This window comes from Podarcis melisellensis (assembly GCF_964234715.1).
Source record: "Podarcis melisellensis genome assembly, chromosome: 4".
In the NCBI taxonomy this organism is placed as follows: Eukaryota; Metazoa; Chordata; class Lepidosauria; order Squamata; family Lacertidae; genus Podarcis; species Podarcis melisellensis.
This window is the reverse complement of record NC_138531.1, coordinates 100,749,008-100,861,210: the sequence shown is the minus strand read 5'-3', so window position 1 is coordinate 100,861,210 and position 112,203 is coordinate 100,749,008. Positions and strand designations below refer to the sequence as shown.

Below are 112,203 nucleotides of genomic sequence, written 5' to 3'. Positions count from 1 at the left end.
GCGCTGTCAGGGCTGCCTCATGTGCAAGCAACATCTCTCAGATAGGAATCTGCCACACTTTCGTCTGGGCACGGAGACTTGCAGAGTGAGCAGACCCCTGTCTCTCCTTGTATGGATGTACACACTCTCATAAGAATTTAAGGTCTCAAATATATAAATTAAATGTTCATAAATTTACAAGGCAAACCCATACATAAGTATATAAAACACGTGTCTGAAATAGTACAGAATAATCCTGAAGCCATTTTGGCTCCCAGTGGCCTCAAATATTCCTCTGCAGTAGGGAGGAAAATGGGGAATGCCTTCCCACTGTCTTTTTGCTTGCAAATCCTGTCTGAAGGGCGTATGTGTGTATGAATAGGGTGAGCCTGTGACCTGGTTTCAGGAATTAAAGTATTTGCCATCACAAAAGAATGGCCAGGCTGCCCACGTAAAGCAACCAGTGACTTTTATCAAGTATCCTGGGGAATAGGATTTCTGCTGTAGACCGCCTCCTTGTGTGGTGTATGTTGTTGTTGTTGTTTTTTTGGGGGGTCTTAGGCTACAGGGTGGGCAGTTTCAAAAGTCTATATAAGGGTTTGCGCACCATTGTTCTGGGTTCTTTCCTCCCTCCTGCGTGTGGTGAGTAGGGACCCAGTTGCTACAGTTAATAAAGATCAGGCTTACTAGCCGCTTTGCTTCTCAATATACTCTAGTTGGCCTCCCAAAAGGAAACCTACTTACTTAAGGACTCTAGATGGCATCTTGGATACCCCCTAAGGGAAAAGGAGCAGTTTTTTCTTATAATGACACCATCGTCAGTTGAGCTGAAGGCACAGGAGGAGCAACAGGGAGAACAATGTGCCAGAGAGTGTTGGGGCGAGAACACAGCCCTGTTTCACACCACTTTTCCAAGGAAGGCATCTGAGGATACTGGATGGCATGATAATGGGGGGGGGCAACCTATTTTGTTGAGCAGCGTGAAAAGTCCCTTTCGGCTGATGAGATCCAAGGTCTTTGTTGTGGGATGTGATACATAGTTAGCAGTCAAGTACAACATTCCTTGTTTTCCTAGAGTGGACAGGCTGGGGAATGTTTGGTGCAGCCAGTCAAAAACTTCCTTTTTCCTTATGGCTGGGGCAAACTTCTTTTGCATGTGACTAGAGGTGGGTGTGACCTTACCTGTCCAGGTAATAAAAGGACGAGTCACGCAGCACTCTCTCTCTGTCTCTTTGACTTCCTCCGTCGTTGGAGCAGCTTTATAGCTAGAGATGCTCTGTTGGCTTTCATCCAACAGAGGACACTGGGGTTCTCCCCATATGGGATAGATCCACATGTAACTAAGTCTGCCTTCAGGGATTCAACTGTGAACTGAGGATGTGAGTAAACTTCTTTTATATACTTTAAACAAGATTGTGGCGTGTTTATTCTTTTAAGAGGGGTAGAAGGGAACTTACCAGGAACCTAATAGTGAGAGGCTTACAGAAGTCTGCAACCAGATATCTGCTGTGCGTTTAAAAGGGGAATGTGAAACTCTGATAAGTAAAGGAACTTGCTAGCGCAAGTCAGGAAGGATATTAACAAACGGTATATCTTCTCCTGCCTCCCTGAACATTCCCACATTTGTCAGGTCTATGAAGGCGAGGTATACAAAGGCGAGGGCATCCCTGCTCTTGTTATGCCATACTAAAATGTCAAGTTCCCACAAATGTGGAAGGGATCTTAGGTGGAGCTTGTAACCTGGCCAGTTCTGCTGGTGAGGCATTTATGGGCTGAGGTGATCTTGCAGGTATTATGTATTCCTCGAGATACTGAGGGCCACATGGAGGCTTCTCGAGGCCAAAAATAGGGCCTTGAGTCCCGTTCAGAAGAAACAAACTGCAGAACCAATTGTGTCACTTTAGAACAGGCTGTCATTTAGAACAGCAGCTTATGTTTCCAGAGGGCAGCGCCAAATCCTTTGCAGTCACCTCACCTAGTGCTAAAAGCTGCAAAGGACCACTTCAGTGAGGCTATTGCTGCAGCTAACAGTCAACCTCAGAAAACTCAGACCCTGCATAATTTCAAATTTGGCATGCAAACAGAGCATGCAAACAGGTCCTTTAGAAAAGACAGAGCATGCAAACAGGTCCTTTAGAAAAACCACCTGATTTCCATATAAATTGCTGTGCAAATCACACGGCTGGTTTGAAGGCCAAAGTTCGACCGTGGAATAATTTTGCTCTCTTTGACTCAAATCTGTCATGAGTTCAAGTCACTGAGCATGTCTGACGGTCAAGCACCAGTCTCTGAATCAAAGTGGGTAACTGCCTCTTGTTTCTCTTCCTGTTTTTTAGTTTTATTTTAGGCTTTCCATCTTCAAAAGGGCTGAAGTGGTGGCCTCATTTATACGTCAAACTTTCTTCCTTTAAAATCAAACATTATGTTCCAGGTGTATTTGTCAAGGCACTTGCTAGCAAGGATGGAGAACGTTAATTCCTTCTCTTGCCTTGGTTAGGTTTCAAGCCAGAGCTGCAGGAGGAAATGAAATAGATTTAATTTGTATCAGAAAATCCCTGATTTTTGTGGATGTAGATATTGCCCTGGCTATAACTCGTCAGAACCATAATTCCCTCAGAAGGTAAAGATCAAATCAAAAGAACTCTTGATATTTTTGTGGTTGGTAACTCATTTCATGATTGTCCAAATCAGAAAACTTTATTGGACATCACATTCGTGGGTCGGCATCCAGAACATTGCCTCACAAGAAAATGTCACATGGAACATGGGATTTTTATCTAAAAAAAAAAAGAAACTGGACTCTTTCATGACGTTTTGATGGGACTTTGTTCAATCTACCAATGATGAGCATCTAAATCAGTGCCTCTCACTGGTTTTGGTTTTTTAAAATCATTTTTATTTGTTTTCCATTTAACATTATACATTCACATCATCTTTATCCACTATACTGCCTTGGCTCTTAGAGCCTATAGAATTCCTTCCCTCCTGCCTCATGGCTTTCAAAATTAACCTTTATATCATTGCAATTTATACATTTTCCAATTCCAATTACACTCATTGCAAAAGATCTCAAAAATTTAAATAAAGATAGAAAATTTCTCATTACAAGTCTTCAGATGTCAGTTGCTTACAATAATCTTTCAGATATCGTATGAATTTACTCCCGTCATTTTGGAATACTTGATCATGCTGGTTTCGGATTTTTCCTCCAGGCCAGTTCTGAAAAGTCTGCCATCTTCATCCGCCCTTCTTCTCTTCTGACTGGTTTTGAGAGAAATATGGGCGTGATAAGACTTTCTTCCTGGACTTATTCCTATTCACCGATATATGTATTTTCCAGATTAGTCAATTGCCTTGGAGATAGGCACGCACTCCTCTGCCTGCTATGTTTTTTGTCTTTCCCTTATTTTGTATTTGATACATCTGTCTATCTGTTGTAATACTGAAAACCTTAATTAAAAAATCATCACAGAAAAAATCTTCCTAACGTTTAGTCGGGATCTCCTTTCTTGCCATGGCCATCAGTCCAGGTCCTGCCTTCTGGATCAGGAGAAAACAAGCTTGCTTCTTCTTCCATGCGGCAGCCCTCGAGACATTTGAAAATGGCTCTCATATCCCTTCAGACGCTTCTTCTCCAGGCTAAACGTAACCCAATTCCTTCAACCCTCAGGCCATTTGCGAAGAAATCCCCATGGCCATCCATGAGTGAAATATACTCGGAGTCGAGAGTAGATTTCCTACTCTTTATTCAGCTCATAGTGGTGAGGAGGAATGGAAGTTCCTCCACAATATCTGCTTTATATACATCATTTACACAATGGGCCCCATGTGATTGGCTAATTCCGGGAATCTCCTGTAGGCCAATCAGGTCGTGGATTCACTTCCACCTGGAGCTGGATTGGGTGGCTCCTGTGGACCAATCAGACTGCTGCATTGTTCTAGGACCAATCAGACTGCTGCATTTTGGATCCTATTCAACTCAGTACATAACAATGAGGCTTGGGGGCTTCCCTTCCCACCCCTCTCCATTGGGGAGAAAGAACTCCACAGCTGGCTTCCATCATTAACTGATTCAAAGCAGGTGGGCAATGGGCAGCAGCGTGGCTGAGCTATGAAGTCACTCTCGCCCCAGGCTAGGGAAGGGCCAGTGCCCCGCTCACCGTGACTGTTGGCGGCAGCTGAACTATGTTTCCCAGAAGGAGGCGGAGGAAGGAAGGAAGGAAGGAAGGAAGGATCAGTGGGTGGGTGGGCAGATGGCTGGACAGAGTGCTCCAATGGGCACAATTTGGGCAGAGACATTAAGTGCCCAGCAATGCGGACGTGTTAAGGATACAAAGGCAGGCGGTTGACTGCACATTCCCAGAGGTTAATTATTAAGGCGACAAAAGAAATTAAACCCGTAGTATTGCAGCCTGTGCCAACAGCTGCTTCACACTTCCTAAAGGTTAGGAAGTTGGTGTGATTTAAAAAAAAAAAGTTTTAGAATATTTCCTTTTCCTATTTTTTTATTATTATTTTTGATTTAAACCACAGAGCCTAGGACTTGCTGATCAGAAGGTTGGTGGTTCGAATCCCCGCGACAGGGTGAGCTCCCGTTGCTCAGTCCCTGCTCCTGCCAACCTAGCAGTTTGAAAGGACACCCAAAAGTGCAAGTAGATGAATAGGTACCACTCCAGCGGGCAGGTAAACGGCGTTTCCATGCACTGCTCTGGTTCGCCAGAAGCGGCTTAGTCATGCTGGCCACATGACCTGGAAGCTGTACGCCTGCTCCCTCGGCCAACAAAGCAAGATGAGTGCTGCAACCCCAGAGTCGGTAACAACTGGACCTAATGGTCAGGGCTCCCTTTACCTTACCTTATACCTATGACTACACCTTTTAAACAAGATTTCCCCACCTCTCCTCCCCCTACTTCCCACCACTGTCTTGGGAGACAACGAAGGAGTGCACCTCCAGGGGGTCAAGTCAAATCATTGGGGAGTTATAGCACCTGCTGTGGCTGTAGTAGAAACTGAAAAGCGAGAGACATGTTTGGTTGCAGCTGGGGCAGATGAAGGTGTCCAGTTTCACTAAGGCAGACGCACCAGGGCGTTCCATCTCTCTGTGCTCCTCCCAGTGGCCATTCCTCCTCTGGGTCACTGCTAGATTCACACCATTTGAATGGCAATGCCCATCAACTTTTTTGGGGGGGCGGCCCCCTCAAATATTTTATGGGGGGCGAAAACCCCTTGACTCCTAGGGTTGGCAGGTGGGAATCTGAACAGTTACCCAGAGTCAGTGCAGGGAACTCCAACTCCAGGTCAGTTGTGGACTCTAGGGCTTTATTTCGGACAAAAGCACTTTCTGCAGTCCGGAGCTCAAGAACGAAACCAGAACTCCTGGCGAGGAGGGCAGTGAGTGAGAAAGGGCTTATCTAAAGAAAACAGAAAGCCTTTGCACCAGAAGCTCACGTGGCGCTAAATCTAGCTCAGCACAAAAGTTGAGAAAGAGCCAGCGGTCTTTCCCACCAGACATCACATTCATTCTGAGCTTGTGCAGGGTTTTCCCCCCTGCACCATCTAGGGCTGAGATTTTTCGGATTATTAGTGTAATCTGTGTCTTCAAATGGGTTTCCCATGACTTAGCAATGCCAGCGGAAATGTAAAGCAAAACTGAGAGGCGCAGAAGTGGTGTTGCGCTGCCGCTTCCAGGAAAGGAGGAAGTCCAAGTTGGCTTTTGAAGGATCAGCAATCCACAAAATGTTCCTGGAAGTCCTTGAAAGAACGAACATCAGGTTTGTCTAGTCCTTTTTGGACTCACTGGTGCGTCGTGGGGGTGTTGGGATACTGCCGGGGAGATGTGGGCATCAGGCAGGCCACCAGCCGGCAGCCGGGCGATCACCGGTCTCCCTTGGAATAGCATCAAACAGTGGCACAAGCCTCAGATATGTTTAGAGCAGAGTGAATAAATCTTTGCATAGTGGAAGAGGTGGACAGAGCCCTGTGTAAGCAGTATTTACAAGTGTTTACTCAGCATAGTTCAGGAACAAAGGAAAGAACATGTCTGCTTCCCTTCGTCTCCAGCAAAACAGCAACAACAAAAGCTATATACAAATGGAAGTTCCCAGCAGACTGCATTGGGAATAAATAGGCATGTGACAGACAAAAGTCATGCCTGCACCCTTTTAAGGTGGAATGGAACTACAGTGGTACCTCCGGTTACATACACTTCAGGTTACGGACTCTGTTAACCCAGAAATAGTACCTCAGGTTAAGAACTTTGCTTCAGGATGAGAACAGAAATCGCGCAGTGGTGGCGTAGTGGCAGCGGGAGGCCCCATTAGTTAAAGTGGTGCTTCAGGTTAAGAATAGACCACTGGAACGAATTAAGTACTTAACCCGAGGTACCACTGTATATCCTAACAGGGGGCAGAGAGGCTGGAACGCAGACATGCTGCTCTGACCCCAAAAACAGCCACCTCTGCACCCCACCTGCTTCTCCATGCAAGGAAACCTTCCCCCCCCCCCAACTCTCTTTCAGCCCTCTTTTTGAGCGGAGACATTGAGAAGGGCAAGCCTGGATGTTACCTATTTACAGAAACACAAAACTCACAAAACAGTAGAAAACAAACTGGACTTCGGAAAAGGGCAACCGAAATGATCCAGGCAGGGTTTTCCTCCCCACCCTCTCAGGATGGGCGCCATTGCCAGTCTAAGAGAACAAGGGAGGCATTCAGGGCGAGTTTTGGCACCGCTTTCTCTAGAAAAATAGCCCTGGAATCCCGGGGACTCCCCTGCGAAGAAAGGTTGCAGCATTTGGGACTTTTAAATTTTGAGTAAGGTTACCAGATGTCCCCGTTTCCCGGCGACAGCCCTCGGATTTACAAATCAGTCCCCTGACAAAATCTATCTATTTAATAGGAAGTTGAAAAGTGTCCCCAGATTCATTGAAAAAACAAACTGGTAATCTTCGTTTAGAGAAGAGGCGACATGATAGGAAGTTGGCAAATTATGCATGGAATGCAGAAGAAGGTTGGAGAAAAGCTTTTCCCCCTCTCTTGTGGACCACCAGAATTTGTGGACATCCCAAGAAGCCGAATGTTCGAAGATTCAGGGCAGAGGAAAGAGAGGACTTTTTCACGCAGTGCACAGTTGAACCATGGTCTTAAAGAAATTCACAGAGAAGATAGATATAGATAGATAGATAGATAGATAGATAGATAGATAGATAGATAGATAGATAGATGATAGATAGATAGATAGATAGATAGATATAGATGATAGATAGATAGATAGATAGATAGATAGATAGATAGATGATAGATAGATAGATAGATAGATAGATAGATAGATAGATAGATAGATGATAGATAGATAGATAGATAGATAGATAGATGATAGATAGATAGATAGATGATAGATAGATAGATAGATAGATAGATAGATGATAGATAGATAGATAGATAGATAGATAGATAGATAGATGATAGATAGATAGATAGATAGATAGATGATAGATAGATAGATAGATGATAGATAGATAGATAGATAGATAGATAGATAGATAGATAGATAGATGATAGATAGATAGATAGATAGATAGATAGATAGATGATAGATATAGATGATAGATAAGATAGATATAGATAGATAGATAGATGATAGATAGATAGATGATAGATATAGATGATAGATGATAGATAGATAGATAGATAGATAGATGATAGATATAGATGATAGATGATAGATAGATAGATAGATAGATAGACGATAGATATAGATGATAGATGATAGATAGATAGATAGATAGATGATAGATAGATAGATAGATAGATAGATAGATAGATAGATAAAATAATAATAATAATAATGATAATAATAATAATAATAATAATAATAATAATAATAATAATAATTTATTTATACCCCGCCCATCTGGCTGGGTTTCTCCAGCCCCTCTGGGTGGCTTCCAACCGAATATTAAAAACAATACAGCGTCAGACATTAAAAACTTCCCTCAACAGCTCCTAGCCTGGAGGGCTCTGTTCTGCCTCGCCAGTCAGAGGCAGCGATTCTTCCGCATGCCAGTTCCTAGAAATCTCAGGAGGGCCAGGTGCTCTCGTGCTCATGTTCTGCTGGGAAAGGGACAAACCACATCTTACGAGAAGTTGTCAGGTTTCCTGGAAGTATTAAAGAGCTTTTAGTTAAAAACAGGTGCTGCAGATTTTATGGGTACCTCTAGGCCATGCATAGGTAGGCAAACTAAGGCCCAGGGGCCGGATCCAGCCCAATCGCCTTCTCAATCTGGCCCACGGACAGTCCAGGAATCAGCATGTTTTTACATGAGTAGAATGTGTCCTTTTATTTAAAATGCATCTCTGGGTTATTTCTGGGGCATACGAATTTGTTCATTTCCCCCTCCAAAAAATATAGTCCGGCCCCCCACAAGGTCTGAGGGACAGTGGACCGGCCCCTTGCTGAAAAAGTTTGCTGACCCCTGCTCTAAACCATGCTTAAAAACAATTTAAAATATTTGGTGAAGAATGTGGCATTTTGTTTTGGCTGCTGGGCATGTGGGTGGGAGGCAGGGCTTTCCTTTGTGACTCAGGAACCCGATGTATAAAGCTCTTCCTTCTACCTCCGCTCAGACACCCCCCTTGCGAAGAGGAAGAAGAGGATGTCTTCAGCCACAGGTAGGGAGCCAGCCGCCTCCACCGCCTCTGCCAAGGCTTCTTAGCCACACTCTCTGCAGCCTCAGTGGCGCCATCTGCGCCCACACGGACGTGCCCCTTCAGTGGCACCAAAAAGAGGGAGGAAGCAGCTGCAGGTCCAAGGGGAACTTTCTAAGTCTGTACACCTCAAACCGAGGCTGCGCACCTTCAAAGCCCAACTTCCCTGAAGAATCCTGGGAGCTGTGGTTTGCAAAGGGTGCTGGGAACTGTAGTTCTCTGAGGGAAACCAAGCCTTGTGAGGAACAGTTGAGGGAGCTAGGGATGCTGAGCCTGGAATGGAGGAGACGGAGAGGAGGCAGGAGAGACATCTTCAGATGCCTTCAATGGGGAAGATGGAGCAAGCTAGATTTCTGCTGCTCCGGAGGGAAGGATCCGAACCAAGGGATCCAAATGGCAAGGAAGGAGGTTCCGACTCAGCAGCAGGAAGCAACTTCTGATAGCAAGAGATGTTCAACCAGTGGGAGGTGGGTCTCGGTCAGGGATTCTTGAGCTGTTCATTCCTGCAGACCCTCCAAGCATCCTTATTTTCCAGGGACGTCCCTGATTTAGAGAAGCCATCCTGGTTTCTGATTTGATCCCAGAGTGTCCCACTTTTCCTTAGGACGTCCCTATTTTCATTGGAGGAATGTTGGAGGGTATGGAGTTATCTGACTCCTGAGCCATCTGAAGGCAATCCTGTATAGGGAAGGGTTTTTTAAAAAATGTTTTAATGTGTTTTTATATATGTTGGAGGCTGTCCAGAGTGTCTGGGATAACCCAGTAAGATGTGCAGGGTATGAACAGTAAAATCATCCTTCTCTATTTTCATTTTGTTCTATGGGGGCATTTGTGAATGGTCATTTTCAACGTGGTGCAGTAGCGATAAAGATAATAATTTGTCCATTCGTTTTATGCCTGCATTTACTCGTTTATTTATTCCTTGCACTTCCACCTTGCCTTTCTGCCGAGGTGCTATGCAAAGTTAAAATGCTAAGACACATCCATGAATGGATGGATGGAGGACATACAGCTGGCCCAGTGGTGGCCTTGGGGACAGTGTGACGGGGGATATGCTGGGCTCCTCTTGGCCTGACTGCCCCCCTCTGAGGGAGAGGAAGGAATCCCTTGCTGGGAACTAAGCGCTTGGTCACATTTTGCATTCTATTACGTCTTAGGACCTCTGGCACTCATGCTTTGCTTTTGTTTTGCATTTGCCGTACGTCACCTTGAGACCTTTGTGGTTGTTGTCGCTTAGTCGTGTCCGACTCTTTGTGACCCCCCAGAGCATGCCAGGCCCTCCTGTCTTCCACTGCCTCCCACTGTTTGGTCAGACTCATGCTGGTCACTTCGAGAACACTGTCCCACCATCTCGTCCTCTCTCGTCCCCTTCTCCTTGCGCCCTCCATCTTTCCCAACATCAGGGTCTTTTCCAGGGAATCTTCTCTTCTCATGAGGTGGCCAAAGTCTTGGAGCCTCAGCTTCACAATCTGTCCTTCCAGTGAGCACTCAGGGCTGATTTCCTTCAGAATGGAGAGGTTTGATCTTCTTGCAGTCCATGGGACTCTCCAGAGTCTCCTCCAGCACCATGATTCAAAAGCATCAATTCTTCAGCAATCAGCTTTCTTTGTGGTCCAGCTCTCACTTCCATACATCACTACTGGGCTTTAACTATATGGACCTTTGTTGGCAAGGTGATGTCTCTGCTTTTTAAGATGCTGTCTAAGTTTGTCTTTGCTAGCCTTTGTGGTACAAGGAGGCTAACAGGCAAAGGAATGGAAAGAAGCAGAACTTTGCAGGCAGGCAGGCATTTCAGATGCCTCAAAGCAGCACATTTGCTGCTCAGCCCCAACCTGTGCTTCAGCCACTGCCATTCGACAACCAGGCACATGGCTAGACCATGGCTAGACCACCTCCTTTCTCTCTTAACCCGTCAAAGCCATCTAAGCCAGTGGCCATTGCAGCATCCTGCAGCAGGCAGTTCCCAAGGTTCACGACGTGCAAAGGAACGCTTTGCACCTTGTGAGCTGGGGAGAGGTTCCCTTGGGGTGCAGGGCTCCAGGGCCAAGCAATGAGCTGGTGGAGACACTTGCTGGCTGCACATGCTAACTGTCTCTCTCTCTCTCCCCCCCTGCTCTCTTTCCAGGCCTCCGCCCCCAGGCACGCTGCCTGCTCTTGGCCCTGATCTGCAGCGGCGCCTCCTTCCAAGGTAAGGCAAAGTGGCCAGTGGGAGGAGATAATAAAAAATAATAATAATAAAATAATAATAATAATAATAAATAATAATAATAATAATAATAATAATAATAATAATAATAATAATTTATTATTTATACCCTGCCCATCTGGCTGAGTTTCCCCAGCCACTCTGGGCGGCCCCCAATCAGTGTTAAAAACAGTACAGCATTACATATTAAAAACTTCCCTGAACAGGGCTGCCTTAAGATGTCTTCTGAATGTCAGGTAATTCTTTATCTCTTTGACATCTGATGGGAGGGCGTTCCACAGGGCGGGTGCCACTACCGAGAAGGCCCTCTGTCTGGTTCCCTGTAGCCTCACTTCTCGCAATGAGGGAACCGCCAGAAGGCCCTCAGCGCTGAATCTCAGTGTCCGGGCTGAACGATGGGGGTGGAGACGCTCCTTCAGGTATACAGGACCGAGGCCGTTTAGGGCTTTAAAGGTCAGCACCAACACTTTGAATCGTGCTCGGAAACGTACTGGGAGCCAATGCAGATCTCTCAGAACCGGTGTTATGTGGTCCCGGCGGCCACTTCCAGTCACCAGTCTAGCTGCCGCATTATGGATTAATTTCAGTTTCCGGGTCACCTTCAAAGGTAGCCCCATGTAGAGCGCGTTGCAGTAGTCCAAGCGTGAGATAACTAGAGCATGCACCACTCTGGCGAGACAGTCCGCGGGGAGGTAGGGTCTTAGCCTGTGTACCAGGTGGAGCTGGTAGACAGCTGCCCTGGACACAGAGTTAACCTGCGCCTCCATGGACAGCTGTGAGTCCAAAATGACTCCCAGGCTGCGCACCTGGTCCTTCAGGGGCACAGTTACCCCATTCAGGACCAGGGAATCCTCCACACCAGCCCGCCTCCTGTCCCCCAAAAAACAGTACTTGTCTTGTCAGGATTCAACCTCAATCTGTTAGCCGCCATCCAACCTCCAACCGCCTCCAGGCACTCACACAGGACCTTCACCGCCTTCACTGGTTCTGATTTAAAGGAGAGGTAGAGCTGGGTGTCATCTGCATACTGATGAACACCCAGTCCAAACCCCCTGATGATCTCTCCCAGCGGCTTCATATAGATATTAAAAAGCATGGGAGAGAGGACAGAACCCTGAGGCACTCCACAAGTGAGAGCCCAGGGGTCTGAACACTCACCCCCCACCACCACTTTCTGGACACGGCCCAGGAGGAAGGAGCGGAACCACTGTATGACAGTGCCCCCAGCTCCCAGCCCCTCTAGACGGTCCAGAAGGATGTTATGGTCGATGGTGTCAAAGGCCGCTGAGAGATCCAGCAGAACTAGGAAACAGCTCTCACCTTTGTCCCTAGCCCGCCGGAGATCATCAACCAGCGCGACCAAGGCAGTTTCAGTCCCATGGTGAGGCCTGAATCCCGATTGGAAGGGATCCAAATGGTCCGCTTCTTCCAGGAGTGCCTGGAGTTGTTCAGCAACCACTCGCTCAATCACCTTGCCCAAGAATGGAAGGTTTGAGACTGGGCGATAATTGGCCATCGTGGCCGCATCTAAAGATGGTTTTTTAAGAAGCGGTTTGATAACCGCCTCTTTCAGCGGGTCTGGGAAGGCTCCCTCACGGAGGGAAGCATTCACCACCCCGCAGAGCCCATCACCCAGCCCTTCCCGGCTCGCTTTTATCAGCCAGGATAACCCTCTAACAACACCCCCTCCCTTTAAAAAAACCCATTGGCCTTTTAAAAGTGAGTGATTAGCAGTCAGGGATCAGCTGCCCCAAAATGTTCACAGCCAGACCTTCCCAGAGGGTCTCCCATCACCTTTGGCAACATCTCGGTCTGGAAACCCAGCCTGGTGAGGAACGGTTGAAGGAGTTGGGCATGTTTAGCCTGCAGAAGAATGACAGGCGATGTGATAGCTGTCCCAGACATCTGAAGGCAGCCTTGTTTAGGGAAGCATTTAATGTTTAACAGACTATTGTATTTTAATATTTTGTTGGAAGCCACCCAGAGTGGCTGGGGAAACCAGATGGGCGGGGTAGAAATAATAAATCATTATTATTATTATCAGGAAGAATTTTCTGGTGGTAAAAGCTGTTCAAATGTGGAGCGGACTCCCTTGGAAGGTGGTGGATGCTCCTTCACTGGAGAGTTTAAAGCAGAGGTGGGGGGGGTGTATGGATTTGCCAGGGATTCTTTAGCGGAGATTCCTGCCTTGCAGGGGGGGGGGTTGGACTGGATGACCCTTGGGAAGCCCCTTCCAACTCTACAATTCTACCCAGAACAAAGAGGCTGTTGGCTCTTTGGTGGGGCTGAGGCAGGGGCCTAATCCACAGACTCCAGAGCCAACAGTGGGTGCGACTCCAGAGCATGGAACTCTGACACAGATGTTAAAGATGTTAAATGCAAGAGGAGAGCCAAGCAGAAACTGTCCACCAATCCCTGAGCAGACTGTTCCGCAGGCTCTTGCGGCACAGGGCTTGCCAGCGCTTGGGAACCAGATGGTAAGGGGCAGTGGTGGTCTGCCAACATGCTCAGGATGCCTTCAAGGAGTGCGTGGCCTGAACGCCTTTGCACCTTTCGGAAAGCGCTCTCTTTTTTGCAACACAATAAGCATGCTTCTCCATCTGAAACTGCACACCAGTCAAATCGGAAAGGTTGGGAGGTAATCCGTCTGCACTAGCAGAACAGGCTTACCAAGGGTCCCAGGTTTCCTCTTCAAGAGCTTTCTCTTTTCAGATGCAGCCGCAAATGTGCAGCCACACATTTCTTCTGACCTTGTCGTGCAGAAGCCTTCCTGTGGTAAGTCCTGCCCCCTTTGCACAAGCAAGTCAGACCGGCTTGAGAGGGGTGCTGTGGGTCCGGGGGAACGATTGGTCCATGGAGGGACGATAGCCAATGAAGCCTAGCTTTGGGAACCTTTGCCCGCCCCCGCCCCCAGGAACATGAAGTTTGCCCCTCCAAGACTCACCAGGAGCAGCTGGAGTCGTCCTTAGTATAGAGCGCAAGACTTGTTAGGAAGAATCAGTCAGTCTCTCCTTGGAGAACTCCCGATATTTACATGCAGAAGGATTAAAGCACCTACAGGGAATTATTTCTTTGCACAAGGAATATTGCCTCAAATCCAGCAGGTACCTCAAAGCGGCCCACAAGCAGCAAGCCCGTGGGTACCCAATGAAGCTGGATGTTGGGAGACTCAGGAGAGAGAAAAGAAAGGACTTCTTTATGAAGCACGTAGTTAAACTGTGGAACTCCCTGCCACAGGAGGCAGTGACGGCCAACAATTTGAATGGATTTAAAGCAGGATTAGATGAAGTCATGGAAGAGAGGGCTATCGATGGCTCCTAGCCAGACTGGCTTTGCTCTGGCTCCACTGCAGGGGGGCATCAATGCTTCTGAAGGAGGGGAGGGGGATCTTGTGTTCGAATCCTGCTTGCGTGTTTCCCATCGGGGCACCTGGTTGGCCACTGTGAGAAGAGGATGCTGGACCAGATGGGCCATTGGCCTGATCCAGCACCCTCTTATATATTTGCCCACACCTGGGCAGCCATTTGGAACTTGTATTCCAGAGGATGGGGGGAGCTGGGAGAGCCTGCTAGCCCCCCCCCCAATTTAAAGGAGACTCAAGGTACCTTGGGACGCAGGTGGTGCTGTGGGTTAAAGCCTCAGCGCCTAGGACTTGCCGATCGAAAGGTCGGCGGTTCGAATCCCTGCGGAGGGGTGCGCTCCCGCTGCTCGGTCCCAGCGCCTGCCAACCTAGCAGTTCGAAAGCACCTCCGGGTGCAAGTAGATAAATAGGGACCGCTTACCAGCGGGAAGGTAAACGGCGTTTCCGTGTGCGGCTCTGGCTCGCCAGAGCAGCGATGTCACACTGGCCACGTGACCCGGAAGTGTCTCCGGACAGCGCTGGCCCCTGGCCTCTTAAGTGAGATGGGCGCACAACCCCAGAGTCTGTCAAGACTGGCCCGTACGGGCAGGGGTACCTTTACCTTTACCTTTTACAAGGTACCTTAAAGACTGATAATTTTGAGGTAAGCAGGTGGGGTGCCTGAATGGGGCAGTCTTTTACCATGCCGCCTGAGGTTATAAAGCACATTTAAAGCCTTCAGATTGGAAGGTCTGGAGAACAGTCATGGGGGGGGGCAGAGGAGACTTGGAGCGCTCACTGCCAGTGTTCCCCCCGCAAGGCATTTATTGAAACCAGCAGGACCCCCCACAAAGAGGGCTTCTGTCTGGCAGGCACATGCACACACGCACCCTCTACCCTCTGCACTCTACCCTCTGCACCCCAGTAGTTTCTTTTTTTAAAAAAAAAATTGATACAGGAAGAAAGAAAAAACACAAATACCAAATTACACACAGGAATAACCATAGACACATAATTTTCTTAACCAACAATAAAACATAAATTGGTCTTAGCACTAAAGACCCAACCTCCCATCTATTCCACATTTCGATTTCATATTACTTATTGCCAATACACACTTTTATCATAATTAAACTATTTCTTAATATATCTAATTTCTTAGATCTACCTTGCAACTATTACTGAAGTTCCTCGAATGCTGTAACAGAATTTAAACTGCACCCCAGTAATTTCATGCGCCATGTGCCTGGTCCTCCAGAACCACTCCCTCCAAAGGGGTGGCCATTTGGCCTTCCTTTTGGACCCTGCCGAGTGACTCCGTGTGGTCTCTTCTCCTCCTCCTCTTCAGGAAAACAGATCCGCATCCCATGCGAGGGCTACACAGATTACGAAGACAGTGGCATCATGTACTGGCTGGCCAATGGCCAGTTCGTGTCGGAATTGTACCCAGGTGGAGAAGTGAGCGAGGGGCGCACTGAGTGAGTAAACCCTGCGGCTTCCAGGGGACTCGGGAGTCGGTCCATTTTACTGCAAGTGTTTGGGCTAGATGGACCTTGGGATTCCCCCCCCCAAAATAAACCCCCTGTCGTTCTATGGTTCTGAAATGTCAGAGCACCTGCCTTGCATGCAGAAGGTGCCAGGTTCAGTCCCCAGTGGCAGCCCCTCTAGAGAGAGCTGGAAACCCCTTCCCTTCTGACCCCATGAAGAGCGACTGCTGCTGGTCAGAGGAGCTCAATGGAGCAGCTGGCCGACTCCCCTCGAAGGCAGCCTCTCATGGACGGAAAGTAGGGGAAATGGTCTTCCATGGTTTCCCCATGAGCCCAACTCTCAGGGCCACAAGGAGATGCTTGTGGTTTTCGGAGGACCTGCCTGTGCTGTTACACCTGGCCACGTTCAAGGTGGTCCAATTATCAACACCTACCAGCCAAAATGAAGGGACGCGGGTGGCGCTGTGGGTTAAACCACAGAGCCTAGGACTTGCCGATCAGAAGGTTGTGGTTCGAATCCCCGCGACGGGGTGAGCTCCCATTGCTCGGTCCCTGCCAACCTAGCAGTTCGAAATAAATAGGTACCACTCCAGCGGGAAGGTAAACAGTGTTTCCGTGCGCTGCTTTCGTTCGCCAGAAGCGGCTTAGTCATGCTGGCCACATGACCCGGAAGCTGTATGCCCGGCTCCCTCGGCCAATAAAGCGAGATGAGCGCCGCAACCCCAGAGTTGGCCATGACGGGACCTAATGGTCAGGGGTCCCTTTACCTTTACCAGCCACAATGGCTATTGCTCTGTCTACACAGCTGGAGGTAGCGATACTTCTGGGCACTAGTTGTTGGAAACTACGGGAGGGGAGTGGCTCTTGGGCTCAGATCCTGCTCACTGGCTTACCACGGACATCTGCTCGGCCACTTTGAGATCAAAGGATTGGGCTAGGTGGCCCACTGGCCTCACTCTGCAGACTCCTTATGTTCTTAGGTGTATATGAAGCCCATAATAACTTGGGACCAGTTACTGTACTTACAAGATCACCTTACCCCACATAGAATCAGAGTTGGGACCCCCAAGGGACATCTAGTCCAACCCCCAGCCATGCAGGAATCTCAACTAAAGCATCCAGGTGCCCGTTCGACTGCATCGATCTGTGGAACTGGGAGTGTTACAGGTGTACATTATACCTGTTCTGCATTTGTAAGAAATCAGTCTTCTAGTGTGCTTGCACTTGCACTCTGGAACTCCCTGCCTATTGATGTCAGGCAGAGATGTGCTCTTTTGGGCCTCTGCAGAAAACATTTTTGTTTAGAGACGTCCACCCAGAATGTTTAGAACGCCCATGTGTTTTTAAGACATTGCTGGCTTTAAACTTTTCCCAACAATTTAAAGTTTTTGCTAATAATCTCGCCATGTTGCTCTTTTCGTCAGCCTGAGGCTTTTCCAGAACCAAGCAGTGTATAAATTTCATGAAACCAACACTAAATAAAGGCACATACCTTCCCCATCTCATTCTCTCCCAAGGTCTGCTGTCTCCCTTCCAACTTATTTTCTGCCTTCTTTCTCTTCCCCACCCCAGGGAGAAAGCCAAGGGCGTAGGCCTGTCCCTGAAAAGGGAGCTGATCATCAACACCTTCACAAAGAAGATACAGAACACAAAATTTGAATGCATCATCCTTGATCCAGCAGGCGCAGCGCAAAAGGCTGTCACATGGAAGCCGAAAAAGCGTTTCAGGAATCAGCCTGGCAAAGTCCCAGAGCAGATGGACAGCAGCAGCGCCTAAGGACTTTTGAACAAGAGCTTCGGAGGTAAACTCTCTGCACCTTCCAATTCCTTGTGTGCAAGAATTGTGAGCGCGAGGCCCTGCCTAGAAGAGGAAGGATTGGACCTGTGAAGCACCACATTTCTCTCCAAGCGGAAGAACCGTGTGGCAGCAAGCAGCGTGCATTATGCAAAAGTGTTTGCTGGGCACTCGCAGCAACGCTGTCCCCAGGCTTTCCAGATGTAAAGGTCTTTAAGCAGATCGCCACCTGTCAGGGATACTTTAGCTGAGATTCCTGCATTGCTGGGGCTAGGACTAGATGGCCCCTGGCAGTCCCTTCCCACTCTACAATTCTAAATGCAAAACAGGTTTTGTCATTTCGTTAAGGTGGCAGCGGCTCAGGGTCCCCCTTCGCCCTGTGACTTGAAAACGGCAAGGCCCCACCTTTGTGCCTGTTTCTGAGCGATTCTGAGAGATGCTCTCCAGCAAAGAGGCAGCTGCAATTGTTGGCAGTCCCAGGTGGGGTGGCAGGGCTTTCTCTGACAAGATATGAGCCAGTTACGCCAGCACTGAGTTGATCTTGCACTCCTCTGACGCTCTGCATTGTACTGACACAGGCCTACAGCCTGACATTGTGGCCTCATTATTTCCCCCCAAAATATACACCACTTGTTTAAAAAAAGCCCACAAAGTGATTTGCATGCATTTGTGTGTGTCGTGTGTGTGTGTGTGTGTGTGTGTGTGTGTGAGTGAGAGAGAGAGAGAGAGAGAGAGAGAGAGAGAGAGAGAGAGAGAGAGAATTGTAGTGTTGGAAGGCACCCAATGGATCATTTAAGCCTCTGCAACCTATTTTTCTTCCTTTATGTATACAGTGGTACCTTGGTTCCCAAACAGCTTGGCTCCCGAACGCTGCAAACTCAGAAGTGAGTCTTCCGGTTTGCTAACGTTTTTCAGAAGCTGAACGTCCGACACCGCTTCCGATTGAGTGCAGGAAGCTCCTGCAGCCAATTGAAAGTGGCACCTTGCTCTTCAAACCGTTTCATGAGTCGAACGGACTCCCGGAACGGATTAAGTTTGAGAACCAAGGTATTACTGTACAGTGGTATAATAGCCAGGCTTCCCCAACCTGGTGCCCTCCAGACGTTTTGAACTACAACTCCCATCAGCCCCATGTTGGGGGAAAGCTTGCTTTGTAGGTACAGGAGAAATCGCCTCCTCCCTACATCTGACGAGGTGGGCTCAGGCCTGTGGCATCTTGTGCTACAAACAGTAGCTGCTCTGAAAACCAACCCTCTTTCTATATCTCGCGGTTCCGCAGGGACACAAGAGGCAGGAGGGCAGCGGTGCGGCACAGCAGCCGAGGGATGGGAGAAGAGCAAGCGTCGTGGCTGCTGGGTGACCAGTTTCCGGTTGCTTCTGCTCTCCGTTGGGTCACGCAACCTCTCTCTCTGCTCCAGGCAGCGCCTCCTCTGCCACCTCCAGCCACCCACTCCCGAGGAAGAAAGGAGACCTCACTCCTCAAGGAAGAAGGAAAACAAATGGGACATTGAGGGCATGGGAAAGGTAGCAAAATTCCTGGAGGATTTTAAACCTGACCTATATAGCTCCAAGCAGCACGTAGAACTGTGGTAAATAAAAGCTAGAGGTATTCTCTTTAAGTTCCAGCTTGAACAAGTGGACTGCTGCCACTGGTTTTTCCTGCTGCCTTCGTCGTCTCGCCTCCACTCCCAGGAGGAGCCTGAAATATGACGCTTTTAAGTAGCTTCGCATCCCAAGCTCCTTCCCCTGGTGGAGGATGTGCTCCATCACTGAGCTAAGGTCCTCTTTGGACTGCAGAGATGCACAGGCTTAATTCATATGTGAAATGCTGTTCTCGCTGGCTTCCAGTTTGGGGGCCGGGCCCATCGCACGGGGCTAGTTTGGTCTTAGAAAGATGTAGGAGTCGGGGACAAGGGAGCCTGGAAAGAGGCCCTGCCTTTGGACCACAAAACAGACAGGGTGGTGGTAGGTGTACCTGTCTCAGGTGTTTGTGTCTATTTCAGCCTGACTTCGGGGTGGACAACCTGGATGAGGCAAGGAATGGAGAGAATGCAATCCTCTTGGCTCTCAGCAACTTTAAGAGGCCACAAAATCCTACTGGGCCACTCATGTTGGGAGGGGTGGCAAAGGGCTCTGTCCCACTGTCAGCGGTCAGGCAGGCCCTAGGTGTGAGGGGGCAGACACAGTTCTGCTCTTGTGGGGGGTGACACACTGAACTATAGGGCCTTGCAGAGTCCCGTCCTAGCTCGTGTGCTTTTTGAATACAGTGGTACCTCGGGTTACAGACGCTTCAGGTTACAGACTCCACTAACCTGGGAATAGTACCTTGGGTTAAGAACTTTGCTTCAGGATAAAAACAGAAATCTTACTGCAGCGGCAGCAGGAAGCCCCATTAGCTAAAGTGGTGCTTCAGGTTAAGAACAGTTTCAGGTTAAGAACGGACCTCCAGAACGAATTAATTTCTTAACCCGAAGTGCCACTGTACTCGCATATAGCTACCTAAAGAGGCTGGTTAGATCAACCACCTGATGACCCACAACTCTGCTTTGGCTTTCCTTCTGCCATGAGGTCTGATTGGGCCTTCTACGAAGGACTGCCTCAGAGGAGCAAGGGAGAAGGGTGAATTAACAGAAACTAAACCTTGAGAAGCGACACTGGTCTGAAGAGGCGAGGTGTACTTTCTCTTGAAAGGCCAGGGATCCATCCTCCCATGTTCCTCCGGGGCCAACAAAAGCCGCCTAGGAAAGCAATAGGACCGTCACCCTTTGAGGGCCTTTTGCATGCCACCACCTGACCATCAGGCAGTGATTGAGAACATTACAGGAAGTTGGGCTAGACCCTTCCACCTCTACAATTCTATTTTAAAATGTACCTAAAGCTGACTGGCACACACAGAATTCCACTGCCCTCACTATGCAGCAGCCACCGACTGCAGCCCTTCTCAGCGCACCTTGTCACTCAGTTGAAAATCAAGTCCATGCCATTATTCACCACTCTCCAAGTATCTCTCTCCCCCCCCCATGTGGCTGCTGCCTGTCCCTAGTGAATGGCCAGGGCCGCTCCTCTGGCTGCTGGACAGCACTTTCCTGGGGGAGGCAGCGCTATTTTAATGCCCCAGAAGGAAGGGGCTGTTCTGCCTCAGGTGGGAGTAGGTTTGGAACAGGACCTGCTCAGCAGGGACAGTGGCGGACTCTGTCCTGTGCCAAAGTTTTCAATAAAAGCCACCTTTAAAGGGTTTGGGGGGGGGGGTTGGAGCTTTGTGGAAACTCAAAAGCGCTGAGAGAAAATGCACTTTGTCCAAAAAGCTCAGAGGCAGCTCCTCATACCTCTCGGCCCTAACGCTCTGATCTTAGACTGAAAGCCTCTTTCTGGGCTGTGCCCTCCCTCAGCTCAAAGCAGGAGGAAACATCTCCAAGCCACTGTTTTTTGGGAGAAAAATACCATTTATTTACAAGTAGAAACATTATTTAAAATGACACATTTGATTGCTAATTTCTCTACAAAGGCGAGTATTAGAGGGCTGCGAGTGGTGGCGGTGGGGGCACCCTCAGGCAGTGTCCGCCCCCCAGTCCAGGAAACAGCTCACCAGGGAGATCCAGCGAGGCTCTCCTGAGGGCCAAGCCCCGCTGTGGGACGCTTGCCCACGGAAGGGAACCGAAGCGGGGGCCTTTGCACAGCTCCTGTGCACTCTGATGGAGCATCTGCAGGAAAAGGTCCAGCCGGATTGTGCCACCCAAGATCCAGGCATGGGCACCGGCCCCACTGCTGCCCCGGCACAGCCACGCATCCCTCCACCCCCTTTTCAGGAGGGACACTGCAGTGAGGCCTCCCCCCTGCCCCACTCCATGCCAGTGCCTACAGAGTACAATACAAAGCAACACAGCTAAGTAAAGCCTGCGGAATAAGGGGAGGGTGAGAATGCACAGCCTGTACATAATGGAGCTTTCTCCTCCTCCTCCTCCTCCTCCTCCTCCAGCCCAGCCACCAGCGAGGGGCCCTTCAGGCAGCTGGTGCTCCCACCTCCTCCAGGGAATGATTCCTCCTCTAGCCAGGCTCAGGGGATTTATTTTTTAACACCCCCTTGGACAAAAGCCACCCCAGCTCCCAGAGGATTTCTCACATCACCAGGAAGCAGGCACATGACTCTATGACAACCAGGGCAAAGTTTTCCACAGGTGAGAAATGTGTTTCCCTCCACTGCTTCTGGTAATGAGTAAGCGACTAGTCCTCAATGTCTGACAGAAGCTTCCCACCCCAATTCTCTAGTCTGTTGGCCCTTGCTTTACAATTGGGTTGTTGTTTTTTTTTTTAAAGAACCAAGGAGGCTGGGAAGAGGGTTGCCTTGCGAGTGGAAGGGAGAGCCAGGTGGGGAAAACATCTCCGACTTCGGTGCCTTGGGCAGTTCACTGCGCCAATGAGGCAAGCAGAGAGAGCCCGCCCTTGCTCAGCGTGAAAGGGAGGGAGCATTCGTCGGGGGGGGGTGTCAGGAGAGGGGGACCTAGCTTCTCAATAGGAGGTGCCACTCTGGGTGCTTAAGGAGGGGGTGTTGCATTGGCAAAGGTGGTCAACATTATGACACTGCCTCCCTGGGAGCGTAAAATACTGCCAGCCTAGTCCTCCTTTGCCAAGCACTCCTGATTCCTGCCTGATGGAACAGCGGCTGGTATTAAGGGCCAGACCCTGGAATGGTTTGGAGACTGTCCCATCCCCCTCGACACGCCATCATCACAGAGGGAAAGCCCCCTCCCCAATCTCTCAGCCAAGGAGGCTCACCACCCACCATCATGTGGAAACCAGGGGGCGGGGGAAGAGTCCGTGCACCCGTTGGCATCCTGACCAAAAGGCTGGGGATGGGCTCTCAGGCCACGTCAGAGCTGGGAGGGAAGACCAGGAGGGGGAGGAAGGCGGCTGGCGGCTCAGCTGGTAGCAGAGACTGGGGGGCCTTGGCACCTGGCTCCCTTCCTTCTGGGGAGGTGCGGCAGGCGGGGGAGTTTTCGGCCAGGAAAAACGGTGTTAGAACTTGCTGTTCCTCGTGGACCTGGAGTTCGCCTGCAGGAAGGGAAAAAGAAGACAGGAGTTGGGTGGGCTCAATGGCTCCTGCTGGGACTTTAGAAGCACAAAAGGCAGAAGGATCTAATTGGGACCCCCCACCCCACTGTTTCTACAATCCTCTGGGATTTTCTCCTGTACAAGCCCCACCGAACCAAGGACAGCTTTGGGCAGAACTCTCATGCCAATCCCACTGCTCTCCTGCTGGTTTGAGCCACACCTAGTGCCCCATGGGGACAATCCTCCCAGCGTGCCACCTTCAAGGGCACCAAAGTCTGCTGCCTGAGGAAGCTGCCTTGCTTTGCCATGCCTCTTAATTGGAAACCCAGAGAGGAGGACAAAAAAGATGGAGCGCTGCGGCTTCATTCCCCCGCCCCGCCCCTCAGATTTGATAAACCCAAGCTGAACTCTGCAGTCTTATGAGAACGATGAGCGGCTCTCATCACTCTTCTGCATGGCAGCAGATCAGGAAGAAGACAGCAGGTGAAGTCGGCCCCTCGGGTAAGGGCAGAGTCCCACACCCAGGACAGGTGCTGCAAAACCCAGAAACCACACACCACCAGTGGGAGGGGAGGGGATGGCAGCCCAAGGGGAGGTCCGTGCTGCCCCTGGTGTGACCCAGCCAGAAGAGGTTCCATACAGGCCTGCTCGCACTGCACAAGGAGAGGCCAGCCTGCTCTGGCAGCCCATGAGACCTGAAGGAGCAAAAGGATGGGGAGTCAGGCCTGGCACGCAGGGGCGCCCGGCCCTACGACTGAGCAATGGACCCAGCCCTTGCTCGACTCCCACAGGCATCTGGATGGGCCACTGGCCTGATCCAGCAGCCTCTTCCGGTGTTCTTTTGCGGGCAAACCGCCTTCTGTGCTCCAAGGAGTCCCAGACTCATGGCTTTTCCCAGCCCTCTTCTCTGTCTATTAGCTCCACCAGACTATATATCTAAATACACTAAAATGCAGGCTCACATTCCAGGCGAAATCTCTCTCCCGCCCGTGCTTGCTCCAAGGGGATGCTAGGAGCGAGAGACTCATGGGGAGGCCCCTTCTCCTTCCTACCTTGCCCTTAGGTGATGACGCTGCCCTCGGGGATCTCCGGCTGCTGCTCCGGGGGGAGCTTTTGGGAGTCACTTTGCGGTTGGGCCCCCGGCGCAGGAGGCTGTTGCCCAGCTTCTTCGGAGTGTTCAGAATGCTGAAGGCCATCGACTGGCGCCTGTTGGGCTGCAGGGAAAGGGGAAGGAGTCAGGAGAATCAGGAGACCTCAGCAGCCCTTCTGTGCTCTCTCATCCCCACGGCAAGGGAACTCAAGAGAAGAGTTCGCATTCCTTGGCATACCGCCTCCTCACCCCCCCCCCCCAGTTATTATAATCACTGCAGAGAAGCACCAGGCCTATGTCTGAAGCTAGGGAGAGATTGAATTTGTGTTATGTGGTAGTCTGGTGTTTGTGTATAGATAGGCAGAAAGGAGAGATCCTACTTTGTAGAAACACAGAACTGTAAAGCTCGAAGGACCCCAAGCTCCTGCAACACAGGAATCACAGCTAAAGAATCCCTGACAGGTGGTCACCCAACCTTTGTTAAAAAACTTCCCTGCCTGAGTAGGGGTGGTCTCGCAGCCTGCTCTGCTTCAGCAATGCCGCAGCCTCCGAGGCTCCCTGCGCCCTGCTCTGCCAGCCCAATGGAAGAGCAAGAGGCTCCGAGGCTCCATTACCTGCTTGGCTGCCTGGGCTTTGTCCTTCTTGCTTCCCGCATGGGTGCTGTGCTTGTGCTCCTCGCTCCGCAGTTTGGGAGTCTGGGGCCGTGGGAAGCAGCTGGCAGATTTCTTGGACTGAACGGAGAAAAGGGGTGTGTGGAAGAGAGATTAGTTGGGGCCTGATGCGACTGAGAAAAGACAACGATGCCTTTCATCTCCCCGCCAAGGTGGGCAGCTGAGAAATGAGGAGCAGGAGATGTCGCTGGACTGCAACTCCCAGCAACCACAGCCAGCCACACCCAACGCTCAGGCATGATGGGAGCTGCAATCCCAGAGGGACTCAAGGGTTCCTGGACCCCACCAGCACCTGCCCTAGAAGACACAGGCGAACTTGCCCCATTACACTCCCATAATAACCCTCCCCTATATCCCCACCCCGCCCAGCTTGAAAGGGGTTCAGGCCAGCTGAATGTGCCGCAGAGCCACTGCCACTCACCTCAGGGGTCCCTGCAGCCTGGTGGGATTCATCTGAAATGCGCTTCCTCTGCTGCCGAGTGGCAATGCCCCCTGCTGCCGCCGCGGAGCTCAGGGTGCTGCGGCGGGTGGCTGGGCCCTCGGAAACCTGGGAGGGCAGCATGCTGGCACGGCGGAGGGTCTCTCTGGGGTCCCCTGTCTTCATATCCTCATCTGTGATGGTGGCCAGTGACAGGGATGGCTGGCAGGTGGGGAAGAGGAGCAGTGCGGTCATCAGACGGAGGCTCTTTGTGTGCACACGCACACCAGGTTGAGCCTACTGCAAAAGTGGAACAGCCCCCAAAACGCACAGGGGAGGAAGCTCCCCAGGTGTCTATTGACCAGGACTGAGCAAGATTTACATGCACAAACACACATACAAGGGACTGCCACCCCTGCTTGCTCCGCTCACCAACCCTGTCTACGCACCACTTTCACACTCTTCCCAAACCCCTCCTGCCCTCCCCCATATATTCACATAAATATGCACTAGCCCTCAAAGGGCCATGTTTTTTTGGGCGGTGGGAATCCAACCCCCCAACTTGATCTCCACTGTAGAATCTAATTTTCCATTCACAGAATTCTCCAGGCGTTGACTAAATCAGCAGCAGGAGCAGGCATCGCATCCGCACCCCCTGCCCTCCCTGGCCTTGAAAACCTATGGCTCGCTGCTGTGGGAGTCAGGACTAGCTGGCCCTTTGGCGACACTCACCCGAGACTCCAGGGGGTAGCAGGTCTTCAGGTGAGGTGGGCAGATCCTGTTGCGCTGCTGGAGCTCAGCGATGCGGCTCCAGTCGTCAAGCACTTCCGGCTCCTCCTGGCAGGTGCCCATGTAGAAGCTGCTGCGCCCTGAGAAGGGTGGGGGGAACAACAGGGGAGGGGGTCAGCTGCTTACTTCCTAGGTTGCATCACCAGCCACACAGAAGGGAGGCACCCCAAGTGGCTCTCCACAAGATAATCGACAACAGTGATCCCAATCAAGGAAGGAGGTTGCAAAGAGATTCCTCTGCCCCCACCCCCTCCATGGGCACGAGGAGGAAAGAGGGCAAAACGGAGCCCCCCATGAACAGTGAACTGAGCCAGCCTTTCTCAACTGCAAAAGAACATTCAGAAGAACCCTGCTGGTACAGGCAACTGGCATTCAGAAGCCTTGCTTCCCCTAATTGTGGAGGGAGAGTGTGAATGTGTCCAATCTTATTTTAAGTTGTTCAAGTTGTTCAAGGCTCTCACTGCCTCCTGCAGAAGTGAGTTCCACAGAATAATTATATACTGCGTGTGGAAGCCCTTCCTTTTATCCATCCTGGCTCTCCCGTGTCCCCCCTCTGCTGGCTGTTCTATGCATGGCCATTCCAGGCCTTGCGAGGGCTGTCCATGAGATGCTTTTGAGAAGGGAGGAGCCAAGCAGTGCCACCTTCACATTCATGCCATCACCGGCCACAAACAGACATGGAGCAGGCAGTTTGCCAACAGGCTCCGAGGGAGGAAGTCTCACTCTGGAAGACTCACACCAAGGAGCAAAGCAGCAAGGAAAAGCTAAGAAATGCACAAGGGGACAGGTCATCACCTCTGTCTGTCTGTCTGTCTGTCTGTCTGTCTCTCTCTCTCTCACACACACACACACACACACACACAAACATGGCTGTCCTGACACACATCTGGATATCTTTTAAAATCTTTTACATTTTATTATGTTTTTATATGAGTTGGAAGCTGCCCAGAGTAGATGGGTATAAACAATAAAACTGATATTGTTGTTGTTGTTGTGCCACTGATTGTCAGGCATGGTGGACTAATAGTGGTGGACAGAGACAATAAATGTAGCCAGCAGGAAAACCTTCTGAAGGCAGCCCTGTTTAGGAAAATTTTCTTTTAATGACTGATTTTTTAATGTATTTTTAAACTCCTGTTGGAAGCCTCCCAGAGTGGCTGGGGAGACTTAGCCAGATGGGCGGGGTATAAGTAATAAATTTTTATTATTATTATTATTATTATTATTATTATTATTATTATTATTCTGAGGGCAAGAGTTGTCTGTCCATGGAACAGACCCCCTTGGAAGGTGGTGGGCTCTCCTTGTTGGAGGCTCATAAACAGAGGTGGGACTCTTTAGCTGTGATTCCTGCTGTGCAGGGGGTGGCCTAGAAGACCCTTGGGGTCCCTTCACACATATTCTCTGATTCTGTGTGGATCACTGAGCTCGCTGGACTCCTCTGAGATTCACCAGAGCAATTGCTGTACTCTGCTGACTGGCACGGAGGGCGAAGCTCTAGAACAGCCTTTGCCCAGCTTCTTCTGCTCCTCCAGATGCTTTGGACTATGACTCCCAATGGCCCAGCATCATCCCGCCATGCTCGGCTGGGGGCTGCCAGGAGTTGTAGTCCAGGACGTCGTCTAGAGGGGCCCACCAAGGTGAAGGCTGCCCCAGTCCTGCCGCCGCAACCCCCAGCACTCACCAGAGCTGGCTCCTCCGGCCTGGGAGCGTCTCATGGAGCTGCGGGTGGCAGGCCGATAGCCGGGCAGGCTCATCAACGCCGTGTTGTTGGGGGAAGAGGTGCCCAGCCTGGTGAGGGATTCCTGAGAGGGGAGGCTGGCGAGGGAGCGGGTGGAGGAAGAGGATGCGGAACGCAGGCGCGTCTTGACCGGCTCTTGGCTCGAGCTGCTGCTCTGAGACGCAGCGGACTGCACGCTGAGGAAAGAGGCGTCAGCACTCTGGGGAGTTTCCGGCTCAGCGTGTTTCTGTGTAGAAGCACAAGGAGGAGGAAGAGGAGGGTGAGTATAAAGAGGAGCTGCTGGTGCTGCTTAACTCTGCCCCCACCCGCCAAGCTGCTCCTCCCCACCTCCATCACACCAGACAGAATGTTAGACGCCTCTGCCCTGTCTTCCCCTATCCCTCACTCAGCTTTCCTGTAAGCTAACAAGCACCAAACGCTGCATTCTTTCTTCACTTTGCTCCAAACCCTAGATTATTTTTGCCGCCCTTTTCTGAACCTTTTCCAACTGTACAATATCCTTTCTGAGGATCTGTACACAGCATCCCAAATGAGGTTGCACCACAGGTTTGTATAATGGCATTATGGCACCGGCAGTTTTATTTCCAATTCCTTTCCTCTCTTCCCTAGCAATTCCCAACTGCCACACACCGGGTCCACAGCTTCATCAAGCTATCCACTATGACCCCAAGGTCTCGTTCATGACCACTGTCAACTCAGAGCCCACGAGAGCGTAGGTGAAGCTCGTGTTCTTGGCCTTGACGTACATCATTTTACACTCGATTACACGGAAGTGCATTTGCCGCTTTACTGCCTGTTCACCCCACTTGGAGAGCTTGTCTTGGAGCTCTTTCAAACCCTTAAACCATCTGCCAGCTCAGATTCATCACTCCTTGTTCCTAGTAAACCACCTCAAGAGGGCAGCTCCCATCTCTCCTGAATCCACCGCTAACAGCAGCAGTCGCCTGCTAGCCCCCCACCCAGGGAAGCAGGCTGCTAAAAGTGTATGATGGACCTGGTTATGGAGGATGCACATTTGAGCAGCCCTGGATGCCACCTATCTCCACAGCCACCATCACCACACCTTGGCTCCCATCCCTAGGTGGCCCCCACATTACTTTGATCATGGTGATGTTGATGACCTGTGTGGTGCGCCGGCGGCCAGAGAGTGTTTTCCGCCCCGACTCAAAGGAAACGTCGCCCGTGGAGTTAACGCTGTTCTCCAGCTTGGACCTCGTGCGGGTGGGGATGGGCGTGAAATAGAGGCTCTCCAGAGACTCCACCTTCCGAGGCAGCCGGTGGGAAGCCTTGGACGGCTCTGCTGTCCCAGATTCGGAGGTAGAACGGCGAGACCTCCTGCTGTGAAGAGAGATGGGGGGGTCATGAAACTGGCAGGGAGGCCACAACCACAGAACCCTCTCTTCACATTCCCAAGAACAAGGAAACTGAGAAGTCTTCACAATACAATTCAAAGTGTTGGTGCTGACCTTTAAAGCCCTAAACGGCCTCAGCCCAGTATACCTGAAGGAGCGTCTCCACCCCCAACATTCAGCCTGGACACCGAGGTCCTCCTCTCAGGGCCTTCTGGTGGTTCCCTCACTGAGAGAAGCCAAGTTACAGGGAACCAGGCACAGGGCCTTCTCGATGGTGGCGCCCGCCCTGTGGAATGCCCTCCCTTCATCAGATGTCAGGGAAATAAACAACTATCTGACTTTTAGAAATGTCTGATGTTTTACTACTGTGTTTGATGTCTTAATGTGTTGGAAGCAGCCCAAAGTGGCTGGAGCAACCCAGTCAGTTGGGTGGTGTATAAAACTAACAACAACAACAACAACAACGCCCCATGTCTCCAAAGTTGCTTCAGTGTCAGGCCTGCCAAATGAAGGACCCTGCAAGTGGCCACCCTTGGGGAAATATGCATTTGGTCCTAGAGCTGCAAGGGTGGGAAGCCTCTGCTCTATGGCCAATCAAAGAGCTAAGGAGGAGGAGGAGGAGGAAAGAAATCTGGCACGGAAGCTGAGCTGCTCTGCTGCAGCCGCCTGCTTGCCTTCTAAGCTGAGGGCCAGTACCTGGTGGAGTTGAGCGGCTGTGCTTCATCGCTGGTGCTCATGTCCAGGCTGTCTGTGCTGACGTCGGCTGGGCTTTCCTGGAAGGTGATGCGGCTTTTTAATGAATCTGTGGCCAGCTGGAACTTGCCCTGCTCACGCAGCTGGCGATCTGCAAACTCCACCTGCGTTTGGGTTGGTTAACGGTAAGGGGCAGGTGCCACGAGCAAGCTGCGCACCAAGGAAGTCAAGAGACCCGCTAGAACCAAAATGGCTAATTAAATGTTTCTTTGCATGCATCTACATAAGAACTGGGCCAAGTCCACCTCACTTCAGTTGCAGGTAAATATGTTGCTATATATACTAAGCATGGGAACCCATGGCTCTCCAGAGGTTGCTGGACTCCAGCGCCCATCACCCCATGTCCTTTGGCTTCCTGGCTAGAGCTGGAGGGATTTGAAGCCCAGCAACACCTGGGCTTCATCCCTGGGGTACAGAAAACAGGCTAAGATACACGACGCACAGAATATTCCGTTTCCTTGATGATATATGCAGGGTGCGCTTTGCCTGCTGCTCTGCTCTGTGCATATGGCAGAAGGTTTTTCAACTTCAGTTCTAGGGCAAGTCTAAGATTAAGCAGCACCAAGTTTGAAAGGATGGTTCCAAGTTATTAAAGCTTTGCATCTTAGCCAGGAAGACTACGCTACAAAGGGGGAAGTATTCACACAATATGGCCTTGTTATATTATGGGGGAGAGGTTGTCTGTCAGAAGTGGCTAGCTCACATGGCTGATTCTTTGCCAGTTTGGGGGGAAATGGCTTCCCAGTTCAAGAAGCCGGGGGGTGGGGGGCCGCTTAAGCAACACTTAGCACAGAAAGTATAGAGATTGTTGGTGCAGGTCACCCACCCACGCCACTGTCCTACTCAACTTTGCACCAGCCCTTCTCACCCACTTCAAGACAGCACTAGGCAGGTCCTGAAAACCTACCACGAGCCATTTACCATGTTATTTGCCTAATTACAAAGGCACTTAAAACCATACAAGGAGGCAGCCACAGCCTCAGAGCAGACTCTTGATTCCCCTCGCCCAGTCTTGCCTGCTGTGACTTGCAGGGGTTTTGCTGGAGACAAGAACTTAATTCTCAGCCACAGGCACCAAGGATTCCACCGGTGGCATCTGGCATGCCCAAGCGTTCCCCTCCATGCACAGCTTGGTGTTTGGGGCTGGTGTGCCCTTCCCTGCTTCCTCTCAACACCTGTGGAGCCCCGCCCACTCTCATGTACACAGGAAGCTGCCTTAGCCCAAGTCGGGCCGGGTCCCTCTGGCCCAGCATTGTCTGCTCCTAGGGCCAAGGCTCGCTCTCTGCTGCCCCAGATGAGGTGTCCAAGGACTTCAGTTTCAGGAGGGCAGATTCCAGAGGAAAACCTGGGAGAAAGGCCCTTGTGGGGATTACGCAGAGGGCTGGTGGAGCCTCCCCCTCACTGGAGGTCTTCATGTAGAGGCTAGCGTGTCATGCATGTGCTGGTGGGGTGTGCTCTAACCCTGGGCTCCTTGCGGTGAGCAGGGGGTTGGACTAGCAGGCCTCCAAGGACCCCTCATAGGATTTCATCTGGCTCTTTGGAGTCTCAGGTGGAGGGCCTTTCCCACCGCCTACAAATGCCCCCCGGACTCTGGACTTTCTGCAAGCAAAGCAGATGCACTACCACTGAGCCACAGCCCTCCTGATCTTTGCCAAAAACTGAATTATCTGGGAATCTAACCTGCCCAGGAGTGCCTCCTGCACCTAGGGACCCCACAGGTCCTTCTTGCAAGGGGAAATGCAGGTGGGTGGGCAGGGCCTGGAATGGAAATGACTGGGCCCTGCTGTGGACCTGCACCCTGCCTCCTCAGCCACCGCCCCTCGGCCCTACCTGTGCCTCGAGGCTGCAGAGGTTCTTGGAGGTGAGCTGGGCCTCCTGCATCTGCCTCACCAAATCCTGCTGCTCCTTCATAAGGCGCTCTGATTTGGCCTTCAGCTCCGCGTTCTCCCTCTCCACCTCCTCCAGGACTCCAAGCCTCTCGAGCAGCTCCTGGTTTTGTTGCTTCTTTGCGTCGTAGTGGGTCTTGGCCTTCTCCATCTGAGGGGCGAGGAAAAGTGAGGCAACCGTCAAGCACAACACCTGCCAGTCTTGAGCCAATTTCATGCAAAACCGGGACATCGGAAGCCAAGGCTGGTGCTTCCTTAAGAGACACCCTGTGTCGTTGTGCAACGTCACAAAGTGTACTTACCCTCCACACACCCGCATTTGCAAACCTCATCATGCAGGTCTTATATGCCAGTCTGTTAGCTCAACGGCCGCCATTTTTGTAAGCTATGGAATTTTGAGGCCTATAATGGCAGAACTTCCTTTTCTTAGTACTTGCCTTAACTGTGACTGTTTAATACAGGGTAGAAGCCAGGGTGATGGTTGTCTCCCCTCCCACCCCTCACTTCTGCCCCAGAGGGAGACAGCTCCCCTTTTTCTACCTGTGTCTTGTAATGCTCAGCAGCTTGTTCCTTCTGGGCCACCTGAGACTGGAGATCCAAGATCTTCTCATTCTGGTGCTTAAGCTCTTCTTCATGCGCCTGCTGAGGAGAGACCCAGATATTCCCTTACAGTGCCAGAGAGGGAAATTGTTTTCTTTCATCCCCATGACTCTTGCACCAGCTGAGTGAGGTTGCTCAGTAGACTTACAAGGGTCCTTTCCACCCCTTGTCTTTGAAAAGCTGGCATCGGTGAAAACTAAATAGCTTTAATTGGATTTTGAAAAAAAGGCAATAAATTGTTACTGTTTCACATTTCTTGTTATCGTCTTCCCTGATTCCCCTTGCCCTCGAATGCAGGGGATTAGACTAGTGGGTCATGCAAACCACTATTCTGAATGCTTTTTATAGGGTAGGGTGGGGATCTGGGGATAAATTTATGAAGCCAATGGGACAGTGCCCCCCAAAAGCTTGGGCACCTCTGCACTAGGAGAACTCTCTCCAGGCTCCATCCCTGGAAGCTCACCTGGGCTCTCTGCTGCTGGGCTTGAGTGACCTTCTCCTGCTGAGCGTACTTCTGTTTCAACTCCTCCAGCTGGAAAGGAAAGGGGGGGGAGAGAGAATAGTTATTCCAACCCCTCCCCCTCCTGCACAAAGCGCTGTTCAGCCACTCCCTCCTGGCTCTTTGAGGCTCTGCACCCCATGGCTCTACACAGAGCCACCCATTCAGCAATCTCTGTCCCCTTCCTAAACCTGCTGTACTGGAACAGCCATGCCTAGAAAAGGACTGGCTGGCAGGAGGCCAAGGAAGGCTCCCCCTTTTACCAAAAGCTGTGACTCCTGCATTGCAGCAGATTGGACTAGATGACCCTTTGGGATCTATGATTCTATGAGCAAGGCATCAGAGAGTCACAGTTAGGACATCTCGGGACTGACCACTTTATCCAGTTTGGGGGTTGGAAGGAGGAATCTGGCGCTGTCTATGTTACTCAGCTTGGCCCCTTCAGCATCAAACACTTCTCTTGTAAGTCAAGCCCCATGTGAAAGAAAGAAAGAGGGGGGAGGGCCAAGTTCTGCACCTGGTAAAAGCAACACTAATAGGTCACTGAATGTGTTTTTGGATAACGACTCTGATTGCTAGGAGGAAAACAGCTGTGAGGCCCCAATTCAATGCAAGCACTGCTCAGCCTCCCTGAGACTGAGGGCGTTTCCCCCAGAACTACACACCTTTTTCAAGCTTCTTTTTGCAACCATGATGCCATAGTCTGAATTCTGTCAAATGCCACAGACCCTCAAGAGTTACTACAGGAACACAGAAAGAACTGCATGCAGCAGGCCAGAGTCCTCTATGCCTGGAAGCACATTCCAGGCATACCCACATTCCAGGCACACCCTCCGACAGGTTCCCTTCCACCCAGGAAGCATCAGTATCACTGGAGCCCCTGTCCTAAACATTCTGCCCCTGCAAGAGCTTCCTGGAAGCAGCAGCAGAGAGGGTGCCAGAGCAGCCTCCAACCCTCCACCGACTCATCTATGCTGCGCAAACACCACATTCCAGTTGCAGGTTGGGTCAGTGGGCTTCAGAGCAGAAATGGTGCATGGGGGTTAACAGCTTTCCAGGAAGAGCAGCTCTCTACAAGCAGAAGAGCCGGGGTGTGCTGCAAGCAGATGCTCTGACATGCGATGAAAGTGATGCTGGAAGTTAATTAGCCACACCCACCATCCTGCATTTCCCACCTCCAGGTCTCCCCAGCAACCCCAAAGCAGGGTCTCCATTGCCAACTGTTTGCCTCTCGTGCACTCGGGGGTAAGGGAGCGCCAGGGATCCACGGAAACATTGAAGGTTAGAATCCAAGAGGGTTTCTGAAGTGGAGGGGGCCGTTTCAGGGGATTCTAGTTTAAGCTGGTTTGCTCTTAAAACACAGGGGTGAGGGGGTGGACTTGTCTTCAGGTGCAACCATGCTTGCAGATGGCTAAGAGAGGTGGTGGTGCTTTTAGCTCCTGGAAACCCTGAAGGTTAGAGGGCTGCCCCCCTGCGTTGCAGACCCTGCACTCTGCCTGGAGCTCAAGGTCTCCCCTCCTGAGAGCAGTATCATTCACAGAGATTCTCTCCTATACCGAAGGAAAATATAGGAAGGAGATGGGGAAGACAGAATGCCAAAAGATGCAGCAGCTGGAGCGGGAAAGGACCTCGGAGATCATCAAGTCCTACTCTCTGCTGCTCAAGGCATAGGGCACCTCTGGCTTCATATGGCTACTTCCCTCTTGGCGCAGTAGAGTCTTAAAAAGTAGTGCCCAGAACTGGAGAAAGTGTGCCAGATGCAGGTAAAGGTGGGTAAAGAACCCCTGGATGGTTAAGACCAGTCAAAGGTGACTATGGGGTTGCGGCTCTCATCTCACTTTCAGGCCGAGGGAGCCGGCATTTGTCCACAGACAGCTTTCCGGATCATGTGGCCAGCAGGACTAAAACACTTCTGGCATAATGGGACACGGTGGCAGAAGCTAGAGTGCACAGAAACACCGTTTACCTTCCCAACGCAGTGGTACCTATTTATCTACTTGCACTGGTGTGCTTTCGAACTGCTAAGTTGGCAGGAGCTGGGACACAGCAACAGGAGCTCACCCCGTCGCACAGCACATAGCTAAATAATGAAACTCACTCCCCCAGGAAGCAGTCATGGCCACCAACCTAGATAGCTTTGAACGAGGATCAGATAAATTCATGGAGGAGAAAAGGTTCCCCATGGCTACTAGCCCCTGGTGGCGATGCTCTGCCTCCACAGCTGGAGGCAGCAGCACTTCTGGATCCCAGTTGCTGGAAACTGCAGGAGGGGAAGGTTGCTCTTGTGCTCAAATCCTGTGAGGGGGTTTCCCTTTTGGGCACCTGCTTGGCCACACTGGGAACAGGATGGAGGACTAGATGGGCCATTGGCCTCTTCCAGCAGGTTGTTCCACTAGGAGTTACAAAGAGAAGTGGGAAATTCTACAGGGCAAGTACCGTATTTTTCGCTCTATAGGACGCACCCGACCATAAGACGCACCTTGTTTTAGAAGGGGAGAACAAGAAAAAAAATTCTCCCCCTCTCTGCTCAGCACCCTTTCAGCAAAGAGGCAGGAGAAACAGAGCCCCTTCCATTTCACCTCCTGCTTGGCTGAAGGAACGCTGCACAGCTTTCCCTCTCTGCTGAAGCCAGGAGAGTCTTGCTCTCCTGGCTTCAGCAAAAGCAACCCGAAGCCTCCAGAGCGCGGAGGGAGCCCTCCCGCTGCGCTTCAGAGGCTTCGCTTTGCTATCGCTGAAGCCAAGGAGCCTGCATTCGCTCCATAGGACGCATACACATTTCCCCTTAATTTTTGGAGGGGAAAAGGTGTGTCCTATAGAGCGAAAAATACGGTAATTGGTACGCCCCAAGGTGCTCCCAAGGCTTCCCAGGTGTTGGGTTGAGAGAGCGCAAGAGGATGCATGCGGTGCTGTACTGCGGTGCTATCAGAAAAAGAGGCACCAAGGAGATCTTTAAAGGGGAGGGCAACAAAAATGGTGTGTGGGTGTGTAGCAAGCCCTCATACTACTATGAGACCTGCTGGAAGGGCAACAATCCCAAGTAGACTGACTTTGCTGCCCGGAGGCACAACTTTCTTTGCAAGCCTTGGCTTGCCACATAGCTATGGACAGTCTTGCCTTTGGCGCAAAGGACAGGATTTGTGCGCTCTCTGCTCTTGCCAAATAATTTTTTTTGTCAAAGTAAGAGAACAAAAGTTTTGCTGACCTGTGTGAGGAGGCATCTGGGCATAAGGTGCAGCGTTTTAGAGAGGTATTGTGAAGCCCTGTTTTCCCACACAGCCCCCAAACGAGGGTGGCGGCGGCCTTATTACTTGTCCTCTGTAAGCCCCCATTGCAAACAGTTCACAAGAGGAGATGGCAGCCATGATGGAGGGGAAGCAGCAGCAGCAGCAGCTACGTCATGCACTGTCACCGTTTAAGCAGCTGACACCTGGCATGCATTACCTGGCATGCATTAGCTCGCTCTTTCTGATATACCTCTAGCTGCTCCACCTGTAGGATTGGGGGGTGGGTGGGAGGGGGAAGCAATGAAGGCAGACGTGAAAACACCACAAAAAGCAGCTGGAGCAACTTGTGGCAAGGGTGGGAGCTCAACTGCCAACCCAATCCAGACCGAGAGGGTGTTGCTCATCCCTTCCCCAGAGGCTCAGAGCTGAGAGGGTGGTATATAAATCAGAGGAGAAGACTTGTGGAACCTGGAGGGGCAATGCTAGAACACTGCATACATGCAGGAGCAAAAGGGAGCCCATTCAAGGATAACATATAGCCAGCATCTCAAGCAAACATGGCTCCTGGACAGCAGCACCCCCTTTGTTAACTTGCATGCTTTAACTTTCAGGGAAAGTTATCTACTACTGGCCTACAGCAAACACCAAAGTTCTAGAGCAGGGGTCAGCAAACTTTTTCAGCAAGGGGCCGGTCCACTGTCCCTCAAACCTTGGGGGGGGGCCAGACTATATATATATATATTTGGGGGGGTGAACAAATTCCTATGCCCACAAATAACTCAGAGATGCATTTTAAATAAAAGAACACATTCTACTCATGTAAAAACACACTGTTTCCCGGACCGTCCACGGGCTGGATATAGAAGGCGATTGGGCCGGATCCAGCCCCTGGGCCTTAGTTTGCCTACCCATGTTCTATAGGGCTAGAGATGGAAGGAGGGTCCCCATTGCTCAAGATGTACCTCATGAGCCAAATAAGGTCTGCTGAGCCTTTCAGGCCACATCTTGCTTCTGAACATTCCCTCAATCTGAACTGCACTATACAGAATGCAGCAAGGTGCGCCCCCACCCCCAGGTGTCTTGCAACCTCATCCAATCCTGAGAGAGATGCTTCCGTCGCTCAAGGGTGGCCCTGCAGAGCTGTCCCCTTCATTAAGCGAACTGGAACCAGAATTTCTAAGCAGCATGGAAAACCATTAAGAGCCACCATCATTTTCTGTCCAGCAGGCAAACCTAGGCCGGATCCCAGACGGTTTACTCCATCTGCCTACTCTCCAGAGGCAGGGCTGCCCCCAGGTGAAGCAAGGGAGTAGGGACGAAGTGGTGGGGGGGCGCAAAGAGGATGAGCTTTGCCCCCCACCCCTCCACCCTGTTTCAAGAGGGCAAAGAAACCACAGGGTGGGTTGGGGCGATGCAGCTGCCTAGGGCTAGCCCCTGGGCAACTCCCAAAAGCAACCGAATCCCATGTGGGGCCTTACCTGCACCAGCTGCCTCTGCTTGCTCTCCTCGTACTTCTTCTGGGTGTCCTCGAGCACCCGCTTCATGGCGGCCACCCGCTTCTCCGAGTCGAGCCTGACCAACTCCATCTCCCGAGTGTGCTGCTTCTTGACCTGGGCCAGCTCTGCCGGCAGGTGCTGCAGCCCCCGGTTCTCCTCGGCCAGCTGCGCCTGGCCCTGCTGGAGGGCGACCAGCTGCCCCGCGTAGCTGGCCTTCTCCGCCTGCAGCTGCTGGATGGCCCGCTCCCGCTCCAGGAGCCTCTCCTTCACCGCCTGCAGCTCTGCCTGCTCCAGCTTGGCCCTGGCCAGCTCCGCCTGCAGGAGGCCGGCGGCGCTCTGCATCTGCTCCAGCTTCTCGCGGTGCTTGCTCTCCTGCGAGGCCTGCTCCGCCTGCAGCTGCTGGTAGAGGGACTTGATGGGCATCAGCTCTGCGATTAGGGCCTGGGCCCCTGCAAACTCCTGCTGCTGGGCGGAGAGCTGCTGCTCCTTCTGGAAGGCCTTCTCCTGCCAGGACTTAAGCTCCTTGCAGAGGTCCTCCTGCCGCTTGGAGGCAGCGCTCTGCTCCTTCTTCAGGGCCTCCACCGACACCCGAAGCTTCTCCGCCTGCTCCTGGGAGCTCTGCGCTTCGGCTTTCATGGTTGAGCACCTCTCAGCTGCCCGGGAAGCGGCGGTGGCCATTTCTGACTGCAGGATCCGCAGCCTCTCCTCCAGCTTCTTGCTTTTTTCGGACTCAGCCAGGGCCAGCCGCCTCAGGTCCTTGATCTCCCCCTCCTTCTCCAGCTGCTGCCTTTGCATGATGGAGGTCTCTTTCTCCATGCTGCTGATGATGCTGGCCTGGCGCTCCGATTCCTGGGCACATCGTGACAGCTGCTCCTTCCAGCTCTCCTCAGACTTGCTCTTCTCCTGGGCTGCAGCACGTAGGACGACTAGCTCCTTCTCGGCTCGGGATGCTGCCTCTCTGCTCTGGGCCAGCTCCTTTCCTTTGTCATGAAGCTCCCTCTTCAGCTTCTCTAGACTGGACTTGGATACCTCCAGGAGCTGCTCCTGCTCCGCGGCCCTCTCCTTGTGCTGCGCCACCTCCCGCTTCAAAGCCTCCGCCTCCACCTGCTGCTCCCGCTCAGAGGCGGCTGCCACCTTCTCCAGCCGGGCAACAGTGATCTGCTGCTCCTTGCACTGCTTCTCCAGCCTCTCCACCTGCGCGCGGAGAGCCTCACACTCCTTCAGCTGCCCCTGGTAGAGCTCTCGGCTGGAGGTGGACTCCTGCTCCTGCTGCCGCTTCTGCTCCTCCAGGCTCTTGAGGGAGGCGTCCTTGGAGTGCATCATCGACTTGATACTGTCCATCTCGGCCTTTTGGGTCCGGGCTGCCTCCAGGAACCCTTGCAGCTCGCTCTCCATCTTGGCAGCCCTCTCCTTCAGGGCCTCAGCGGAGGCCAGTTCCCCCTTCAGCTTGCTGACAGTCTTCTGCAGGTCCCTTAGCTCCTCGCTGCGGGAGATGTTCTTGAGGCGCAACTCCTCTAGCTCCCGCTCTTTCTCCCCAACTAGCTCCTGGGCCCTGGCTACCTCCTCCTGGAGCCCAGAGACTTCCACTCGGTGCTCGTTGGTGACATTCTGCAGCTGCACCTCCAGGGCTGCCTTGCTGACTTTCTCAGCGGCCAGTTCCGCCCTGGCCCGTTCCTCCTGGCCCGCCAGCCGTTTGGTTTCCTCCTTGTGCAGGGCCAGATCCTGCTTCTGCTGCTGGGAGGCCTCTTCCAGCTTGGCCTTCAAGGACTTCAGCTGGCCAGACAGCTTCTCTGTCTCGCGCTCCTTCTCCTTCAGGGCTGCCCTGGTGCTAGAGAGGCTGGACTCAGCCGCACTCAGGTCCTTACGGCTCTGATCCCCTGCCAGCCTCACCTGAGCCTCCAGCTCAGCCACCCTGCGCTTCTCCTCAGCCAGCTCCCTGGTGCCAGCTTCCAGCGCCTGGGCTGCTTCGTGCCCCTCCTTCTTCCCTTTGGCCAGGCTCTGGGCAGCCTCCCTCTGAGCCACAGCCACCTTCTCCTGCAGAGAGGCAATCTCTGCCCGGAGCTGGTCCTCTGTGCCCTCCTTCTCCTTGACTTGTGACGTGGCACAAGCCAAGTCTGCCTGGAGCTCAGCCAGCGCTCCTTGGTGTTTGCTGTTCAGGTGCTTCACCCGAGTCTCCAATTCTGCCACCTTCTGCTGCTCGGCCTGCAGCCTCAGGTGGGCCTGCTCCTGCTCCTCGCTCAGCACTCGGACTTTCTCCTTAAGCCTCCCCAGCTCCCCTGGGTCTCCTTTGGCAGCCACGGAGGAGAGCTCTGCCATCTGGTGCTGCAGCTCCTCCACCTTGGTCCTGGACGCTTCCCCCAGCTGCTGCACTTGCCGCTCCAGGGCTTCCCTCTGGGCCTTCTCCTCGCCCATCTCCCGCAGGACCTGGTCCCGGTGCTTGCTCAGTTCCTGAACCTGCTCCTCCAGCTCTGCGATCCGCCGGAGGTTGCCCTCCAGGGACTCGGCCGCCCGCCTCTTCTCATCCTCCAAGATGCCTTCTGTGTTGCAGACGGACTCCTCCAGGATCAGGAGCCGCTCCTGGAGACGGGTGTTCTCCTTGGCCAGCTTCTCCTTGTCAGCCAGCTTCTGCTGTGCCTCACGAAGCTGGCCTTTCAGCACCGACACAGCTCCTGCTTGGGCCTCGCTCTGCTGGCACTGGGCGGTGAGGGCCAAGATCCTGGCCTCCAGCTCCTGGACCTTGTGGCTCAGATCGGCCTTCTCCCTCTGGGCTTCCGTGGCAGTGGCACTCTGAGCGCGCAGCCGCTCGGTCAGGGTAGACAGTTCTGCCTCCTTCTCCTGGAGTTGCCTCAGGGCCAGCTCTTTCTCCTGGGCAGCCTTGTTGTATGCTTCCTGGCCTGCAGCCTCCACCTGCGTCAGCTTCTGGCTGCTCTGCTGCAGGGTGCTGGTCAGCTGGTCTACCTGGAGGCTCAGCTCCTGAAGGGCTGCCCGGGAGGCCTGCTCGCTCTTCTGCAAGTCCTCGGCCAGCTGGCCCTTCTGCTGCTGCAAAACCAGCAGGTCCTGGTCCTTCTGATGGAGAAAGCCCATCAGCTTGGCGATCTCAGCCGTCAGGGCGTTGACCTGAGCGACCAGGCTCTCCTCCTGGGCACGCAAATCCTGCTCCAGCTTCTCCTTGCCTCGAGAGCTCTCAGAGAGGGAGTTCTGCAGCTCCGTGAGCAGGCCTGTGAGCTGGCGCTTCTCTGCCTCAAAGCTGCTTCTCTCGGATTGGAGGTTGGCCTCAAGCACGTGCTTCTCCTCTTCGAGGCGGAGGACCGTTGCCTGCAGCTCAGTCTGCTGGCCACTCAGGTAGGCCACCTGCTGGTTCAGTTCTTCAAGCTGGTGGGACAAGGAACAGCGAACAAGGTTATGCACCCAGAGAACACACAGAACGAGCCTTGCTCCTTCCCCTCCAATACTGCCCAAATACAGACTCACAGCTTATGCACTTAACTTACATAATCTCAGTTTTACGTGCTTGACCAATTTTTTTTTTTTAAAGGAGCGTGTGTGGTGTTGGGAGACATTCTGCACAGAAACATGTTTGTAACCTTTAAGAACAGTTTTTGTGAGCTCTGGGCTAATTGGGTGCAGCTGGCCATGGCTACAAAAGGAGAAAAGCTGCAGTTTGTACTCTGCCTGCAGGAAAAACACCCACTTGCTTTGCTGTTTGTTGTTTTGAAATAAAGTCTTTATTTAGTTTGGTTTTACACCAGTCTCAATGTGTCACGGTCTCTGTCATCTGCCACCAGTGGAAAATCCCCCTCTAACATGTGGAAGAGGTGGGGGAGTCAAAAGGGGGGAAGACAGCCAGCAATCCTACCTGCCATTGCACTCACCCTGGGAGAGCATTCAGATGTGCAGGGCGACCTTGGGAGTGTACACTAAGTGTAGCCCTGTGCTTTTTATGGCCTTTAAAGGGTTGTTTTGACTGTTTGCGATGTTGGGTTTACATGCTATCCCCGGAAGTAACCTCCGCATTAAGTTGAGTTGAACATACCACTCCTCAGTGAGAATGAGGCTGTGCCTAGACAGAAGGCCATGATTTGTACTCATCAGCATTCAACACCACACTCAAGAGACGTCAGCTCTGCCTGTCTGAAGCAGAAGCCAGCCAAGGCAGAGGATCCAAACTGCCTGACTGTGTACGCCACAGGTCACTTCCCCCACTTCGTACCTTTAATGAATGTGGAGGCTGTTTTAAATTTGTTTGTTTGGCTTTTGTTTTGCTGCTGTTGTTTGTTTTTAAAGACAACAGAGCCTAACTAAAGCATTTGAAATGCCAGGGGCAGACTTACTTTATTTTATATACTGCCCTTCATCCAAAGATCTCAGGGTGGACCACAAGATACATGTACTGGCCAGTAAGGCAGGCTGAAGCTGTAGGGAGCGGGAAGAGTAGGCAAGTCCAGAGCTAAGGCAATACAGTGGACTGCAATACAGTGGACCAGGCTAACAACCAGTGGACCAAAACACCACCTAACAATATCTGGGAATACACAGAGACACACAACTCCTACAACTGAAGGGACTTTTCAGGTTAGTTATAGTCCATTAACAACAGAAACTGAATCAAGTATTTTTTACAATGGTCCAAGTTAACAGTGTTGTGGTTAGGACTGCTAGCAGTAACGAAGGCAGACATTCCCTGAAGTCACACTCTTTTTTAGGGAAGTGTCTCTATAAATATACCCAATGTTAACATGTAAAAAGTCAAAGAAGCTATTAACGTTTTTTTGAATTAACAATAAAAAGCCACAAGTGCCTGCATCAACTCTGCAAAGAGTGGCCTGAACTGCCCAGATGTGGTTTTCCGTTACGCAGTTTCATGACTAAAACCACGAGCCTAACATAGATGAGTCACTGGCCTGTGCCTCCGAGCAGAGCTGATGCAGAATCGCTTGGCAAATAGTTCCCGTGGGCAGACTTATCGTAAGAAACTAGCTCTAAAGTCTAATTCAGAGGTGGGGAATCCCTGGTCTGTGAGGCCCTTTCCAGCCAGCCACACCCCTTTGCCACTCACCCAATGTCATATGCCACCAGGCCTGGGACAGGTAAAGCCACAGCTGGCAAGGAACTCAAAGTGCCATCCCAAGTGTCCTGCACAGCTGGCATTTGGCAGTTTGAATCTGGCACCAAATGCCCGTCAGCTGAGTTTGGCCACCTTTTCATCCAGTCCATTGGGCAACATTAGTAACCCCACCTCTTATTCAACAAAAATATCTGTTCTGAGGACATGGGACGAGCACGAATGTATATTTTAATCAAGAACATCCCTTTTTATAATTTCATAAGATTTATACACTGCTTGATTGTGGAAAAAACACACACCTTCAGAGTGACCAAAAAGAAAAAGACAAAACAAAATTATCACCAAGAAAAATTAGCAACAATGATTTTGGGGGCATTCAGAAAGTTAAAAGAACAATAGACTAAAAACAGATTAACATTTGCTTCAACTTTCTAAACATCCGGGTAGGTTTGTCTAAACAAAACTGTTTTTAGCAGGCACTGAAAAGGGTACAGTGAAGGTGCCTGCCTGACGTCAACAGGCAGGGAGATCCAAAGTGCAGGTGCTGCCACTCAAAAAGGTAAGAGAGTTCTTACAAATGCGGAAGGGGTGTTATGTGGCACCTGAAATGTACACTCCTTTTTATACAACAATGCAGTTCAACTAGTTGGTGACATGGCGTTATCAAGGGTTTCACAGAGGGAGCCACCTGACCGCCCCGCCCCCCCGTGTGACAAGTGACATTTCTCTAATGGGATCCGTCTCACCAGGGCCCTGCTCCTACCTTCAGGATGTCACCCATGACCTCTCCTTTCTCTGGCAAGGAAGTGGTCTCCTTCAGCTTCGCCATCTGGTCCTCCAGCAAGGAGTACTTTCCCTGCAGAATCTCCAGCTTCTCTTCCAAGCACCTCTGGAGAACAAGACACAAGTGGGGAATGGAATTGTGGAACCAGAGTTGGAAAGAACCATCCCATCAACCCAGTTGGTCCAACCCCCACCCCAACCAGCAACAGCCACCGCCACAGAAGACCGCATCACCTCTGACTGCTGGAGGTAGATGCACCTGCTCTTCTGGTCCAGGGAGGCAAAGGACCATGGGCAATGAGCACACAGTGCCTGCTCCTTTTCCATCTAGTGAACTTTTCCAGGGATCTACCCATGTGACTGTGTGGTGTCCAACAAGGAAAAAGCCACATTACCTATCTGCAACTCACTCCCCCCACCCTACACAAACCCGTTGCCCAAGACTGAGCCCAGGGATGACCTCCTCTCCATTAAGGGGGACGGCCCCCTGCTTGTTAGAACTCCTGGCCGGGCTTTCATGAGTGAAATGTGTGAAGAATAACAACTGAACAGCCGCCACCATTACGGCACATACCCACAACCCCCTTAAATAGCTCTTCTTGGGGGAGAGCACAACAGAAGTGGCAGCCACAAGCAGCAACTATGTTTTGAGCATACTCAGAGCCCAGGAAGCATGACAGAAGCATCTGTTGAAAGGCAAATATCCCTGACCAGAAGCAGAGGCCATGGGAACTCAATCCGTGTTGTTACAAATCCCTTTTCGGCACACTGTAGGATGTACAAATGGAGCACCTACTTCTTCATGCCATTCCTATTACAGGCTATAAAAGCTACTGCTGAAGGTACCAGAGCCAATCTAACCTGCTCCTTACTTTGCTGGCCTATTTCCATTCTGCCTGGGAAAGCCAAGACTGATCCCAACTACAAAAGCTGCTGCTGAAGTTGCCAGAGGCCAACTTACCTGCCAGTCCAGAGAAACACGCTGCTCAGGATGTCTAGAGGTAATCAGGGCAGGGGGCTGTTTAGGGGCTTTCGTTTTGGTGGTACATTGTTTTTGCTGTTTAATTTTTTTTGTCTTTTTGTTGTTCAGCCTTCTTATGAATTAGAGGGGGGTTGTTTAATCTGATTATTTGTTAATGAGACATTTTCATTAACTTGTTTAAAAAATCCTGTATTTTGTAGCTTAGTAAATTATGTATTTGTTAGCAGGCTGAAGCATCATTTACTGCAGAAAATCAATGACGGTGATGACCATATGGACAAGGAGAACAGACCTCCTGGCCTTACCCCCTGGGGGTGGAAGGGGGGTGTCTCTTCCTGCCCACTGACCTTGTCACTGAGGGCACTGCTCAGCTCCCTCTCCAGGCGGCTCCTCTGCTCCTCCCATTCCCTTAGAGCTGTGTTGTGCTCTTCCGAGAGCTCATTCATGGCTTCCTGAAGCTCCGTGTGAACATGAGCAAATTCCCGCAGCTGTGTTGCAAAAACAGGGAAAGGATTTATTTGACACTTGCTGCCTTTGTCTTTAGCACTGGTACACACTCCCCTGGCCCTGAAATTGTGGCAGACTGTGCAGAACAAACCCTCTACTGCAAGTGTGTAATGAAACATGAGGAAGGCAACAGCAAAACGTGGCTGGCATTTGTTGGAGACAAGCAAATAACATTTCATTCTCAATGAACTTCTAAGACAATTCATGTGTTACTTTAAACCACAGGAGGACACTGTCTAGCAACCTAGCTTGCACTCCACCCCTTAAAAGCTGACCAATTTTGTTGCTGTTTTCTCCCAGCTTGTTGAGACAGGATGCAAAATTTCATCTTTCGCAAATCCACTAATCCTATTAATAGTTCCTGCATCAATAAAGCCTCTGAACTCCAGAAATTAAGTTATTATTCCAATCTAATTTACCCAAGCTGTGCGGTCTGCTAACAGTATTAACGCTACTGGTGGAATACAGGTGGTTATAGCTCAGTCGGCCTTGTTGGGATTCCTCTGAGGTCCCTGTGTTCAATTCAAAGACAAGCATAAGCATTGCTAAGGGGCTTTGAATTGGGGGACCGAGGTTTTACGAAAGGGACCTCATAGCTCAGGGTGGAGTCCATCCTTTACATCCAGCATGTTGCAGGTCTAATCCCTGGCTATAGTTAAGAGGGTCTCAGGTAATGGGGAAGAGACCTCTCTGTCTGCCCGAGGGTCCCAGGGAACCACGGCCAGTCAGAGCAGACAAGATGGACCAGTGGCCTGATTCTGTGTAAGGGAACCACAAGTTCCTCTAAGGCCTTCACATGGGGACTTGTGTAACCCGCTCTGCTGCTGTAGTTTTTACTTGCCTCTCTTTATTATGATGCTGTGTTTTGTAATTATTATATGGTTTGTTTTATGTACTGTTTCTTGCTATTTGTATGAAGGGCAGGATAGAAATATTTTTAATAAATAAACAAAATAACCACTTGAGTTTCAAGATTCCCTGTGGTCTTATGACAAATGAGCTGAGAACAGGGCACATTTCTCCAGGGTGCCACCTCAATGCCTTTCTGCTCCAAGACCAAAACTCAACGAACCCTTTCCAGGTTCTCAAGGCGCAGAAAAGGAATCAAGGGTCACCCGAGTTTCAGGCAGAGGCAATACCTCAACCTCGCTTAGTTCCTTTCCAAAACGGAAGCCTGCAGGTCCAGTATAATTGTGCTTCTCCCCACCCCCAACCCCACATTTGGAGACTACAAGGCTGCTGCAGCAACAGAAAACAGGTACTCACGTACCTTGAAAGCAAGATCCCCATTCTCTTCTGAGAGCTGGTTGATTTTCCGGTCCATCTGGCCTTTTTCAGTTTTCAGGTCTTGGCACTGCTTCAGTGTCTCATGTAGACGCATGAGGAGGCTGAGGGAGAAAGAGAGAGAAGCAGGCATGACAAGAAGCAAGAGCGCTACTTGAGGGCAAGAGTGGCTCCCTCCCTTGGCCTGGGCTCTGGAGCCAAGAGCAGGGCAGCACCTCAGGGAACCTCTCCCAACACAGGGTGCGGATCACCTCCTTCCTTGGAGGTTTTTAGGCAGAGGCTGGATGGTCATCTGTCATGGATGCTTCAGCTGAGATTCCTGCATTGCAGATTCCATGATCGTAGGAAGCCTCCACTACAAGGCCGAGAGCTCTTTGGGTTGAAAGAAAGCCTGGTTGCCTGGCTTGCTCCACAGCTATTAAGGGTTGCTGCTGCTATGACTTCTTGAGGGAGCTCCGTGCTTAGAACAGCTCAGCTCCCTTTAAGTACTATGAAATCCAAAGTCCAATACAGTAGACTTTGAAAGATGCCACGCGCAAGGCTCTTTGGGGCTGACAAACCAGCATCCCCTTAGTCAGGGCCCAAGTCAACTTCTGAAAAGGGGGTTTAGTCAAAGCAACAGCAGAGGGCCAACAAATCCTAAGGTTAGGTCTCCAGCTCCAACAAATCACAGAAACTTAGGTCTCCAGCTTTTGTTGGACTACAACTCCCATCATCCCTAGCTAGCAGAACAAGTCGTCAGGGATGATGGGAATTGTAGTCCAAAAACAGCCAGAGGCCCAAGTTTGGGAAACCCTGCCCTAGACTGAGCACATCAGTTCCTGCTTACCATGGATCTCTAGGATATAATAGGAACCAAGATTCCACATCTTCCCCTTTCCAAGTGAATGATCGGGAGCTTGAGAGAGGGGAGAGTAAATGAGGGGAAAGAAGACATGCCTTCCTCCTCTCCCCCCACTGAATGTCAGCCACAAACAAGTCTGAAGGAGGAAGAGAATAATTCTCAGCTGTTTTAAAGAAGAATCAACTCCAAGCAGCTGAAGGCAAACATAAGCCAGGTGTGCCTAGGGAAGAGATGTGCAAATGACTCTCAGCTGTTTCTTAAATGGCACCCATGCGCCAGATACTATAGCACCACAGCAGTGGCACAGTCCCTAGAGCACTGACAGCATTTCCTCCCTCTCCTTTCTTTCAAGGAGCTGGTCTAGAGCAAATGCACATGGATCCTTTGAATTTTCTTGACAATAATGCTACGAAGCAGGTTAAGTCAGAGACCGGCCCTGGGTCAGTGGGTGAGCTTCATAGCTGGTAGAAAGGACAAGGTGGAGGGTAGACAAGATAAGCAAAGATGCTAGGAGGGTGGAGAGCAAATTGGTTAGAGCCTTTTAAGGCAAAGGCACCAGTCATGGCAAGGAAGGCACTACAGGCCGAAACAGCACACAAAAGATAGTGAAGGGCAGCAAAAACAAGATAGTAAGACAAATAAGGATAATGAAAAGGGCAGGAGCTAAGGAGAGACCCTGGCTGCTTCGATTAAAGGTAGGAACAACTGAGGTGCACGGTGGGAACTGCCTAGTTCCCAAGCTGTCCTCACCACCTTTGACCAGCAGGTGAAGCCAGAGGCCAGCACTATATTCTTACCCGGCAAAGTCTTCTTCAAAACAACCCAGCACCCCAGATCTGAGCCAGGAAAGTCCAACAGAGCAAATCAGTATTATTTAGTAGGTTTCTATCCCACTTTTTGACTTAAGTCTTCAAAGTAGTGAGCAAGACACAAAATGAAGAGAACCAGAGGAGCTGCCCTAGTGGGACATTCCAGCCCGAGGGAGGAAGTACCTCTCGTTTTTTTCTCTGAGTTCCTCCATTTCCTTGGATTCCAGCTGATCCGCTGCTTGCTTCTCATGTAGGAGGGTCAGGCGGTCGATCCGCTGCTTCATCATCAGGATCCGCGTTTCTGAAGCAGGAGGGGAGAAGAGAGGGCACTGATTATTCAGAAACTAAAAGGCACGTGGTGGTTTCCCCCTGTACAGCAACCAGGCTCCTCTCCAAACAGACAAAGCGACTCTGGACGGGCTGTGTGTTGCTCTGCCTCCCAGCAACCCAACAACAGGGTTGCACAATAGACAGAGCAGCACAGGGAACAAAGACAAATAACAATAGCATCTGAACGCAGGATTAGGCAACTTGCTCACTTTGCAGAAATTTAATCTGACTGCAGAATTTGGAGGGAGGAGAGTGAGGGAGTTTGTGCCTGACATGCGCCCTCTTTAACAGAAAGGAGAACTTGTGGGGCCAGTAAAGAGGTTTGCCAGATGGATCTACAGCTGACCACAATGAGGAGCAGGATTTTAAGTTCTAGTCCATGGAAAGTTCCATTAGGATCCTAACAGATCATCAAGTTCTTATCTAGATAATATTCCTTCTAGTTAGATTATTATGTTATGCACTTGTGGGTACCAGACTTCCCTAAAATTCCTGGGTTCAATAGGGGTTGGGAATTAATCAAGCTAAATGTTAAAATAGAAGACAGGCCAGTTTCCTGATGAGGTAGGCCAGGCATAGGTAAACTCCGGCCCTCCAGATGTTTGGGACTACAATTCTCATCATCCCTGACAGCTGGTCCTGGTAGCTAGGGATGATGGGAATTGTAGTCCCAAACATCTGTTTGGTTGGTTAGAAGACAGAGGGAGAGTTTAAAGTGGAGTCTTTAGGGTTGGCTGCAATCTGACCTAGCGATGAAAAATGGTTGCAGGCTGGCAAAGGCAGCAAGCTGGAGAGAGGGTCAGAGCACAGTGGTGAATTGGTTTGAATTCAAGGCTGCAGCTATGCAAACAAGGCCCTTTGTGGTGCTAGTGCTCTGAGTCCCTCCATCGCAGGTTCAGGTTGTATATATGCATAAACAAACCATATATCCTAAAGACACCACAGTCTGAGCCGTGCCTCATTTCCAAAAGGAAACACGAACCCTGGGTAAGCGGACCTGGAACCACTGGAATCTTGCCCACTGAGATTGGGGTGGAGTGCAACAACTATTAATAATGTTTTTTTGTCCCAAGCTCCCTCTAGGAGCCCAGGGCAGCCATACAACATCAGTTAAAACAGCAGGAAAAAACCCACACCTACAGTCTCCAAGGAACCGCTAGCATTGCTTTTGCCGCCACACCTATCACCGATGGTTCGCTGCTACCACCCTCTTTTCCTGCAACTGAGATGTTCAGGAGCACTTTCATTGCTCCTTCCCACAAAAAGTGCTTGAGAAAAGGGCTCTGCTTGTCTCAGCACCCTGGCAGCAACCACTCCACTCCAGTGGCTGACCCCCTCACCTTTCTCATCAACGAGCTTTCGGCTCTCTGCCAGCTCGTGTTCCAGCTCATCCCGATTTTCTCTCTCGTCTTCCAGCAGCTTCTTCAGCTTCCTTATCTGAAACTGGGGTGAATGCATGATGTCACCCATAGGAGAGGCAGAGGAGCCAGGGAGCAACCTGCAAAGAAGGACCAGCCATCTGCATTTGAATTTTTATTTTTTACATGTGAAAGACGCTTGCACAAAACGCTTGCTGAGCAAAATGTGGTTCATGTTATGACATCCAAAAGGAAACAAGTATAAATGGTTAACCAGTCAGATTCTACAAGCACTATTAAAAATTCCACATTTTGCCAAGAAACATGACCCAGCCATCCCATTTATCTAGCTGACACACAAAGAGATGTGTTTTGCAATGTCCCCAAACATGCTGTGCTAACCTCACTCAGGCTACAGGGCAAGTAATATGGTCTTAGAAAGCCATCCCTGCAATTGTAACAGGGAAGAGGGTCTAGAGCAAGACAACGCAGGCATCTGTTCCTAGCTTCTCTCTGCACAAGTTCAGCAAATACTAGCAATGGAGAGCCAGGGATACCACCATGCAAGCTGCAAAGAGGTTGAAGCAGAGTTCAAATCCCGACTTATCCCATGCCACTCAGCCAATGAGAGCATGGCCAACGTCAGCAACACCCGCAGTTGTGTCACTGCAGACAGCAATGAGAGCTCAGCTGAACAAGGCCCTCTGTGAGATCACAAAGAGACTGCCAAGAAGTGGACACGGCTCAGGCTCTACGACACGGCCACCTTCCATTACGGCTGACGGCAGAACTCGCTCCCAATCAGGCTTCCAGAATTCTTCTGGCCCCACTTGGCAGGCAGTGTGAGGCAACTTCCTGTGTTCCTGAGTCAAACCCTGGTCCATCCAGCTCAGTACAGCCTACACTGACTGGCAGTGGCTCTCCAGGATTTCAGGCAGGTGTCTCACCTGGAGGTGCCTGTGAGGACTAATCCTGGCGCTTCCTCAATGCAAAGCAGGCCCTCTACCATGGAGCTACTGCCCCTTCCCCTGAAGCAAAACCTAACAACATTGCTTTTAAAAATTTTACTTGGAACTATTTAAAGGGCTGGAGTGAGAGCTGCTTAAAAGAACTGTCTCAGGGGAATGCACTGTATTTTCCTGAGTTTCCCTTCAAACTGTTCACCAGAAAAACACTGTGCGGAGTGGGGGAACCTAGATCTAATGAAAATGTTATTAAGTGATCTAAGGAACCATAGAGACCCAAGGTCTTGTGAAGTCTTACAGCTACTCAGCTGACTCTATAATCTAGATGATATTTGATATATTGTCATTCGCATACATTTTTATGTTATTCTATTTTTAGAAGTTTCCATTAAGTTGGCTTAAATGTAACCTCCTTCCTTGGGCATATCACTAGAAACATGAATTGAGCAGGCACACATAAGCTTTCCAAACTGACATTTAAGGTCTCTTAGCCCATCTGCATCCACAATGGGATTCACCAATTCTGTTTTTAGCAGACACACAGCTTGGCCACATGGGGGTGCTGTGGTGGAGGAAGAACTCTGTTCCCAGGCCTCACCTGGCTACCCCAGGAGAGGTACAACATATTTTCAACAACCCGGCCTATTCCTGCGACTGAATTTCCTTCAGCTGTTTTCAGTTCTGTGTCTTATTTTGTTATAACCCACCTAGAATCTGCTGGTGAAGGGCAGGCGATAATGCAATAATAATAATGGTATGGGGCTTCACTGCCTATACAACTCCTTATCATCTCTTCACCACCTCTTTATTCTCTCCCTGCCAGTTTCTGTGCAAACCACAAATTGCACGCTTCCAAAGGCAACTCAGAATTCTACAAAAAATCAGATTCCACCTTCACAAGCTGAGGAAAAAGCCTCAAGTAACTTAGTTAGATCAAAAAGCAGAGATCTGGTGTCCCCTTGGAACAGAATTTCGTTTCCCCAGGCAGGGGCCATATCAAATCCTGCAAGTGCCCTGAAAGGAGGGTTTCCATCTGCCTGTGTGGCATCAGACTGCTGGAATCACAACCACGAATCCTGGCAGGCAACTCGTCAATAACTTACTTATTCAAGCCGGATGAAGAGGCGACCTTCTGCAGCTTCAAGAAGTGTACCTCTCGCCTTGGTGGGGTGGTCTCCTCCGAGCTGGTGCTGGAGATACTGGATGATTGTGGCACTGGAGGAAGAGGGAAGGTGTGCAGGATGTCAGAGCCAGCTTGGCAGCAGCAAAGAAAGAAGTAAAAGAAGCAAAACCTGAAGCCCAGGGTCCTTTCACCCCCCCCCATCCACCCTGTTTGGGTCAGCTGAAGAAGTTCAAGGAATGAACAATTCGGTTTATTAAGTAGACAGACCAACCAGCTTATGAAGAAAATGTTTCAGGTGTTGTTTTTTTTAGCGGAGGAAGAAAAAAGCAAGCAAGAGGGGCTATGAGTGGCTTATAGAATCAGGAATACCAAATGGGAGATAGTATGTTCCCAAGGCATAAAGGGCCTTTCACTGACAGTAACAGCCAGCCAATCTAAAGGCAAACACAACACACAATCAAAGTGTCTTGTGAGGACAGGGAGAAACCCACTTTCCAGGATTCTCTGCAGTTTAGGGCCCCCATACAGAGGCTGCATAATGATGTTTACTCTGTATCCAACATGGAAAGTTTACAAGGCATAAAATCTTATTCTGACTCATTTGCATGCAGATATACAACTTGATTGAGGCTGGAGATTTGCAACACTGGCGTGCAGATGTTGCATGCCAATGGGCCAGAAGCAAGGAGAGGCTTTGTCTGCCAGACAGAGTACCTCCACAGGGAAGTGTTTTTCAGAAGCCGCCACATAAGGGCTGTCAGCTCTGGACAGCAGTATTCTACATCAATGCAGTATTTCCGGCCCTTAAAGCTCCTGCTCACTCCGACCAATTTGCAAGAGCTCAGCCAGCATCGTTCCCTTTGACTCTCCCCACCTCTGTAAATTCTGCCATGCTAATGCGTCCACCTGGCTCCTACTTGCTTTGAAAGAGCCTGTGGAAAAGCCAGGCAGTAGCTTTTGAACCAATGCCTTAACCTCACCAAGAACACTTGCACCTCAACAGATAGCTCACCAAATAATGCCACCCCCAACTAGTGACTCAGTCTTTATCCTCTTTAGACTCACTGTATAGGAACCTCTGCCCCCCTCCAGCTGCTCACTGCTGTTCCAACAAACCTGCAGTGTGGCAGCCATGAGATCAGACTGTGTGGCCTGATCTGGGTTGAGCCACTGAAGTCAGCAGGGCAACCTTGTGCCCCTGAAGGTATTTCAGTCCTGCATGCTCACCCGGCACTTACTTTTCTTTTGAAGGAAGGTCTCCAGATTCTCACCGAGGCAATCTTCATTGTACAACATGAAGTTCAGTGACTTAGCCATCTCCGCCTGAGGGAATAGGGAACAGGGAGGAGGAGGAGGAGGAGGAGGAGGAGGAGGAGGAGGAGGAGGAGGAAGAGACAGGGCAGAATGAGCAACTGTGAACCCAAGAGCAGCCTTCATTGCTGGATGAGGCAAATGGCTCCTCTAGTTCAGCACACGGCTCTTCCCACAGTGGCCAACCAGATGTCCCCACTGGAGGAAATGTGCAGCCCTCCCTACTTGTGGTTCCCAGCCAAAGGCACGTCTGGTCACATGTAAAGCCAGAGGAAGCAAGCTTTCCCCTCTGCAGCTTGTGATTGGACTATCCTTTGTGGAATGTGACCCACCCCACAACCATCACCACAGACAGTTCTTCCTGGCTCCAAATGGTCACTTAGCTGATAAGGCATCTATAGCTGGAGGCAGAATGTTTGACTTACCTGGAGATCATACTCAACCGTGGTCCATTCTCTGGGAATCTTATCACTCATGGAGGCATAGTAAAACAGCAGCATGACCACCTGAACGACAGCAGAGACAGAGTGATTTAACATACATACAAAGAGAGTGCAAGACTGTGCATTTTGCCCGTCAGAAGATGCAAAGATATGAACTCTGATATGTATAGCGCTTTCTACAGATGTCCTTAGAACCTTTCTAAAATAAGCTGGATGTCGATACAGGATTGGTTGCTATCTTTCCACCACTGGTGCGTAATTTGGAAATAGCTCCTCCCACTTATCAGGCCACCATTGTATGTGTTTAAAACAATGACTTGTGTTAATGAACTTCACTGTGAGGGCACATCTGCATGCATAGTGAAGGTGATCTAGGAGAGCTGTGGAGTGGAATAAAACTTTGGTCAAGAGACTAGCTCATGATGGAAATCTAGAGGGCTGGTGGGGGAAGGCAGGATATGACCCACCAATGGTTAACTTTAATCTTGCATATTGCTTTTCAAAGTCTAATAGCAAAGTCACATATTCATATTCTATTTTGCTTTCCATATAATCATCATCCGCATAACATTGTTCATTATTTTTCCCTTTCCCAAAATTTATTCATGTACATGTACTGTTGATTGCTCCTTCATACCATTACGCTCACCCGTTTTATAAGCTGCAATGTGTTTCCTTCTGTCGATGACTTTAAAATATTTATTTTCTAATGCATTTCAGCTTATTGAGGCCTGTTTGAGCACCACCCTCTCATCCTCTGGGGCATGTTAAGAATCTCATTAGCATGTCCTCTTGACGCTGCTAACCACCATCTCCCACAATGAGATTTAACTTGCCAGCCTGAGCCCCTAAATAAAGAGAGCAGCAGGTGTGTGCATACCTTGGCTAGTTCCAACTCCTCCGCTGCTAGAAGCTTCTCCTCAGATACCAAGTTCTGTGCTGTAGATTTGTGCTTGCAACGTTCTGGAAGAGGAATGTGAATTTTAAAAAGGGATCTTTGAATTCAATCACAGCACCAACCCCAAGGAAAAGGTCTAGACTAGTTATGGAACCCAAAACAATCCCACACCTGCACCCCATCCACAGGTGGAAGGCTGCCCAACTGAGAGTGCAGGGGTGGTTTATCAAAAAGGTCTAGGGAGGGTTTTGGCTGCAAAAATGAGGAGTGTAGCCACTACATTTTTGTCCATCTCGCCTCTAAAGCTTAGATTGCTTTACATCTATGTACACTTCATCCTTTTAGCTGCTCTGGGGCATTTACTGCTCAGAAGCAGCAGAGGCGTTCCAATGGCTTCCTCTCCTTTAGCTGTGGCAGCTTGCCATGAGCACCTTTGGACTGCACCTGAGATCAGGCTTGAAATAGCCTTTAACCAAGTGGGCCCAAGGCAAGTAAGAATCACCTCTGGGCAGCTAAATGTCTCTGGCTGAGTTTTCTCTCCTGCACAAGGGGGAACCAGCAGGCAGAAGGGGAACTTAAGCCTAGCAAGTCTTGCCATGTTTATTCCCCTCCCCTCCCCCGGCCTTACATGGGTAGAGGGACCTCCTGGCTACTTTCTTCCAGTGCTCAATCTTCACAAAATCATTGTGGGAGCTGCACATAGGCTCACATACTCTTGTAATTTTTAACTGTATGAGTGGGGAAAAGCAATGCAGTATGGAAAAGTGCCACTCTTGCCACCAACTCTAGCCATCTTCTAGGAACAGGGGAGAATGTTAAGAAGTTTCTGCATTAACAACAGCTTTGTGTGCCAGCTTCCTCCACATTGGAGAGTGTGCCAGATAGAGGCTCAAGGTGATGTGTAGACAACAGATTATCTAAATCAGAAAAGAGCCAAGATGCACCAAGTGACAGGAGCTCTTACTCTTGAGAAAGCCGACGACATAGGCAACCCGGTCTGGCAAACTCTGCTGCAAAGGGTCCCGTCCCTCTTCAGAGCCATGACTGGAAGAGAACAAAGCAAGCACTTCAACAGAGAGACAGAGTCATTCCTGATGAACTATTTGACCAGAGGGATGATGAGAATCGGAAACAAATGAGGAAGAGGGACACACATTAATGCAGTTCACATCTACAGTCCAGCCTGTTTACTGTGGCACCTAGAATGGACCTCTTTGAAGCCTGAAGCTATGTAACATGGTAAAACAGTAGCCGTTTCCCTTGCGAAACTGGACAGGGAAGTAGTCTGGGTATAACGAGTTCCAATTCAAAGCAGGCTGGTGTATTTGTGGGCAGGGAGAAGTGTCATTAAGTGAAAAAGAGTATGCATTTTAAAGCTATTACGCCATTAATGAAGCAGGAGATCTAGCTAAAAGACAAAGCAAAGGATTTTTTTTTGCTTGCTTCGTAAAGGGCATTCATACAATAAAGCAATCTGAAATAGACTTCCTATGAACATAGAAGATTAAATGATGTATCAGTCCCTAAAGCTGTCCAATCAAGCCCTCCCCATGATCTCCTGTTGATTTGGACTACAACTCCCATAAGTCCCAATGATCATGGCCATACGGTGCTGGGCCTGACAGCAGTTGTAGTCCAAAACATCCGGAGGGCACCAGGTTGGGGAAAGCTGACCTGATTGTTCTTGAAAAGGCAGCAGTGGGAAACACCACAATTGCCAGCTGCTTATCAATGTCATTGGTATCTCTGTATGACCAGAAACTATGGGAGCATCTGACTGGGTTCATACTGGGAATGGTGGGTGGGGAAAAGACTTGATGATCAGACTGCAAGCTAACACAGACCAGAACACAAAATGAACCCTCAGAAAGACAACAGCTATCCCTGGTGTCCTCCACTTATCCTTTGCATCAAAAGGCAGAACTCCCCAGACTTAATTACTAACGATTAGATTCTGTTTACTTCCTTGTTTACATTGTGAGCAACGCCCACTAGAGACTGCACAATGATGCACCCAAAAGAGCCACGAGGGGGAGCCAATTGTGCTGCTTCTCAAGTTTGCGACACTAAGAGTCAGGCCTGGAACAACCCCTGTACTATGCTGCCTGAAACAAGTATCTGAGAACCATGGAGTTGCAGAGTTGGGAAAGGACCGCAAGGGTCATCTAGTCCAACCCTCTGCAATGCAGGAACCCTCTGCTCAATGTGGGTCTTGAACCCACAACCCTGAGATCAATAGGCTCATGCTCTACCAACTTGTGAGCTATCCCAGTTCCACGCTTCACAATTTTAGGACATTTGATCAGTGGCATTTTTTTCAGCCAAGCACCCACACTCATCTACTCTGAGCTCAGGCTGCTCAGCAGAACCCACACAGCTTCAGAGTCTGACACAGCAAACTGTCAAGAATTAAAATATTAGCTCTAAAAATTCAAGGAAGGGATTTGCTTCACTGCAAGGTGCTTGAACCAGGTAGGTAAAGAATAGCAAATATATTATGATTCAATTCAAATCCCGCCCTTCCTCCCAAAGGAATCCAGGGTGGCGAACACCTTGGGACAGAGTACATTGAGGGTCACCTTCACCCACATGTGACTAACTTTTAAGACCTTACATGGCCTGGTGGGGAGAGTATGATGGCACCTCATTTTTGGAACACCAACAAAATTGTTCAGCACCTTCTTATCAGTACTTGGATATCAGAGTAACACTTTTAAAACATAATTTACCAATACTTTTAATGGTACCCTCCTGTTTTAGAGTTCTGACTTTTGTCTGCTGTTTGTTTTGTGATTGTTTGGTTGCCTGCAACATTCTAGTAGTTAGCATTTATTTTTATATGTTGCTTTGGGTACATTTGTAGAAAAGTAATTTAAGCATCTTAGCATTATGAAAACACCAGACAGATAATAAGATGGTATCTGGGCAGTATAAGCTGCATTTCAGGGTGCTTTGGGCTTTCAAGCATTTCAGGAGAAATTATGAGGCTGCCTGCACACCTCCAATATGCTCCAAGAGAAGATGAAAATTAAGTATCTACAGAACTGCAATGGAGGAACACCACTAATTCCTGAAATCCAGCAGGAGGCTTAGAAGAAAACCTGACACCCCTTTTACACAGTACTTCATAAACTGAGGTGCAGATCATTTGCAGTTTTTGAACCGAGTCTCCTCATCCTCCCCAAACCTTTACAAAAACCCCGAAGTTCTTACAGTGCAGGCAAAGTGCCTAACATGGCAGCTTGTTTCATGGATTTGTTTATCAGAGTTCAAAACCAGATGGAATGGGATTAAGTAGGCTTTGAGTAAATACAGGCTCTGAAGGAAGTCCTCTTCACTACTTCCTCCAACACAACTGGGAATCATTTCTTAAATGCACCTCCAGCTGTCCAGCAGGACAGGTAACAGTAGCCAAGGTTCATCAAGAGAGGCTCTCCCAGCTTAGGATGTAAAGTACAAAAATAACTTTCATCAAATAAAAACCCCACTATATCAGAATATGTTCTGCATTTAATTCAGAATCCAATTAAGAGACAAAGAATGTAATCAACAGCAAACAGGCTACAATTCCTTAAAACCTCCGAGTTCCACTATGGTTATTCCTAAGAGTCTGAAAGTGCTACAGATTTCACCTATGCACTTGAACAACACTGGAAGAGAGGAAGCTCACTGTCAGGGCTATGGGGAAGTGAGAATTTACACAAGTACATAATTCTGTATTAGCATTCGGAGGGAGGTGCATTATTAAAGCAGCTGGTTTCCAAGCACTTGTTACTGCAAAGAGTGGCCTACAGCATAGAGGTAAAAGCACTGGAGGACCCAAGGATGGGAACTAACTAAAAGGTTTTCCAGCACCAGGGGATGCGCCTGCAGGGCTCTTCAAAGCTTGATCATCTTTATGACTAGCAGTTATACTGATCACTTTTTGTACATTATTTGCTACTGCTGTTCACTGGCTGTAGCATTCAGCCTCTGTCCCTACAAGACTTAAAAAACATTGCAATGCACATTGACTTCACAGTATAGCAAGGGAAAAGGAAGGTGTCCTCGGTGCCTCTTACATTTTGTTGATTATTTTGATGAAGATGCTGCAGTCTTGGAGCTGAGACAATGAATTCAGGGTATCATCCAGCTTCAGACTGTTCACCTGAAGAAGAGAAGATGAATCAAATCACAGGCTAGAAATCCACTTGCTGGCAAGTTAAGGAATAAGGTCAGCATCTTACAGCTCAGTCAGTGTATCAATTCTGAAACTTGTGGTGATGTACCAATTGCAGTTTACCAACAAGTAAGCTTAGTGGAAACCCCATTAAGGAAAACATATAAGCACTTAGCAATGCCCTGCATACACCTTGCGCTTGGAGATGGAAGGGTCTCAGATCAGACACAAAGATGAGTGATAGTTAATAGCCTTCAGCAAGTCAACAGGAACATGTCCTACACATCTGCCATAAAGAAAAAAACTTAATGGGTACATCACAACTCATCATGAGGCTTTGGAATAGGGTGCTGAAGAAGTACAAATTATTTACTTTCCTTGCCTCCTGCTTGATACAACTCTACATGGATTTTAGTCTACGAGTCCCAGTGGTCAGATGCTACCTCCAGAGCAGGCCTCAGTTACCAGTGGGAGAAGGGTGGTACTCTCATGTCCTGCTTGTGAGCTTCTCAGAGGGCTCTGGCTGCTCACAGGGATGGACCAGATAGGCATTTATATTATTTCAGCAGGGATTTTCTTACGTGCCCTGCCTTGGTGCCTTAACCCCACGTAGGAACTCATACAAACAGTTCTATATGGGAACCACTGAACAACATTGCTCCGATGAACCCTCATTCTTCATGACTGCCTGGGGGTACTTGAATTTTTTTCCTAGTTACGGGAGATTTAATTTAAACAGCTCTCACATTAACCATGGCCTTTTCCAAACATGTGTAAACTTCATCAATATCTTTAAGGAGTCTCAGGGAGTGGGAGCAACTGACAATTAACATAACGTCCAGGAAGCACTAGGAGCGTTCTAAGCATTCAAAACGAGGTCCAACCCCTCATCTCCATCCCTTTCCTGATAAAAAGCAAAACAATCCAGAAGTTTTGGATTAAATCCAAGGTCTCAACACTTATCCCAAGCATATCTGAAAGCTTCACGGAGCATCTAAGGAAAGAAACCCCCCCCCCCAATGAAATGCTTCCTCAGGATGCCATTGATTTAAACCCATTACATAAATCAGGAAGGGGGGGGGAGAAGCTGACTTAAATCTAGTTCCCCATGCATACCTCTATGCACATTTTCTAAATAATGGAGCGTATGTGGCTAATAAACCATGTTAACTGACAACTTAAAATTTACACTGCTTCAATTCTTACAGTCGGGCCTTGAATCACATTGGCACACAAAACACTCTCCAGGGCTTCACTCTCCAGAGGTCTCTCTCAACCCTACCTGAAGACTCTGGGAACTGAACCCAGAACCTTCTGTGCACACACACAAAGAAAGATGCCCTGCAATTGAGTTATGGACATCTCATTGCCCGTTTTGTCACTGAAACACAGCCGGTTCTCTCGCTACAACTGCCCTGTTTTTACTGCCAGTTTTGCCTTTCCTAAAGTAACATGTTTTACATCCCAGTAACTTGTTTCTCACAGGGAAGATCTGCTGGATCAAAAACGCAGTTTCGCAAAGGGAACTCTCAGCTACACAAAGCACTTTGGACAAGGATAACAGAGCACAGTGAGCGCAGAGGGAAAAGAAGGCACCAGAGCACAAGGTGTGGCCACATCCTAAGCAGCTACAATGAATAAAGAAGAGGCATCTTACCCAAGCAAGGAGAGCTGAGGCTCTCGTGTTGTGAAGCGACATCTTGGTGCTTTGCCAGGTTACCTTCCAACCTAGAAAGGCCAAGAGAAAGGGGGAAAGAATTTAAAGCTTTGAAATTAATTTTCACTCTCCATCAAGAAATCACACTCCAACAGCAAATAACATAAAATTGCATCTGTTCTGTCCCTTGTGGGAACCTCAGCTCCTCTGATAAAAGGGAAAGTGGGCTTGAAGCTTTATGATCAGCCCTTGCTTCTTTAAAGTTCTGGACAGCTGTTACTCAAGTATCTGGCTTTGTTCAATGTTTTTACAGGTAAAGAGAGAGAAACACACTTTCTGCTTTCAGGGCTCCTTGGCCTACCTCAGATCTCTTAACCAGCAGAAAATGCAATGCTAAGGCCTGCACAAAGGTTTAGTGTTATTCCTTGATAGCAAGACTGTAAATGTAGGCTTATACGAAGGGCCGGCCAACAACATTTGTATTAACAATGTTTCATGGTTAGGCCAGTCAAATAGTATGCATTTTTCTGTATTAATGTGACATACCAATGGGGAACTTGATTCAAACAGGTTTTCTTTCAGCAATATAAAACCAATCCATCATGATAGCTCCACTTCTCCAGCTACCAGTCTTTCTACCCCCACATCCTGCAATGATTTTGTAAAAGCTGAGTCAGTTATCTTTTGCCCTGGCCAAGGCCAGTCTGTTTTCTTTAAAACAAAAACAGGCACAGAGGACTGTACCATCTTAGACCTCTAGGAGGATGACTGTATATTTGAAAGCTTCTAGACAACACATAGGCAAAACATGCTAGTGAACATTCAAATATGCAAACCCCTACAAGTATACATATGGCAGTACCGTCCTATTCAAAAGTCTAAAAAATGACCTGGGAATGCCTGGATTGGCTCCAAGTGGAGAGGAACAGTTGTGACAAAATAGTGCATCACGGAGGCTTCCTGTTGTTACGATCTCCGCATACGAAACTAGCACGGAAACTAAACAAGCTCATGGAGTATTGAGAACCTTTAGTAAAAGTAGGGCTTTTGCAAACAGCAACTTTGAAGAAGAAATAGGAAAACAACGGTCCAGAAGCAAAGCAAACACAAGGCCCCTCTTTCAACCCCAACCAAAACAAGATTTGGCCTGCCCTAAGCTAGGGCTGCTATTTGCCCCTGTTATTTGGCCTGGGAAGGGGGGCAGAATGGGATGTCATTCAATCTGTTTTGACTTGCCACTTGTTACTAATGACAGGCCTTCTTTGAACCTTGTTATGAACCAACATCAAAGGGAAGTGGGAAACCTGGAACCAGCCATTGAAAACCATAGGCATGGAAGTTTTGAGCCTAGTGTTTCCTTCCTAGTGTTTTGTCTTACGTGTCAAATATTTTTACTCCTTGCTGTTATTTTGCATCAGCAGTGGCTAACCATTTCTTATGTGAAGGACCACAGTGACCCATGGTCAAACCCTCCAGGGACCACAGGCCAAGATCTTCTGTGGCAATTCTTGAGGGGCTTTGGGCCCCTTGCAAAAACCTTTGGGCATCACAGTACAGTGGTGCCCTGCAAGACGAACGCCTCGCAAGACGGAAAACCCGCTAGACGAAAGGGTTTTCCGTTTTGGAGGCGCTTCGCAAAACGAATTTCCCTATGGGGTTGCTTCGCAAGACGAAAAAATCTTGCGTCCCCCTGCGGGGTTTTTTTCGCTTTTTTCGTCGCCCTTTTCTTAAGCCGCTAAGCCACTTATCAGCTGTTCCGCTGATAAGCCGCTTAACAGCTGATCACTTGTAGCCGCTTGACAGCTGTAGCGCTAATCCGCTAAGCTGTCAATGGGCTTGCTTCGCAAGACGAAAAACCGCTAGACGAAGAGAATCGCGGAACGAATTCTTTTCGTCTAGCGAGGCACCACTGTATCACAACAGAGTACCTATAGAAGCAGTCAGTTTATTTAAAAAAAGCGCAAAACTCTGGGGGACCCTCAGTGCTTTTGGCAACATGGCATCATAGCATTCTGGAGGGTCTTGCAAGTCCTGGAAGACCTGCTCCCTGCTTTGCTGGCCTTTTCTCACTTGGCCTGGGAAAACAAAGCTCTGCAGCTACAAAAGCTGAGGCTGCTGAAGAGACTCTTGGGCTGTGGTTTGTTTAAGGTGCTTTGTTGGTTTTTTGTTATTAATTAAGGATATTAATTAATATTAATTGTTGTATCTTTAGTTTTATTCTTATGATTTATGTGGACATTGTTTCAATTCAGTTGTGTACTTTTTGATGTGTTTCATTTATTCTGACTATTTCTGTTACGTTTGTAATTATGTAAATCTTGTTATGTTGTAAGACGCATTGAGCATGGTTTTAATTATGGAAAGATGGCATACAAATAAAATGATGATGGAAAAACCCTCCTGGAGAAATATATGCAGCTTCCAGGTGGAAGCAAGTTATCTACCTATATTATACAGAAACACAAGTGTTTAACAGTTTGACTAATTGAGTGTCATATATTTATAGACTCACAGAACTGCAGAGTTGGAAGGGATTCCAGGGATCATCCAGTCCAACCTCCTGCAATGTAGGAAATCTCAAATAAAGCATAATGACAGATGGCCATCCAGCCTCTGCCTTAAAACCTCCAAGGAAGGAGAGTCCACCACCTTCTGAGGGAGACCACTGCAAAATGTTAATCACTGCACCTGCTTGGAAGAATAAAAACCAAGGCATTACTCAACCTTCAGAGCAGCATGTCTGATGGTAATAGAAGACTGAAAAGCCAGGACTACGGTCAATGCTAAACATACTATTTCCTCAAGAAAGCACAAGTAATGTCCCTCACAGCTCTTTCCAGGACTTCAGAGAGACCACAACTATAGGAAATAACAGCTCTTTTTAGCTATGCTCTCCAATTTAAAGCAAAGGAAAATACAAGTCAGCAGTACAAATAAAAAAAAGCAGAATGCTCACTTCAAATCGGCAACAAAATGCCCTGGTTTACTTGTGGCACAACTGAGGCAAGCTTGGATTTCACACAAGTTCTCAGCTGCAACATTTCCTCATTCTAGAATTCTAGAAGGCCTTTTCCTTCAATGTGTGAGTCTTCCAGCATAAAAAGCAGTTAGTTGACAGGAAATATGTGGGAAGCTGGCTTGGAATCCTGTGCTAATGTACACAAAACGACGTGGCTGAAATAGAAACATGCAAAACAGGCATTTGTAATATTGGGCATGTGTTCAAAAATGGCTTTAGTAATTCTACACAGTAACCTGTTGCAAGCCATCAGGTTCGCAAAGCAGCACATTAAAATGTCATGTATGAAGCCCCATATCAGTTGTTTTTTCTGTAACTGCCTACATGCCAGTCATAACTCTCAAAGAACACACACATTTTATCTGCATGCCCCCACTTCCCAAGACTCAACTTGGAGTAGTAAGTTTATGCAGCTTACTGGATTACACAAACAGGTGATTTTTTTAATATATATATATATATAACCCTGTGTACCAAGGGTGTCCCCTGAATATGTAGGGGAAGCCCCTATTGTTTTTGGATAGTGCTGTTTCATTTCCAAATGACAAGCACACAAGTTTACGGCTGGAAAGGGTGATCAAAGCCCCTGAGGAAACACTGGGAACCTCTATGGCTCCCCATTAGTTTCTATTGATGCTCAACAACTGCCTATAAAATGTAGGGTTGGTGTTACAATCACAAGGGCTCTTTAAAACACAAAAGGAGGGACACACACCATACTTTAGAGATCCTAGATTCAAGAGCCCACCGGCCAACACTGACAGGTGGAGGAAGCCACCCACATGTCGATCACCTGGTGCCATTTGTTTATAAAACAGGATTTATATACCGCTTAAGTCATAAAAACCTAGAGGGAAGCTAGTCAGGACTATAAATTTGGAACCACCCAGAGAAGAAGCCCACTGGATGAGCAAGAGGGAAGTCTCACCAGATGTGGCATCTCAGCCCCAGTGACAAAGCAGCAGACTGAATTCAACAGCAGAGCAAGGAGGACAGGGAAGACTACTCTCCCCACAACAAATCCTAAGCTCCCAAAGTATACTAACTCAATAACCTGTAAAAACAGATATGCAGAGAGAAAGCCAGCTGGGGCACAGCATGCAGTGTATTGCACAGAATACTATAAATGCAACTGTCTGCCTTCTGGACAGAAGTAGTGGGGGTGTGCTTAGTGCAATGTGTTCCTGGCCCTCAGGGAACCAAGTTCATTCTCCCAAGGCCAAAATGGTTGACCTGCAGAAGCTGAGAGAGGTTGGTGGACAAGGCCTTTGGGGACTTGACAGCTGCCACACTGTCATGGAGAATGAGGGTCTCGGTCACTCTGAGGAAGAAAGAAATGATCCCTTAGAAACCTGCTCCACAGTAACTCGGAGCAGGGCTTTTAGTGTGACTGCCCCTGTTCTGCAAAGCAGCATTTTTGTTGAAACACTCCATATGTCCACTGTCTGCATTTTCTGGAAACAACTGAAGAGGGTAGGGAAATGCCTCAGGCTGGCTAAGGCAGGGGAAACCCAAACCCAATGCAGAAAAGTTACTGCCAGTAGGAGGATTAAATACATATATTAATTTAAACCTTCTCCAAACGTTTAGGCCCATCATATGCACATGCCCATTTGTCAACAAGTCATATTTTGACCCAAATTCAAGGTCAAATAAGGATGCCTACTTTCTAGAAGTTTCCTTTTGCTCTAGTGCAGGTACAGCATCTGCTTGTGTTTCATGGAACTGACATCAGCCATCTATCCATGTTAACAAGTACTGATGCCAGTGATCAGATACTGGGATATGAAGCATGGGAAGACCTGAGCTGCATTTGTTAAATACAAATCATACCCAGGGGGACAGTTTTGCATGGCTCAGATTCTTAGAGATGCCATCTGGACTGGGAGATGCCAACATATGCCTTGCCAAGGCAGAACCTGCCCATGTGGCATAAATGCTATGGATAACCTTGGCTACTGTTTACAAATATACTCACTTAGGACGGTGCTAACTAAATACTCTGCTGGTATTGTGCTCCTGGACCCCCCGGAGAGCATGACTTAATGAGCTCTGGCATGCAAACTGGTTTTGGTAAAATGCTGTAAATAAAAATATGACCATAACTGAGAGTTTCCTAATAAAATATCTTTACACTGAACTTCCTGCTCTCCATTCAATTTTGGTCAACATTAACTCAGGCCACAGTCCAAAATCTCCAAAAGAGAAGCCACTCCTCCATTAGGCATTCCCTCACCCCACCCCACCCAAAAAACGCCCCAGCAAGGTGAAAAGAGAAAGGCTGATTTGGCCGTAAAGAACATGCATCACACATTGAAAGGTGGGGAGGAAACTAAGAAGCTCAGTTGGAAAGCAAGGCACAGGACCATCAAAGGTTCCTTTGTGTGTACTTTATGGTATAAACTACTTACCCAAAAGGTTAAAGTATACATTTCTACAATTACCGTAAGTCACCAAGCCTGATCTGCTCCAGAGCTTTATGAAATGTGTGAATATTATTAAGACTGCCACGAAGAAGATCTACCATTTCTGCATGCAACTAGGCCTTTTTATCTTATCCCTACAGGAACTGGAATGAAAATTTCTATATTGTTTCACAGCACACAGCACCCAAACACCAGTCTAAATGTGATAACACCAAGGAACAAGCTCTTAAGCAACTAGACAGAAGCCACATGCTAAGGTTCCAGGCTCCAGAGGAACCCCAGGGTGAGACACTCTATTCCATGTGTGTGCATGCATGTGCAGACATATGTACACAGACACACAGAGAGCTCCAGTATCACTTTTTCTTGTCAGGCCACCTCAGCTACAGCAGCCTTTGCTTCCTGTGGCTGTCAAACCACAGCTGACAAGAGGAGATCAAACACCCTGGAGCAATGAGCAGTTCTCTCTTGTGAACTGCTCCTCCCTAATAGCTGCCTGCAGAACTGCAATCTCCACATCTCTAAAACCTATTGAAAAAAATCATTCATTTGAACATTTACAGATTCATCTTTCCCATTTTTTCCCATCATCAAGACAAAAAATGACTTTGTCTCTATAAAGCAGAGCACAGATTCATTGTGGATACTTCCACACTGTCCTTGTGTTTTGCTTGTAGGTAAGATAGTGGTGGTGGTCAGAAACACCCCTTATACGGTAAGCATCACCTAGTGCATTAGCTCCACTTATTTTGCATAGGGATCTCATCATAATTATCTCTGCTTTGGTCATCTCGAGGACATACTACTGCAGTGCACTTTATATGGGGCTGCCCTTGAAGACAATTCAGAAGCACAGCAGGTGCAATAAATCACTGAGCGCCTGCCAAATGTCAGGAGAAGAAAGTACCTTTAGCCAACATTGCAGAAGTTGCACTGGCTGCTTATCAACTTCTGGGCCTAATTCAAGGGGCTTCTAAATCCTTATGCCAGACTGTATCGCATACCCTCACGCATACAGAACCTACACACATAAGACATGCAGCACACAGGTACATACCTCTCTCACATATACACACTCACACATACACTAATCCCCACTGCAGCACTGGGATTGGTAAAGAAGTTGGCAAAGCAGAATGAAAAAATAAAAATAAAAATTCCATGTGAGAAAAGCACTTAACGCGATCCTTACAGAAGAGAAACACATCACCTCAAATAATCCCCTAGACTGCTAACAGTATTTAATTCCTTTTTCAACGAAGGCTCTTGTGGCACCTTAGAGACAAACTAATCCACTATGGTCATGAGCATTTGGGGACCACTTGCTTTTTTCACACGAACAGATTCTGTACTGAAATATCAAAACTGACAATGTCAGCTTTCATAATACAAAAAAGGGGAAGTGTCTATATTTCATAATTGCAGGTTAAAACTTGCAAGACTGCTGTAACTACCTGCTTGGGGTTCAGAAATTAAACAAGCAAGCTTCCAACACACAGGGAGATTTCTATGCCCTGTGCAGCAACTTTTCTGAATACTGGCTCTGTGCAGTTTCATGGCCACAGCACCTTCCCCGGACATCCAAATTTTATTTTGATCGTATCTGCTTTGGCTAGAAATCCCATCCCTGGGCAAAAGGATTAAAATACAATTTCAGGCAAATTTGGTGTTCCTTTTTAATGCTGGGATTCTGCAATCCTTGGTTCATGGTCAGCAAGACATGCATCTTTCACACAGCTGATTAACTAGCTAATACACAGAAGCTACTGTTGTAGAGACTATTTAAAATGTTGTTTCCTACAATACATCGAAACTCAGGTGGCAGGGTGTGTGCAAAAATAAAACTAAAGCCCATCACTTGTAGAAGAATCCCTTCCGAAAGCTCCCTAGCAATGGCTGTGGAATATCTGTAGGAACACTAAACAAAAAAACTCACTCTAGATTACACACTACAGGAAAATGATGAGCCAGCTATCTTAATTTGCAAAGCCTACCCACTCTGGCCTGCTTCCCAACCACTTTTTAAATTGCCACAGGAGACTTGTGCATGTGTTGTATTTATAGATGAAATCACCAGAATGCTCTCCAAAGAAACCTCTCCAGATTCTCTGAAAGAGTTGAACCATATGGTACAAACAGAAATATATATTTTAAAAAATGTCCAGTAGAACTTTAGAGACCAACTATGTTTGTACTTGGTATGAGCTTTCATGTGCATGCACACTTCTTCGGATACCAGACCAACTAAGTTTGTTGGTCTCTAAGGTGCTGCTGGACAATTTTTTTATTTTCATTTTTTTATTTCTACTGCGTCAGACTAACACGGCTACCTACCTGAATCTAGAAACATATGGTGCAAACAGTGTTAGAAACTCATTTAAATAAGCTAGGCACAAATGGCACCCTAAACCTGGGTTACAGCTGCAGCAACGGAATGTCGATACAATTCTACGATTCTATGATCTCAACTACAATACTTGACTGCATTGCTCTTACAACACTTCACAGTATACAAGAAGGAGAAACACACACTGAGGAAATGGAAATGATATTAACTATGGACTAAGGCAGAGGTTTTTAAACTTTGGTTGCCAACCTGATGCCCAGAAATCTCCACATATGCTTACTATATGGGATCACGTAAGACACACCAGTCAATGTATCAGGCATATAAACTTGTATAAACTGTGGTAAAAACTGCCTCCAAGGTAAGCAGGTAGGCAGCCTATTGGAAACTGCATGAAAATAGGCTTTTCCCCACACTACTGATGTGCTACGAATGAGTTACATTAATATCCCTTGGCTAGCAAAGCTTCAGATTTTTGGGAGAAGCTATAAAAATTTAATAGATTCACATTTGCTATAGTCCTCTGTTGACCTTTCAGCCCTTCAAGAAGCTTAATGCAGTCTTACAGTTTACAACAAGGCAAGCAGCATGCCAGACTCAAGCAACACACACAAACAGATAGATGAGCAGGATGTTAGCCAGTGTTAGAAACTGAGATATGAAGGCTAGGAGCTAAATGGCACCTTAAACCTAGGTCATGGGCGCAGCAATGGAATGTATAGGCACACTTTTTTAATAACAAGAATGACAAAGCTGAAAATGAATGAACTGTTGCTAAAATATTATGTTCATTTTTCACATGGTCTAATCCTTGCCCTGCCCCCCCTCCCCAATATTCTTAAGAGGGTCTCTTCTCCAGCCTTCAGAGAATAGCTGGAAGTGGGGAAAAGGAAAAAGGTCCTTCTTCCTTTCCACTCTGCAGTTTTAATCTGAAATCCTAGGCGCAGTCCTGTGTCCAGAGCTCGGAAACTGCTCATGCTAATGAAATTCCTTGTCGCAAAATGCGCCCAGAACAATGGGAATTTCGAACACTGGCTTTAGCAAAGTTGCACAGGGTACAAAGATTCTTAACACTTGCAGCACTTTTATAACCAAACATTTAAGATGGAAGCACATCATTTGGCAATGTTGCAGGGGGTTGGACTGAGGACTCTCCGTCATTCCTTCCAACTCTACAATTCCATGATTCTACCACAAAATTTCCTACGTAGTACTGTACACATATGTAAGTTTTAGTGCTAAGACGGGAGAGATAAAATTCCTCTGCCTGCTGTTCATAAAGATCACCTCTAAATAGCTTTCCAGTCCCCACAAGTGTGGTGGAGTGGACTGAAAGTGTTGATTGTGTTGAGTGTGTGTACATGAACACAACTACCAGTTCTGTGATATATGTGTGGCTAGTGCATGTGTGCTTGTGACCAGAGGGGCGGGGACAGAGCTGCATGCATTTGAGAGGTGCCCTACTCACCATTGGAATGTGGCCCCCAAAAGGTTGGACAAGTTCCAATCTGGCCCCCAGGCTTAAATAGGTTCCCCACCCCCCTGAACAAGTTATTGGGGTGGCTACTTTTAAATATACCTTAATGCAAGCGCATACCACACCTAACAAAGCCTCCTATTTTCAATTCTGTGTCTGCTGTGTTAATGCTGAGAAAGTTACTTTGTGTGTCAAATTTAAGCGGGAATTCTATATGGACATCAAAACTGGAGGCTTCTCAACAGCACTTTTTCATTAAACCATGAAATGTGAACACTAAGGGAGCAGTTATACTCAACTAAGGATTTCTGTCTTCTAGGAAATACTATGACAGAGTGACCAAGCAGATACACAAAATGAAGTTACAAGTGGAATAGTTAGAAGGAGGAGAAGAAAAGGATATATTATTCTCACATTGGCCAACCAGATGCCTCTGAGAAGTGCACAGCACAATTGAAAATAAAATTACCAATATCATGCCATTGCACAAATCTATGGTGCATCCACATTGGGAATACTGTGCACAGTTCTAGTCACCTCAACTCAAAAAGGATATTGTAGAGTTGGAAAGGGCAATCAAAATGATCAAGGGGATGGAGCAACTGCCCTATGTAGAAAGGTTGCAGCATTTGCGACTTTTTTAGTTCAGGGAAAAGGCAAGGGATTATAAAGAGGAGGAGTTTGGATTTGATATCCCGCCTTTCACTCCCCTTCAGGAGTCTCAAAGCGGCTAACATTCTCCTTTCCCTTCCTCCCCCACAACAAACACTCTGTGAGGTGAGTGTGGCTGAGAGACTTCAAAGTGTGACTGGCCCAAGGTCACCCAGCAGCTGCATGTGGAGGAGTGGAGACGCGAATCCGGTTCCCCAGATTACGAGACTACCGCTCCTAACCACTACACCACACTGGCGCTCTCTATAAAGTTTATAAAGTTATGCATGGAAAGAAGAAAGTGTATAGAGAAAAGTTTTTCTCCATCTCTTGTAACACTAGAACTAGTAGACATCCAATGAAGCTTAATTGGAAGATTCAGGACCGGGGGGGGAATTATAGTGGTACCTCTACTTATGAACTTAATTTGTTCCGGACGTCCGTTCTTAACCTGAAACTGTTCTTAACTAGGCATGCTTTGGCTAATGGGGCCTCTTGCCCACTAGTTTCCCACAGGCATCTGGTTGGCCACTGTGAGAACAGGATGCTGGAATGGATGGACCACTGGCCTGATCCAGTAGGCTACTGTTAGGTTCCTATGAGTGCAACAGCACTCTCCACACTGGTAATTCCCAGCAACTGGGGATAAAATTGTGTAAATAGTACTTTTCAGTTGCTGGTGGATATGTTAGAGGCAAATACCACTTGGGTACCCATATTTTCGGGCTCAATTCATTTGAGGAGCCAAGGTACCCTTTGCTCCAGAAGATGTCAGAACTTTCACTGCAACATTTTGAAGTCACTGAAATTCCCAAATGCAAACCCACATGGAGCATACTACAGTAGGCCAATCTGAAGTAATGGTGTGTGTTGCCACCATCAGAGTTGCTTGCCGTAGAAACAGGAGCAGCTGGGTGAAATGAGGGCTTTAGCACTTTATAACACAGCTGGGGAAGTTTTCGGGAAGGTAGCAAAGAAGGTGCCCTCTGTGAGCCTAACCATAAGACTGCTGTTCCACTCCGCTAGGGGTGGGGATTCACTACAATGTTTTGCTGCTAGTCCCTGTTTGCATCTTCTGTTGTGCAAAGGGCAAATAAATAAGTTTAGGTACTTCCTCAGGGATCTGTTGTTCTAAGCCCAAGCTAGCAAGTTCATGCCATCAGCTCCAGAACTGAGAAAGTTCAGCTGGGGCAGCCACAACATCCTGGGGACTACTTAAAGAACTGTGTGAACTGAGAGGAAGATGGAAGGAGAGAACCTGTCAAGGGAGCTCCTGAACAGGCTATGGATGGCAAGTGAAAATTCTATTTTATTGGTCCAACTTTTGCATCCTTTTTTGTTTTAATCTTGGAGATTGCAAGCCCCTTAAGTTTGTCGACAGACAGGCAGTATAAAAGCACAGTAATAAGCCACTTTAAATTGGTCAATGTGAGTATGATGCTGCTGTAGCTTATCTCTGCCTCCAAGACTGCCTCAGTGATGGGGATGTGGGGACTGCTCAATGGCTGGATACTATTTCATGCCCTACCTAAATATTTAAAGGATTTTTCTTCCCACAGCTGGCTTGCAACATTTATTTAGCACACTCAGCTTGCATGCTGCCATTGTCTTTTAGAGCTAAAAAACTAATCCAGTGAGCACAGTGTGGACCTGAACTCTGACTGAAACAACTGCTACCCCAGCACTCTGCCATACCCCTTTGGACTTTACCCCTGTGGCTCAGTGGCAAGGCAGAAAACTCTGAGGCAAGTTAATCTGTCACCAGGCACAAGCAAGCCAGACAATTTATCCCCTGAAAAGCAGTCACCTTAACAGTTCACACTTGGTAGGAACATCCTATGCCTGATGAAGGTAATGAAAGTGCTAAATGGTGGTGTGTGTTTCTCCCATCTAACCCACAAATGGTACAGCAATTAAGAACTTCAATTCATGAAGTGTCCTTCCAAAATCTCTTTTAGCCTCACAGCTTCAATAAAAAGCAAGGAATGGTGTTCTACCTCTATGCTGCAGATTTCTGGGGCAACAGAACTTTAGGAATTAAGAGAGGCAATAATTTTAAGAGTCAGGTATCTAGTTGTCTACAACTATTTATTTTTGAGCAGGCTAAGCAAAAATCCTAGGTGTCAAACCTGCAAGATGCCTCAATTTTCTATTACAGTAATCTCTTTTAGCTGTAATTAAGAAATGAGACTAAGGCTACCTTCTGGTTTCATCAAGGCCCTCTCCCCCTCCAGTTCAGACCAACATCCCATCCAGTCCTGCTTTCTTGTTAGCTCTGAGAAGGAAGATGGCATTAAACAGGGTAACTTAGAAAGCCCACTGAGCCTCATCCACATAAATATGGCATGTTTCTGCATAAAGGAAAGAAGGTGTTTTGAAGACAGACTTTTAGATAGCCACCTGCCAGATTACCAGTGGAAAGAACTGCCTGCAGGTATCCAGACTCAAAAGGACATGTGAAGTAGAGAAGGCTCAGAGACTTTTCATACAAATAATGTGCCATCAATGACTACAAAACATTTGTGTGAGCACTTCACTTTTTGTAGATGTCTTGGACTTCATACACAAAAAAAGTTGGCTCATTTGTTGAGAGCATGGGACAGGCAACTTCAAAAAAGTGGACTGTTGTTCCACAGATGGGGCTTCAAGGAAGAGGAACACATCTGTCCCTCCAGTATACAAGAATTTTTGTTTATTGAGGAAAAAGACTTCTTTTCCAAAACAACCATTATATACACTATATTGCAATAAAATGCCTAGGTGGGAACCAGCAGCCCTCTAGCACTATACAGCACAGCTGGGGAAGAGAAAAGGTGTCCTTTATCCCTCTCCAATGCCTAAACATTATTACAAAGCTCACATTCCAGGATATTTGGAGACTCTGAACAGCAGCATTCCTCTTAGGAGCTGGAGATGCACTGCAATGTTTTGTTGCAATCCCACTAATTTCCCTATGGATTCACTGGGATTCTGAAGAACAGAAAAACTCCAACAGTTTACAGTTCAGCCATGTGTAGGGGAGGGGAGGGGCGACACACACAGAGGCTGCTTACAGAAGCGTGCGACCTAATCCCAAGGTCTCAATTTATCTTACGGATTTTACCAAATTTTGTGGCCCTGTATTTTCCCCATTGCTTGGCAGAGAACGAAAAGGGGTCTGCCTTTAGGTATGAGGCACACCAGATACACCCAGTGGTTTGGGGAGGCTGCAGGTCCAGGAAGAACGAGCTTCTTAATTTCAATGAAGGGAGGTCGGCAGGCGGGAATGGCGAAACGTAGCAGACCTGATCCTCTCATTACTTAAAGCAGGCCTTGTCTTCTTGAAAGCCTGCCAGCCCAAGCTGCACACCAAGGGCAGCGTTTCTTGGGCATCTTCGAGGCAAACGCGACAACACTTCTGATGCGCCTTCCAAGCACGAACTTTTGTACCTCGATCCCTCAAACTGGAGGCCAAGCAAGGCGTAGCGCACCCCCCTCCCGGCTTGCGGGGCGAAGAGCAGTAATGCCGCGCAGCCGAGAGTCATGGCGGCAGCAGAGCGCACGACCAATCGGCTTGTGGCGCGAGCAGGCGGCGAGGAGCAGCGGCGAAGGCCGCTTTTCGGCTGAGCTTGCCTACAGCCCACGGGCACCTTTGCAGCAGGGGCTGGAGGGCGGCGACGAGGAGGAGAGGGCGCCCTGGGTCGCTTTCTCCTCCCGCCCTTGTTTATGCTCTGCTCTTCCCCCTCCGGTCCCTCCAAGCTCTGGCGCAGATTAAGAGGCCGGGCGGAGGGAGGCGACTGGAGGGGGCGTGATCCGCTCTCCAAGAGCCCAGCGAGCACGTAGCCCGCGGGACTGGCCTGGAGGCTCGCCGCTCGGCTCGATGGGGCTCCTTCGGGCAGGCAAGCGCAAACACACACAAGCGCGCACTTCCCCGAAGCCCGCTCACTTCGATCCTCGGGCCTGGGCGGCGGCAGAAAACAGAGGCAAAGAGAACATGCCAACCCCCCCCCCCATCCAGCCCTCCCCTTTCGGGAAAGCGACCAAGCCGCCAAACTCCCGGATGTTGGCAAATGCCAACTTCGCCCCAGCAGGCAATGCCCGCCTGCTTTGCGCTGCTTCGGACGAAAGGCGGGCACGGAGGAGACTCCTTGCTCGGCGCCTCTTGCGGCCGCGGGACTCTGGGGTGTGGGACGAGGAAGAGCCGTAAGGGGGAAAGGCGAGAGGCGGCCCCCTCCCCGCAGGTTGTGTGCAAATCAAACCAGGCAGAGCAGAAAAAGGAAAGAGCGAGAGAGAGAAAGAGAGAGAGAGAGTCTTTGTTCAGGCCTTACCGGACTTCTAAAGCCACAGTTTCTGGGCGCCAGATTTTTAATCCGTCATTAGGGTTTAAAATCTGGAGAGGAGAGAGCCAAGGGGAGGGGGGAGTGAACGCGCGCGCACAAAAGAAAAGTTGTGGCTTCGCTTCTCGGAGAGGGAGGCGGGCGGGCTGACAGCAGCAGCAGCAGGAGGCGGAGGCGGCGGAGGAGAGGGTCCCTCCGCACCAGCAGCGGCGCCACCGCTCCTCCCCTCGCCGGGCCAGGAGCCAGGCGCACGTCACGCAGCAAGGAGTCGGCAGGCTTTAAAGGCGCCCGGCCCAGGGAAGGAGGAGCGCCGGGGCGCCGGCTGAGCCACTCGGACCTCCCCCCCCCGCGCTAGCCTGCTAAATGCTTCTCCCCACCCCGACGCAGAAACAGGCGAGCGCAATGCCCTGCGCCTCCTGGCCTTCAAGGCGAAGAGGGGCGCCCCGGAGGCCAGGCAGGTCTTCTCCTCGCCGCCTTTCAATGCCAAGTTGTCCTTAGACGGAGGAGGGCGCGAGGTGGCTCCTACTCGCCCAGAGGCCAGGAAGTCCCGATTTGCCACAGGCAGGCCAGGAGCTGGTTACAAAACCTACAAGATGGAGCTCTGGGTTCGGGCAACAGATGCTACCTCTGAAGATGGGTCGGACACAGCAAGGGCTGGAAGAACAGCCAAGTGGGATTTTATCAGGTCCTCAAGACCTGCATTTGTGAGCTGCTAGTTTTCTGCAGGTGGTGCTGTGGTATAAACCTGAGCCTAGGGCTTGCTGATCGAAGGTCAAACCCTGCGACCGTTGCTCTGTCCCAGCTCCTACCAACCTAGCAGTTCAAAAGCACATCAAAGTGCAAGTAGATAAATAGGCACCACTCCAGCAGGAAGGTAAACAGCATTTCCGTGTACTGCTCTGGTTCGCCAGAAGCGGCTTAGTCATGCTGGCCACATGACCCGGAAAAACTCTGCGGACGAACATCGACTCCCTCGGCCACTAAAGTGAGATGAGCGTCGCAACTCCAGAGTCGTTCTCGACTGGACAACTGTCAGGGGTCCTTTACCTTTACATTTTCTGCTCAAGGCTTGCTTTGAACTTGCCAGCTGTCACTCCAGCCCTATATGCCATCCCTTGCAGTCCAAGAAGAGCCTCTTGCAAGTGCCTCTACCTTGTGCAGTAGGTGGGCAAGAGTCTTCTGGATGCTGAGACCCCAGAGTTGAAACTCCCTGCCTAAAGAGGTTCCATTTGCAACTCCTTTACTGCCTTTCAGGTGGAAACCAAAGACCTTAGTAATGGCTTGAATATTCAGCTTTGACAAGGGGGGGGGGGGTCCAGATGCTTGCTCAGCCATGAAGCTCAGCAGGGGTCAGGTACAGCATCATAGCTTAACCACCACATGGGAGGAATGGGCAAGGGACACCACATATAATGACTTTAGTTCCTAGAACGGACGGAGATTACAATGTTATACTTAAAATATAAAACATGATCTTACTGCACTTGTTGTAATCAAGGTGCTTGTTGATTTTACTGCTTGAGGTTCTTTAGTTTTTGTATTTATTATGAAGCAAGGGCTCCTGTTAGGGCAGAGGCAGTTTGTAATTTTTTTCAAATAAACAAACCAACAAATACCCTATAGCTGTGTCCTGGAAATACTTTGTGCACAAACCCTCCTTTGAAAAAACATGTGCTGCATCACATCACTGTTCAATTGATGACCTGCTGTGATGAGAAGCAAAGTAGCTCCTGGCAGGGAGTCTTTCACTCATTTAAGATAATCCACATATTTTCATCTAAGAGGAAGATACCCTGATCTGTTTGGGGGGCAGCTGCCACAATTGCATTTTGTTTGTTTGTTTTTTGTGTTTTTGAGAAGCAAAGCAGCTAGTAAGCCCCATCTTTATTAACTGTTGCAACAGGTTGCTCCCTCACACACAGGAGAGAAGAGGAGGACCCCAAGCCATGTGTGCAAGCCCTTATATAGACATTTTTAATTGCCTGCCCTGGAGTCCAAGACCATCCCCAGAAACATAATACCTACATCACAGAAAAGGCGGTCTACAACAGAACTGCTGCCACAGTTGTGATGCTTTCTACTCCAGCTCAGAGTTGGTCTCCAGGGGATTAGGAAGGAAGGGAAGCATTTTAGAACCACCTTTCATAGCCCATTGGGAAGGCCAAGACTCCTGGTAGCGTCTTACAAGGGGTTAGCAACACTAGCCTGACCTTCAAGAGCCTCCATTTGGAAAGAGCATCTAGGGGTCTTCTGGTTTCTGAACTTGTAAGACCTGCAGCATTATGCACAAATGGAAGTGTATTAGCACAATAGGAAGGGCCTGGAAAATCACCTGTGGGTTGCAGTGGACCAGTGAGTTTTTGCATTGGCTGGGAGTGATTTTTAACTCATCCCTCAAGCTTGCATAGGAAACTGAGAAAAAAGCTGCTTGCGGGCACCACAAAAACTCACTGGCCCAAATGAACACACAGTAATGCAAGGATTCCTCTTTCTCTTGATACCGTAATGATAATACAGTGCAAATGGGCTTTCAGCATTTTTATAGCTTCAGTCCTCATCAGATGGAAAGCACAGCACAACACATGTATAACAAGCCATTAACATTTACACACAGAGAGAATGGACAAGAAAGCTAATTGCTTAAACAAGGGAGAACCAACATAAAAATGAAATGTAGGGAAATGCCGTGACTGGGAGAGAGAGAAAAGAGGTTGCCATATCTTTAGCCCTTTCTCTGTCTGCTGAACTGCAAGACACTACATTGGAAACAGCTGTTAAAGGCTGAGGCACATTCCTGCAACAGTCCCATGGGACATTAAAGGCCTCCAACCAATGAAGGGGGGGGCTTACCTCTTGCTGCTATTATCCCACTGCCCTCAGAGAGGTATCAATGCAGTTTTGTTTTCTGAAACAGAACAAGTCTGCTCGCAGCAGGTTCAGCGGCAAGAATAAACCAAAATGGCTGCTATTTTGGCCTACAGAATGGCCCAACACACAATTGTAGCACAATCGCAATATAGGTGAGACTATTATTTTCCTGCCAGAGAAGGGCATTCCTTGTCATTTAAAGGGCACCTAATTTGAGCTGTGAGGCCTGCAAACAGACTTAACACTTGCCAATGCATCTCTAAATTTACATGGGCTCCTTAACGGGAGTGCAGGAAAACCAACATCAGTGATTGGTATTGCCAGTTTTATTACTGTTATTATTAAAATTTATATACCACTTGACTGGGGAAAAAGAAAAAACCTTGAAGCAGCTGCATGCCAGAGCCCCTGCCAGTAACTAACATTCTCGTGTGGTTGATGGAAGGTCAGGGGGGAGAAGGTGGGTGGGGAGGAGACAGATACTGTTGTTGCCTGCTCTGCTTCTCATCTGCCTACTGTGGGGTAAAACTGGAATCTCAACTCACAGAGAAACAGAACATTAGAAATAATACATGCACCACTGTCCCTGACCCGAGTTTGCCTGTTTACAACAGAGGTGGGGAACCTCATACGCAGCTACTATTTGTGGCTCAAAGAATAAAGTTTCTGTTAAGGCTAACTGCATGTTTTATTGTCCGTTGATAAAATATTTCAAAGGGGACCTCAGTAGAATATATACTTATTATTATGTTTATAGTATAGTTGTATGATGCCACAATCACTTTTCATGCTAAAATGTAATTAATGTATTAAAAAAAAGTTATTCTATTTTATAATTTTAATACCGCTTTGAAACGTTTGTTTGTTTATCAAATTTCTAAACCAAACTTGTAAAATGTATCTCAGTGATAGCTGACTGGGGATCTGAGTCCAAATTCACTGTGCCTTGGATTTTCTAATTCTCTTCAGGGAAGAGTTTCCAACATTCTCTACCATAAACCCCACAATCACACAACAGTTTTGAATTGTACAAGCTGAAGGAAGCCTACAAGCAGAATGTCTACGTGAGTGAAACACAGAAAAGAAACCAGAGTCTCTGCCATAAGCTGTATACTCACTAGGTAGCCTTTTACAATTTGCTCAGCCTCAGTTCCCCGTCTGTAACTTTAAAAAGAACCAACAGTGCCTTGCTTTGTAGGGTCTTTAAAAGAATGAAGGAGAAAGTGATTGCAAGGCACTTGAAACCCAATCCTATGAATGTTTAGTTAGAGGTTAGGTCCAATCGAGTTCTATGTGGCTTACTCCATACAAAGCATGGATAACACTGCAGTCTTAAAAGTGCTACGAAAGCATTTAGAGTTCTTATTTGCTTTCCAGTTTTGCACCATTCAGATCTCATGGCCAAGGATGACTAGTAGCTTTCCTTTTATACCCCAACAAAGAGGGGGGAGCCAATCAGATCCTTATCAGCAAGAATGCCTCTAGAAATCAGTACTACACTGTTACTGCCGTGGGGTGGGGGATGACATAAGTGACACCCCCTCCATGCCTAAGCCCAGTCAGGACGATGAGCCTGAATATCCCCTTCGCCACCACACAAACACAGAATCCCCTTTTGCCCTTCTTACTAGTACAGTTGTACCTTGGTTCTCAAACGGAATCCGTTCCAGAAGTCTGTTAAGACTTCCAAAATGTTCTGAAACCAAGACACGGCTTCCGATTGGCTGCAGAAAGCTCCTGCAGTCAAACAGAAACCGTGGAAGCCATGTCAGACGTTCGGCTTCTAAAAGTAGTTCGCAAACCGGAACACCGGGTTTGTGGCGTTCGGGAGCCAAAACGTTTGAGAACTAAACTGTTCGAAAACCAAGGTACGACTAATCTTCAGCAAAGAGGGTCAATGGCAACTTGAAACCCTGAGACTAGAACCTACAGAAACTTCAAATAATCATTAAATTTCAACAATTTGACCACCATTCACAAATGACTCCTCTTGAAGTGGGGAATCCAGGGCTTCATAATCCCACGAGCATAAGGTCATGTACTCCTTGCTCCTCCCTAAGGTGTGACCTTAGCTTCACAATGTGAGGCAGGTGTTCAAGGACAAGTACCCCAGACAGAAATCCATCAGTATAGTTAGTACATTGAACCCTGATTCAAAGGATGCTCTGAAAAGCCTCACTGCTAGGGGATATGTAAATACTTTTACAGTGGCACCTAGAGTTACAACCACCTCAGGTTACAAACGCTTCAGGTTACAAACTCCGCTAACCTGGAAGACTTACCTCGAGTTGAGAACTTTGCCCCAGGATGAGAATGGAAATCGTGTGCCAGCAGCACAGAGGCACCAAGAGGCCCCATTAGTGAAAGCACACATCTGGTTAAGAACAGTTTCAGGTTAAGAGTGGACCTCTGGAACGAATTAAGTTCGTAACTAGAGGTACCACTGTATTGTTCTTTGGGAAGGGGTAGCTAGAAGGTGTTGGGAACTTACTTGATTGACAGGGGTAGCAACCAGTTTCATGTTTCTGCCTGGCAACCACTCCTCTTTTCTGCTGGTTTTGTAACATTTTGATGATTATCATGAGTGATGTTTCATGGGAAAGCGGGAAGGTTTTAAAATCTGTTGCAACTCCTTGCACAGGGTTGTTTCTCTTTTTTTGTTTGAACCCTTGTTGCAACAAATAAAGATCAGGTCTACTGACCGCTGTTTTGCTTCTTCAACTTGGCTGCAGTCTCCTCCTTTTGCTGACAGGAGGGAACCCTGGGGGAAGCGGTGTAAAGCCCGTACTCCCATATTTTTTTCTTTAACAACACTGAGGTTGGCAGCTAAATGAAGCAGCACTAAGAAATAAGAAGGCTGAAATACTACAAATGTCTCTCTCTGAAAAGGAGTTTGGAAATGTGAGAAACCAAAAATTTAGTTTAATAGAAAAAGCAGGATCCTATCAAGCAATCCACAATCTACTCGACAAAGTAACACTTACAGGTTACAGCTCAAGGTTTTGCAAACTTCTTTAGTTACTGTCAGCCAGCAACAACTGAGTTGGGCCTCCTTAGAAGGGGGCCCCATCAGCAGGCAAAGGGAACCAATTTTCTGGCTTAACTTGTCTGTTGCACAACCAGAAATCCCACCCCCTTCTCTTTGGAAAAACTATCTGCAGTTTGGTTTCGTGACCAAAGATGTCGGAGGGAATCCTTCTGTACTAGCCATTTGAGCTGAGCAGGGGGCGCCATTTCAACCTCACATTGTTGCTTCCCACCTTGTGGCATTAACAGGCCAGAGGTATTTGAGGAGAGCAATGTGTTTCGTTCATCTTAGCATAGAGATACGATGACCCTGACATGATAATATACCCTGGAATGAAGACATGTTATTAGCCTTTTATGGAGAGACTGGAAGAACAGAATGTTGTAGTATACCCACTATGAGCTCCTTAGAGAAAAGCATAAAAAATCTTATTATTTAAAAAAAGAAATGCTCAGGGCCAGTGCAAATGTTTCCTGCTCAAGGCTAAACAAATATGAGTGCCAGTTTGAAGACAGCCAGTGTCATATGGTAGGCAGAGGACTGGCCTTGGACGGAGGACAGTGAGATTTAAATCCCCACACAGTTATGAAGCTCAGTAGGTAAGTTTGGTCAATTACTATCTCAGTCTAACTAACCTGTGCCTCAAGGTTGCTATGACAACAAAGGTGGGAGGACATAATGTATATCAGTGTTTCCCAACCAGGGGCCATATGGCTCCCTGGGGGGGGGGCAGGATATTCCAAGGGGGACACAGGTGAAAAATACGTAAATGTGGCTAGGGGGCCACAGAAGAAGTGAAGGGAAAAAACATTTTTTTAACAAAAAATCCTGATTGGCTGGCTATCCGCTTGGCCAATCACAAGCTGGTAAGGGCGCAGCCAGGCATTTTCTTGGAGCAGTTTCTGGAGGAAAAGGGCGATCACTGAGGCTCCTGGTTTGACCAGTAGAGCCCACAATCTAGGACCCCCATGTCCGGTAAGTGCAATGGTGGGGTGGCGGAGAGCCACAGGCTAGGAGAGCCACAGCTGCTTGTTGCTGCTGCCAGTGCTGGGCCCGGTGGCAGCCTGGGCCTGACTCTGCAAGGCGCAGGATGCAATCCACCTCAGCGCCTAGTGGATCAGGGCCTTTATTTAATATTTCATTTATTTTCATCTATTTTCTGAAGACCAACATTACATCAAAAGTAGTGCCAAGAAGAACATTCAGGGAGTAAAAGGGAGCAGCGTCCATCTTTCTGATTGTGTTCCCCCCACCCCACTCAATGTCATACTTTCAGTCTTTCACAAACAAACAGCTGCTGCTGAATTACAGGTGAAACTGTAAGCCTAGCCACTCAAATGCACAGAGTTTTTCGGTGCAACATCAGCTGCACTGACTGTACCCCTATCCAACTTGAATAGCAAGCCAGGCTAATGCAAAGCCAGGCTAACAAAGTTCCTGGGACAAATGCTGAAGGCTGCTCCCCTCGCAAACACACCAGTCCTGTTTCTGCTCAGGTCTATCCAAGCAACTGTCCCCCTCCCTTTAAAGGAGGTCTGTCCAATGCTCTGACTAGGCCCGCCAAAATATCTATATATCGCCCAGGACCGGTATGAGGAGCAGACCGCAATGTTGGCTTCATTCAGCAGTGTATCCCTGGAGTCCCTCCACTAGCAGCGTCCACTGGGGGGGAGTGAAGAGTTCCTTCCTCCAGTGGGCGCTGCTAGCAGAGGGACTCTGGAGCGGTGGCAGTTTCATCAAGGATATACTGCTGAATGAAAATCGCCATTCCACTCTGCCTTCATACGACACAGAGGGAGAAACAAGCTGTTTTGGCACGGTGCCAATACAGCTTGTTCCTCCCTCTGCATCTTTAAACTGCTTGAAGTAAGGAATGTGCAGCTGTCCTTGCCTCAGTTGAGCTGTTATAGGAGCCCCCAACCCAGCTCCAGCTCCCACAAGCTGGCAGCAAAGTGGGTGCTCTGTGAAACTGCTTAGTTGAGGGAAGCGCAGTTGCCACTCCCCGCAGCGAGCAGTTAAAGGAGCCCCGATGCTCCATCCACTCATACATGAGCGGTGAGAGAACTGGGGCTGTCTCAGCTGGGAAAGGGGAACCTTCCCGATCCCCAGCTGAGTGGCACAAACAGGCTGCATTGTCCGAGCCTGCAAACGCCTGGGTGAAACCTCCTCAGCTCTTGAGGTGAAAGCTGGGGCAGTTTCACCCACTGTCTTAGGGGCAGAGGCCAATGAATCTCAGACCCACAACTCAGAAGCCCCATGAGTCTTTGTGGCATGCATGCACTAAATAATTACATAAGGCACTGAGGAGTCTGCCCTGGTCAGCTTGCCACAAAGACTCGTGGGACTTCTCATCACACACCCAGTTTAACTTGATTTACCTGTTAACATTCCAGACCTTGACGACACCACTTCCTACAGTTCTCAGAGTAGTCTGACTGGCACAGGTGCAAACCCTCACTGACCACCATATGCAGGCGACAACCGATTTGCATGGGTGCAATCAATGCACAACCATGCACACACTCATTGTGGCAACCTGTGAGTGGCCGGAAAAGGGGGTGGAATGGACTTATGTGCACTCCACCATTGGACACAATGACACAGAAAATAACCCCCGCAGAAACTGGGAGTTGTCTGTACTGCTTTTCAGTCAGCTTAGAATTTAAAATATGGAAACAAAAGAATAAAACAAAACACAAAACAATGTAACAGCAAAATGTTCTCAGGCCATTTGTGATATCCACAGGACCTCATTTACCTTCAGCTTGTCAACCAGCTCTTCGGGGAGCCCCAGGGTAGATGATAACGATGATTTAGATTTATTACTTGACTCTCACCATAAGGTCCCATGGCAACATTAAAATCAATTTGCAATAAAAAAGGTGGAGTGGGTCTTTAAAACATACACCTCAGGTGTCAAAGGGCAGGGCAAAAGTTGGGAAAGTGGCTACCACAACACTTTGGACAGTACAGTTAACTATTTCTGTGTAGGAATAATGTCACATATTCAGTGTTCCTAAAAGATCAAGCATTGTACCGATGCTCTGAGATGACAAATGCTGCTCCTGTATTCTGGCACTGGGTGACCTCATTTTTGACTTGAGATTTTCCAAGGCCACATCCCACTCAGGAATGTGGCAATATTTAATCATGATAGCAGCAGCTTTCATGTTCTCAAGATGAACTCTTAGATGGAAGAATGGCATGCCATATGATTTAAATTTGCATTGCATTTCTGAAGCAAGCAATTGGAATGATGGAATCAAAGAGTCCTCACTATAAAGATCACGCTTGATGAGACTGATTGATGTATTTTTTAATAAAATTATGCTGAGATGGAAGGTTTTCATTTGCTTTTGGTTTAAGGCATTACAATCAGATTTACCTGAGTTAATTAAGCCCTCTGGCACTGGGTAGGCTATAAAATGTAACCTAAAAAAGTAATCACACCACCCATGGATCATAAAGCATGATACAAAAAACAAACAAACAAACAAGAATTGAGACGACAATGGAGTTGCATCCAACACTAGTTTTTGTCGGAGGAGACCCAATGAAATGAATGGTTACAGTGCAAGCCTCACCATGTCTATTCAGGAAGTCCCGGTTAAGCAGAATAAGTCACATCCATTAATTTCAATGGGTATACCATGAGAATGAAGAACGCTGGCAACGAGCTAAATGTTTGGAACCACTGAGGTCATCATGCTTAGAAGTAAACCCCTTTTTCTGAGTACCTCAACTTCCACCTTCCACCACACATCAAATCCCCCTCCACACACTCAAGTTTGTGTTCAGCCAGGGGAGGGGCAGGGATGACATCCCATTCTCAAGTGGCAGGCAGAATAGAATGTTTCTGGAGTTTGCTCTGTCAAGGATGGAAAAAGTTCCAAAAGTTCTTAGGCATCAACACAGAATTTTCCTGGTCTTGGAATTTTTCCAGCTCTGGATTGAGCAACCACCCTCCCCCACGCCTGGCATTTACAACAAACAAAACAAGCACAAGTGCTCCTTCCTTTACTCCTCTGCTTTTTGAGGCAGAGTTCAAACAGCAATACTTCCAGTTTAGAACATTTTCCAGGCAACCTTCCTCTCCTGGAAGCAGCCATCGTCTCTCTAGCTAGCCCCTTGGCTTCAAAAAGGCTTCAACATCTGGATTCTACTAAGCCACTTCTGAGATCACTTCAGTGAACAACAATGACCTTCTCCTTTCTGCTACCGGATCTCTCCACCTCTTTATTGCTATTTACTGCTTTCCTATTAGGAGGATTTGTAGCTGGCTGGCTGACTGAACGCAAAGAGTGCTCACTAATGGTTCCTCATCATCCTGAAAAAGATAGTAAGTAGATTGCCGCAGAGTTGTTGTTCAATGTCTTTTATAAACAACTTGGACGATGGAATTGAGGGGACGTTCATCAAATTTGCAAATGACACCATACTGGAAGGGGCAGCTAATGCCACAGAAGACAGAATCAGGATTCAATAAGACCTTAACAGCTTGGAGAACTGGGCCCAAACTAATCCAAGTGAATTTCAGTAGGGACAAATGTAAGGTTCTGCACTTAAGCAGGAAGAACCAGCTGCACAAATATAAGATGGTGGACACCTGGCTTGCCAGTAGTACATGCGGAAAGGATCTAGGGGTTAACCCAAGCCAACAGTGTGATGCAGCAGCAAAAAAGCTAAGGCTAGTCTAGCCTGCATCAACAGATATATACGTAGTATCCAGATCAAGGAAAGCAATACCACCACTCTATTTGGCCAAACCTGGAATACTGTGTACAGTTCTGGACAACACACTTTAAGAAGGATGTTGATAAGCTACCAACGTGTGCAGAGGAGGGTCTGGAGACTAAGCCTTATGAGGAACTGTTGAAGGAGCTGGGTATGTTTAGCCTGGAGAAGAGGAAACTGAAAGGAGACACGATAACTATCTTCAAATATCTAAAGAGTTGTCACGTTACAGCTTGTCAACATCCTTCTTAAATTGTGGCGCCCAGTATACAGTATACACAGTATTCCAAATGCTAGTCTTAAAGCTGAAACAGGGTTTTTAGAGCATGGCCAGTTACTGCTTCCTGTTCTAGCCACCCTTCTGAGGGGTACAGATAGCTTTTGGGGAGGATTTCAGCAGGATCAAACAATAGAAAGGACTGCTGCTTCTGCTATCAGTTTTTATTATTTCTCTGTACCCAGCATTTTAAAGTATTGCTATGTCTTGCATTTGTATAATGCAAGAATTGACTGTTTGCTGGGCTTATTTAAAGTTAGGTTCTGTACAAAGTGGATTATTGGGCAGGTATACACAAGCCTGTTTGCAGCTGGTCTTTTTCCAGGAAGTTTTGAGATTCATCTTATTATCTTGGAATTTGGAAGCATGAATTAGCTGGTTGGCTCATCAAACCACCCTCAGCAGTTTCCCAAACTGTTTAGATTTAGTTGCACATTGTGTATGTGTTTAGTTTATCTAATAATTATGACATAGATTCCAGTACTTTTGCACACATCTAGTCTGGAACAATTGTTGCTCACTCTTGAGCCTCTCCTCTTTTCCTTTCCATTCTTTTCCACACCCAGCTCTTTGAGGTTCTGGACTTTCTTAGGCTTGACTATCTATCTTGTCCTTCGTGACTTCTCCCTTTCGGCCCCTAGTTTTATTATTTGTATATACATTTTGGGGTTAGACCTCATAAGGTGACCCTCCTATCAAACTACAACATTGTACAAAAACATGTTTGGAAGTCCCTCTTGGAAGAAGTATGGAGGGCCACCTCTCCCCATTCAAATTTCTTCCAAAAAGTACAGAGCAATCTTCATACCCTTGTATCCAGCTAAAATACATAAAGAGAAGGGAGGGGAGTGAAAGCGGCCCCCCCTCTGCCTCTTCTCATAGATTACCCTTGAAAGAATGCAGCCCCCCACAGAAAGATGGTTGCACCCCCCCCCCGCTTTAGCACCACCTATCGTATGCAATGCAACCAGGGACACGGAGTGAGCAGTGAGCGTGCTGTGAAACTGTAAAGTATCTGTTTAGTTTGGGCCCAGTTTTATAATCTTGTTATGGTAATTTTGAATTCCATCTTCTACAGCATTAGCTACCCCTCCCACTTCAGTGTAATCTGCAAATTTGATGAGCATCCCCTCAATTCCTTCATCCAAGACATTTCAGAAGATGTTGAACAATAATACACTCAGGTCAGAACCCTATGGCACCCCACTTGTCACTTTTTTCCAGGATGATGAGGACCATTACTGAGCAATCTTTGGGTTCAGTCAGTCAACCAGCTACAAATTCACCTAACAGTTACCTTGTTCAAGCCACATTTTACCAGCTTTCTCGCAAGAATATCATAGGGAGCTTTGTCAAAAGCTCCCTATGATATTCTTTGTCTTACTGAAATCAAGATTCTTTGTCTTACTGAAATCAAGATACACTATGTCCACAGCATTTCCCTGATTTTCCAAGCTTGTAACTTTATCAAAAAAAAAGAAATGAGATTTGTCTGGCATGATTTGTTTTTGAGAAACTCATGCTGGGTCTTAGTAATCACAGCATCCTTTTCTAAGTGCTCACCGACCAACTGTTGAATTATCTGTTCTAGAACCTTTCTGAGTACAGTTGTCAAGCTCACTGGTCAGTAGTTACCTGGGTCTTCTTATTTCCCCTTTTTGAAGATGGGGACATTTCCTTGCCTCCAGTCTGCCTGGGACCTCACCTGTTCTCAGAGAATTCTCAAAAATTATAGACAAAGGCTCTGAGATTACGTTTTTAAGTTTTCACCATACATATACTGAAAACAGTCGCTGACCAGGATGTTGTTGTTGTTACTATTATTTTATTTATATCCCGGCTTTTCCCTGCATATAACAATCCATAACAAGCTATTCATAATAAGTCGTTAAGTTGTGTCCGAAGAGTCAGACACGACTAAACAAATAAGCTATCAGTAACTAGTTTTTCAAGTCTGTACTTAGTACAGTAATTAAAATACAATTAAAACGACCTAATCATAGGCAACTAATTGAAACTGCATAGTGACAAAACTCTTAGAAATGCTGTACTTGTTTTCCCACCACAAAGAGATGGTGAATAGCTGAGCTGACTCATTATTTGCAAACCACCTTTCAATTTAACAACACTGACAAGGCAGCCATAAAATACAAACAGAGGGCAAAAGGAGAAAAAAGGAGAAAAGACTAAACACAGCGCAAAAAATACAATTCCACAGGAGTGACAAGTATCACTGTTATTGTTCAGTGAAGTATTGCAAAAAAATAACACTTTAACACCTGGGCAGACTTCTCTGGACACCCCCACAGAAAAGGCCCTATCAATAGCTGCCACTTGCCATACATCAAACCTGATAACCTGCCCCACTGTACTTGATTTGGACTTCACCCAAAAGGCCCCTCCCTCCCCTTGCTAAGCAGAACTAAAAATAATTTAACCAACCACACCCAGCCATCTCCCTCACACAGATCCTGGTGGGGCACTTTTAAAAAGTTACCACTGGTTTCCCGCTCTTCCTCCAAGGAGCTGAGAGCAGTGTGTGTTTCTCTTTTCTATCCACACCGCTCTGGGCTGGGCTGCGAGCAACAGGTTCCATGGCTTAGGGGGAGATCTGAGCCTTGGGTTGCTGAGTCAGTATTCTGACCACAACACCAGACGGGGGGACAGACATGCCGGTTCCAATTCATCATCATAATAATAATAATAATTTTTGAACCTTCCTGGTTCAAAAATCAGGCTCAGGGCGGCTAACAACAAATTTAAAACACTTAATTATAAAACAGCATAAAATACAGTATAAAAACATGAATAAGAATAAAATTCAAAAATCAATTTAGGGGAAATAAGCATTAGATAATCCCCAGGGCTAGCTGGCTGAATTGGTCCTACTTGGGCCAGCGAGGAGGCCAGGGGAGAATTAGCTGTGGGATCTCAGAGCGGGTGATCTTCAATTCAGGATGCAAACCACCACACAAACCTGGGGCAGTTACCCTTACATCTTAGGTGGGGCTGTAACAGATAACTACAATGTATGCAAAGGGCTAGCAAAGCAGATCTTTCCCTATACAGAGCATTTATAAACACTGAATATGAACTAGTTACAGATAGGTAGCCGTGTTGGTCTGCCATAGTCAAAACAAAACAAAAATTCCTTCCAGTAGCACCTTAAAGACTAACTAAGTTAGTTCTTGGTATGAGCTTTCGTGTGCATGCACTGTATCTGAAGAAGTGTGCATGCACACGAAAGCTCATACCAAGAACTACCGGTAGCTTAGTTGGTCTTTAAGGTGCTACTGGAAGGAATTTTTTTGTTTTGAATATGAACTGCTATTGCTACTAGTATTATTAAGTGCAAGATACCCTGGTAGGTAGCATGTCTCAAGGTAGGAACTCCCCAGACAGAAGTGCCACCAAAATATTCAATTCATCTGAAATGCTTCATTGTACAACATATGGCTCTTCTGTTGTGAATTGGGCAAAGGGAGCGCTGTTGGATAAGCGAGTATTTGTTTTCTGGCTGAGTTCATCTTTTAAAACTTTTTTTCTGACTTAATTCACCAACGCTTGTGACTTGCAAGGGGGTGGGGGGGTCGGAAGGAAAGGTCTTCTACATTTTTAAGACGGAAACATAAATGCTTGCTTTTCTTTTTACAAAATAGAGCAGCTGCAGAAGTTAAGAGCCTCAGATTAAGGCCATTTGCCACTTGGCCAGTTTTGGGTCAGCCCTGTGTGTGTGTTTGTCTTTATCCCTTCTCTCAGCTCAACCTACTTTGCAGGGCTGTCCAGAGTGCCAAAAGGCAGCAAACTCAAGCCCAGGCTCATGGAGGGAGGAAGAAATACATACCGAAGAAAAGAGCAATAAACCTCAAAACAGATCTAAAGAGGAGCAGCAATATAGCAACTCCTAGCCCGTGTGGCAAAGTGGTAATGCTGCTGGATTAGGGACCCCGGGTCCAAATCCCCACTCTTCTTGTGAATTTCATAGCCAGGGCCTGGGAGAGACCCGGGTTCAAATCCCCACTTGGCGATGAAGCTCACTAGGTGTGAGCTTGGGAGCCACTCACTGCCTCTCTCGGCCTCAGCTACCTTGCAGGGTTGTTGGGGGGACTAAATGAGGAAGGAGGGAGCTCCTTGGGAGGGAAAATGCGGGAAATATACCGGTAATTGCAATAAACAGAGAAAACACAGAATTGCCGCTCTGTATTTCACAACTGGCCTGGTATCCACAGGTGGGAGGCAAGTGAAAGAAACCATTAATTATTATTTTTACTAAGAGGCCAGTTGGGAGAGGGGCTTCCTCCCCCTCCTCCTCCTCCTCCTCCAGGCGAACTCGGTGCTGCTCACTTTCCCCAGGCTAACTGAGAAAGCAGGCGGGGGAAGTGGAACTACCCGCCACTTGACACGGGGGGGAAAAGAGAAACGCCTCGTTCGCCCTCCCGCTTTTGGGCGCCTTCTGAAAACATTTCAATTTTTTGTAACCCCTTCGGACGACCCTGTCCAGATCTTAACGAGTTTTAAAATGAAATGGGGGTGGAAAAACAACTGGTTTTACAGCCTAGCGTTAACTTTTCTTAAATGGGTAGTAACACTTTGGGGGTTTGTTTTTTCCCCCTTGTTCTCTCGCTTTGAGGCCGTCCCTTTTCTTCCACGAAACCTACTTTCATGAGGTAAATGAAACGACGCGAAACGAACCTGCTCCTCCCCCCCCCGCGGCTCCCTGAGAGGATTTTTTTTTTTAAATTTCAAATTTACACACGGGGAAGAAAAGTACCGGAGAGTGTCGTTCCCTTTCCAGGAGTTGGGGAGCACCCCAAAAAAAAAAAAACCACCCCACGAAAAGGTGGGAGGGGAGGGCTGCCTTCCTGAGGTAAATCTTCCCGCGCGCCCAGCCGCCCGCCCGCCCGCCTACCTGCCGCGGGGCCTCCTCTCCGCCGTCCTCCTCGCGAGTCGGCCTCCGGATCCAAGCGGCTAGGCCTCCGTCGCCCCCGCGGCCCAAGGGACAGGAGAGGCGCCGCGAGGGTGAAAAACTTCCGAACAAAATAGAAAAATAAAACGCCCGAGAAGCCACAAGGCTGAGGCCTCGAAGCCCAGAGGCGGAGACTGCGCCTGAGGCGGAGAACTACGTTTCCCGGCGGGCCCCGCGCGCACGCGGGAGGGAAGGCTTCGTTTCCCGGCAAGCCCTGCGTGGCTGAGGAGTTTAAGGACTACGTTTCCCGGCGGGCGCCGCGGCGTCGAGCGGGCGGGCGCGGAGGAGGAGGAGGCTCCGCCCACGCGGTGTGTGTTTCGGTTGCCGTGGCGACGGCCCCGCCCTCTGTCCGCGCCGCGTTCCAATGTGCGAGGCAGAGAGAGGCGGACTGGGCGGGCGAAGCGGCGGGCATGGTGAGTGCGCGTGCAAAGGCGGGCGGGGGGGCGGAGAAGGGATCCGTGCAAGGCACGTCGGGGGGGCGCGTGCAAAGGCCAGGATCAGTGCAACGCAGCTGCAGCAGCGGGGCTCGTGTGAAAAAAATTAGCACAAAAATGGGAGCAAGGAGAATTACCTGCGAAAGAAGAATGGCAAAGGAAATTAGATAAATTAAGAGGAATTAGATTAAATTAAGAGGAAGGATTCGAAGCCTGCGGGATCAGAGATTCTTAGAAGACTGGAGTAAATATTTGAACTACTTGAAAAGCAATTGTAATCCACAGATGACGCTAGTAGGACTGCAAGAAGTTCTACAAGGAGGACTTTGTGAAATATTGCAAGGAAGACCCTGAAAAGAATGATTAGTTAATGATAATTAAGAGTAAAAGAGAAATTAAGAAATGCAGAACAAGTGATGAAGAACGGAAGCTCTTCAGAGGTTGTTGACGGAAGTCTAAAATATTGTGTAAGATTAGAAGTTAGGTTAAATGATTGTTGGAAATGATATGTTAAAAAGCCAGTAAAAATATATATATATAAAAGAAAGAAAAAGGAGGAGAGCGTGCAGGACCTGGCCAAAGCGCCGCATCCCTTCCTGCAATCGCTTTGCTGCTTCTTCGCGGAATCACATTGCTTTGTAGGCCCTGCTGTCGGAGCAGCAATTTTGCAAAGCACCTGCCACAGCAGGATGAAGGCTCACCAGTGTTGCACTGGGGAAAGAACTGTGGGTTTCTGGTTTGTTTGTTGTTTTTAAGTCTGCTGGCTATCATGTTTAGGGGGCTCCCTCCAGGGTCCTGCTGTTTGCAAGGTGATGGATCTGCGCAGCTTTCCTTCCTCGTCTCTCAATGGAGCCCTTCTGCAGTCCTCAAGACTCCCAACTGCTTGGGGGCCTCTCTCTCCTTCAGGCATGGCTCTGAGCGCTAGAAACATAAGCATCTCGGCTTCGGAGCAGCATTTTCAACAAGAGCCTCTGCAGTTGTGGAGCATGTGCGCCAAGGTGTCCCCGGGGCAACTCTCACAAAGCATAGAGGTGCCCAGCTCAGTGTCAGAAAATCCCAGGTGGGGCTGGGAGACAGCACTGCTGAAACCGTGGGGAGCTGCTGCCAGCCAGTGCAGGCAGTACTGAGCTGGGTGGACTAAGAGATCATCAGGAGGTTTGGGGAGGGTGTTCATCAGTATGTGGATGATACCCAGCTCTACCTCTCTTTTAAATCAGAACCAGTGAAGGCGGTGAAGGTCCTGTGTGAGTGTCTGGAGGCGGTTGGAGGATGGATGGTGGCTAACAGATTGAGGTTGAATCCTGACAAGACAGAAGTATTGTTTTTGGGGGACAGGAGGCGGGTGGGTGTGGGGGACTCCCTAGTCCTGAATGGGGCAACTATGCCCCTGAAGGACCAGGTGCGCAGCCTGGGAGTCATTTTGGACTCACAGCTGTCCATGGAGGCACAGGTCAAATCTGAATCCAAGGCAGCTGTTTACTAGCTCCACCTGGTAGGTAGGCTCTCGCCAGAGTGGTGCATGCTCTGGTTATCTCCTGCTTGGACTACTGCAATGCGCTCTACGTGGGGCTACCTTTGAAGGTGACCCGGAAACTACAACTAATCCAGATTACGGCAGCTAGACTGGTGACTGGGAACGGCCGCCGAGACCATATAACACCGGTCTTGAAAGACCTACATTGGCTCCCAGTACGTTTCCGAGCACAATTCAAAGTGTTGGTGCTGACCTTTAAAGCCCTAAACGGCCTTGGTCCAGTATATCTGAAGGAGCGTCTCCTCCCCCATCGTTCTGCCAGGACACTGAGGTCCAGCTCTGAGGGCCTTCTGGTGGTTCCCTCACTGCCAGAGGCCAAGTTACAGGGAACCAGGCAGAGGGCCTTCTTGGTAGTGGCGCCCGCCCTGTGGAACGCCCTCCCATCAGATGTCAAAGCGATAAACAACTACCTGACATTCAGAAGACATCTGAAGGTAGCCCTGTTCAGGGTAGTTTTTAATATGTGACATTTTAGTGTATTTTTCATCTTTGTTGGAAGCCGCCCAGAGTGGCTGGGGAAACCCAGCCAGATGGGCGGGGTACAAATAATAAATTATTATTATTAAAGGCCTGACTCTGTATTGGGTAGCTTGCCTATGTATACAGTCATACCTTGGATTGAAATAGCTTCGGGATAAGTATTTTTGGGTTGCGCACTGCGCTGACCCTGAAGTAACGGAGTGCATTACTTCCGGGTTTCGCCACTCGTGCATGCGCAGTCAAAATGACGTCATGCGCGGAAGCGACAAATCGCGGCACACGCGTCCGCGGGTTGCGTTTGCTTCTGGATGCGAACGGGGCTCCAGAGCAGATCCTGTTCACATCCAGAGGTACCACTGTATAGTAAAACCAATCTCTGTTTTTTATTGTTGTTTTACACCTTCACAACCATTTGCTTTGGGAGGGGGAGGGGCAGACTTCTTAATTCACACCTTGGTAGAATGGGGTACACCATTGAATTGTTGGTGGGGGGGGGGACAAATTCAACTGTCCATCTCTGGGTGAGACTTTTCTGCATGTTGGATCTCCCTGCTGATAATACACTTTGCTACTTTTTCCATCTCCCTCAGGCTAGTTCTGCGATATCGTTTCCCAGGTGAGTAGCGACCTTGACACAGTTTTGCTACAGATTTGTGCTGTTAAGAATTCTAAGAACTCTACTTGCTGCATTTTTTTTAATACTGCAAAAACTGCATTTTCAGAAAACTTTCTACTATCGCCACAAGATTTATCTCCTAGCTAGTGAGAGCCGATTCCGAATTATTGTGTTGTGTATAGCCCACCTTTTTCTCCAAGGAGCTTGTATGATTCTTCCCCTCCTCTAGTCCCCACGACGACCCTGCAAAGTAGGCTGAGAGGGACTGGCCCAAGGTGAGCTTCCTATGGCCAAGGGGGCATTCGAACCCTGGTCTCCCAGGTCTTAGTCCGATGTTCTAACCACTACGCCCCACTGGCTCCTTCGTAGTCTTTGGCGATCCGTCGTCGCCAAGTAAGATTGTCTTCAATGAACATGGTTTGAACAATGAGTCCGTAAGTGACTGTGGAGGCCAATTCTGGATCCACACATCCTTCCACAGTGGGGACATAGGTTTCCAGGTGGGAGTTGATCATGGTGTGGATTTACCAAGTGTGCCTTCCTCTTAGCATGTTTCTCCCTTGTGTCCTGAGTTTGAATGTCTTCAAAGCCCGTGACACCTTTGGCAAAGGCTGTTATCCTACTGGAGCGCTCGCAGGCCAGTGTTTCCCAGTTGTTGGTGTTTATACTACATTTTTAAGATTTGCCTTGAGAGTCTTTAAACCTCTTTTGTTGACCACCAGCATTACGCTTTCCATTTTTAAGTTTGGAATGGAGTAGTTGCTTTGGAAGACGATCATCAGGCATCCACACAACACGGCAAGAATCATTGCTTCAACACTGGTGATCTTTGCTTCTGCGAGAACACTGATATTAGTTCGCCTGCAGGCGGCAAAATTCTTGCTAGGTTGTTAGCCACGCTGGCTCCATGTCAGTATAGACCAGCTTTAGAAAATATCTAGAAGGCCTTAGTTTGGCAGAAGCAGTCGTGGCTTGCCGCGTACAGCAAAAACAGGCAGCCTTCAATTTTATGACCACCACAGTATTTGCATTGCGAGAGAGGAGTGTCTGAAGGCCCCATTCATACGATGTGTGCGCAGCCTCTCGCCTCCTTTGGTAATGGTGACAGGCAAGGATAGAAATGTCCTTTGCTCCAAAGCAAAAGCGAGAGGAACACACTGCTGCCCTCCGCTGGAGACAGGCGGCGCAGCCTCACCACCAGTCTCCGGCGCCAGCCCTGCAGTGTTTGCCATTCCCACCCACCCCCTTCCCAGTTTGACTTCAAGGCAACGCCTGTGCTGTAACGAAAAGCGGTCGCTCTTGGAGAGACCCCCTAAAGACAGCCTGCAGTGGTGAACCGGATACTTCCCGAGAAGCACACGTCACCACTCTGCACACCTGAAACGTATGTAACCTGAGGTACCACTGTAGTTGTTCTCATTGACATCTGGTGGGAGGGCGTTCCACAGGGCGGGTGCCACTGCCCTTCCCCACCCTCTCACTATATATAAAGGTCTGGGGACTTCTATTTCAGTGTATCTGAAGAAGTGTGCATGCACACGAAAGCTCATACCAAGAACAAACTTAGTCGGTCTCTTACGTGCTACTGGACAATTTTTTTATTTTATATATCTATTTCTGCTGCGTCAGACCAACACGGCTACCTACCTAAATGAGTTTGTAAGTCCCACACATTGCAAGAAGGGCCAAGGTGGGCAGGGCAGAGCAACCGAGGGAGGAGCAAGGCCCCTTGTGTAACTAATACACACACACACCCACCCAAGGACAAATGGCACCAACCTTCCTGCGTGTGCGATTGTGTTTTGTTAGCACAGGGGGGAAGACTTGCGCCCGGTGGAACTACAGCACGGCCTCCCTCCAGGCGCCTCCGTTGGACTACTCATTTCGGGGCATCAGCTTCATGCAAGGTATGGCATAACCCGGCGGTTCCCAAACTCAGCCCCACGGCTCCATAAACTCACCCTATTTAAAAGCAGTATTCAGAACAATGGCTCAAGGTCATTCATTTTGGGTGAATTAATTCAACTGGTTTTAAGTGCATTTTGAATGAATTGAATTATATCGGGCTATTGCAAACTGCTGTTATGAAGAACGCTTTTTATAGGATAGGGGGCACTGCAGGTGAGTTGATGGAACTGAGGGGGACGGTGGTCCCCTAAAACCACACTTATACCTCATCACACTTATACCAAAATCCGAAGCTGAAAAGGCACAACTTAAGAACTACCGTCCCATATCCCTTTTAAATGTGGATTACAAAATTTTTGCAGATATTTTAGCCAACAGATTGAAAAGAGTGTTAAATGAAGTAATACACAAAGATCAGGCAGGCTTTCTCCCAGGTAAAACCTGGGAACCCCTGGTCTCAAGCGTTACAAGAATATAATAATAATTCATTATTTATACCCTGCCCATCTGGCTGAGTTTCCCCAGCCACTCTGGGTGGCTCCCAATCAAGTGTTAAAAACATTACATTAAATACTAAAAACTTCCCTAGAGAGAGCTGCCTTCAGATGTCTTTTAAAGATAGGATAGCTGCTTATTTCCTTCACGTCTGCAGGCAGGATGTTCCACAGGGCGGGCGCCACTACCAAGAAGGCCCTCTGTCTGGTTCCCTGTAACCTCACTACAAGCAGGCAGCGACTGCATGGTGGCAATGGAAATGTCCTCTGCGCGTGCTCAGAGGCACTGGCTGCTGCTTCAGCAGAGCTAAGCCGCGCAGGAAGGACACACAGCAAATGCTCCTTCCCTGCTTCCCTGATCCTGCCTTGCCCATTCTCTGCCACCCCCAGACCTGCTGACGGAGGAGCCGAGGGCCGGCCTGAAGCCCATCCTTCGGTCCGAAGGGGGCCGGCTGCTGACGCAGGCCATCTGGCTGAACAACAACACCCTCGGGGAGCTGACCCAATTCACAGAGACTGTGGGCAAGCTCCTGGAGTACCCAGAGGACATCTACTGGATCGACCTCTCCTTCAACGACCTGCCCATCATCGACCCGGTAGCGTAGTCCGTTCCCTGGAGCTCCTTTAAACAGATTTCACTGTTGCTCCGCAGATTAACGCACCAGCAACACCGGCCTTGCCGCCATCAGATAAGTTCATTGGTGGGGGGGGGGGCATCAAGATGCTAACTGGGGCACAGCTGCCTCGGTTGAGTGCTGGAGCTATTGTTTATTTCGTTTATTTGATTACCCGCCCTTCACTCCGAGCTCCCAGGGCAGGTTACGGCATTAAAACACAACATCAGAACCCATTTGAAACAGCTTGAAATCCCAACAATAAGGTGGGTGCTAGTAATAGATGCGTCAAAAGGCAGGATGAAGAGGTGCAGTGAAGGCGCCAGACAGATCTCTTTTTTGGGGGGGGGGAGTCCCACAGCTTAGGGGCTGCCACAGAGAAGGCCCTTTCTCCCTGGGCCTCTGGGGGTGGAGGAACAAACAAAAGGGCCCCCCTCTTCCAGTCGTAGCACCCGAGAGGATCTGTAGGGAAAGAGGCAACCTTTCAGATATCTGGGGTCTATGTCATTTAAATACCAAACTGTGCACCTTGAATGGGGCCCGTAAACCGGGGGGAAGCTGTTTTAAAACAATCAAGTTTTTGATAAAAATTATATTAATACAACAAACCAACCAGGGAAAAGGTATGTGATCTAAACAGAGCCCCAGGCAGCAATCTGTGTTTTGAACCAATGAACGTCGCCTTCAAGGGCAGCCCCACGGAGAGCGTATTGCAGTAGTCCAGCCTGGAAGTTGCCAGAGGGGGGCTGGATTTGGAAACCGGTAGGGATCTCCGCCAAGTGCAGCACCCGGCAGATTGCAGCCTGCCCGGCTGCTGTTGCCTTTCTGAGCCCTCCGCTTGCCGGCCTCTCTGCCCAGGTGCTGACTTCCTTCTACAACCTGCGCCACCTCAACCTTCACGGGAACGCCATCCAGCAGCTTTCAGAGGTGGACAAGCTGGCAGTGCTCCCGCACCTGCGCAACCTGACGCTGCATGGAAACCCCGTCGAGGAGGAGAAGGGCTACAGGTAAACACTCGCCCTCCAAAAAGAAAACCCCCAACCCTCGGGGAACAGGAGTGTGGGGCACACAGGACATGGGGGCGGCAGGGGCTGGAGTTTTAACTGTGCTCCGCGTGAGAGAGGAGGGAGGGAGGCAGACAGGCTGTCCTCCAAACACTGACCCCGGCACTGTACTTTGCACATTGCCAGGAGCTACGTCCTGTCCACTCTGCCCCACTTGAAGTCCTTCGATTTCAGCGGCGTCACGAAGCTCGACCGGACCACCGCGGCCGTCTGGAGGCGCATGAACATCAGGCCCAAGAAAGTCCGGAAGAGAAGGGACGACTACTGATGGCCCCACTGCTCTGGCAGCAGGGAGAGGAGGCCCCTGCAACCCCCAGCTTCAATTGGGAATAAAGAGTTAGAGCACCTTGGCATGGCAGAGCATGGATGGGGGAAGGGAGAGGGCCGGGGGAGGGTGTGTGTGCGCGGCTGGGAGCCTTTCCTGCAGTTGTGCCCAACGGCCTCAGCCTCCCCACTTTCCGGGAGCGTCAGGTTGGGGAATCTGTGCTTCATGGGACCCTGGAACTGTGCTGTCGGAAGGGACACGCAAGGATCCTCTAGCCCAACCCCATGTAGTGCAGAAATCGCAGGTAAGGAATCCCTGGCAGATGGCCCCCACCACCACTACCTACGATTAAAAACCTCCAAGTTAGGAGAGTCCATCATTTTCCAAGAGAGTCCGTTCCACTGCCAGGCGGCTCTTAGTGCCAGAAAGTTCTTCCTGACGTTTAGTCGGAATCTCCTTTTCTTGCCGTTCGAAGCCGTTGGTTTCTGGAGCAGTGGAAAACAAGCAGTGTACACTAGGGCACCTGCAGCGCTCCAGGAGACCAGAGAATTGTAGCGCCGGGAGAGTCATCCAGACCCACCTTCTGCAAACCGAAGGTGCGCAAGGCACCTTCATTTTTCCCTTTTGTTTCAGATGGCCGGAGCCAGCCAGCCAGCCAGCCAGCCTTTCCTGACCTGCAGATGTGCTGGACTCTCCATTCCCATCAGCCCCTGCGTGGTGGCAGCCACTGCAAACCCAACAAGGATTCTGGCACAGCGTAACAGATGCACATAGGATGCAGCCACTGTGGATTTAAGGCAGCTGCCCTCCAAATTCTCCTAGCAATGGGGTGAGGCGGTGGGGGGAACAGGGAATGACACCTCCCAGACCCTTTCCTTGTGCCAGCCTTGAGTCCCTTCTCCTTACCCCCCTTCCCCATGGAAGTGCAGCCCTCACACGCTGGGAGTTTCGTTCCCCCCATCTTTGGCTCAGTGGCAGAGCACCCGCAGAGAGTCCTAGGTTCAGATCCTGGCATCTCAATCTCCTAAGTGACAGGAAAGGCCTCTGTGCCAGAGAGCGCCTCCTGGTCCTTACGGAGCTTGAGGGAGAGTCGCCTGACCTGCTGCAAGACCTGTTTCCGCTCAGTGGCGTTTGTGCAGGGGAATCACTTTTTGCAGGGTGGCGCCCCCACTGCTGTGTATCTTCGTTGGTGTTTGCCGGTTTCTTTTCCAATAAAAATGCTTGTCCAAGTGGTACCAGGTATATCAGCTCTCCGGTTCTGCTGTTTACTTATATAATTTAATAATAATTTTTTATTTACACCCCACCCATCTGGCTGAGTTTCCCCAGCCACTCTGGGCGGCTCCCAATCAGGTGTTAAAAACAGTACAGTGTTAAATATTAAAAACTTCCCTGAACAGGGCTGCCTTCAGATATCTTTTAAAGATAGGATAGCTGCTTATTTCCTTCACATCTGAAGGGAGGGTGTTCCACAGGGTGGGCGCCACCACCGAGAAGGCCCTCTGCCTGGTTCCCTGTAACCTCACTTCTCGCAATGAGGGAACCTGGATCTCAGTGTCCGGGCTGAACAATGGGGGGTGGAGATGCTCCTTCAGGTATACAGGACTGAGGCCGTTTAGGGCTGAAGTGGTGCTTCAGGTTAAGAGCAGTCCTCTGGAACGAATTAAGTACGTAAACAGAGGTAACCCTGTATAAGGTTTTATCAAGTCCCCTCTTCCTCGCCTTCTCTTGTAAACATAAAAGCCCCCGATGCCGCAAAGTTTATTCACGGGGTGGGGGGCGGGGGTCACTCCATCCCCTGGATTGACCGAGTCGCACGACAAAACAACCAGGAGCCTTTTGCGTGGATGATGAACGTACTTATATTTTATCTACTTTAGCAAAAAAAAAAAGGAAACCAAAAAATTAAAACGAAACGACAGCTGAGCCACTTAAAAAGAGGGTGGTGATGGGTGAGACACCAAAAAAAGAGGAGCTGCAGGGTGTGTCCCGCTCCCCGCCCACCCCACCCCCCGCAAGCTGCTCTTTGGCTTCTTCCCTCCCCTCTTTCCTATCAGGAAGAAGAAGACAACCCAACGCCCCCTTCGTTGGTTCCCCCCCAAATCCTAAAAAGAAGGCCCAGCATTCTGCAGGCAGCAACGGGAGAGTAATGCAGGTTGAACCCCAAGTGGGAAGGGGCAGGCAGCAGCTGCAACGCATCTCAGCCCCCTAACCCCGGAGGCCAGAATTTCAGAGCCTTATTAGGAGAAAAAAAAGGTAAATAATGAAAGCGAGGCCAGCTGTCCTCCCCCCGCCATCTGTGGGCCTCAGGATCCCGTCCCCTCGATAACCAATAGTGTGGTGCTCACCTCTTTAGGAGCTGGGCTTAGCATGCAGTGTTCAGGGCCTGCCCCCTCCTCAAACCAATTCATGTACAGGCTGGTACCAATATGCCCCCCCCACACACACACACAAACACACATGGGAGGGGAAAGAAACGTGGGTCCGACCAGCCCCGGGGAGCTGGCAGCCGGCGGAGGCGAATGTCTCTGGGGCGCGAGTGGCAGGAAGTTCAGTGTATCGCTGATCCGTACAAGTCCCACTGCAGTGAAAAGCCGACTGTGGCAAAGGAGAGGAAAGGAAAAGTGGGAGGTTGTTAAAAAACAAGAAGTTACAGACGTCTGCGGGATCGGCATCAGGGGATCCCAAACTGTACAACCAGTTCTTCTTTCGCATCCACTCGGATCTGGGAGAGAGCACTGAAGGCGTACGCAGCTATCCGGGAGACCTGGGGGGGAGACAGGGAGAAGGGAGGGGTGAGCCATATACAGGGCACTCCAGGAGAAGATTCACGTCACCCAAAAACCAGCATATTCTAGGGGCAAGATTTGAACTCAGGGCTGGGGGGGGGGGACCAAGCCTTTTTCAGTTTTAGACAAGGCCCGTATGCAAACTCAAAAGCACCAGTGATTCAGCTTTTGCCAAAATGGGGACCTCTAGATGTTTCGGAATCCGAACACCCATCAGCCCCTACCAGCACACAGAGGCCAAAACATCCCGTGGTCCCCTGTGTGGCAAAGGCTGAACTGGATATTGCTGGTGCGCGAGGCCACAAGTGAGGACGCAATGCCTCTGCTGCCAGGAGCAGCCTGTTTGCTGCCCAAATGCAAAAATTCTGGGCAAAAGCTGACTCTTCAGAGCTGGGGATGCAACAGTCCTCCACCGCACCCTGCGACAGCAGACTAGCTCTGGGCAGACCACACAAGCTCACGTTCCTGGCCGTTTTTGGCCCTGCGGAATTTGCCGACCGAGGCAACTGCTTCCCTCTGCTTCCTGGAAGGGCCGGCCTCGCCTGCCCCCAATGCCTTCTTTTTTTTTAGGGAGGACGATGTCTCATCACACCGTGGGTCGTGCGACATTTACCCCACCCCTTGCGGCTTCCATGGAGCCGATTCCACCCACCCAAAGTGCTTTGTGAACACGCAGAGCGGCAGAAAGTTAAAACGGGGAGGTAGGGCCCAGGTTTTTCTGTTTTTGTTCATATTTTTCTTACACATTTTGTGCTGTTTATATTGTAATTTTACATCGTGATCTGCCCTGAGATCTATGGGTACAGGGCGGTATGCAAATGTAAAAAAAATAAGTAAATACAAAAACTGTAAAGGTAAAGGGACCCCTGACAGTTAGGTCCAGTCACGAACGACTCTGGGGTTGCGGCGCTCATCTCGCTTTACTGGCCGAGGGAGCCGACATTTGTCCACAGACAGGTTCCGGGTCATGTGGCCAGCATGACTAAGCTGCTTCTGGTGAAACCAGAGCAGCGCACAGAAACGGCGTTTACCTTCCTGCCGGAGTGGTACCTATTTATCTACTTGCAGTTTGATGTGCTTTCGAACTGCTAGGTGGGCAGGAGCAGGGACCGAGCAACAGGAGCTCACCCCGTTGCGGGGATTCAAACCGCCGACCTTCTGATCGGCAAGTCCTAGGTTCTGTGGTTTAACCCACAGCGCCACCCGCGTCCCACAAAAACTGTAGAGACTGCTTAATCAGAAAACTTTCTGAAGCAGCGTACATAATTGGGCAGGACACGTCGATCCGGTGCGAGAAAGTGGACCTGGATCCACCTGCAGATTCATCCAGCCCAGTGGTCCTCCTGGGCACATCCAGCGACCCACAAAAGCAGAGGAAGGCAGCCAGAAGCGTCTCCCATGGCTGCTTCTCAACAACCAGTCCTGAGAGGCACCATGGCAGCAGCTGCTGATAACCACAGAGTGGTTCCTTTTTAAAAAGAGGATCTAATCTATTGATTAGATACTGAAGGGTGGCGTGCCCCAGCCCTGCAGCTGAGCATTGATGGTGCACATGGCCAGCTCACTCTGCCAGCTTCAGGAGCCAAAGCAGGGCTGGAATTCAGAGTCGTCGTCCCCCCACAACAACCCTGTGAGGGAGGTTCAGCTGATGCCCTAAAGGTCGCCCATGGAGGGAGCTTCATTCCTGAGTGGGGATTTGAGCCCGTCTTCCATGTCCTAGCCTGACACTCTACCCACTATGCCATGTGAGCTCTCTTTCGGGACGACACAGTCGTGGTCCAACCCCACCACCTGCAGGGCCACAGGTGTTCTCCAGCCGTGCTTCAGGGGGACGGCAGAGCCTCGTGGCCCTGGGGGGGAGTGTACCCACCTGCTGCAAGTCTGCGAAGGGAACGGGGTCGCTGGCAAGCACTTGATGGGGCTGCGTGGTGAGCGATGGGAGCGTCGAGAGCTTCTTCCAGTGCATCAGGTTGCTGCTCAACATGGCCAGCCTGGTACTGGAAAGAAAGGAAGGAGAAGAAAAGGGAGTGTGTGTGAGAGAGAAAGAGAGACCGACCAGCAGGGAGCAAAAAGAAGGAAGTGGGCATCTAGACTTTGCTCTAAGGTGTGGGGGGACGACGGGGTCTGTGGTCCAGCTGTGGTCCAGGTCATTTGATGTTTGTAAAACATAAAGCTGTCTCTATTACAGCGTATTGCAATTGTTATAAAAGGCAAAAATAAAGAAAAGATCACTAAATGGTCCACCGAGATGCTCAGAATTTTTCAGTGGTCCAGTCTGGGGAGTTTGGGAACTGCTGCCCTAAGACCAATCTGGGCATAGCTGCCAACGTTTCCCTTTTTTAAGGGAAATTCCCTTATTCCAAATAGGATTCCTTGCAAGAAAAGGGAAAAGTTGACAGCTATGGATCTGGGTGTTTTCCAGCAGACACTTCTGGCTCCTAAAATAACAGCAAAATTATTCCCTCGCCACCCCACCCCACCCCACCCCCCGACTAAATTATCCGGCTCAAACAAATAAACGGTGGGATAGCCAGGAATGGATCAGTTCAGCGACTCAAAGCAAATCCATAGACTCTGATCTGCCCACCCCTGGGCTCTAAAGGGAGAACATTATTTCCATTTCTAGGTGAAGCAGGGTCAGGCCTGTGAAGCATCTCAGTCCCCGACGAGTATGGAGTCCCACAGCAGAGCAATTCTCAGTTGCCTGGTACCTAATTCGTGTGTTTAGCAGCCCACCTCTTAAGTTTAGGGTCCCGACAATTGGCAGGTGAAGGGCAAAGAATCAGGTGGGGAGAAGATTGGGGGGGGGAGGGATTTCCGGGACAGAAGCAGGACAGAGTTGCTCTGGGCTCTCTGGGGTGTGTGGGAACCTACCTGTACTGCCTGGCTCTATCCATGTACTCGTGCTGCTCCATGCCTTGCTGATCTGCGGCCGAAACGTCAATGATGTTGCTGCAAGAAAGCCAGGGCAGAGATCAGAGACCCCGACCCACCTGCTTCAGGTTCTCAAAGGGGAAGTGGATGCGCTGGATTCTGCAGCTGGTCTGGGGGTTTTTTTAATAGCTCATTTAACAATCATCTCGTGGGTACCAAATCCCACCCAAATGGCAATTCATCCAACACTGGTTTCGGTTATAAATGTTTTTGACCCGCTGTTTATACGTCTGACCTTGGAATACTGCCGTATTTCCCCCTCCCCCTTCTCATCTCCTTATCTTATACCTGACCATGCACAATTGTTTTTTTCTCTCTCTTTTCCTTTGAATTGTTTTTTAAAGACCTTTCAACTTGTTTTACTGTTGATGTGCTTGCCACCCTTGAGAGGAAGGGTGGTGTCAGGTGCTGGTGGTGGTTGCTTGTGAGTAACCAGTCAGGACTCCAACCTGTCTTTTACAGGTTTTATTGTGCAAAACTATTTACAGTGCAGATCTACAAAGTTCATCTCCATCTTAGTCACTTGCAGATTCCGAGAGTGGCCCCTCCCGGTCCCCCCCCAGCGTAAGAACTTAGACACCCCAAATCTCCGCCTCCCCTCCTTCAGTTTCACCCCTCTGCGTAAGCTGGGTGACGGAAACCGCATGACTGCCTCCTGGCCAGCCGGGCTAGGTTAGGGGCTTGGGCTCTCAGTAGCATCCTTGAGCCCTCCCCTCGCTTGGCTCCCCCCTTCCCCCTCTGCTCCACTGGAGGCGTGGCTTTCCCCACCGCTTGAGGAGACGCTGCTCCTCAGAAGCGCCGGAGGCTCTCTGTATCCCCCTGACTCCCTCCTCTGTTCCAATGGCAGCCCCCTGACAGGTGGGATATAAATTTAATAAAAGTAAATATCCTGCGCATACCCACCCTCCCAGCAGCTGACGGAGACCTGAGAATGGGCCCTCCGCCAACATGCCAAGCACGGATAGGCAGCTTCTGCACTGTACTATTTACTCTGATTTCTCGTGTGTTGCGAACTTTAGCTGTCGATGGCCCAGAATCTTAATTGCCCAGCCTTGGGAAGACCCGCTCCCTGAAGGAGAAATGAACCCAAACTATCTGAGGGGTCACAGGGTCCCCCCTTCCTTGGAGGTTTCCCTTAGAATGTGTGAGCCCAGCATAGCCGGTGCCCCACTGGAAGACCACAGGCAGGCCAGGAGGGGCACAGTCCTTTCCCCTGCTTGCCTCCCAATCCTTGGTCCTCTGAACACGCGAGGTCCTTCCCACCCTCAGAGCTCTGCAGAAAGTGGTTCAGGAGGCTCCTCCGCCAGAGATACGCGAAGCCGGCTCTTGCCAAACTGGAGCTGCCCAGACGTTCTGAACTACAACTCCCAGCATCCCCAGCACCACGTAGGAACCTGGGGTTGATGGGAACTGTAGTCAAAAACGTCGCGCGGATGGGGAAGGCTGCTTTTGGTGCAGCACAGCCTGTTTTGGTCCTAGTCGTTCTGTTCCTGCATCGCAGGGGGGTTGGCTTAAATAGCCCTTTGGGTTCTTTCCAACCCTGCAATTCTATGTTTTTATGAATCCCGTTTGACTTTTCACCTCCTCGTTAAAGAAAAAACACACTCAACTCACATGGCTGTCTTGGCGAGGATCGATGACAGCAGAGCCTGCTCGTCCGTCCGGGCTGAAGGCAGGTTGTGGCAGTTGTGCTCGGTTCCATTTAAGGGCTTGGGTGGGCTGGAGGGAGTGGGCAGCAGAGGCTTAGACTCATCGCCCTAAGGTGGGGAAAGCAAGGAGGAAAAGAAAGACAGCGGTCAGAATTTGCAGAGGACCCAGCAGCCACTGGCAGGCAAGGGAAGGGTCCCCAATCCAGTGTTCACTTGCTGCAGATTGCGTGCACACAGGAGTTAGAACACAGGAGTTAGAATGGCTCAATGTTCAACCCTGGTTCAGATATTTCAGGCGAGGGACGACGACAAATGCACAATGGAAGAGGGTATGCACCCCTCCTCTCAGCACACCGAGAGCCCGCTGCTGGAGCCAGACCACGTTGCAAACTGCCTAGCCCATCATCTTGCCTGACAAAGCCCCCAACAGGCCTCTGTCCCCCTACCTCCAGCTGATCTATAGGAGCTGCTAGTTGAGAGAGCCAGGCAGCCCAGCAGCTCCTCTGAACACAGAATGTGCTTCTGACCTCCATGCCTAGGTCTTCCTCTCTCCCTTCGCCGAATTCAGTGCTCCTTCCCCAGGAGCAGAGGCCGCTTGTAAGAGGGGTGGCAGTGGGCAGATGAGAAATGAGTCAGGGACGTGCAGAAGTAGCTAAGTGTGAAGCAGTAAAAATGAAAGTGCAACCGTGTGAGCAGAATACTCCACAAGACTTGGGATCTTTGTGTAATAATAGTGCAAGTCCGTTGCATGTCTGTGCAACTCAGACTTGAGGCAAATGCTGCAGGCACCTCAGGGCTGGCAACCTCTTCCCAATCCCACTGGGTTCCAACAACTGCACTAACACTTAACTGTACAGAACAGGCACCTGAATGTAGAAGCAAATCCAAAGGGGGGTGTGTGTGGTGGAAATAGTAACTGGAGTCTGTAAGTCCTTGGCGAGACCTTGAAGTGCTTGCCAATCAAGTAGTAAGAGTTCACTGGTTCCAGGCCCTTCTTCCCAGTTCTAAATATTAAGATTATACCACCAAGAAAGAGTCTGTAAAAAAAATGATTTAAATCAAGTCTTACTGACTAGTGATTTAAATCAAATCCACCTTGGCTGCAGATCCCCTCCCTTGCCTGCACGGGCTCAGCTAGAAAAGCGACAGAATTCTGGGCTGAGGAGCAACTTGCGACTGGTTTCCTGAGCTTCTCCCCGCTGGTGTTGCCCACCCACCCCAAAAGTTTTTAATTGCATAGTTCCATGTAAATGCCTACAGTGAATGCACAGCGAATGTGGCTTCCACCCATTGCAGTGCTGAAAAGCAATGCGTTGGACAACAAACAGCTAATCTGTTTTTTGTTGTTCTGGAGCAAGAGTCCATGTGGTCATGAAGGATCCTGGCAATACTATGACTTTACTGAATTGTATCTTTTTGTTGTTTTCATTTGAATTTGTTGTTGTTTGCCTTATACGCTACTGTGTTTGGCATTAAAATGATAGCAATGTGTGTTGTTTTTTAATGCCACTGCAATCATTGTGAGCCACTTTGAGCTTGACATCTGTTGCTGGAAAAGCAGGATACAAACATTAAATCAACTCAGCTCAGCATAACGAGTTCCTCCTGCTCACAAGTAGCCCAACAAGCACAGGTCACCTTTGGCCCTGACTGGGTAGCAACCCTTTGAGAGGGGACCACATTTCTGAGTATCCTTCTGGAAAAGGAGGCCGACGTACCATGACACCTTTTCTCCAACCTGGTGTCCCCTCCAGATGCTGGCAGACATGCCCGCTTCTCCTGCCTTCCTCAGCTCGGGCTCCCTCTCTCCCTTGCCCCTATTTTCAGCGGGCTCCTTGGCTTTCAACCCCCTGGGCAGGTCCCAAATCACTCCACAGGGCCACTCGGCTTCCAGCAAGTGCTCGCCTCTCATTCATACAGCCAGACAGACCCACCGGGCCTCTCTCAGGAATGCTCAGAGCACAAACTCTGGCAAGGCAGTTCCCTGCAGCTCCTGAAACCCGACCCCTCCAAGGTGCTGCTCCCACTACCACTGCTGTCCTCACAATTGGAAACAGACCAAGGCCTTGTTCCCTTCTGATTGCAGCCAACTTCAGCTGCCTGGCTTGCTACCCACAACAGTGTGAGGAAGAGCAACCAATCTTTGTCCCCAGCCCCAGAAAAGGCAGTCCCATCCCTCTGGGCAAACTCCTTGGGGGCACCCTAGCCCAGGGCTTTTATTTCAGACGGAACTCACTGCAACTCAGTTCCGGTCCCTCTCAGGTGGGTGCCGTTGCCGTTCTTGGTGAGTTAAAAGGTAACGGTAAAGGGACCCCTGACCGTTAAGTCCAGTCACAGACGACTCTGAGGTTGCAGCGCTCATCTCGCTTTACTGGCCAAGGGAGCCGGTGTTTGTCCGCAGAAAGCTTCCGGGTCATGTGGCCAGCAGGACTAAACCACTTCTGGCGAACCAGAGCAGCGCACGGAAACACTGTTTACCTTCCTGCCAGAGTGGTACCTATTTATCTACTTGCACATTGACATGCTTTCAAACTGCTAGGGGGGCAGAAGCAGAGACAGAGCAACGGGAGCTCACCCCGTCGCGGGGATTCGAACCGCCAGCTTTCTGATCGGCAAGCCCTAGGCTCTGTGGTTTATACCACAGTACCTTGGTGAGTTATGGTGCCTCTTTTTCTAGAAAAATAGCACTGCAGTGGCCCAACCTCTTATGGACACTGTATGGGCACGTGGAGCCCGAGTGGTCCGGCACAAACTTACTCAACCCTCAGTCACATCTCTGCATTTGATAGGAAGTAGAGGGAAAGACAGATCTGTGCATATCTGGGATACAGAGCCTGAGCACATAGATAGATAAATGATAGACAGATAGATAGATAGATAGATAGATAGATAGATAGATAGATGATAGAGATAGATGATAGATAGATCTAATACTGAGGGCATGAGGTAGAGGGCTGCCCCTTCCCCACTCCTCTTGCCTGACAACAGCGCTCACTTGGCTGCACCAAGCATGCAATACTACCCGAGCAAGACTACAGAAGGAAAACAATTCCCCCTTCTAGCTACTGCTTGCAGAGTTCCCACTCCAGGCCTCAGAGACATCCTCGCCTCTTGTGCAATGGGCAAATGCTCTTCCTGCCTGCGAAGGGGATTCCACCAGAACCTCTGAGTCACCTTCCCGGCTGCTGAGTGCTTCTGGTCCTTCTGGCACTCCCCAAGCAAAGGGCTCCCTGTTCCCATGGCAACGCCTGACAAGAGCTCCCTCAAAAGTCTTAACTGCTCCCCAGTGCCCATGAAGCCTATATGGGACTCAGCCGTGTCAAAGTGGGAAGGGAGTCCCATGAAGTGCGACCACCAGGGCAGACGGCAGTGCTAGTCCTAAACAAAACCAAGGCAGCCTTGCAGGACCCACGCCGAGTGTGGCTTCCAGGTGTGCCCTGCAACAGTCGAACAAAATCTCCAAGTGCAACAGGACCCTCCCCAGCGCCAAGTTCCTTCGTGATTTAAGAGGCGCCTTGTGAGCCCCAGACAGGCTGGAAAGGCAAAAGTAAAAGGAAGCTACACAGAATCCACGCCAGAGAACTTTCCATTCTTCCTGTCAGAGTTTGAACCAAAGAGGGCTGGAGAACGTACGAGGAAGATCTGTTTCGAAAAGTTCTGCTTTCTTTCTCAGCCACAATGCTAAGAAGTGAACTTTTTGTCTTGCCAGAAGGGGTGAAGGATGGACAAAGCGATACATTTTCACTTCAGTTCTTTTAATGCAAAAACGTGCAGAATTCCCGGCATCAAGAGGGTTCCCCCGGCTCCCAAGTCTTCATGCCTCCCGAAGGTACCTCGGGTTAAGTACTTAATTCGTTCCGGAGGTCCGTTCTTAACCTGAAACTGTTCTTAACCTGAAGCACCACTTTAGCTAAGGGGGCCTCCCGCTGCTGCCGCGCCGCCGGAGCACGATTTCTGTTCTCATCCTGAAGCAAAGTTCTTAACCTGAAGCACTATATCTGGGTTAGCGAGGTCTGTAACCTGAAGCGAATGTAACCTGAGGTACCACTGTATTTTGATTATGTATTTTGTGGCTTTATATTTTGATTTTATTCTGTGAACTGTCCTGAGACCTCCAGGTATAGGGCGGTATATAAATAATAATAATAATAATAATAATAATAATAATAATAATAATAATGTCAGACCAGTAGCCAAAGTAAAAAGTCACCTCAGGAGAAACGAACATGGGTGGCTGAAGGGGCCCCTTCTCCCTTTCAGGCTGTGCATGCTCCACCCACAGCACACAAACACAGAGAGCATTAAACAGTAAGGGCCAATGGAAACTGACGTGCCAGTGTGCCAGAGGTAAACACAATGATTCCAGGAAAGGGCTGACATGATCCACTCTTCCCTTCACTGTGATAAGATCGGCAGAGAAAGTAAACAAAGAGAAGAAGTATCCCACTTCTAACTATTGTTGTACTGTGGGTGCGACCTTGAAGGCAACATAAAGGTATTTTAAATGAAAAAATAAACAATGTTGTTAGGAGGCTAGCAATGCTAGTTGGTTGAAAGGCTAGTACAAATGCTTGGATAATCGCTATCTCTCTCTATCTCTCTCTCACACACACAGATTATTCCCCCACTCTTTGACGGCTCCGGTGACAGTTTCACAGGTGCCCTTCAAGATGACAGCAATAGAGGCCACCAAGAATAGCAGCAGGAGAGATAGAAAGTGAGCAGGCTGACAGCCCAGAACAGCTGATCTGGCTGGGCTTGCCAAGTAACAGAGATCTGTGAGTTCAGGCCAAGGCATTTCTGCTCTCCCCCCCCCCCCACCAACTGCCCAAATACACACAACCTGGCCAAGGCATGAGCAACAAAAGATGCAACCTCAGATCTGAAGGGAAGAGGATATTTCTGAAGACCTCTCTATCTTGGTCATGTGAGAAGCAAGTTCTGTGCAGAATCTACTACAAATAGAAAGAGGATTCTCTCCTATGCTTCAACAAAAACCAAAAACAAACTCCAAGCCTAGGTGCCTAGCAATACATGAACTGTTTTATACTAGTAATTCTTTTTACTGATTATGGTTATTATTCTAGCCTTATACAATGTGCTATATGCCAGCCACTAACAAGGGCACCTGCAAAGAGCCTCCAGGCAACCAGAGTTTTGTTTCATTCAGGCTGCACAGCGCAGGGTAAACGGACATTCAGGTAAAACACATCAGAGTAATTTCCAATACCGCTTCATGGCCCGGGCATCTCCTCACAACTCAACCTTGGAATATGCAAAATATTTTCCTAGGCCTGCCTGGGCTTCCTTTCCCTGCCTTACTTACCAAGCCTGCATGTTTGAGAGCAGTGAGAATGTAACAGATCTTGCATTTCATTACAGGGAAGTCATATGACTTGAATTTGGGAAGTTGTGCTTTAGGCAAAAGGGAAGGCTGAACACTGGGGCTCAAAGAGGTACCCTGTTGCTTCACATGCTGCAGGAGCCAAAACACACCACACCAGAGAGGCAAGCTAGAAAGAAGCAAAACAGGCTCCCTTGGGCCACACCCATCTGGGCTGCAGGTTGCCTCACCTGCAATGTGGGAGCGGAACCAACTGGAGGCTTTGCCAGAAACCAAGAAAGCCAATGAGAACTGAATAATGGTAGTGTTTCCCCCCCAAAGATAAATTTCTTAAACTCTTAAGCAACAGGTACTAGGGGCATATAGCACCACAGACTGTGCTACGTGAGATCAGGAGACTGAAGAAGACAAGAGAGAGCCTTGCTTGCAAGCTGCACATCTCTTCTCCTTACTAAGGCATGACAAGGTGAAGGAACAAAGTGTCACAAATGACAAGTACAGAACAGGATGCAGGGAAGAGCAACAGGCGGAGAAACCACAGTGACAAAAGAGATGGAGGAAGACTCCCAGGGTGCAAAAGAGGGAGCCGAGCATTGCTTAAGCCCCAACTGGCCAGTAGTGTAGGCAGGGAAGCAAAGGCCGATTCCTTCCCCCCCCCCGCCTCCCCAAGCCCAATATCCTCGGCTTCCTTCTTGCTCCCCAGCAATGCATTTCTGGGCACATGCTCGGAGCCCACCAAGCGCCCTCTCCAGCCGCCCACCCTGAGGCACACACGACAGGGGTCTCCCCCAGGGGTGACAACTCGGACACTATATTGGGGGGGGCAGGTCTAAGTCCCACCCCGCATAATTGATCACATGCGCACCACCTGAAGGGCCATGCCCATCGCCAGGGGGAGAGCCAAAGGACCTCGGCCCCTGGGAGTTGGCTCCGAGGATCTCCACGCACACCAAGCCCGGGAGGGAAGCGCCTCCTCTCTTTTTTTATTCAAAATTAAAACAAAACATTATTATCCAGAAACATATCATCCTTATTCCCCCCCCCCATTTTTCCTCCCTCCCCCCACCCACCCCGACTTCCCTCAGTTCCAGTCTTTAATTTCTCAAAGAATGCTCTTTTCTGCATGTTATGCAGTTGTACAGATCCTCAAACTATATGTAGCTGATTATTATCAATAAAAAAGTTTATTCCAAGCCAGCCAAGGAGTCCATCTCGCTCTGTTGCGTCTTCAAATACTTGGTAAAGGCTTCCCGTTCGTCTTTAAAGCCACGGTTCTCCTTGTCCCGGAGCTTGTATGTCAGCGCCTCCTCGAACCGGGGGGGGGGGACGACGACCCTCGGAGCCCCCTCACCCGCCCCCCCTTCTCCCCGCCCCCAGGGACCACCCCAGCCTCAGAACCGCCTGCCCGCCCGCCCGTCCAGCCGAGAGGCGGGGAGCGTGGCCGGGAGAGGCAGGACCGGGGAAGGCGCCGCAAGGAAAGGCCTCCCCTCCCCTCTCACCTGGTCCGAGGCCTCGTTCTCGCTGCTGTAGCAACACCCCATGGCGGCGTCCGGAGAGCGGCCTGGCCTGGCGGGTCACAGGCGGCGGCTTCGGCGACCCCCGCCTGCCTGTCGCTGCCGCTCTCTCGTGCTTCTTCCCCTCCCTGCCCTTCTTCCGGCCACGTGACGCACGCCCTACGGCGGGCGGGGGGAGGGAAGGTGTTTTTTCACGTGACCGCGCGGCTACAACATCCGGGGCAGGCGCAGGCCGGGCGGGGAGGAGGGAGGCTAGCTCACGTGATGCGGAAAAGGAGGAATAGGGGGAGGAGCTTGGGGGCGTTTGTTTTTTGTTTCCCCCTCCGGACGAGCCAACCAGCTGCACGGACGGGGCGCGCGTGCGCAGTCGGGGAAGAGGCGTTACCCAGGGAGAAATCGTACGGCGGCGAGTGCGCATGCTCGCTGAGGGCGGGCATAATAGGAATAAACATTAATGGCAAGACCCTAATTGTAATAATAATTAATAACAAGAATAATAATAGGAATAAACATTAATGTCAAGACCCTAATTGTAATAATAATAATAATAATAATAATAATAAACATTAATGTCAAGGCCTGAATAAACATTAATCTCAAGTCCTGAATAAGCATTAATGTCAAGGCCCCAACTGTAATAATTAATATTAATAATAATAATTTTGTTGTTGTTTAGTCGTTTAGTCGTGTCCGACTCTTCGTGACCCCATGGACCAGAGAACGCCAGGCACTCCTGTCTTCCACTGCCTCCCGCAGTTTGGTCAAACTCATGCTGGTAACCTCGAAAACACTGTCCCACCATCTCGTCCTCTGTCGTCCCCTTCTCCTTGTGCCCTCCATCTTTCCCAACATCAGGG

General features: G+C 49.0%; 4 protein-coding genes across 5 annotated transcripts; 2 read left to right on the top strand and 2 right to left on the bottom strand.

Moving 5' to 3' along the window:
* The first annotated feature begins 3,866 nt into the window (after positions 1-3,866).
* IL18BP (interleukin 18 binding protein) lies at positions 3,867-19,148 on the top strand. Of its 2 annotated transcripts, XM_081910204.1 has the most exons (7): positions 3,867-4,060; positions 8,604-8,648; positions 10,810-10,872; positions 13,603-13,665; positions 15,579-15,708; positions 17,290-17,519; positions 18,792-19,148. In XM_081910204.1, the coding sequence occupies exons 2-6, from the start codon at positions 8,633-8,635 to the stop codon at positions 17,492-17,494; spliced, it is 477 nt and encodes a 158-aa protein (XP_081766330.1). In that variant the 5' UTR covers positions 3,867-4,060; positions 8,604-8,632; the 3' UTR covers positions 17,495-17,519; positions 18,792-19,148. The 2 variants fall into 2 exon arrangements, with proteins under 2 accessions (XP_081766330.1, XP_081766329.1); XM_081910203.1 differs by lacking the exon at positions 3,867-4,060 and having other exon boundaries at positions 8,586-8,648.
* A 1,786-nt stretch (positions 19,149-20,934) lies between these two features.
* On the bottom strand, positions 20,935-90,120 carry NUMA1 (nuclear mitotic apparatus protein 1). Its single transcript, XM_081909508.1, is given in 28 exon segments — positions 20,935-22,561; positions 23,614-23,775; positions 24,266-24,382; positions 24,744-24,962; positions 25,473-25,609; positions 27,214-27,496; positions 28,368-28,608; positions 29,319-29,479; positions 31,206-31,412; positions 31,802-31,903; positions 32,325-32,393; positions 35,802-35,849; positions 37,063-40,452; positions 42,909-43,034; positions 44,258-44,398; positions 45,688-45,805; positions 47,538-47,655; positions 49,025-49,182; positions 51,111-51,222; positions 52,369-52,453; positions 52,867-52,947; positions 53,765-53,847; positions 54,747-54,826; positions 57,844-57,929; positions 59,599-59,669; positions 89,651-89,898; positions 89,900-89,975; positions 89,978-90,120. Coding segments are annotated over 28 exon segments (6,897 nt in total). The 5' UTR covers position 90,120; the 3' UTR covers positions 20,935-22,525.
* LRRC51 (leucine rich repeat containing 51) lies at positions 90,033-97,201 on the top strand. Its single transcript, XM_081910181.1, has 6 exons — positions 90,033-90,120; positions 92,746-92,771; positions 94,581-94,678; positions 95,564-95,769; positions 96,646-96,794; positions 96,978-97,201. The coding sequence occupies exons 1-6, from the start codon at positions 90,118-90,120 to the stop codon at positions 97,117-97,119; spliced, it is 624 nt and encodes a 207-aa protein (XP_081766307.1). The 5' UTR covers positions 90,033-90,117; the 3' UTR covers positions 97,120-97,201.
* Positions 97,202-98,953: 1,752 nt separating this feature from the next.
* LAMTOR1 (late endosomal/lysosomal adaptor, MAPK and MTOR activator 1) lies at positions 98,954-111,481 on the bottom strand. The gene is made up of 5 exons (XM_081908708.1): positions 111,332-111,481; positions 104,454-104,596; positions 102,780-102,857; positions 101,776-101,902; positions 98,954-99,883 (listed from the first exon to the last, which is right to left on the bottom strand). The coding sequence occupies exons 1-5, from the start codon at positions 111,371-111,373 to the stop codon at positions 99,791-99,793; spliced, it is 483 nt and encodes a 160-aa protein (XP_081764834.1). The 5' UTR covers positions 111,374-111,481; the 3' UTR covers positions 98,954-99,790.
* Between the last annotated feature and the right edge of the window lie 722 nt (positions 111,482-112,203).

Coding starts and splice junctions, on each gene's coding strand:
- LAMTOR1 (XM_081908708.1), bottom strand. CDS start 111,373: ATGGGGTGTTGCTACAGCAGCGAGAACGAGGCCTCGGACCAG. Junction 104,597..111,331: donor AGAACGAGGCCTCGGACCAG/GTGAGAGGGGAG, acceptor TCCCCACCTTAG/GGCGATGAGTCTAAGCCTCT. Junction 101,903..102,779: donor GATAGAGCCAGGCAGTACAG/GTAGGTTCCCAC, acceptor CTTTCTTTCCAG/TACCAGGCTGGCCATGTTGA.
- LRRC51 (XM_081910181.1), top strand. Junction 92,772..94,580: donor TCTGCGATATCGTTTCCCAG/GTGAGTAGCGAC, acceptor GTGTTTTGTTAG/CACAGGGGGGAAGACTTGCG. Junction 95,770..96,645: donor ACCTGCCCATCATCGACCCG/GTAGCGTAGTCC, acceptor CTCTCTGCCCAG/GTGCTGACTTCCTTCTACAA.
- IL18BP (XM_081910204.1), top strand. Junction 10,873..13,602: donor CAGCGGCGCCTCCTTCCAAG/GTAAGGCAAAGT, acceptor TTCTCTTTTCAG/ATGCAGCCGCAAATGTGCAG. Junction 15,709..17,289: donor GTGAGCGAGGGGCGCACTGA/GTGAGTAAACCC, acceptor TCCCCACCCCAG/GGAGAAAGCCAAGGGCGTAG.